This window comes from Sminthopsis crassicaudata, chromosome 4 (genome assembly GCF_048593235.1).
Source record: "Sminthopsis crassicaudata isolate SCR6 chromosome 4, ASM4859323v1, whole genome shotgun sequence".
Lineage (NCBI taxonomy): Eukaryota > Metazoa > Chordata > Mammalia > Dasyuromorphia > Dasyuridae > Sminthopsis > Sminthopsis crassicaudata.
The window spans coordinates 400841771-400985949 of NC_133620.1; the positions used below are offsets into that span (position 1 = coordinate 400841771).

The 144179-nt window shown below is 37.5% G+C and overlaps 1 protein-coding gene across 1 annotated transcript; it reads right to left on the reverse strand.

Moving 5' to 3' along the window:
* Positions 1–18753: 18753 nt before the first annotated feature.
* STUM (stum, mechanosensory transduction mediator homolog) lies at positions 18754–117840 on the reverse strand. The gene is made up of 3 exons (XM_074262603.1): positions 117317–117840; positions 40899–41078; positions 18754–25188 (listed from the first exon to the last, which is right to left on the reverse strand). The coding sequence occupies exons 1-3, from the start codon at positions 117528–117530 to the stop codon at positions 25154–25156; spliced, it is 429 nt and encodes a 142-aa protein (XP_074118704.1). The 5' UTR covers positions 117531–117840; the 3' UTR covers positions 18754–25153.
* Between the last annotated feature and the right edge of the window lie 26339 nt (positions 117841–144179).

The window sequence follows — 144179 nt, forward strand, 5'->3', positions numbered from 1 at the left end:
GTCCCTCTTCTACAGTCTCCAAGACAGATAGCAAATTAGAATTACATCTGCTCATTCCCCTAACTATTGCTGACCTAGGGAGATATAGAGTCAGAACAAAGCTGCTGCCCTGGCTGCTATCCCTTAAGGGGCAGAGGAGGAATAATGTCAAGCTTTTCCCAACTCCCTTAAACACTGGTTACACAAAGACTATCTTTAGAAGGGAGCAAGATAAGTTGTTGTTCATTCATATCCAACTCTACATGATCCATTTTGAAGTTTTATTGGCAAAGATACTGGAATAGTTTGCCATTTCCTTTTCCGGTTCATTTTACAGATGAGAAAACTGAGGCAATAAGGGTAAATTTAAACACAGTCACACAACTTGTGTCTGCAGCTGGATTTGAATTTAGGATTTCCTGACTCTATGCCCAGCACTCCAACTGCTCCATAGGGACAAAATAAGCTTTTGGCTTAATCAAAAGAAGTCCCAGGCTTGCCAAAGGGAAAATTTCCAAAAGTCTTTAGAAAAGCAAGCTGGAAATCAAGGATATGTTGAGGAATCAGCTTCCCCTACATGCCTGGAACATTCAAAGTCTGTCTTTTTCCCTCCACATGTCTGAAGTCAGCCTAAAGAGGAGTCCAAAACCAGATGTTTCTTCTCTCAAAGAAGGAATGTCTCTCTTCTCCAAAGTTCTTGAGTAAATCCACCTTTCCCTCTGTCATATAAGGTCACCTGGGCATTATCTTCATGAATTATGAAAGTCTCATACAAAATGTTCCAAATTTGATTAGAGTCCTGGGTTACTTCTAATATTACTCAGCCTGATACTGATATATCTATATATCTATATATAGATATAGATATACATATATATATACAGATATATATATAAATATATATATACATATATATAAATATATATGTATATATATATACATATATATATATATATATATATATATATATATATATATATATATATATATATATATATATATACTGATACTATTGGGAGGTGCAGTCAAGATGGCAGAATAAAGGCAAGGACTCGCCCAAGCTCTCCCCCACCCCTTCCAAATATCTTTAAATAATGATTAAACAAATTTAAGCAACTCAGAACCCACAAAAAAATGGAATGGAATCATTTTCCAGCCAAAGACAACTTAGAAGTTCAGCAAGAAAGGTCCGTGTGCACCAGGGTGGGACTGGAGTGCAGAATGAGCCAGCACAGCCCCAATCCCAGCAAAACAGGATACTGTTGGCTGAGGAATAGAGCAGATTCCTCCAATCCCAGTCCCATCTGGGTCTCACTAAGAAATGTTGACTACAGTGGTGATGGAGCAAAACAACAAGAATAATTAGGTCAAGTTAAAATCTCTTGGTGAGATTTAATTCATATATCTCAGGAGGAAAGGAAAGAAATGAACTATTATTAAGTACTTAGTATATACCAGGTACTGTGCTAAGTGTTTTACAAATATTATTTCATTTGATCCTCTTAAAAAATCCTTTGAGGTAGATGCATTATCACATATCACTGAAACAAACAAACAAACAAAAAAAGTGATTTTCCCAGGTTCACACAACTAGGAAGTAGATGAAGAGAGATTTGAACTTGGGTCTTTATGTCCAAATGGCATATGGACAAGGAGCTCAGTTCCTTATTCACTGTGTCACCCAGTTGCCCCTAGACTAATATGCTAAGAGAATTCGACCATGGAAATCAACCAATTTGTCAGATGTGGGTCAAAGAACCAGAGAAGACATGGGGGAGGCAAAGATGGAGAAGAAAGGGGAGGGGGAAGGCTGTAGATAAGCAGCTGTAGAGAAAGATACTTCTTTGCCCAAGAGGGCTAGGATCCATTAGTCTTTCAAGCCTGCCTTGTCCTGTTAGACTGAAAAGCTTCAGTTGGTGATGGCAGCTTGGCTACATTGAACAGTGTTTCTTGTAATATATTTCAAGGGTCCACTGAGACAGCAAGTTGGGAGTTTGGGCTACAATATGAATAAAAGTAAAATCTATGGAATTAAATCATCTCAGAGTTAGAAAGTACCCTAAAGGTCATTCAGTATAGTAGCTACTTAAAATTTGAATAGTTTTCCTGTATCACTGACAAGCGGACATTTAGCCTTTACCTGAAATATAATGGAAGTCCATCAGTCTGATAAATGTTTTTTCCCCCATTCAACTCCCTTATTTTTCCATTAAAAAAGAAAAGAAAAGAAAGAAAAACAACCAATGGTCTATTCAATGGTTATCTATCTAGTGTAATTTTCATCTTTATTTAAACTTTCTATCTTGCTTCCTTTTAGGCCTAGACTGATTCCTTTGGGCCACTGGGTCTGTGAGCCTGCACATATTTGCATGGTTGTATCATATCCATTCAAGGTAAGTGGGAAACCAGCAGAAATAGTTTCTAAACTTAGGTACAAAGAATATTCCTTTTATGACACATTTTCCATTTTGAGTGGGAATTGGGAGGAAGAAGGGAATTGAGATGCAGGTATGTGTCATATCAATTATTAATGTGCTACTTTTCATTTCACTTTCCCCCTATGTGATTAAATTAATCACATAAAATAAAATAATAATAAATTATTATTTATTATATGTATATTACATATATAAAAATTACATGTAATAAAATAATAAATAAAAATATAAAAAACATAATGAAAACGTGTACAGTTCTATAGAGAGTTTTATGTTTGGAAAAGATTTGGAAGCAGAAGAAGTGACCTTGTTCTGTTGAGAATTCAGATAGGTTTGAAGCCAAGCTATAGGCTGAGGGTCCAAAGTAAGATAATATTTCTAGAAAGTTTAGAAATCAAGCAAGCCTTTAGGAAATTATTTAGTTTTTGTGAGTGATCAAAAGGAAAAGACTTTTGGGCAGAGAATATTATTTAGTTATATGAATATAGAGTTATAAAGGCCTAAAAGATGATCTGGTTCAACTCCCATTTTTCAGTTTAGGAAACCGGCAGAAATGTCAAAGATCATATAGTGGATCACTCATAATTCAATAACTGAAATTCAAATCTGAGTTTTCTAATGCTAAAGCCAGTAATCTTTGAGTTCTTCCTTGATAGTAGTCATACCATAAGGAGTACAGTATGATTTACAAGTTGATTTTTATGCAAAGATATTGGATATTTGACTCTCCAACAATTACAGAATTCCTGTCTCAGGCATTTAGAATAAGAAAATATTTATATACCTAATTGACTTGGTTTAAATTTTTTGAAGGATTTTGCTTTATTTTTTACATTTATTATTCATGTGGACGAGATAGGGAAATATGGCTTAGCCAGAGATGTCAAGCTCTTTAGAGATCTCTAAGGATATTGATACATTGGAGAAGATGTAACCAGAGAGGTGAAAAATCTTGAGATCATTCTACAACAGGATCAGATAAACAAACTAGGAATGCTTACCCTTCAGAAAAGGAAGCTCTATCTTCAAATATCTGACATATCTATAGACACACTTTAAAAAATTATTTCAGTTAAAATTATTTACAAAAACCCAAATATATACTATGTGAAACTCATACAAACTATTTTTCCATTGACCTTTACTCCAAAGATTACAATTCATAAATATTGTATAAAATACATACATATGTTTTAAGAATTATTTTGACCAAATAAGTCATTTTTGACAATTATAGATATCCAAATTAACTATAAAGGACATATGAAGAAAGACAATACCTATATCCAGAGAAAGAACTGATAAATAGAAATATGTATAGGTTAATTTTACAAATATATATATATATATATATATATACATATGTATGTATATATATATATATATTTATCTAAAGGTAGCCATCTCTAGGGTGAAAGAGGAGGGAAGGAAGAAGTAAAGAGAAAAAAATAAACTTACAATATAACTTTATTATGTATTTAAAAGAAATAGCAAAATAGATTTTTAGTTTCATATGTAATTATCTTTTCTGGTTATACTATGTTATGGAAATACTTGTTTTATTCCATAAATTTAAAATAAAATTACTTTTTAAGAAAAGAAAAGAAAAGAAAGCTCTGTCTTCAAGTATTTGAGAGATCATCTAATAGAAAGGGGAATTAGGCTTGCTCTGCTTGTTTGGCCATATAGAGCATAATTAGGAGGAATAGGTAAAAGTGTAAAAAAATAAAATAAAATAAAAAGGAAACTTTAGGCTTGATGTAGAGGAAACTTTCTGACACAGAGCTATCTATCTAAAAGTGGATTAGGTTGTCCCAAAATGTAGTAGGTGTTTCTTCAATAAAGGCTTGATGGTCACTTTGAGAATATGTATGTTGTTGTTCAGTCATTTCAGTCCATTTGGAGATTTATTGGCAAAGATACTGGTGGGGTTTGGCCATTTCCTTCTCCAGCTTCTTTTACATATAAGGAAACTGAGGCAAACAGGGTTAAGTGCCTTGCCCAGAGTCACACAGCTAGTAATCATCTGAGGCTGGATTTGAAGTCAAGAAGATAAATTTTCCTGACCCAGCACTTCTATCTGGATCTTCTAAACCCAGAATTGTATCCACTCCACCATCCAGCTTCCCTTGGAGTTTGTATAACATCTCTTCTATAGGAAGGGATGCTATATGTCTAGATATTAGTTTTACTAGCTGGCCTCTGTAATTCCTTACAAAAGGAAACCGAAAAACAAAACAAACCAAGTCCCTCCTCCTTTTTAAGGAAAAAAAGACTAGATTTTCCCCCTTAAAGTCAGAATACTTGTATATATACACTAATGCTGAATGTTTCTCAGAATGGTGTCTTTTTTCCCCTTTTTTTGGCTTAGACATGAGGAGAGGATATAGTGGTGGGACTGGACAGTCAAACAACTATGTATGAATCATCTACATTCTACGTTCATGAATGAGTGAATGGACAAAAAAGCATTTACTACTTGCTGTACAAAAAGTAAGTGTGGAGTAAAAGAAAGAATCAGAAAGACCTTCTTCTCTGCTCAATATCCACTGGTGTGTCCTTCAACCTCTCAGTGCTCTCTAGACAGATCTCTAAGAATAATTACCAGAAGAACTTTCCTGATTTGGGAATTTCCTGTACAACTGATTTCTATACAAAATTCTATATAAATTCCTATGTAAGGGAATGCCATATATAAATAAACCCATATGTCTAATTTCTAGTCCTCTGTTCTTGGCACTGAATTAAGCACTAGGGACATGTGCCACGAAGAAGACAACGTTCTTCAAGGGATGAAAACAAAGAGATAAAGAAGAATAAAATGGTATTTGCCTTCTAGGAGCAGGAGTCTAATCAGGGAGATGATATGAGGACAAAAATAGCAACTTCCAGTGGAATTGGACAAGGGCCAAAAGTTAAGTATTTATATCCTAAGGAATTGGGATTGTTTAGCATGTAGATGGAGAGAGTTAAGGGATACAAATATTTGAAAGATTATAATTTGTAAAAGGAATTTTTCCTATTCTGATAGTTCACAGAGAGAAATAGCAATAAGTGGAAGTAAAAAGAAACCAATATACAGGTAGAGGAGGGTGTGAGTCCTTCTGAATTAGTGGATCATCACAGAAAACTGTAATGGATTAGGAAGACAGCCACAATGTGGAAGACAAAGCAGAGAAAGGAACATATTCCAAATAAGTGGAACAGTGTGGGAAAAAACATGTAAGGGTATTAAATGTCCTGTGTTTTGGAGTGATAAGCTCAAATATAAAGCATGGATATCTTGTCAAATTTCACAACAGTGAATTTCAAAATATAATAAATTTGTTTTAAGGGACTAGAGGGAGCCTCAAACTAAGAATGCTGTCTCCCAGTGTTCTGCAGAAACTTGGGAGAGATTGGGGAGCTCTCAGGTGTTTGGGACTAAAATTGTGTCTATCAATAATTGACATCACTTCCAAGAATAAAGAGAATAGAGAGAAGAGGAAGAGAGACATTTCCAAAGTTTAAATTTCTAGAGTTATTTTTAACATAAAATATAAATAGTTTCCTCCATTATCCACCCCCTTCCAGAAACAGCTGCAGGTCCTGGCTCCAAAGGCCCATCTCCTCCACAGCTAACTTCTACCCATAGAGAATATGATATAGTTTGTTCCAAGTTGAGTGCAAAAGAAATCTCCCTTGAGAAGCCAGGGGTCAGGAGCGAGGAAGTATGGGGTCCTTAATTCTATATGTCACCATCTAAAGATTGTAAATGAGAGTTGCTGGTATTGAAATTTATGGAAAATGATGGAGTAGGGCAGAAAACTTGGGGCTCTCCAAATATCCTTTACAAAAAAGACAACATCATCTCAGAGCAGCAGAAATAAACACAGAAAAAAGCAGTTCTTCTCCTATGACAATGTAAGAAGACCCTAGAAAAGATCCAAACTCCAGGGAAGAGGTTCAGCCTCAGTGAACTATCAATCCCTCCAGGCGGACTCTGCAGAGTCAAGAAGCAACAAGCTTTTGGGGCAACTAGGTTGAGAGTCAGCCTCAGTCTTAGAAATTTTCATCTTGCAGACAGTGTGGGGGATTGATGGCTGAGTAAAAGATTGAAAGCTCTTCCATTTTTCTAGTTATGCTGACCAGATCTCTTGGTAGTGTCACTGTTGGATCAAATGGTTTTATAGCCATTTGGACATAGTTCCAAACTGTTCTCCAGAATGCTTGGAACATTTCACAACTCCACCAATAATACATTCATGTCTCAATTTTCCCACATCCCCTCCAACATTTATCATCTTTTCCTGTCATCTTAGCCAATCTTGTAGGTGTGGGGACACTTCAGAGTTGTTTTTATTTGCATTTCTCTGATCAATAGCAATTTCAGCATTTTTTCATAAGACTGAGGAGTGGATAAATTAAGGAATGGGAAGGCAAAATAGTAGGTAGAAGTCAAGAAAAGGAGTAAGAAGATTAAAATTGGGTGAGAAGAATAGTGAGGAAAAATAGGAAGGAGGAAAATACACACTAAGTAAGTGTAGCTTAGAATGTGCAGAGGATGAATTTACACACAAAACAGAAACAGCAGATTAGAAATTTGAATCCAACAATATGTGGCTTTCAGGAAAGAAAAAATGAGAAATACATACAAAATTAAATTAAAAGTCAGGAGCAGGATTTAGTATATAAAAAGCAGGGAGGGTGATCATGCTCTCATTTTAAAGGTAAAGGCAAAATAGATTTAATCAAAAGTAAAAATAGAGAATTATACTTTGTGTCAGCAATATTACTCGATATTATTTTAGACTATTTGAAATATCTAGATAGTATAAAATACCTGAGCATATACCTATCAAAACAGACACAGGGTCAATATAAACATAAACATAAATCACTTTTTACACAAATAAACTCAGATCTAAATAGTTTATTTGTTGTTCAAGGGTAGATAAAGCCAATATAATTTTAATGACAATTTTACCTAATTAATCTATTCATTTAATGTCATTCCAATTAAATTCCAAAAAAAAAAAAAACCTTTTACTAAGTTAGAATAGTAAAGTTCATTTGGAAGAATAAAAGGTCAAAAACTTCAAAGAAAGCAGGGGAAACAAGATGTCAAGAAAGTAGATTCAGCAGTATCAAATCTTAAACTATATTGTATGGCAAGAACATTGTTGAAATATAAAAAGGTTAATTTTGATCATTTTAAATTAAAATTAGACTTTGAGGACAGAAAATGTCTTTCTTTTCTATATGTGTCCCTATCATGTAGTACAACTCTTGGCACATGGTACGTGTTTCATAAATCTTTTTTCATTCATTCATCCACATGGGACAGCTCTGTAGCTCAGTGAATTGAGCAATAGACCTGGATTCAAATCCATCCTCAGATATTTATTAATTATATGACCCTGAGCAAGTTACTTGATCTCTCTGCCTCATTTTCCTCACCCGTAAAATGGGGGTAATAATAGCATTTGCCTCAGAATTATTGTCAGTATCAAATGATATAATAATTCAAAAGGATTTAACAGTGCCTGGCACATAGTTAGCTCTATATAAATGTTTATTGTTATTAATTATTATCATTTTTCAATATATTATGTTTTAAATTACTCTTTGGCTTATTTTGAGATCCAGAAAATCTCAATCCTGCCTATTGTAGGAGATATCAGGGCAATAAAGTACTCCAAAATTGAGAACATTCTACTGATCATTAATAGAAAGAAATAATTACTCATCATTGGTGACAGCCAAAAGGACTATTGGTTCTTGGTTCTTGGGAATTGGATTCCTAGCAGAAGAAGAGAGGATTCATTTCAAAGGATCAGCACTGGAGGGCAGACTCTGACAATACTGTGAAAATACTGGAAAAGAATAGAGGAGTATCGGGAAAGAGAGAGAGAGAGAGAGAGAGAGAGAGAGAGAGAGAGAAAGAGAGAGAGAGAGAGAGAGAGAGAGAGAGAGAGAGAGAGAGAGAGAGAGAGAGAGAGAGAGAGAGAGAGAGAGAGAGAGAGAGAGAGAGAGAGAAGGAAAATGACAGGGAAGGAATAAAGGAGGGAGGGAAGGAGGAAGGAAGGGAAGGAGAGGGAAAGAGGGAGAGAGTACATGTGTGTATGTTGAAAAAGGCAATAGTGGTGAGGACAGATAAGATCTCTCCATAATAGACTAAATCTTGGGAACTGTTGGAATTTCTTTTTCTAGCTTTGCAGTTTGGCTTATTAAGCAAATCCAACAGAGTTCCTAGTGAATCGATTCTCTCTAAATGCTTGTTGAATGAATAGAAAGATCTGATTCAAAATCCTAGCTTTGTTACTTATAACCATATAACATTGGTCAAGTTACATAAGTTTCATAAACCTCCTGCAAAATTGTCCTATTTATTTCACAAAATATTGTGAGGAGATGCACACACATACTAATATTATGTGTGTACATATACAAAAATTCTAGGATATATGCATATATAGATAATATTAAGCTTATTAAATCTTAAGACTGCACTAAGACCTTCAGGACACCATTTGTTGTGTGCATATGTGTATATGTAAAATGTAACAACCCTTTGCAAAGGGCTGACCATAAAACTCCTTTGGGATCTCTTACCAGTTTAAGAAGAAAAAATTAACTTAAGATCAGCCCTTGAATAGAAAAGGAACTAATAGAGGATTGCGTGATTTTTTTTTGACTTTTGTAATTTTTTTTAATTAAAGCTTTTTATTGACAGTACATATGCACAGGTAATTTTTACAACATTATCGCTTGCACTCACTTTTGTTCCAACTTTTCCCTTCCCTCCCTCCACCTCCTCCCCTAGGTGGTAGGCAGTCTTATGCATGTTAAACATGTTAAAGTGTATCTTAGATACAATATATGTGTGCAGAACTGAATAGTTCTCTTGTTGCACAAGAAAAATTGGATTCAGAAAGTAAAAATAACCTGGGAAGAAAAAACAAAAGTGCAAGTAGTCCACACTCATTTCCCAGTATTCCTTCTCTGGGTGTAGCTGATTCTGTCCATCATTGATCAATTGGATCTGAGTTAGATCTTCTCATTGTTGAAGATATCCACTTCCATCAGAATACATCCTCATACAGTATCATTGTTGAAGTGTATAATGATCTCCTAGTTCTGCTCATTTCACTCAGCATCAGTTCATGTAAGTCTCTCCAAGCCTCTCTGTATTCATCCTGCTGGTCATTTCTTACAGAGCAATAATATTCCATAACATTCATATACCATAATTTACCCACCCATTCTCCAATTGATGGGCATCCATTCAGTTTCCAGTTTCTGGCCACTCAAAAAGCTGCCACAAACATTTTGGCACATACAGATCCCTTTCTCATCTTTAGTATTTCCTTGGGATATAAGCCCAATAGTAGCACTGCTGGATCAAAGGGTATGCTCAGTTTGATAACTTTTGGGGCATAATTCCAGATTGCTCTCCAGAATGGCTGGATTCTTTCACAACTCCACCAACAATGCATCAGTGTCCCAGTTTTCCCACATCCCTTCCAACATTTGTCACTATCTTTCCCTGTCATTCTAGCCAATCTGACAGGTGTGTAGTGGTATCTCAGAGTTGTCTTAATTTGCATTTCTCTGATCAATAGTGATTTGGAACACTTTCATATGAGTGGAAATAGTTTCAATTTCTTCATCTGAGAATTGTCTGTCCATATCATTTGACCATTTATCAATTGGAGAATGGCTTGATTTCTTATAAATTAGAGTCAATTCTCTATATGTTTTGGAGATGAGGCCTTTATCAGAACCTTTGACTGTAAAAGTGTTTTCCCTGTTTATTGCTTCCTTCTAATATTGTCTGCATTAGTTTTGTTTGTACAAAAGTTTTTTTTTTAACTTGATACAATCAAAATTTTCTATTTTGTGATCAATAATGATCTCTAGTTCTTCTTTGGTCACAAATTCCTTCCTCCTCCACAAGTCTGAGAGGTAAATTATCCTATGTTCCACTATGTGTGGTTTTTTTGGTTTCTGTTTTTTCATGCACAGAAACAGCAGTGGTTTAGAAACTTCTCTGGAGAACAAAGAGAGAAGGCAAAAGTGGCAAGTAGATGATGGGGGGGGGGTGGAGATAGGGTTATCCCAGGGCATGAGATAAAAGCAGCAACCTCCCTCATCTACATTTCCCTTCTGTAAGACCAAAAGAGATGACCTTCTTCTGAATGGATAAACTGGGAGGTGCAGGTATTGTTGTTCAGTCTGTTCAGTCATGTCTGACTCTTCATAACTCCATTTGATATTCTCTTGGCAAAGATACTGGAGCAGTTTGCCATTTCCTTCTCTAGCTCATTTTATAGATGGGGAAACTGAGGCAAACAGGGTTAAGTGTCTTGCTCAGGGTCACATAACTAGTAAGTATCTGAGCTAGATTAGAACTCAAGAAGAGGAATATTCCTGGCTCCAAGACCAGTCATTTGCTTTTTTTTTTCCTGTGTATTTTATTTTGGATACTCCCTTTCCTAGGTGTAAGAGACAGAAATAAGGCTGATCAGAGAGGAACAATGATCCAGCCCTACCCTGCCCCTGCCTCAACTTCCCTTATGCCTTCTTATATTTATTCTGTTAAAGGATACATTTATTGAATTTTATATTATTTCTCTCAAACCCCGTGGTTCACTTTGTCCTTGTGTTGCTGGGTATCCCTTTGATTGCCACATGAGGATGCAGGACAGAAAGCCTTTTCTTAGCTCATATCTGGGAGTGTCACCTCCAGCCCATTATCTGAGTTCTGTTCTTTAAACTGTGGCTGTGAGCAGCAACCATTTCATACTTATCCTAATAAGTGCAGGATCACTGTGGAATAAATTACCTCCAAATATGACTCAAATTTACATATATATGTGTATATTATACATAAGTATCTATTATATAAATGTGTAACACCAATATATAGTACTTTGTAGATCTCCAAGCACAATGTGACCATAAATAATTGTTATCATCCTCACTGGGTTGTTGTCCTCAAGGGAAGTATTAAATAAACTTTAGCCATACACCTCTCTCTCTCAATCTCTCTCTCTCTCTCTCTCTCTCTCTCTCTCTCTCTCTCTCTCTCTCTCTCTCTCTCTCTCTCTCTCTTTCTCCTTTCTCTCTTCTCTTCCCTCTCCCCCTCCCCCTGCCCCCCTCTCTTCCTCTTCCTCCCTCTCCCCTCCACTTTCCCCTGCCCCTTCCCCTTCCCCCCCTCCTCCTTCTCCCTGTCTCTGTCTCTGTCAGTCTCTACCTCTCTGTGTATCTGTCTCTGTCTCTATGTCTTATCTGTCTTTTTGTCTCTCTGTATGTCTCTCTGTGTCTCTCTTTCTGCCTCTTTCTGTCTTTGTCATCTGTTTCTGTGTGTGTCTTTCTCTGTCTCTGTCTCTCTCTGTGTTTCTATCTCTCTGTCTCTCTCTGTTTCTCTATCTCTTTCTATCTGTCTTTTTCTCTGTCTCTCTCTGCATCTTTCCCTGTGTCTCTGTCTCTGTCTCTCTGTCTCGTTCTTTCTCCCTCCCTCCCCCCAACCCTTGCCATATTATTATTTAGTAATAGGTGAGCTGGTTTAAAAAAAACAGCTGGTTTGACACTATCCTCTCATTCCCTCCTATGAGACTGTTTCACTTTTATATGTGTACTTTCAGGCCCTAGTTCTGTTTGGCACATAGGAGGCATTTAATAAATCCTTGATACCCGATACCTTAACTGAAAGTGACATAGGACTTTCTGCCCCCTTTTTGTCCCAGACACCTGGGACAAATTTCTTTAGCAGGTGCCTTTGGCTTGGAGAAGGGATTCCCATTTCAGGTATGTGGTTCCCCTAGGTATCTTCTAAGCTCCCTTCCAACTCCAAGATCCTCTGATTCCATATGACAGATTTCATTTTCATATTTTTCTTTCTCATTTCCTTCCCTCCTCTATCACCCTCACACTTTCTTGTAATTGCAGCAAAGGATTCCCAAGGCTAACCATGACCTTCCCAGTTAGTGCAGCTCAATCTGATGCCCCACTACTACCAGCCATGCATGTTATGGGGCCCTTCCTTGATGATGCCATATCCCCTCCCTCTTGCAGGCTTGGCTCATCTGCTTAGCTAAACAGTCACCGAAGTCTGGCTCCATTCAGCAAACAATCTGACTCAAACAATAAAAGAGTGTGGGAGGAGGAGGAGGTTTTCTGATGTTCTCAATGCCCCAGTGTCTGTCTTTTAAGAAAAGTTTCCTTAGCCAGGAATTGTCCCCCTTCCTTCTGAAAGCAAAGATGATGGAAAGCTCTATTTCATTCATTTTTTTTGAGGTGTGGGTGGAGTGCAATGGGAAGGACAAGGGGAAGAAGGGAGGAGGGGAAAGTGACAGGTATTCAGGCTCCAAGTGTGGCTCCTTTTCTTCTGGAGTTCATAGCACAGCTAGACAGTCATTGTTGACCTAGAAGCAGCTGATTGGTAATGTGGATAGAGTGCTGGGTTAGAATCAGGAAAACCTGAGTTCAAATCCTGCTCACATACTTCCAAGCTGTGTGACTCTGCGCAAATCACAAAAGACTCTGCTTGCCTTGGTTTCTCCAAATGTAAAATGGAGAAAATAATAACACCTACCTCCCTGGTTATTGTGAGGATTAAATGAGATCATATTTGTACAACATTTAGCACAGTGTCAGGCAAATAGTATGTACTTAATAAATGCTTATTTCCTTCATTCCTTCCTTCTGGAAGGGCTAGAAGGATGATATTGATTTATTTGGTGCTGTGGATAGAATTGAAGTTGGAAAGGCTTGAATACTTTCTTCATACATTTAGTAGCTTTGTGACTCTGGGCAAGTCACATAACTTCTGCCTACCTCAGTTTCTTCAGCTGTTAAATGGGAATGCAAATAATTGCATCTACCTTCCAAAGTTGTGAGGGTTAAATGAAATAATACTTGTAAAGTGTTTAGCATAATGCCTCCCACATAGCAGGTGTTTAATAAGAGCTTGTTTTCTGCTTTCCTTCCATTTGAGCCAATCTATTTGCAAATGAGTTAGTAGAGTCCCAGAAAACATGTCACAATTTCTAATAAAACATAAAACACTCAGCAGCTAGATGGCACAGCGGATAAAGCACCACCCCTGGATTCAGGATTATTTAAATTCAAATCCTGTTTCAGATACTCAATACTTACTAGCTGTATGACCTTGGACAAGTCACTTAAACTTTTGCCTCACCCCCCCCCCAAATGTTATATATAAAACACTCTGAATGATATTGGAAGATCAATCAATTACTATGCTCAATGTGTACATATTTTATGCCTAGACACACATAAACAACACATATACATAATGTACATCTATATAATACTATATGTACACTACATGTACACATATATACTTATAAATATACACAGAGCATATACAAATGCTCACATACCTACACAAAAGTGTATTGTACACTATGAACATGTGTACTATGTTCATGAATATATGTATACATATATATAGTATAATATGTATATATTTGTGCATAAATAGGTGCATGCGTCTATGTATGTATATATGTATAATAGAGTCTATGCATATATATGTTATTGTTTGGTTGTTTTACTCATGAATCATGAATCCTATTCTTCATGACCCGATATGGATTTTCTTGCCAAAATTACTGGTTTGCCGTTTCTTTCTCCAGCTCATTTTACAGATGAGGAAACTGAGGCAAACAGGGTGAGTGACTTGCCCAGGGTCTCACAGCTAGGATTGTCTAAGCCCAGATTTGAACTCCGGAAAATGAGTCTTCCTACTTCATTCCCATTTATATACATATAAGGATGTGTGAATATGTATGTGTATTATCTATGGGTTTTTGGTGTGTGTGTGTATGTGTGTGTGTATATATATATATATATATATACACACACATACACACACACATATATATATATGCATATATATATATATATGTATATATCTGTGCATGCATGTCTATGTGTGTGTATGTATATATGTGTATCTGTGTGTGTAGTTGTATGTTTGTGCATGTATAGTGTGTGTGTGTGTGAGAGAAAGAGATTGATTTTCCTCAATTGATTATAAAATCCTTAGGGGCTATTTCATTTTGTCTTTGTACCATGAGTTTCTTGTTGCCTAATAAATGTTTACTGATTGATTGAATCAAGATGTCTTATTCATTGCTATCCGGATGACTTCTGTAGATAGTATTCCCTTGACCTGAATTTTTCTATTATATCAGTTTAGATTACTGCAAAATGACCCTGAGGACAAGTTATTGTGGTGGAATATTACTGTCTATAGTAGCGGTTCTCAAGCCTTTTGACTTCAGCACCCCTTTATACTCTTACAAATTATGGGGGACCTCCAAAGAATTTTTGTTTATGTGGGTTTTATCTATTAATATTTACCTTATTAGAATGAATATATTTGAATATTTTTATAAAAATAATTTTGACTTTATTGATCTCCTGGAAAGATCTTGTAGATCCCTAGGGGGTCTCAAACCGTGCTTTGAGAACCATTGGTCAACAGTATCCCAGAATTAATGCTAACAGGCCTGAAAGTCTGGTCAAAGAGTCTTGTCTAGAAACTGCCTAGTTCTTTAAGACATGAGAATTGAGATTATGTTATTGAAGAAATTTGGGGGTTTTCAAAGGAGGCTGGTCAAAGTGGCAGCCTGAAAGTGACCTCTGTGATCCCTTCCAAAGCTGAGATTCTGTGGTTCTAGGAATCGGGTCTCAGAGTTTTCTTCTTGGTGCTAAATGAATATGATTAGGTTTGCTTTTCTCTCTCTGTACCCCAATGTCATGTTTTGTGCACTTGGCTGCCAAAGCTGTTCTGAGATCTTCAAACATGCGCCTGGATGACTCCTGGTCAGAAATATTGGCGAATAGGGAGGGGATGCACCCAGCCAGCAAAACTTTGAATTCAGTGGACTTTGAGGTCTCCTCCCAATGTGATATGCTGTGAAATGCTCATGCTTGTTATAAGGACTGACTCTCTCTTAAATGTAGGGTCTGCTCCTCTCACATATAGAGAGTCAGGAGGCTTGACCAAATGGATTCTTCATGAAGAGTGTCTGGGAATCCAGTAAGGTGGCTCCAGAGAAGAACCTTGTCTTTTGCTGCCCATGGGGTACAATGTTTATTTTGGCTAACATTGGACCCATGCCTCTTGCTTAAGAAAATAAACTTGTTTGTAGAGGTAAAGGGAATAAGAATTTATTTGGCACCTACTACATACCAATCACTGTGCTAAGCACTATCTTTATTCTCTCATTTGTTCCTCACAAAAACCAAGTAGCTGCTGTTATTAACCTCATTCTGCAGTTGAGAAAACTGAGGTAGAAAGTGAGTTTCCAGGTGTCATCCTGCTACTATCTCATTTGAATTCAAGTCTTCTTGATTTCAGGCACAGCTGACTACTTCCTAATCTGCTAGCCTCCTGAAAGCCTGGTAGCTTGGAGAATGACTTAGACAAGCCTACCAGACCAAAGAGGAGCTTCTGAAAGGGTCCAAAGGAGGAAAAAGCCTCCCAGTAGAACAAGTTAGACCCCGAGGTAGTGTTGCTAAGCTCCCACCCTCCATAATGATCACTGTTCCTTGTGGGCAAACTGATAGCCAACACTACAGAAAAGGAGAAGGAAGGAGTGACATTTAGGAGCCATCAGAAACCTGTTCAGATTTCAGACACGTAAGACATAGAAATTTAAGACACTTCCAGAAAGGTCACATGAATGTTTATTACATAGAAAAGAGGGAAAGGAAGAAAAAGTTTCCAAAAGCCATGTCTTCTAGACCTTAAAAAACTTGAATTGCACAAAGAAATATCATGCTTTATATGTATATACATATATATAATGCAACATATATATGTATATGTGGGTATGATTATATGTACATGGAGATATATGCAAGATATTTGGAATCTGTACTGCAAAATATTTCCCATTACAGTTCCTGAAATTGGTGTTTGATTCAGAAACCTAAAGCGTATTAAATCCTTCTGAAAATGGGAAGCTGCCAGGAGGAGGGGGTCTGATCATGACAGGTCTAGAAGGAGCTGTGAAGAGGCCTGGATAGCAGCTGGTCCAGAAGAGCTTTCTTTCTTGTTCCAGGTGGTACCACAAAATAGATTGGACTTGGGCAATGGGGTGAAGTCTGGTACCCGGCCTTGTAGGTGCATGAAGCAATCAAGTATTATAGCATCATTGATTCGGAGATGGAGGAAGACCTGAGAGGTCATTTCATGCAACCTCTTCATCCAACAGAGGAGGAATTGAGACTCATAGAGGTTAACTTGTCTAAAGTCACATAGCTGGCAAGTGACAGAGACAGATGCCAGACTTGGGGCCTAACTCCAAATATAGTACTTAGACCCTTCACCATGGGGAGGTAAAAGCAAAATGAATTTCAATCTAGGAGTCTGGTTCCTGTACTTAGCAAGATCTGGGACTGAGGAAAGGGGAACTTCTCAAAGGCACCCTAAGCAAACACATGAGTATCTTCTCCTTCCCCTTGAACTCAGGATCAGGGCAATCCATTGGCACTCACTAGTTGGCTGTGATTGAAATTCAACAAATACTTCTGGGAAAGCTGTGGGGGAAGTGGAGATGGGGAGAAGGATGTGTACATCTGATGGGGAATTCCCATTAGGTCCAGACAGTAGAGATAAGTCCCAATGGGTCAAAGAACAAGTCTGAGGACAATGTGATTATGGAGCAATTGGTCCAACAGAAAGGAGTGGGGGTGAGGAAGAGAGAATCACAAAATGAAATCAGCCACAGTACTGAAACATTATAAGTCACAATAAAAATACTTATCCATTTAAATACAGTATGATGCATACAACATCTTTTGTGTTGCTTTTTTCCCCCTCTTCCCACCCACACACCCCTGTGAATTAAAAAAACAAAACAAAACATTTTGGCACTGGGTACAACATTGTAAGCACACAGTAAGCACTTAATAAATTTTTGTTGACTGAGTGTAGAAATTCTGCATATGAAAAGAGTCTTGAGACTGATAATGACCATTTATCTAGGGCAAGGATTCTTAATCTGGAGTCTGTGAATTTGTGTTTAGAAAAATATTTGATAATTGTATTTCAATTTAGTTGTTTTCCTTTATAATTCCATGTACCTTATTTTATTCATTTAAAAACATTATCCTGAGAATGGGTCCATAGCCTTCACCAGATCACCAAAGGGGTTCATGGTACAAAAAAGAATGAGAACCGCTGTCCTCTGGTTTTCTTAGAAGGAAGACTGCCCCTAAAGACAATGGTAGAGGCTCTCAGAGGTGTAGCAAGCTGCAGCCAGCTGGGAAGCAATGGAACAGAATCTACTTCTCCTGCTCTCCTGTTCTAGGTTACTGTTCCTAGGCGATTGCAGAGCTAGTGAGAATTCTTGTTTTTTGTACTATGCAACTTTAATGGATACCAGGATGAAAAGGTGTTTCAGGAGGGAGATGACTGCCTTTGCAGTAGAAAAAAATTAGAATCCATATTCTTAGAACCCACTGTTGAAAGTACTATGCTCGAAAGGGGATCCCTTGGTTGGGACCACCCACTGAGGAGTTCTAGAGAAGATAGAGCTTGGGCAAAGGGATTAGTGGAGATCTGAAAAGGGTCAAGACTATATTGAAATCACAAGGAAGATGAAGGAAATTCCCACAGACTGGAGCTACAAGAGAAAGGAAGTACAGCATGGAAACACAACTGGAAGGTATTTGAGATGCTAACATCCTTAGTAAATGCTGGAGAGAGACTTAGCAAGTTGCAAAAGATACTCTTTTTGGAGCTGTCTAGAGGTTGGCTACATCTAGATACATCTGGAAATATCTATGTAACTGTAACACAGTAGAGCAACATTCATACTTGTTTGGATTATGAGGTGGTATCAATGCACAGAACAGTGGCCTGAAGGAAAACATCTTCCTGAGTTCAAATCTGACCTCAGACAATTACTAGCTGGGTGACCCAGGGCAAGACACTTTTCTCATCTGTAAAATGAGCTAGAGAAGGAAATGACAAATCACTCCAGTATCTTGGCCAAGAAAAGCCCAAATAGGGTTTTTGAAGAGTCATACACATGACTGAATAACAAAAACACCTGTTTGGGTAGAGAAGGGGAGTTAACAAGGAAGTAGGTAAAGGACATGTAAAAATGAATAGTGATGTATTTGGGATTCGAATTCCATCAACGATGGACAAGTAGAAGGAGAAATCTATCCATTTGTTCTGTCCCTGGTAATTCAGGACAAATATCACAGCATGTATAGTCCATGCAAGAAAGAAGAATGAAGCTCAGGACTCTGTCCTATCCTATGTCATTGTCATGTTATTCACCACCCCCTCCCCCCCCACCCAACACATGTGTTCTGGGACCATTTGGCTTTTATTTCTGATCTGGATTAGAGATGAGCCACTCTGGAAGGTTTTTATTAGAAGTTTATTTGCTGCAAACTAGACCAGCCTCTTCATTTTAGAAAGGCAAAAACTAAGGCTCAGAGAGATGTATATTGTCAAAGGTAAAACCTGGTGTTAAGGAAAATCGCTAGGAAGTGAATCAAGATCCTGAGACTCTAGTACCAATAAGTACTATTTCCACTGTATTGCTTCTCTAGACTAGGCTGAGCTAGGCTAGCCTGGTCTGGGCTATATAGCTGAAGATCAGCTTCCTAGGCCACTAAAGACATCAATAGGTAAATAAGCGTCTCCATCTATGAATAGAGACATAATATCACCAAATCAAAGAGTCTCAGGTAGGAAGTGGGAGAGAAGGGCTAGGCAAATTAACATTTCTGTAGAAATCAAGTTGATCCCAATTACTTTCTCTTCAGTATTAAACGCATCCTTCAAGAGAAACTTGACCTGAGGAGTCCAGGGCAAAAGAATTTGAATGAGACTAAGAAAATGGCTTTGGTGATGGAGAAGTGATTGCTCTTCCAGTCTCTTTCAGCATGGCTAAATAGTATTTAGTAGAACTTTCAGGAAAGCAAAGTACTATTGTCCCCATGGCTTACCCAGTAGGAGCAGAACTAGTTTTGGAACTCAGATCTCCCAATTTCCACTTGGACAAACATATCCATTAAGTATCTGTTGAATGCCAAGCATTACATCTTCCTATGCAATTTACATTTCTGGGATGACTTTGTCTCTTACCTGATGCTATCTATTAGGAATTTCCCTCTAAATAAGTGGGTTTTTTCAATGTTCGTGTTTCTTTCACTTTTGGTTGGATTGGTAAATTTATCCATGGTCTTCACTTCAACCTTCAACAGTGTTATCCTTTAAGCTGTTCTTCTCAAGGAAGCTCTGAGACTCTTGAGAAGAACAAAACTGAGTAACTTGTATTATAAGGATTTAGCTCTTAGAATAATCTTAAAACAACCTATAGGCAGTGAGACCTAAATGCCAAAATTTGATATTAATGGTGCCTCAGTTATATTCATAAAATGTAAGTAGCTAAATGGGGAGGGCTGAGCAGAGAAGAAACTTCAGTGTCAGAATGTCTGTGTGGCTTGCTAATAGCCCTGACTTCATTTCAGAATCAAATCAAGTCTATCCTAGAGCATGTGCTTAGACCCAGGGGAGGATAATGAGAAGAATCCTTTGTAGATTTTTGGTCTGAGCCAAACAGCGATTGTTCACAGCATCTTGGATGGGGTTGCCATCCTGTGTCTGATTCTTCCACCCAGAGAGTCCCTTGTGTATCGAGTTAAGTTTCTCCTTAGGACAAATGCTCTCTAATTCCAAGAACCAACTCAAGAGGGGAAAGAAAAGTCATACTGTTTTATTTCAGTTGGGCAGAAATGGAGTCCAGTGAATTGTGTCTACAATTAGTCATTATAAGTAAGGATTGTTAAAATGGGATTAATCTGGGGGGTGGGGAGTGAGGAGATCAACTACATGATCAGCTTTGGGTCTAGGCCTCTATGATCTTCAGCTGAATCCATCAGTCACCCCAGTAACTTAGAACCGAATCTATCTAAATACTAGAGAAGGGACCTCTTTTTGAATCTTCCACAAACTGTCTCCAGCTCAGGGTATCAAGCCTGGCTGTTTAAATGGTGCCTTAGCTGTGGCAGAGGCACTTAAAAAAAAAAAAAAAAAAAACTCTTGAGAGGAGGAATAACAATAACAGTAAACAAAGCCTCCACACCAACTCAGGAATTTGAATTTAAATTATACATCCTGTAGCAGTTTATACAAAGCAAGAGGCTTTCTTTGCTCACATCAATAATATAATAAAAACAGATAATGGTAGTAAAACATGATGGTGTGCACTAGAGCTCCTCACTCACCACAATGTTAGTAAAACATGGTGGTGTGCACTGGAGCCCCTCACTCATCACCATGACAATTCTTCTTGCTAAATGCCCCTAAAAGAGAGGAAGGGGCTGCAAAGATGGAGAACAGTATCTCTTTAGAGCAGAGAGTGAAGTCTCCAAAATTTACCCTAACCAGACAGGAAGCGCTAGAGACAAAGAAATACTCTTGAGGGGAAAAGTCCCAATGAAAAGAAAGATGTGTCTATGTACATATCTATAGATTTCTATATATCTATACCTAGTTATCTATATAGCTCATTATCTATATATCCATATGTAATATAGTTATCTCTATAGAGATCTACATATGTAGATATAAAGATATCTACATGTAGATATCTATATATCTATACAGATATACATTGAAGGTTGAGCCATCTCAGACAAGCCAATTTGATCCAGTAAGTTTTTCTCTCCTCTTCAAACCTCAGGAGTTTGAAGCTTCTTACTGGATCCTCTGCATTTGATGCCTCCATATATTATTGCTCTGCACCCTGTCATCAATTATTTTCATCTCCAGAAAAATCAGGTCTCTGGCTAGGCTGGAAGCTTTTATGCCTTCCGTGCTTTGTTCCCTCCTGGCAGAAATGTTAATTGTGTAGATATTGGAGATAGGGGAGATAATTCTGTTTCCTTTCAGTATACATTCTCCCTGCTGTTCCTTTTCTTCCAGATTGTAATTCTCAAACTTCATAGTGTTTTTCATCTACAGAGTGCTTTAAAAGTTATTAATGAGCTCATCCTTTCTAAGACTTTGACACAGAGTTTGGGAAGCAAAATATAAGGCTGCAGATGATTGGTTGGCAACCATTCCCAATTTCAGGTCAATATTTTCCACTTTTAGATAAAGGACAAGAATTCATCTTTAAGGATTTGATTGAGAGGGAAAATTATTTTATATCTTGTGTGCTGAGAAACTGAATGTTGGCACAGGATTCCTGAGTGAAGGTTGTAGAGGGTTAGTCCTTGATGTGGGAAAGAAATGAGTTAAATGTTACTCTGGTTCTTATTAAGATTTCATTTCATTCCATTTTTTCCCTTCTGATTGCGTAAGAATCACTCTAGAAAACATCTTTCACATTTCTCTTAAGTCCTACAGAAACCTGAGTTCTCATTTTCTTCCTCTCTCCTATCCCCTTCTCATTTCTTCTCTGAATTTCTGTGGTAGGGCATTAGCAGGAAAGAAACCATTTTTATTACATCTTCCCTGATCCCTTTAAGTGTGGCTAACATCTAGCTTTCTTAGACATAACCTATCTCTGCAGTCTAAGTGGGACTTGGATAGGGGATGTAATATCTACCATAGTTTGCATGAAATGAAGAAACAGTCACAATTATTGGTCAATGTTGAGTTAGATTTTTTTTTTAAATCACAAAGCATCGTATAGCTGGACAACCTTCCTTGAGAAGTGAGAGAAGCTTCCTTATAGGGACATAGAACTAGAATTGTAATACTAATGACCCTGAGGTAGCATAGTCTGGAAAGGCAGTCATTTGCTTTGTTTTGGCAAATTCTTTGAACTGCATTTAGCTCTGTATCACTTGCATGTGAATATTTAATAAAAGCATTCCAAAGACAGTCATGATGACATAGAAGAAAGTCAAGGTGTCTGTCCATTCTGCTGATTGTTCCCCATGTGACCTTAGATGACTTAATTCCCTATCTTTACTGTATCATTCTGTATCATGAGATTATAGAGTACACCAAAGGGAGCATAAGGAATTGTGCAGTCAATACTCTATTCCCTCCTATATTCTTTTGCCAGTGTATAGTGGGGAACCTTTAAGAACCTAAAAAGGATTGTGTCTTGGTCTCAAACGGCTACCTTGCTGAGCCCGAGATTTACTTATCTGTTAGCTCATATGCAAAGGGCTCCAAGCCTTGGAGATGCCCCATCAGTCATGTCTCCTATTCTGTTAGATTCTGACTTGATGACTGGACCAATCTAAATTGTTTGATCAGAATCCTAGACAACTGAATGTTCTTTGCCAGGGCACCATCAGAACCTGGCTTAATCATAGCTGGGTACTGTTACTCACTAGGTATATATATTCTCTTAGAAGTAATCTGATTTTGAATCAGCTCACATATCTGATAATGGACTGGTCCTCTTGCAGCCTGCCTGGCTGGCTCACATTCCGATTGACATAAATATTCATAATTGTTTATCTAATGGAGATCATGACCTGGGATGATGACCTGACTTCAGTGAATTACTTTCGGTAGCATCCTCCTAATGCGGATTTCGGTAGCAGCCATTTTCACAGTTCTGCATCAGTGCTGGACTACCTTGTCATCAATTACATGGACATTTTTCTGTTGCAGGGTTAACTCCTCTGATTCAAAAGGGAGCCCTCCTGGGAAAAAGACCTGCCTGTCTTCAGGGCTGCCAAATGGGTAATTGCACTGAGGCTCACTGAGTGCCTCTGCTAATCATCCCACTCAGGCTCCTGATGATACCTGTCACTCAGTGAAACTCTACTTGTTTGCTGGATTGCTCAGTTTTCCTACACAGACTACAAGATTTGCTGTCTCCTCTCCACCCCCTCAGACCTTACCCCCGTCCAAGGCCAAGGAAGCAGAGTTTTCCCAGCCTCCTCTTTTGTCTGTGGAGGCAGCCAGCCCCCATGTGAGGTCTTTCTCTCTCTCTCCACCCGGACTGTCAGTCAGCCTCCTCGAGAGCAGTCTGAGGTGGAAGGGGAGTGGGCTGGAGGGTGGGAGTGGGCGGCACCAATCCATTATTTTCCTTAGCTGAAGCTGTTTTATCTGATTACGGGGGAGGCCTCTCTCCTTGACTCAGCTTCCTAGAGAGCAACAAGCCCACTCTGAGCCTCAGCTTGGAGGATGCTCTTCATAGAACTAATGGCTGTAGACCACTTCTTGGATGAAGCAGAATTTTTTCAGCACAAAGAAATTCAGGCAGGCGGTGGAATCCAAACAAGATTTAAGAATGGACCCCCAAAGTTAGGGAGATTGATTTGTTGAGATGGAAGCCATCAAGGATTACCAAAAGCCACAATAGTTTAGCCCAACCCAACCAATCAACCCTGAAATGAAAGAGAAAGGGCGCCTTCAGAAAACTAGGAGGGAGAAAGGGGAGGCAAGAGGGGGAAAAGAGAGATTCCAGGGTTGAAAATGAAAAATGAAAAAAAAAAAGGAAATGCAATGACAAGTCAAGGCTTGAAGTTAAAGTGGTGGTGATGACTGTGCTGAATAGTTCTATCTAAAAGTGCCAAGGAGACTCTTGGTCTGGTAAAGCCCAAATTCTACTTTCCCTAGTGAGAATGAGATTGGTCTACTGGGCAGGTAGATGGACTAGAATGCTCCCCCCTTCGGTATGTCCTATAGTTTGGATCTTGGTTAAAGACCAAATGGAATCTAACACTGATTCCTCCTTTGCTGCCACTAAGGCTGAGAGTATAAAGATTTTTAATTTAAAGTACTGAGGAAGGGACTCAGTTCTCCCGTGATCCCCTGAGAATAGGTCCCTCCCCTCCACGCCATGGGGAGCTGAGCATTGGCTCTTGGCTTAATCAGATTAGGATTGTGCCCCTGATAACTAGGAAAACTGAAATCACAATACTGTACACTTTTATACTTATGGTATAGCTGAGAGTATGGTGAGGAAAAGACGAGGTACAGGGAACTGTTCATCTGTAGTCATGTCTGAATTTTTCTCTGAGAGGAGGAGTTAAAACTCCCAAAACAACACTCATCTGACCATTCTTCAATATTAAACATTAAAATTCTTCAATATTAAACTGTGTTCTGAGGCTCACCTGTGACTGGTATTTGACAAAGATGAGGGCTGCCTCACTAGTGGGACTTTTGAATTAAGTCACAGACCCTTCCCATCTCTGGTGCTACCAGAAAATGAAAGCCCTATGATCATCATCAAAAGAGTTTGAATCTATGTATAAATTGGGCTTCTTTGGGAGACCAGGAACATTTGCAAGATAGCCAGCATAAAAACTTCCCATAAGCCTTAATTGACAATGAATGTATGTCTATTTCTTGACCTGTTTCTGCAGCTCTGGTGCCATCAATAAGGAAGAGAAATAGTTTTTTTATTCCTACAATAATTGCTAATCTAAAACCTCCACAGATATAGGTCTTTTACCAAAGCCCAGGGGGCTTTCTGGGGCATTCAGTCAGAGCCCCCTTCATATCTCAGAGTCCCTCACCCATTCCCACACTGCTTTTGTCTTCAGCTCTCTCAAGATTCAGCAATAGAGAAGCAGTCCCCAGTGCCTGCTGAGAAAACAGATGTTTTTCAAAATAAATAATTTTTTTAAAAATCCCTCTCCAAATCCTCACCAAAAGAAAAACATTCCACACCAAACCCATGAAAAACCAGAAGAGAAAACACCAAGGTCTTTGGCCCAAAGATGCTTAACACAGTCTCTTCTGGAGTCCCTGCTGGTGGCTCTGAGGCTCACAGCTGCTGTGGGATGCCCTGTTCCTTGTAGCCTGTGAGGAAGAAGCAGGGAAAATGAGGTTAGACTGTTTAGTTCATGTAGATTTGGAGCATGGGGTCCTCTCCTCAACCCTGAACAAGGCCACTTCTCTGTGTATTACAAAATATTTCTCATGATCCCAAACACTGACCTAGACACCCTGGTTCTGTAGAAAGAAGTAGGCTGGATTTGGAATCAGCTGATTTGATTTTGAGTCCCTGCCCTTTTGCTTATAAATTGATGTGACCTTGAACAGAAGTATTATTCTGTGTACTGTAGCTGTGAAATGAGAGGGATGGGCTAGGTGACCTCTAAGCATCTTCCATCAAGAAGTCTACAACCCCCTTTCTCCCCACCTTCCCCCAGCCTTAGCTTCTTCATCTGTAGAGCTCTGGACTTGGAAGACCCTGTCTTGGTCACTTCATTGGGTGACTTTAGGCAAGTTGTTCTCTCGGCCTTTCATTTCCTCATCTGTAAAATGGGAATAGTAACAGTTATCTACCTTGCAGGGTTGTTGTGAGGATCAACTAAAGTAATATATTAGCCATTAAGTTTCTAATAAAATAGGAGCCAAAACGTTTGTTCTGTTTACTTGCCTAAAAAAGTAAATGGACACAAAGCATTTTGTAGATGTGAAAAATTGTGCAAATGTTGTAACTAATGTCATTGGGTATTATGCGTTCTTTGACCACCTAAGATGGCATCATCCACCTAGAAGATGCACTTGGGAGCCTGAAGAACTGGCTTATGTGTGGAGAGTCTACATTAGCCTATCAGGAAGGTGGAAGCAGTATTTTTCTACTGGTGGTATATGCAGAACTAAATCTTTAGATCTTATTGATGGCATAGGGGGTGAATGAGGGTTTTTTGGGGGGTAGATTTCTATCTGAGAGTGAAGAAGTGAGGAGGGGCTTAGGGGACCACCTCCTTCCTCATCTCCAACTTCCATTAGCCTCTGTGTTCTCAAAGATATGGAAGTCCAGAAATTTAGCTTGGATGTTGCCATCAGCTCAGCAGCAAATCCCTGAAGAGCAAGGATTTGGGTTCGCCTGCTCAGCAGGATTTTGGACATGAACTTAGTATGTAATATTAGATAAGAACCAAACTAAACTTCAAATTTAATCTCCCTTCCCTCTCCAGAGACTGAAATGATATAAATGGAATTATGCTCCTAAGATATTAAGGGAAATGTTTGTTCTTGCTTTGTCTTTGAAGTAAATATTTCCCTGTAAAAATGTATCTGCTGTTAGGGAAGAGGTGGAGCCCCAGAAAAAAGGAGGAACACAGGCAATGGAGGCTTGAATCAGTAGGAGAGGGCACTCAGTCACTTCAAGGTACTAGATAATGCTAAGGGAGGAAAATGTAACAGACCTGATTCTGAACAATGGGACCAGAATAAACCATGCTGTTGTTGCTCTGTCACATCCAACTATTCATGACCCTGTGGCCCATAGCACCCCAATAACCATCCATGAAGTTTTCGTGGTAATGATATTGGAATGGTTTGTCACTTCATTTTTCAGTTCATTTTACAGATGAGGAGACTGAGGCAAATATGTGCCCAGGTTCACATAACTAGTAAAAGTCTAAGATGGAATTTAAACTCGGGTCTATTTAACAAGAGACCCAGCACTTTACCCACTGAGACAACTAACTGCCTCCGTGTTATAATAGCAACAACAGCAGGTATTTGCATAACACTTGGAAGTTTGGGAAAGGCTAGACTAGCTTTTAAGCTGTTGTGAGGCTTTTAAGCCTCACAATAGCTCTTTGAGGTAAGGGCACAGGGATTAAAAGGAGGATTAATATGTATAGCCTTCAAAGTCCTCTGAAAAGCTGTGGGAGAGAGGATGCTCACTAATGAACCATTGGTCTCCCAAGAATTTACTCAGATGCTTCTCCCATGGCAATAGAGCTATCACAACGTATCTCTCCTAAGATTGCCTAGTAAAATCATGAAGCTGGTGAAATTCATTTTTCTTCATCTTTCACCTCCTCTTTCTGGGTCTTTTCCCTTAGTCCCCCTCATTCCCTCTTTCCTCAGGGAACTAGCGTCCAATTCTCTCTGCCTTTCCTCTTATCAAAATCTGCTCTCTGGAAAAAGTCTGTATAAATTCATAAATGCTGTGCTATCAGTGACTAGCATAGTTTAAACTTCTTCTTCTCTTTGGGGATGCTTACATTTTAACAGAGGACAAAAACTGTCATAGTAGAATTCCAGACAGGCTAACAGGTGGGAAAATGGGGAGGAAGTGGAGACTAAAAATCACATTACATTTCTTGTGTTGACTCTGACAGACTGTTCAGCTCAAGGATTTTGGGAAGAGGTCAAGCATAACTTTTTCAAATTGTTTATGAAGTGGGGACTATGATTATTACACCTGTTTTACAGATAGGGATCTTAGTGTAATAGACTGTGTGTTATTTTGCATACATAGAGAAGTGTACAAGAAGATTTTTTTTTGCTAATGGGAACCTTAATTGCAGAGACAGATAGGACTGTTCTTATGAGCTTGAATGAGGTCAGGTGATAAATGGATAGAGCACCAGGCTTAGAGTCAAGAAGAATTGAGTTCATACCTGGCCTCAGAAATTTGATAATTTTTTGCCTCCCAATTCTGGTTGCCTCAGTATCCTCATCTGTAAAATGAGGATAACAACAGTACCTTCTCAGGGTTGTGATCAAATAAGAAAATAAATGTAAAGTACTTAGAATAGTGCCTGGCACATAGTAAGTGATCTATCTCTATCTATCATCTATCTATCTATCTGTCTCTCTCTCTCTCTCTATATATATATCTATCATCTATCTATCTATCTATCATCTATCTATCTATCATCTATCTATCTACATATCTTTCTATCTATCTATCTATCTATCTTTCTATCTCATAGTGAGATATAATCAGTTATTATTATTATTATTTATCATAAGGAGAAGAGACTGATCTCTCCCCCTTATTTCCATTAAACTGCCAATCAACATTAGGTCAGCCAAAGAATTCAATTTAATCCACTAAGTAAGCATTAGCTCATCTACTATTGTACTAAGTGCAAAGCTAGATACTGATGGGGGACAAAAGCAATCTTGCTCTCAAGGTACTTAGAGTTTTAATTAATTGCTCTGTGTTGATGGCTGGCCAGCTGATGATTGATAGCTCAGACTGCCAATGTTAAGGGACACAGGACAATGATGACTGACCCCACAGGGCATTAATTACACACACACACACACACACACACACACACACACACACACACAAATGTTGCCCTGGTCAACAGTCTCAGGATGCAAAAGGATAATCCAAAGTAACAGTAGGTATTCCTGAATACTCTAGATAACTGAGGGGAGGAGAAGAGGGAAATGGGCTACCAGCTGGGAGTCTGGCATCCCCACACTGGACAAAGCCTAAGTGGTTATCATCCTGTAAATTGTAATCTCCATAAATTGGATGCCCATAGTCTGGGAAAATCCCAGTGATGATTAATTGGGGAAAAGGAAGTAGGCTGGAAGAGAGATTTTTCCTGTGTAACCCCATCAGACAAGGGGTGATCTCTAGACTCACCTTGGGAAACTGGTAGCAAGCACGAGGATGTGAAGCAGGCATGAGAGGGAAGGGGGAAAAGAGAGAAAGAAAAAACACTGTGTGAAAAAGATAACCATAAGAACATTTGAAATATCCAAAGGGAGGAGGGATAGACCTGGGGCACTGAGCATAAAACAAGTTTGCCAATTTCATAAAAGCAAAATTTACAGGCACAGGGAACTCTAAGTTGTCCCACATTCATTATAAGCAATGGATCACCACGGATCAGTCTCCCCAGCTAAGGGATATTTGCTAAAAAGACAAAATTCTATGCTTTAAAAAATAAAATTTTTAAACTAAAATCTACTGAAAGATGGTCTGTTTCCTTTGATTGGTAGATATCATGCTTTATGCATGCAAGAAAGTCATTTCTAATTCCTCAGCAAATCTTTAAGAAAAGGCCATAGAGCTAGGGCAAAAGATGACACAGACATAGTTCTTAATAAATGATTATTGACTGACTGACTGTAAAATATTTAGCAGGTATTGCTCCTTGCCATCTTCTCTCTGTCTTTTCCCTCATTCTTTCCATCACTATCATCTTTTCTTATGCTCAGATTTTTATGGATTCAGGTTGTCTGTGTGTCAAAAGTGACCTATTCATAATCTGTAACCATTTTGAAAAGGGCAAAATATCCAATAGAGGCAACTTCCTGCCTGTGAATTATATATATACACATGGTTCAGGGTGAGCTACCATTCACTAGATAGGATCCCTATCCAGCAGCTGGCATTCTGTGCAAAGTGCTGCAGGAGAAAAAACACTGATTTTGGAATATGAAGACAAGTTTAGATTCCATCTTTGTCTCCTTATTAGCTAGAAATCTGTTTCCTCCAGCACAAAATGAGAGTGAACTAAATGACTGGAGAGTTCTTTCAACACTAAATTTATCATGTTATATACTGTGACCCAGGATGTTGGGGTTCCAAAAGTTATTCTCATTAACACTAATATTAACTATTTAATAATGCAAATAGAGAAGAGCAATGCTCTTAAGTTTGCTATTTTAATGCCCTTCTGCATATCACATTTTCTTTAGAAATTTTCTTGGTAAGTTATTAGTAACTACCCTTCTGCCTCCCTCCTCCAATTCCAGTACTTTCATGAGTATGTGCCTATCTGGTTGTTAATGAGGGAGACTCAAAGCCTGTTCTTAGAGTTGGGAAGAGTTGGTTTTGAGTCTTGCCCTTGATCCTTATGAAGTGGGTGGCCCAGGGCAAGGAATCTATTTTCTCTATGTCCCAGGGACTTAAGGCAATACGTACAGATGAGCTACTGAGTTCAATTGGTGAGCTGAGTTTTCAAACCTGGGAGATTTCTTCCATGATAGTACAAATCTAAACCTTCTCCTCCTCCCAAAATTAATGAGAAATATCACTGAATTCTTTTTTCTCTTCTGAAACTCCCATGAGATGAGTAGGATAGCCCTTGATACTAGAAGTGTGACCCAAATGAACAAATCTGAGCTTTTATGTAAAAACACCAGAACTTTAAAAATCTCCAGAGTATTATGAATGAGCCTATCATCCTCAAAATATTTTGAGAGTGCTTTCTAAAAAACAAAACAAAACAAAACAAACCTGCTTTTGGATCCTATTGCAAGTATTTCTTTTGACTCTGTAAAGCAGTGGCAAATCTTTCTTAAAAAGCAGATTTAATTTTTAGAAATGGCTAAAAGCGATTTGTAACCATGACTGATGTGGGAGGTAGATGATTACTCTAAATAATATCACTAGCCAAATGTAGGGAGTGATCATAAAGTACTGAGTCTGATTATTTTGGCAATAATTAGAAAATCAGATCTGGAAGCAAATTCCCAAAGAAGAATTCTAATCTGGTTTTGCATAAATGGTATTATTGGAATAAATATAGTCTCCCAAGGTTTAAAGGCAACATAAGCCTTGATCTCTCAAGGAGATATGAAACTCCTAATAAGATATGTGTAGATGGGCAGGAATCAAACAATCAGTAAACATTTAAGCATCAATTATGTGTCAGGCACTGTGCTAAAAACTGGAGATTAAAAAAAGAGACAAAAGACAGTCAGTCCTTGCCTTCAAGGAACTTGCAATCTAATGGGAGAGATATCATGCAAATAATATATACAAAACAAGCTACAAACTGAATAAACAGGAAATCATTGAAAGAGGGAAAACATTGGAATTAAGAGGGACAGGGGAAAGCTCCCTAGAAAAGGTGGTTACTTAAAGGAAGCCAGAGAGGTCAGTAGTTAGAGCAGTGTTTGTTCAGCATATCATTCAGGGGGGGAACAGCCAGAGTAAATACCAAGAGAAAGGAAACAGCCAGGAAGCCACTGTCATTACACTGAAAAGTACCCATCTTGTCTGATTTTTCTTGTGATTACTATCCCTAGTTAGTTCAAAGCCAGATGTAATTCCTCTCCCTTCTTTATTGTTTATCACTTTATTTCCAATTTTAGCTATTTTTATACAAGTTTATCATTTCATTCCAATTTGTTAGACAAAGGAGGGACACAGTAGACTTAGATGGGTGAAGCATTATTGGGTAACTGAGAAGGAACCCTTGGATGGAAAGCTTTTTCTATCTATTCTTACTCCATTCATATTATGAGCATGAGCCTGCTTTTTTCTTTTCATGGAGGGCTTGAGAACAATGTGTTGTGAAAAGCACCTTGGGCTGAGTAGAGCAGCAGAACACGGTCCTAGTCCTGGCCCAGGATATGGGACTAGTGATATGACTATTGACAAGTCAGTTTCCCCATCTGTATAATGAGCAAAATTGGACTAAATACTATTAAAATTCTTTTCCTCTCTAACATTCTATTCTGATGTGCAAAAATTGAGATTCATATTTGGCTACCTGCCTCACAGACAGGAATATGCTGGTAATTGTTTAACAACTGTTTCCCTAAAGACCCTGACACATTTTAAAGTTCAATTTGTCTTATTAACATTTTTTGCATTCTTTCTTAAATCTAGGCAACCAACAAAACAATAAATCAAGCCCTCATATGTAGCATTTCTTGATTGGCTCTCCACTTAGAGCTGGCTCCTGTGCATCCTTGCTCCAGGTTGAAAGGATTAAATGAGATCTTAGGTATAAAGTAGGATTTGTGTACAAATAAAGTATTTGTGTAGGAAATGTTCATGTTGAAGGGATATAAATTGTATTATATGGTGCAGTAAGTGGAGCTTTCTTCCCCTTCTCCCTAAAGTGATTACAGTCAAATCTAAAAGGGTAGAGAAAAAAAAGAGCCTGATTTTCCTCTCCCTTTCACGGACTGTAGTACCTTAGGTGAGACTTTCATCTCTCAAGGCCTCAGTTTACTCAACTGTCAAATGAGGGAGTTACTCTACATGTTCTCCACATATATTTCTCCAGTATTCTGTGATTCCATGAACACTTGAGAACTGAGTTGCTGGAATTTTGGGAGGCACTGATGTCAGACGCTCTATTTTAGAGAGCCTCCTGGAAAGGGTGAGCACTAGGGACCATGATGGATGCTTAATAAATTCTAGCACAAGAATTCCTAACTAGAAACCCTATTTGACCAAGAAATGAAGGAATAGAATATAAGTAGGGAAAGAGACTAAGAAAGGAGGTTATTAACAAAGATAACCTGTTATCTGCAAATGGTCCACAAGATCCCTCATTTCCCCACTCTGGGCATTTCCACTGGCAATCCCTCATGCTTGGAATTTTTTCTCTCCTTATTTCCACCTCCTCCTGGCTTCTATAAGAAGCTAGTTCCTTCCCTCTGTCGATTACCTCCAATCTATCCTGCCTATATATTTTATTTGGACATAGTGGCTTTCCATGTTTTCTCTCCCTTTAGACTGTGAGTTTGAGAACAGAGACTGTCTTTTGCTTTTCTTTGTAATCCCAATGTTTAGAACAATGCCTGGTATACAGCAGGCTCTTATTAAACACTCACTGGCTGGCTGAGCAAACCCTCATGGCTTCAGAACACAAGAGAATTTGGGGGGCAATGCTCTGTCTGCTTCCATACTATTGAAAAGTAGGATTAGGAGTTTTGTAAATGCTCACTTCTCTTCCCGCTCCATGTAAAAGTTTAGGCTACCCTCAAGTCCCTCAAATGTCTAATCTCCTCCAGGGCAGGGGTTCTTAATTTTTTTTGTCACAGACCACTTTGCCATTATCTGTTTTTGCCTATATTCATAATTAAAGAAAATGCTAAATTTTAGTTAGTGGTTAGTAAAAATAAAAATGTCTTTTCTCCAAGTTCGTAGGCCCCCTGAAATTTATCCAAGGATCTCTTGGGATGAATGGGTGGGTGCAGAGGAATTCAAGAAGCCATACTCTAGGGAATCCAGTTCTGGAGATGAAAAGGCTGCTGAAGTCCAAGAAAGTTTTTTTGAGAATTAAATATTTTTCTTTCCTCTGGATCTCTGGCTGTCTTTTCTGTTCCCAATTTTAGTGGTTACTATAAATGCCTAGAGAGTTTCATTTGGGCCTTGGGCTTCCAGTCAGTCACCACTGGTCAAGACCCAACACTCTATTCCTGACAGTTTAACATCACAAGCAACTACACCTCCATTCCCAAGGCCTGGTTCAACACCCACTCCTCATGAATTTCCATGTATAACCCCCAAGCAAGTGATATGCATTAGTACAGTACATATTCTAAGGGAGAGCCTAGAAGACTCCTTGACTATGGCAAAATGTTCTTCCTTGCTGCTGTTATCCACTGCCTACTGCCTTTTCTATTTGTCTGGATTCCTGATCTTTGACTCTCTCTATCTTTTGGATCCTTGGAATTTCCTAGTTTCTTCATTCATTCATTGAGCCAATAAGCATTAATTTGGCATCTAGACACTGTGAACCCAAAGACTAAGATAAAACGAGTCCCTATCCATCATGAGTTTACACTGGGTAGATGAGGGAGGGCGGAGAACAACATGTTAACAGGTATGACTACAGAATTTTTGAGTGAGGTCAATATAACTGGGGAGATCAGGAAAAGCCTTGTATATATGGGGTGGAGAAGTTATTCTTGAGTTTCCTTAAAGGAAGTAGAAATTCTAAAAGTTAGGGATGAGTATTCAAGTCATAGATTACAGCATATGCAAAGACAAGACCCAGGGAATGAACTGTTAGATGGGAAATGGCAAATAAGGCAGTTTGATGGAAATGTCTGGGAAGAAGTAATGAGAACCAAGTTTGGAAAGATAGATTGGGGTTAGATATGATGGGCTTTAAATGTCAAAAGAATTTGTATTTGATCCTAGAGGTGATGGGGTAATATGATTTTGTGGTTCCCTGATTTTAGGGGGGAGCTTCTATGCTAACAATAAGTCTAAATCTTTTGGCTTTGGAGTCTGTCTCAGGGACTCACCACCCTTCCAATCTAAGAATAACAATTTGTCTGATTCAGTCAGATAGCTCAGGATAGTCCCACAAATCAAACTCCTGAGACAATAATGAATGGACCACTTTCAATTCATTGCTGACTGATAATCTGGCCAGTAATAATCTGGTCAATAAGAACCAAATTCCAGAGACCATTCCTCCTACCTATGGGCCACAGAATTAGCATGTCAATGGCTCAAAGCTGGATACATGTGTCTCCTTGTTTCCGTTTCACTGATAATTTCTTTTGGAAATTCAGCCTGCTTTGTAATGGCATTACAATTACAACAAACTTTTGCCTCTTCACTTGGATATGGGTTCAGGCCTGCAGATTTTTTTGGGACACCCGACGCCAAACTTTTGGGGTCCCTTCCCAATCTCAACAGTAATAGGAAACCATGGAAACTTATTGAGTAGAAAAGTAACATTGTAAAGACCTCTGTTGTAAGAATATCAGTTTGGATGGAGAAGGGATTAAAGAGGGAAGAGATTGTGGGGTAGTGAGATCCATTAGCAGGCTATTTCCATTGTCCAGGAGAGAGAACCAGATCACTGAGTGGAGAAGAGGGGATGGATATGAAACATGTGAACATATAATTGGTTAAAAGGGCCGAGGGAGAGTGAATTACACAGGATGCCTCAAGGATGTGAATCTGGGTAACTTTTTAGAAGGGGAAGTTTGATGCTGGGAAGGAGAGAAACAATTCTGGAAAAAAATGAGGATGCCAAAAAGTCCAGGCACAGACAGCTGAAGGTATGAAGTGAATTGTGTGACTTTTTGATAACTATAGTTCTGGTGACAGGACTATTGGAAATACTATTTTTATCACATTTTATAAAAATGCAGAGTTTTGTTTTATTGGTGGTATTCTCAACAGAAGTAGGGCAATTGTGTGTGTGAGTGTCAGTTTGACTGTCTGTCTGTCTGTCTAGGTCAGGGGTTCTCAAACTACGGCCCGCAGGCCAGATGTGGTCCCCCCCCAGGTTATGGCAAATGGACTGAGGGGCGGAGACAGAGTGTGAGCTTTTGTTTTTACTATAGTCCCACCCTCCAACAGTCTGAGGGACCGTGAGCTGACCCCAATTTAAAAAGTTTGAGGACCACTGGTCTAGGGAGTAAGAGAATGTTGCCTGACCTTGCCCTATAATATCTGTAGTTTGATAAGATGAATTTTGATCTGCTCTCTTACTCTGGAACACTTTCTGGCTTATAAAAGACTAGCTAGTGTTTTATTTCTTTGAGTTCACTCTGGTGCCTGTAAAGTCCCTGTGACTGCCTATTGGATCATTTCCACACCTAGATCTTGCTCTAGTTTTTGGAAACTCTAACCTGATCTTTTTTAACCTGCTGGCTAATTTACTTTGACACCCCTCCTCCATCCATAACACTGGCCCTACTTTCTTTACTCTCAGTCCGTTCCAGCACAACCCACCCATCCAGATTTGAATCCCACCAGATCACCTGTTGGAGCAGGCTCTAAGTGCTGGACCATGAGATTTTTTTCTAACTTCCCCAGTGTTACATTTGACCTTTTTCTCCCAGCATTTCCTTTATTCTCTCCCCCACTCCTTCACCTCCCCCCCTACCCTTCCCATTCCTCATCCCCCTGCTCTAATCTCACATCCATGATTCCTCAGCCTCTTGTGATTCCAATGCTGACAGCTCAATTTACTGAGTGCTGAAGCTTGTATGAAGCCCAGCATCAGGCATGGAAGACTGGGGTAGGAACGTTCAGAAAGTGTCTATTTTAGACAAGGACCCCGCCCCGGTAGAATTTATAGCCTCATGAGTGGTCCCAGGCTTAACTGTAGCAGTGAAAATCAGTCCATGCTGATCATAATGATTGAAGCTGAGCGGGGCTAGTGGGAGAAGATTGCCCAGAGTTGGGGGGACCTAGAAACAAAGAGGGAAAATGTTCCTGCCAGGATAATGTCTGTGCAGACGAATAGCAGGGTCATGCACTGGGCACAGCAGTCCAAAAATGCTTGTTTTGTGCTATTTCTGTTTGTAGCACCATCATTCATCCTGACTCGAATGTTCATAAACTCTGGATTATCTCGGACTCCCTACATACATCAAACTGGTTACCAAGCCTGATAGTTCTACATTGGCAACATCTCTCCATATGTCTCTTCTATTTTATTTCTTATTGTGACTGCCTACTCTGGACCTTCTTCCTTACAGTGTACCTGTACTAGGGTAACAGCCTTCTAATTGGTTTTCTTGACTCCACTTCCCCTGCTCTAATCACTTTTTTATATTGCTGCTAGAATAACCAGTCTAATAAGTCTCTCCTTAAACATTCATTAAGCACCTACTATGTGCCAGAAAACTGAGGACAGTCCTGTCCTCAATGAGCTCATAATTTAAGAGGGAAAACAACAAACAAACAACTATGTACAAAAAAGTGAGTTATGGGATAAATAGGAAATAGAAGTCGCTAGAATGAAGAGATATTAGGAAAATCTTTCAGTTTTTGACCCTTAAATTTAAATATTTTTTGAAAAATTATATTATAGCATTGGGGGTTATTACTCCTTAATGCTAGTGCTTTCTCTTGGTTGATTATTTCCAATTTATTTTATTTATAGTTTGTACCTAGTTATTTGCATGTTATCTCCCCTGTTTGTTAGATTGTAAGCTTCTAGAGGGTAGACAGCATCTTTTGCTTTTCTTTGTATTCCCCGTGCTTAGTGCAGAGCCTGGCACAGAATTGTTAAGTCATTCTTCAGTCTTATCTGACTCTTCAGGAACCCAGTTGGAATTTTCTTATTCAGAGATCTTGGAGTGGTTTGCCATTTCCTTCTCCAGCTAATTTTTTTAATACAGATGAAGAAACTGAAGCAAACAGCTAAGTGACTTGTCGAGTTATTAGTTAGCTAATAAGTGTCTGAGGCTGGATTTGAACTCAAGAAGATGAGCCTTCCCACACTAGAACTGGTACTCTATCCACTGTGCCACATTGCTATTCTTGGCACAGGCATAATAAATGTTTACTGAGCAACTAATGAGAGGCAGTTTGAATGTTCTAGAGTGTTGCATTTGAATTCAGAAAGACAAAGGTATAAATTCTACCTTTAACACTGACCATGAACCATTATTACTTTATTCTCTGACATTTAAGCACCTCTCTAAGACTTTGAATTATAAGTGAGTCAAGATCTGCCTGAGAAAAAAATCCCATACCAGTGAAAGAAAATAAGTTGATATATGGTCTGATAAGCTTGGTTTTCTCAATTTCAGAAAACATTTTTTTATCCAAACCCAGTTTATATCTAATCTTGTTTATGTGATGGTTGCTATGGGCCCATTTGTTGCCAATTATAAATAACAATGCTCTAGCTTCAAAGGGCAAAAAGCTAAGTTTAAGGGAGAGAGAACTTACTGCCTTCTGGTTGGGAAAAAAAAGGCAAAGATAGGATTTCATGCTAGAAAATAAGAGAGGGAGGGAGAGAGGAGGAGGGGGGAAAGACAAAAAGGGGGAGGAGAGGAAAAAGAAATAGGAGGAGAAAGGGGAAAGAGAGGGTTTTATTCCCTCTTTTTTGGTAATTGTTTGAACAGAATATCAGAAAAAGAAGAAAAAAAAGTAGGAGCAGGGAACCAGAAATCTAGCCCTGTTTGTTTCTTCTTTATACCAGGAGATAAAGAACACTTGGACAAATTAAGTAATGAGACTTTAGCCCTAAAGAGCCAGCAACAGTCAAAAAATTCTTTCATGGCAGAAATTAGACAAAGATTTTTATCATAGCATTAAATTATTAAAATATCAGAGAACTTGAATAGGTCTAGGAAGGACTTTTCACTCAGCATAATGCCTGACACATAGTAGGCATTAATAAATGTTTGTTGATTGGTTAATTGATCAAAGAAAAGATTTTGACCAGTTTTTTTTTTTTAAGAGTGTTTATTCAAGCCTAGGGAGAAAGCCATGGTAACTGAAAATAGTTAAGGATTAATTAGAAAGGTACCTAATTATATCTCTTATCTCTTAAAAAATGTGAATTAAAAGCATTAACGACAAGCAATATTGACTAATATTTATATTTAGCTGTTTTCAAGAATTATATTTCTATAAAAATAAAAAACAAATAATCCCCCATACTCAAAACCATAATTCAGTTGGGAAAACATCTAATTTCTTTCTCTCTGTTAGGCAGGACAATGAAAAATCTGGCTGTTCAGTCAATTAAGTCATCATTAAAAAAAAAAAAAACTATAATTCATCTGGTGATATAATCATCTAATTACATGCAAAGTACCTAGGAGGAGGGAAATTATGTTGAATGTTGGTTTTGAAAATTTGAACCTATAAAGTGATAGCAAAACAACAGAGACTGTCACAGAAAATGACATCATCATCATAATAATAATAAAAAAGTGGATTTATAATCTACTGTGCTCTCCGATAACTGTTTTGAAAGAAATCTCTAAATCAGTAGATCCTAAAGCATAGCAGGAGATTTACAATGGTTCACAAAAGTCCTCCAGATCATTTGTCAAATATTATCTGTTAATACTAATATTTATAACACAAGTCTGTGCTTCTGTTTCTGGTTCGAATTAACCATTCATTTACATTATTCAAGTAAGAAAAAGATATCATTTCATTGGTATTACATCAAAAGTAATTCTTTTTACTTAGAATTGTCAATTTTTCCATTCATGCTGATAAAATGTGTGTGTGTGTTTTAATGGAAGAACTCAAAAAAAAAAAAAGTTGTCCTATAAAGAGATTAAAAAACTGAACAATTTTTTTAAACTAGAGTTTTAAATGTTAAAAGGAGTCTTCCTGTTTCTCCTTTGATTTCTGATGAAAGGTTCTCCAGTTCCCAGCATTTGGAAAGCCTATCCTATTTATCTCCATTTAATATAGATAAAGTTAAAACTCTACATTTGGGTTAAATAATAAATTGCACAAGTGCAGGATGGAGAAAATGTGACTACATGGTACCTATAAAAAAATCTTGAGGTTTTGGTAGATGGTAAGCTCAGGGATTCAACAATGGGATGTGGCAGCAAAAATTTTAAAAAAATTAATATTAGACTGCATTAAGAGAGCCACAGTATCCAGAATGAAGTGAGTGATTGCATTTCTGTATTCTGTCCTGATCAGGTCACAACTGAAGTATCATTTTTAATTCTGGGGTCTAGAATAATAGGAAGAACACTGACAAATTGGAGTGGGTTGGTGCCCCCTGATGAAGATTGAATTGGAGAGATCATACCAAATAAGTTTCAATTGAAGGAAATTCAATGTTTGGCCTTCAAAACAGAAAGCCTAAGGAGCATATGATAGGTCTTCAGGTATTTAAAAGGCCATTATGTGGAAGAAACATTAGGTTTGTTTTGCTTGTCCCTAAAGGCTGACATGTGTTTAAACCAACTCATAGCATCTACCATTTGTTAAATTTTTAATGTGAGCATTTACATCTTGGAAAACACCACAAATTGGGGCTTGATTTATTATTCATTATCTAGACATAAGAAACTGATGGAGAAAATGTTAATGCACAATAAACTTAATATCAATAATTAAACTTAATGTTAATTATAATAAATAAACTTAAAAGTGTGTTCTGCTTTGGAAAGCTGGTTGTTAAACATTTACCAACACATTTTTGTTTAAAGGGCACGGCAAGGAACAATGAGTAAAATGTATAAAGAGGTAGAAGTTAAAATGCAGAATAGGCTACTTTTAAAAGTAGTGAGTTCCTAGTCACTAAAAATCTTCAAATTATGTGTTATTAGATTTTATAGAGAATATTTCTCTATGGGTGTGGGAGTAAATGATTTTTGATTCCCTTCCCTTCCTGTGAATTTATTTCTACATTGTCCAGATTTTCCTTTCTCAAGCCTGTGCCTTATACTTTCCGACTGTGTTGAGTATTTCTTTATCATTCAATATTAACCATGTTCACTTAGCTGGTATTTATAGTTGGCTCTATTTCTTTAAGAAAGTTCATGTTTCCTCCCCTTTTATTTTCAGTTAGAATCTATGTACTGGCTCTTGTACAGGCATATTGTACAGATTATGGTTCTCATATTGTTTCTTCCCAGACATTCAGTCCACCTGTGTGATGATCATTTTTGTGACTCATTAATACAGTATGATCTTCATTCCAGAGTTCTTTTCCTGTCAACCCACCATGATCACTTCCTCTCTAAGCTCCTACTTCATTTGTATAAGGCAAGAAGTAGGGACTGACACCTTGAGCTGTACAGGTGATTAACACACTTCTCACTCCCACTGACTAAGGTTGACAGCAGTAATCGATGTACATCTTAGATGAGACCCGATTTTTCCCATCAACTCAGATGTCCTTAGGGAAGGGATTATCAAAGACCAAATTATCATATTTTTCCATTTCAGCATCTTTCTGTTTGAATTAGTGCTAGCACACTGATCATTCTTATCAAGTGGGAAAAAGACTTTCTATAATGGCTAAGAAGAAAAGATTGGTAAAGAAGGGAAACATTGACTGAGATCTGCTCTATTCTAGCCTCAAAAAAAATGGAGAGAAATCTATTAACAACAAAGTGTTTCCTGGGAAGCCCAGTGTAGTGTCCTAATCTTACATGAGTATTGCACTGAAGTAAGGTAAATAATTCCCTGAGAAGAACATCAAAGCCTCATGGGAATTCTGGGCTGGTCCATGATTTCAAACCTGGCCAAACTCCCCACATCTCTATCTGGTCTTGGTCTCCCCACCTTGTCTTCTTGGCTGGATCCTTATGTTAAGAGATTGGAAAGAGAAGTGAGGAGACATTTGTAAGATACTCACTGGCGAGAATGACCATATCCATTCCCCAGAATATACTCATGATCCAGCCCACCATCACAATAGCTGTCAGAATCTGAATGAGTGCTGCGGCGATATTCAACCAGAAGACACAGCATATGTGCCTGTCGGGGAGGTCAGTCCGGGCTCCACACAGCACAGTGAAGGCAGAGACAAAGGTACCTGGGAAAAAAAGGGACTGTGAGCAATCCATTTATAGTACATAGAGTTCTCACTTTACATGAATCTCCATGACATAAATCTGGCTTTTTATAAAGAATTCTGAAAGAAATTCACATTCCATTCTGTTTTTAAAATTGTGTAAATGTCAAGAGAGGCTAATAGAGCAGACATTGAAGCTTCCTTGCAAAATAACAATAATAAATAGATGAAAAAATAATAGAGGAATTTTGCCAAAGCAAAATTTTAATATAGATGAAACTGGCCTATTTTATTAAAGAATGGCATCTTGAGCCTAGATTTCAGTGGAGAGAAAAACTATACCAGGGCATAAAGCTTCAAAAAATAGAGTTACTCTTCTACTTGAAGGGAATACATCTGGGACTTGCAAATTAAAACCTGTTCTTGTACACCACTCAGAAAATCCCAGAGCATTAAAAGCAACATGTGTATTATTTCTGCTAACCCTAAGGAAAGGATAATCTTTACCATTTTTGAACAATAATTTATATACTGTTTCATTCCTGACATCTAGAGAACTTTTGTAATGATAATAATATCCCTTTCAAGATTCTACTTATTTTGGATAATTCTCTTGTTCATCACCCTCCCACATGGATGATTTTAATGAAAATGTAAAAGTGGTCCATTTTCCCTCCAACACCACCTCATTATTACAATCTATAGGTCAGGGAGCAATTGCAAATTTCAAGGCATATAATTTACATACTACATTTGCCCAGAAAATTGCATCTATGGACACAGATAAGGACTTGATGTAGAGAGGTTTTTGGAAGTGCACTAATATTTGCCGTGCAATCTGGAATATTGCCAAGGCAATATTGGGAAGGTGTAACAAAACATACAGAGAGTTTGGGGAAAAAACTGTGCCCACAATTAAGTAACAAGAATATAAAATTAGCACAATTAGAGTTAGAAGTAGATGATGAGAATGACATGGAGGAGCTGACTGAGTCTCATGAAGAAGAAAGAACTGGTCTGAATAAGAATCTAGTTGAGCTACCAGCTGCAAAAATTGCAGAAAAAGAAAGGGAAGCTTTGGAACCTGAGGTTGAAGCAAAAAGATTCACAACAAAAACAGTTGGCAGAAGCATTCCATCATTTGTGTGACCTTTTTTCCTTGTATTGAAAAGATGGATCCAAATAATTCAACATTTTTAAAAGTTTAAAGATTAGTTGAGGATAACATAGCTTGCCATCGACAAATATACAAGGGGAAAAGAGAGAGCCACTGTCCAAATATCCCTGGATAGTTTCATAAATAAGTTGCACAGCCAACCATCAGTGATTAAGGCTGGGTGCAATGGGTGAGGAAGAGGCAACATACAGCACATCTGTACATATTTTATCATTAACTTTACCTTTCATTTCAAAATTATGTTTATTATCATGGTATAGTATTTAATGTGTCTTGCATTTTAGTACTTTTCATGGCTTATATAAAGGTATCATTTTGTATATACTTTTGTTATATGGGTTAAGTGAAGTGGGTGGGTAAATTCTCATTACAAAAAAATTACTTTATGTCAGAGGTTCGAAGGATTCACTTATATAAAACAAGAATTGTCTGTATTTAGGGTGGAATTTTTCCCCAATGTGCCAGCTAAGTCTAGATTAATTCCTTAAAGTTAGTTAGTCTAGAGACCAGTTCATCTAGTAACATATTAGTCATCAAAATTTGTATTTCAATTATAAAGTCTTATCCAATTTCTAGCATTTCAAATATGGCAAATGGGAAGATGAGAGCAGGGTGGATTACATTTGAGAAATTGGCTAGTTCTTTTAATGACCCTAAACCTGCCTAAAACAAGCAGCCATATTTTAAAAATATCAATATACCTGTGCAGCACAGTATGAAGGGCTAAAGTTGCAGGTCATTCAAATACTGATGGACAAACTGATGGTGGATGTATATTGGCTATTGTATATTAGTAATGATAATGAAGAATAGGAAAAGTAGCAAAAAACTCTATTATTCAAGAAATATATTACTGGAAAATGAAAGTCAGTCAAACAATAGGAGCAAGGGATATCTACAAAGTGACAAATGACCTGGAGAAAAGTTCTCAGTATGTTGGATAGAATTTCTGTAGTACATTTCCTATGTGAATAGGAACAATTATTCCACATATGATGAGAAAGCAAGGAGAGATTCCACACATTTGATGCAGTGGATTGAACTCTGGGCCTGGAGTTAGGAAGATGTGTTCAAACTCTTACTAGCCATATGATCCTGGACAAATCACTTACCTGCTATTTGGCTCAGTTTCTTCATTTGTAAAGTGAAAATAATAATAGCCCCTACATCCTTGGATTGTTATGAGGATCAAATGAATATTTCTAAAGTGTTTTGCAAACCTTAAAATCTGTGTACAAATGACTTGGAGTCAAGAAAGTCCAACTTCAAATCCTGCTTCAGATACTTAACTGTGTGAACATAGGCAAATTATTTAATCTCTCTAAGCCTTACTTTGTTCATCTGTAAAATGGGGATAATTATTACACATATATCATTGGGTTGTAGTAAGGATCAAATGATATAATCCATATAAAGCACTTTATATGTGCCATTATTAACAAATTATCACATGTGATTAGATCATTTTAGCTCTCAACAAAGACCTTTACTTCCTTATTGTTTTTCTTTTTCATTTTTATCTGCATCATGACGTTTGGCTTTAATTTTGCCCATTTTTGAGCACTTTAAGGGATTTTTAAAGCCAATTTTTAGCATACTCTTTAAATACATTTCTTATTTCTAATAAAAAAAATTGACATGAACAGAAAACCAGAAAGAAGATTTGAGATGATCTAATCCAATCCCTTCATTTTTAGAAGAAAAATTAAGGATCAGAGGTGAATTTTACTTGTTCAATGCAGAGCTGGACCTTGAGTCTTCTGACACCATTACCAGTATCTTCCAATATCCTAAAGATGGTTTTAGCCCATTTGAAGGGAAAACTTTTACTTTTTTATCTGTCAATTAAGAGGTTGCATGACATAGTAGGAAGAGAAGTAGGTTTGGAGTCAAGATTCCTGTTCTGCCTTTTATTAGCTATATCACCCTACTTAAGATCCTCACTGCTTTGAACCTGAAGGCAGCATTCCCTGGGCCAGTTATGGAGAATGAATAGAAATAATGAATTGGCTGGAGAGGTCTAAAACCGAAATCTGTCCTCTTTATGCTTCTTCCTCATAAATATTCTTGCTGGAGACTAGTGTGCTAATAGCAGAGACCAGACACAGCCTGTTCTAACCCTGGATTTTATCCATCATGACCCAAAACAAGGACCACGTCCCCTGTTCATCTTCCCTTTATGTCTTGTCTATCCCCCATAATAATGTAAGTTCTTTGAGGACAAAAACATTCTTTTTGCTTGTATCCCCAGTGCTTAGCACATTGTCTATCACAATGTGATAAGTACTTAAGAAAGTACTTATGAAATGTTTCTTGACCTGACTTGCTTTGACCAGTGACCTAGGAACTTAAGAATGGCACGGGACTATGACACTTTGATGAGGCTCTTCACCAATGTGCTTTGGTACACACACACACCTTTTCCTCCAAGTTCTGTGTCCGTTTTATAAAGGCAAAAATGAGAATTCTTCAATCAAAAGTAATTTCTGTAAGACTTTTTGGGAGGCCTAGGGCAATGAAGTCAGGAAAATATGGGTTCAAGCACTACCTTATACATATATGGCCTATATCATCCTATTACTTACTTTTTTAAGTATTTTATTTTTGTTGTTCTGTCATTTTCCAGTCATATCCTAATCCCATTTGGGGGGTTCTGAGGTAAAAATACTAGAGTAATTTTGCCATCTCCTTTTCCAGCTCATTTTACAGATAGGCAACTGAGGCAAAGAAGGTTAAGTGATTGCAAGAGACACATCGCTAGTGTCTGAGGTTGTATCTGAACTCCAGGCTTCCTGACTTCAGGCTTAACAATCTATCTACTATGGACCCAGTTGCCCTTTCAGTATTTTAGGTGAATATGTGCAGAGACGGTACAGATCTTTAATGAAAGAAGTTCTTGGGGGCAGCTAGATGGCTTAGTGGATAGAGCACCAGCCCTGGATTCAGGAGGACCCGAGTTCAAATGTGATCTCAGACACTTAGCACTTCCTAGCTGTGTGACCCTGGGCAAGTTCTCTTATTCAGAGTTCCTTAAATTCCCTTCCCCCCTCCTCTCTGCAGGCTGGGATATAATTGTTCATCCCCTTTTCAGGAATAAATTAAGTTGGTGTGTTGCATAAACTTAGCACCTACTGAATACCTAGCAAGACATGACTTCAAGGCTAGAATGCTGTGTCAGAAGTTCTCTCTCTTTCATGTAGCGACAGATGACAAATTCTCACACTACAAATAGAGACCTCAAAATATCCTGCAGAACTCCACAAAATAAGCTGCCCTGGAACCTCACCATGACCACAGACTGAACTGTTGCCTGCAATTTCCCGAACTTAGCATTGACTCATAAAAACTGAAGAACAGCATTTTAAATAGATGTCACCATCTTAGAGACTCATTTTATTCAAACTACGTGGAATGAAGAGCTTTGAAAATATAGTGACTTGTTCAAAAAGATCAAAATCATGGGAAAATTGAACAAGGTGTGTATCATCTTTGTTGTTGTCTGTCTGCTCCTAGAATTATGCCAAGGATGTCTGCCTGTTTTTTCTACAGAAGATGAGTGTACACCTTAAATACTTTTATTCAGCTACCAAATATATATATTATCAGGCTGTGCAAGAGTCTGCAGAACATTGGATATAAAGAAAAAGCCACATGTCTCAGGACCATTCTGAATACTATAGGAAAAGAGAAGAAGGAAGGAAGAAAATGAACATTTATTAGGCATTTACTATCTGCAAGGTACTGTGCTTTGCACTAGGGATATAAATGTAAGTAAAAAGAAACATAGTCCCTGATCCCAGTGAATTTACATTCTTGGGGGAAGAGGGAAAATAGGTTGGGGGGATGAAAGGTCTTCATCTGTTCCTGTTTGCAAATGAAACTGTGCTGTTTGTGTCAGACCCTGGAATACTGCAGAGCCTCTTAGATTATATCTATAATCATTCAAAAGAATTTGGTTTAACTATCCACATAGGAAAAATCAAGTGGATGCAGAATGGCTATTGTACAGACTCTTGTATAGTTAGACAGAAAACATATAGATTACTTATATACATATACATAATATGTGTAATATTATACATAATGTATGATATATGAATATAAAACAGTATATAAACATAACATAATTATGTGAAAAGTTAGAGAATGAGAAAATAATACAAGTATGATTTGGAAAATATATGTGTATATGTTTATATACACACACACACATATTTTGGACTGATATTGACTGCAGATAAAGAGCTTAGTATTAAATAAGAGGGAAAAATCTACATCACCACTGGGAAGTTGAAAAGTTCTTTTAATGGTCCCAAAGTTCTTCCTGGAAAAAAAGGCCCATACTTTTCATATCAATATTCATCTATTGTGGGAAGGACATGCTGAAATAAGCTCATATCAGCTCCTGACCTGATTATTAAATTTTAATATGAGCATTCTGTTTTTGTTGAATTATATCCCATATGTCCATAGGTTTTCGGTGGTTTTTTGTTTTTGTTTTTGTTTTTTTGCAGATATTGGAGTGGTTTGCCATTTCTTTTTCCAGTGTGTCCCCATTTTACAGATGAGAAATTGAGGCAAATAGAGGTTTTCACTTGCCCAGGGTCACACAGCTAGTAAGTGTCTAAGACTGGGTTTGAACTCAGATGTTCACATCCCATGCTCTATACACTGTACTACTCTGCTACCACTGAGCATTTGTATCTCTGAAATTGATAAATGCTACAAATCAGGGCTTGATTTATTATTTTGTTGGTTGTCCAAACTTAAGAAAGTGACAGAGAAAATGTTAATAAAACAAATTAAATTTTAAAATACATCATATGTACATTTTTCCCCTGGAGAGCTGACTGTTAAGCATTTACCAACATACACCTGATTAGCATTCTACTTCAGTCTCCAAAGAATTTATCCAGAGGACACTGGAGTATGGACAAAGGATGGGTGTGAATAAGCTGCAAAATCTGTCAAGCAAGACAGAGACCAGGAATAAAGGATATCACCAAAGAAGTGCTTGAGAGAAAAAAGATGATGGGCTTGGCATTTAGCAAGAGGAAGGGATAATAGGTAGACAGCCTGTGTGCTGTGTTACATCTTATCTATGCTGAAAGCAGGAAAGGATCTCAAAAGGATGCTAGCACATTGGATAATTAATTTGTTACTGTATGTAGCAAACTGATAGAAAAACATAGACAAGTATCACAAAGAATAGGTAACTATGGTAGTCAGTCAATCAGTAAATATTTATTGGAGCAAGTAGATGGTAGAGTGGATAGAGTGCTGATCCTGAAATCAAGAGGACCTAAGTTCAAATTTTGCCTCAGACACTTACTAGCTACCCTAGGCAAAACCCTTAACTTAAAAAAACAAAACAAAACAAAAAGCAAAACCCAAATGAAAAAATGTTTCTTAACTTTATACTGTACTGCCAGGGCCTATGCTAAGTGCTGGAGAACTAAAAAAAAAAAAAAAAAAAAAGATAAGAGATGATAGTCTCTTCTCTCAAGGGAGTAGGGGAGACAACACAAAATAAAACTATGTAAACAAGCTACATACAAGATGAACTGGATTTCCCAAATGATAAATAGTTAAAGCATATGAAGTTTTCAGATGAAGAAATCAAAGCTATGTAGAAGCATATGATTTGCATATGCTACAAATCAATTTTGATTAGAAATATGCAGATTAAAACAACTCTGAGATACCATTTTACACCTATCAATCTGCCAATATGACCAAAAAAAGTGATAATTGGTAAAGAAGTGAGAAAACTGGAACTCTAATGTTCTGTTAGTGGAGCTGTGAATTGATCCAGCCATTAGAGGGAACAATTTGGAACTATGTTTAAATGACAATCCAATTGTACAAACTGGATATCTTTGATGCAGTACAAGTACTAACCATATATCCCAAAGAAATCATAAAAAGGGGGGGAACTTATATGTACAGGATTATTTATAGCAGTAAAGATACTGGAAACTGAAGGGCTGTCCATCAATTCAGGAACATCAGCTGTCCTCTATTCATGTAATGGAATATTATTGTGTTATAAGAAATGATGAACAGGCAGATTTCAAAACCATCTGGGAAGATTTTTACGAACTGATGCAAAGTGAAATGTTCAGAACCATAAAAACATTGTAACAGCAACATTGTGTGATGATCAGCTATGATTGACTCAGCTCTTCTCAGCAACATAATTACCCAAGACATTTATAAAGGACTCATGAAGTAAAATGCTATCCATAACCAGATAAAGAACTGATGGACTCTGAATGCATATTGAAGCATTTTTCTCACTTACTTTATTCTTTCTTGTGTTTTTTTTCCTTTTGATCTATTTCTTCTTTCACAACTGTGACTTACATAGCAATATGTTTTACATAATAGCGCATGTATAAACTATATCAAACTGCCTATCAATCATTTTTGGAAAAGGAGAAGGGGAAGGGGAGAAAGGACAAAACTTTAGAACTCAAAATCCTGTAAAAATGAATGCAAAAAGGTTTCTTGACAAGTAACTGGAGGGAAAATAATATGTAAAAAATAAAGAAATTGACCTTTTCCTTACTGACAAAAAAGAAAAGATAAATTGGAGACTAAGTTTTGTAGGAGCTATATAGATGTAAATTAGGACGTTCATAACCTTAAGGAGCTCAGAATCTTGTTGGGGAGACATATAAAAAGAACAGCAGAAGATCATAGATTTAGAGCTGGAAGGGGACTCTATTTAGTCCATTTTACAGGTGAGGAACTGAAGTCCAGTGAAGCAGAATTTGAACCCCAGGCTTCCAGGTTCCACAACCTGCTATCTAGTCACTACTGCCTCTCAGACACATTATACAGGCATAGTCATTGGTATTTCAAATGTTTGCTGATTGTTAACATTTTGCTCAAGTTGAAGTTTGGCATTGCATTATTTATGGAGAGTGGATTTAATTAATTAATAACAATTGGTAATTACTTTAACTTACAAAGTGACACCACAAGTTGAAAGATTTTAGCACATTAATTGTTTCCTTTCATGAAACGCTTCTAATTTTAAATGTCTTAGCTATTTGTTAAAGCAGATCCAACCTGACTTCTGGTTGTTAATAGTTCAGTAATGATGACACTGTACTTGACATTAATAAAACTATTTCTTCTAAAAGAACTCTGACTTTTCACAAATTCTGATGGTTTCCCTCATCACTTAATTAGTGCTGAATTGCCAAGGCTTGAATACCTAGATTTAAAAAGATGCCAAAGACTTTTTATGTGCTGTTTTTGAGCTAATATTAAAAATTAAAAATATATATATATCTGGCACCTTAAATTTTACAAAAATCTTTCTTCACAACATCCATGGCAGATAGAGGAGATTATTAGTTCAATTTTTACAAAGGAGATAACTGAAGCTGACAAGTGAAATAATCTACCTATGATTAGGTATCAGGTATCATTTGAGCTGAAGTATTCTTGACTTCAAATCCAGGACTCTGGATAGTGCCTACTGTTGGCATTAATAAGTCTCTACTATGAGACACAGTGGATAGGGCGCCAGAGTCAGGAAGACTTGAGTTCAGATGAGGACCCAGAAAGTGATTTGCCCAACGTGATACAGATGGAAAGTAGCAGAGCCAGGGTTTGAATTCTAAATCCAACTCTCTTTCTACTATACCCTCTGTGGATGAAATCATAGACCTGAACACACACACGCACAATGTACAAGTCTGATGGAAATAAAGAAATGAAGACTGCACCCATGTTTGTCTTTGTAAGCTTGTACCTGACTCATAGTAGGGCATTAATAAAAGTAAATAAATATAATGAAGTCAATGTAATAAATAAATTGAATTTAATCTCTAGGGAAGAGGGTCCATATAGGAATGTCAGTTACTTACTCATTTAAGAATTATTTATGAAGCCTTTTTGGAGGACCAGCATCAATTAGGCTGGGCACCTTTACTCTTAGGGATCTTTCAATTTAAAGAGAAAAACAGAACATGAAACAAAAATAAAATGATGAAGAGTGGTATGGCAGCTAAGTGGTGCAGTGGGTAGAGAGCTGGGCTGGGAGTCAGAAAGACTCATCTCCCTGAGTTCAAATGTGGCCTCACTCACTAGCTGTGTGACCCTGGGCTAGTCACATAACTCTGCCTCAGTTTCCTCATCTGTAAAATAAGCTAGAAAATAAAATATAAAATGAGCTGGAAAAAGAAATGGCAAACTTTTCCCTTATCATTGCCAAGAAAACTCCAAATGATGTCACAAAGAATCAGACACGATTGAAATGACTGAACAACAACAAAGACCAGGAGGTTGGATGAGATTATAGATTTGAAGTTGAAAGGACCTTAGGAATCATCAATTCCAGTCTTTTATTTTACAGAGAGAGGCAGTATGATCCATAGGGGTTAATTGACTAGCCCATGGTCACACAGCAAAAAGCAGGGCTGGGATTCAAACACAGGTCTTCTAGTTCAAAATCTAACACTTGTCTTCAAGATTGCTTCCAGCTCAAGTATTCTATAATTCTATATTTATAGGTACCAAGATCTTGCTTTCATCAAAAGAACTCAATGAAAGTCTCTGAAAAGCCTTTATTTTTTGCTCAGAAAGAGGAAAGATAAGATGGGAAAAGTTGGGGGGAACTCTGGATTTTAAGCCTGAATAGAATAGTAAAAATGTGGGACTTTTTCCTTCTCCCAGTTTTGTGATCTAGGGATGTAATAAGCCAAGTGACAGATTTAATTATTAAAGAGTATAGGTTCCCTTAGTATGATAGAGATGGAGTTGAATGCTTCTTCTAGGGAACCCCAAAGAGACTAGCTAAGACTAGATTTATTGTCTGGTTTGGGTTTCCTATTCAATATGGCATTTTAAAAATAGCTTTGTTGGCCTTTTTTTAAACACCCTGGTCTTTTAATTGATGAACTGCCCCACTCCCACTCCATTGAACCCTTCCTGGAACAAATAAAATACAATCTACTATTGAATTCAGCATTTCATCCCTATGATCCATTTCACTCCCAAGGGGAAAAGTGGAAAAGAACATGTTCCTTTATCAGGTCATCAGGACCAAAGTTGGTCATTGCAAAATATCTGAATTTTCACTTATGTAATTATAGTCACTATCATAGAAACAGCTAAGTAGCAAAGAGGCTAATGCATCAGATCTGAGCTCAAATCCTGCCTCAAACAGGTTGACTAGTTGTATGACCCTAATCAAGAAACTGAATTCTATTTGTCTCAGTTTTCTCAACTATAAAATGAGAATCATAATAGCATCTATTTCTCAATGTATTGAGAGAATCAAATGTTTGCAAAGTGTATAATACAATGCCTGACACATAACAGGTGTTTAATAAATGCCTGCTCCTATTCCCCTAATCAATATGCTTCTATTCAGAGAAGTCTTCCCACCAACATGATCTTTTTCTCAAGGTGGAAACAGATAGACAGCCGTGGTTACTTTCTCCTTCTTGGAAAAAGTCAGCTTCTGTTTCCTGTAGATTTCCAAGAGTATCAGAAATCCTTAAGAAATTCCTCGGGGAGGATTTATAAGTAGGAGAAACAAGTACCTGATTCATATTCCATTAATGTGTAGACCTGAATTAAATACTCAAGGGATGGGTACTCAAAGATGGATCTTGCTTTGTTGGAACACTGCTGAGATCCCAGGTGAATAGGAAAGCTCTTGAGGTGACTGTGAACCCCAGTATTAGTTATCCAATCATCATTCAAACAATCAACAATCATCTACCAAGTGCTTACTATGCACCACACACATGGTAGACACTGAGAGTACAAAGATTCTTTGTCTTCAAAGAAACAATGAATAGATATGTCAGTAAGTGAGAAGGCAGAGGGGAAATGTTCAATAAGAGCCCAGTCTTTTGAGCATGTGTGGATATTCTGTGACTAATATCTCTCTATTTAATACGTAGTAAACAGGCATTTTGGTTGGCTGCTTAGGTAGAATGGAATACATGCAAAAGGCTATGATGGAGAAACTCTCCTCTCTCACTGCTGGCCCTAAGGTACTTCCTGTGCTCTGGAGGGTGGAGGAAAGGGGGAGCAGTGTCCTTCCTGTCACCAGGCTGGCTGGTGAGCACATAGAATCCTGGGTAAGCTTGGCCAGTTATTGATAATTTCTCTCCTTTGGTATAGAGCATTGTGAAATCTCCAGGGTTCAGAGGAATCAAAGGAAAGGAAACACCAATGGGAGAAGCCCTATTCCAGAAACAGGCTGGCCTAGGAGGCCATATATACGTTCACTGATGGTAGCTAGTAGATAGTAGTAGATAGCAGATAGTAGTCCTACTAGCCCCCAGGAGCCCAGAGAATCATATTTATACCACAATGGCCAGCAGGAAGGAAAGAGTTTCTCTCTTGGAGACATTTCACAAGCACTCACAGTCCAGGCTGGTAGTTAACCAAAAGGTGCCCTCTTCACCCTTCAAGAAACAGGTAGGAAATAGTCACTGAATATCTAGTGCACATTCTGAAGACTGGGTCCTCATTGGCCAATCCTGCCACCGTAAGTGCACACACACACACAGATACATGTATATGTGTGTATACATATATGCATACATACACAAATATATAATAATGCCATTTTAATAGGTGCCAGCAGCTAAGGAAGTCAGGAAGGACTTCACAGTCTATTCAATAATGCAAGTTTTATGTCATCATTATAGCAACTGCCATGGATATGATGCTCCAAAGCTCTTTCCTCCCAATATCTCAGGAGATAGGTGGTGCCCTTTAAAGATGAGGAGATAAGCTTAGAGTGGTAAGTGAACTTAGCTTGTAATCACAGAGCTAGGAGTCTGTTCCCACCATTATGCTATATATTCCCTTCCAATATCTGGAAAATGATCCCATCTCTTGAAATGAATTTTTGAGCCTAAAGAGCTCTGGGCTGGACATTAGGAGTGTTGGTAAAGCAATCAACCAATCAATTAATCAATTAACATTTATTCTTTGAGTGGTTGTTAAAGGGTTAGGACCTTCTAGACTTCAAATCACATCAACTTCTCCTCTTACAAATCCTACCTCTTACGCCAAGCGTATAAAATGGATTCTTTTGATTCTGGACCATTGGTATAACTAACTGTATCTTAAGCCCTCTCTAGGTGGCTGGTAAGCATTTCTGTCCCATGGGCCATTCCATCTAACTCTGCCCAAGATGTTGCAAGAAGAAATACAATATTTCACAGCCAACTATCTCTGTGAAAGAGCACCAGGGGACTAGTTAGTGCTGGCAGACAGACCTAGGGACCCTCAGGGAGGTTCTGGGGGATTAATTTCCTCACCCACCTCTCAGCAGAGCGCTGCTGGATGGCGTCATTACTGCCCACCTGGGCAGCGGGGAGAAATGACACTGACCTGAATCCTGCTGTTGAAGCTAACAGGGTTGTGTAATTGGAAAATAATTAAATAAAGCTCTATTATTCTATTGGAGGGGAAAACGAAAACAGGCTCAGAAAGTTGAATAGAACAGAAAGAACACTGGATTTTCAAAGGACCTGAATCTGAATGCTGACTCTAGATTTGGAAGAAGACTGGGGTTTGACTCTTTTGCCCTTACTATTTATTATCTAGGTGATCTTGAACCAATGATAGAAACTATAAGCCTAAGTTCTCTCACTAATAAAATGAAAACTCTTAACTAGATGAGCTCTAAAATTCAGTCCTAGATGGATCCTCTAATCCTATGATATTTGAGTTTATCATCCCTGTGAGACTTTCACTAAGTCACAATCTCTTCAGGTATCTCTAGCCTCATCTATAAAATGCAGGAGGAGAAGGAGTAGACTAGATAACCTGGTAGGCAGAACAATTTTGAATGTGGTACAGTGTTGAAAGAGCACCAAATCAAACGACTTGGATTCAAATTCTACCTCTGATTCCAAGAGCCTGTGTATACTTAGAATGCTAGGGGTGTGTAGGAGCAGCTTTGAGGGAGCTAATGATTAAATTTTCCATGTGAGGATTTACACCTCAAAAATCAACAAATTCTACAAATCCAGCTTTGATTTATTATTGTATTGATTGTCTAAATTAAGGGAAATGATGGAGTAAGTATTGATAATATAAATGTAAAGGGGTATGTCAGCATATTTTTTGGAGAGCCAGTTAAACATTTATTTACCAGTACACTGCCAGTACATTGCCAGAAAACCTGTTGAAAGGACTTTTTCTTTTTGGTGGATAACACCTTCCTCAGTCATGGCTGGTGGGTAGGGATGAGGTATTCTTGATAGAATGATTAAAATGGGAGAGCTCTATATTCCATTCCAAAATGATGGCTAGAAGATATCTCAGATATAGTAGTTAGGAAGTCAATTCCACAGTAATATTTGTTGTTATTAAGACTGACTCTTCATGACCCTATATTTTCTTTGGCAAACATATCTGTTATTTCCTTTTCTAGGGAATTTTTCAGATGAGGAAACTGAGTTAGGTGAGGGTCACACAACTAGTAAGTAACTAGTAAATAAGGTCAGATTTAAACTCATGAGGTTAAATCTTCTTGATTCTAAATCCAGTGTTCTATTTACTGTCCCATCTAGCAGCTCTAATGAGAAAGTTTGTTGTTGTTGTTTGTCCTTTATCTGAAAGGTGATCATGACATCAGGGAGGAGATGCCATGACTAACAAGTGAATTAGATTTAAGTGAGGGAGAACTATGCAAAGTCACCTGCCCCACTTTCTCCTTCAGTCATTTGGAGTCATCTCCTTCAATGGGAAGATATAGATCAAAGCAACTGGACATGGTCCTGGATGCATGGGAGATCTTGATCTTTTTAAGTTAATAAGGTCTTTAACAGGTCTCAATCTGATTGAGGCAAAGCCCCAAAGTAATTAAGGCTAGGTTAGAAATGAGCCAGAGAATAGCCTTTTTCACCTATTAAAAAAAATCAATCTAGAAGGGAAAGACCTTCAGGATTTCTGACTGAAATTGCTATTTTCATTCACTCTGAAGCAATAGGGGTCAAATTGAATTGAGTAAATATAAAGACTGAGACCAGGTAGGAGGTAGGGTAATAGCTGAAAAAAGTATGTCAAATGTACATACTCTAATCCGTCCTAAGGATAAGAAATTATAAAAGCTTTTGCCACGGATCCTTCTCTCCCCTTCTCATTTATTTTTAGTTTACTTCTATTGCTTTGTAGTAAATCAAATCCTCCATTAAACTACCTATTAATTTGTTATCTTATCATTACAGTACATACAGAGGGAAGGGGAGAAGGATGAGAAGAGTCTTTGTTGGTCCAATTCCTGCAAGAGTCCTGGGAAGGAAGAGACCCAGGAAAAGTAGGGGAAGCAGTGATAGCAGAAATCCAAGCAGCAGTGTAGTGGGCTAGCTTCTTTGAAAGTGAAGTTGGTAGGGATAGCTAGCTGGCTCAGTGAATGGAATATAGGCTCTGAAGTCAGGAGACCCTGAATTCAAATCCAGCCTTAGACATTTAACATTTACTAACGGTGTGACACAGTACAAGTAACTTGGATCAATTGCCTCAAAATTAAAAAAAAAATTTTTTAAGTGAAATTGGTATTATAGGACTGTCAGTTTTAGAACTGAAAGGACAATAGAGTCACTTTTCATTTTACATTACTTTACATTTTCCTTAATTAAGAAAATGAAGGCCTAAATGTTTAGTGATTTGCTCAAAGTCATATGAATATGTAAATAGCAAGGGTAGGCTTTGAATCCCAGTCTTTTGGTTACAAATATGGGATTCATTACATTTTCCCATACATGATACCTTATAATATGCACAGATGATACAGTAGACGGAGCACCAGACCCAGTCAGGAAGTTCTGAGCTCTAATACATCCTCAGTCACTTATTAGCCAAAATTTGGAGATTATCATTTTTTCCTGTTCTAACAATTTGTAGGTATCTGACTTGAATTCCTAGCAGAAATAATTCTATTGGCTCAAACCAGTGGTTAATTCAGAAGAAAAAAACTAAGGAGAGTAAAGATATTGTTAAACATTGTCTTTGTGATCCCATTTGGGATTTTTTTGACAAAGATACTGGAGTGATTTACTTCTCCACTGAGTGAGTCATTGAAACTATCTGCCTCAGTCTCCTCATATGCTAAATGAGGCAAAAGTAGCACCTCCCCACCAGGGCTGTTGTGAAGTTAAAATGAGATAATATTTATAAAGATTTTGCAAACCTAAAGTTTATATAAATGTTATATAAAGTGTTATTTAAATGGTAGCTATCTTTAATATTAGATGGGATGCTGGGGAAAGAGCTGAAGGGGATCCTCTATTATTAGGACCAAGTCTTTCTGGCATCACATAAACAAGTAAACAATGAACAATTGCATGAAATAAGGAAATGATTCCTGAGATTAACAAGTTATTTACAGTCCTACTGGGGTCTCTGGTGGCCAGAAGTGACTATAGCCATACTATATCCCACTCATCCTAGCTTTGGCCAGATGGGGATTGCAAATTGAAGGGGATGATTTGTATGGGCTTTTAAAGGAAGATGGAAGGAAGAAAGCTGTTCCTTCTTGTTCAGAAGCCAGGGACTCTAATCCCTGGGAATTTTTGGAGACAGTATGGAATTCACTTAGATGTTTATGCAACAAAAAGAGAAGAAAGGAAGCAACCAAGACAAGCCCGTGACCCAGCTTCTCTCAGGACTGGAATCTTGCCACTGGGGAGGAGTGGAGAGATTGAGTCAAACACTATGTTGAGGCAGGGTGCCCAGGTGCTTCCCGTCTGGCAGATGGCCTCCCCAAAGGGCTGGCAGACATACCTGCTCCTTCCTGGCATGATCCCCATCAGGGAGGCCCTGTATCTGTGTTCCCAATACCAATGGCAGCTTTCCACCTGGGCTCAGCAGGAACAGAATTTAAAAGAGTTTTATTTCAGCACCTCCTCATTTTACTTTCTCTACACCTGGCCATTTAATGCTTTTTATTAATTTTGTTGGACTTAAATTGTCTTATATTTAAGATAAAAATTTTACTAATTAAAAAAAATATTTCCATTATTACCTAATGCCTCTACCCCAAGTAAAGCCCTTTCTTGTAATAAGAAATACACTAAATTATCTACATCTCATAATATACAGATATACAAAAATTGTCTACATCTCATAAAATTTGTCTCATTCCAGACCTTCAGGTCACTACCTCTGCCAAGAAAAGGGAGATATATTTCACTATCTCACTGTTAGTTCCTTGAAATCTAATTTGGACATTGCCTTGGTCAAAATTCTGATGTCTTTCAGTGGCCTACTAGGCTTTTTTTAGAAACTAGGAGGGAAAGCATATTACACAGTCAATATGGAGAAGGCCCAACTGTTCACTGATTAGGAGTGTGTATGATGCAAAAGGAAGTGCTAGTGGTAAGCCAAAATTTGAAGATTGTCATTTACTCCTTTCTAGCAATTTTTAGGTACCTAACTTTGAATTCCTAGTAGAAATCATTCTATTGGCCCTAGGCAGAAAAAGGGGAAAAAGAAACCTAAAGAGAGCAAAAATATTAACCATGTTGTTAAACATTGTCTTTGTGACTCCATTTGGGATTTTTTAGGAAATATACGGGAGTAATTTGCCATTTCATTCTCCAGTTCATTTTACAGATGGAAAAACTGAGACAGAGTTGATTAACTTGCCCAGAGTCACACAGCTAATAAGTGTCTGAGACCTGATTTGACTTCAGAAAGATGAGTCTTCCTCACTCTAAGTCCAACATTCTACCCACTCTATCTACTGTACCATCTATCTGCCCTATTAACCATGTCACCATTCACCAACCCCCTGGTTGCCAAGGCAAAGAAATGCAAGGAGATTTTACTATCCCACAGAGGAAATTATATATTACGATAGCCAGTGACTCCTTTCTGAAGGGTACATATATGTGGTTAGTTTTTCAAGATGCATGCTATCTTCCCAGAATATGTATCCAGAAATGATGGAAATGTCAGGAATTTCAGACCCACCAAGAGCAACTAATTTCTAGACCTTCATGTATGGATAAAGCCAGGCGAAATTTGCAAAGAATCTATAGGGAGTATCAAATCCTGGGAAGGAAACTGAAGGATTTGGGGAGTGAGAAGAATATAAAGGTGGTATTTTCATCTCTTTTTCCCACTGAAAGTCAAGACTTTGGAAAAGAAATGTAATGTTAAATGAAAAGCTGGATATATAGATGTTGTCAGAGGATGAGATTTATTTTTCCAGACCATAGATTTAAAATGATGGGTTCCTGGCTAGGGACAGAGTGACTAAATACATCTCATGAGGATTGGAAATGACATGTTTGGCTAAAAATTAGTCCATCTTATCAAACCTTTAAACTGCAAATGGAGGTGGAAAAAGAAAATACTCCAATAAAATTGCTAAATTAGTTACTAAAATGGACAGTAGGCAGGAAAGAGGAAAAAAACATGGGTGAAGAAGATGCCCAGAGATTCACAGTAGAAAGCCAATGAGAAGTGGAAAACAATACTAATGGTTTAAAATATTTGTACGCCAGTGCAGCTAGGTGGCCCAGAGCCTTTGACCTTTGACCAAAGTGTTAAAAATAACACCTACTTCCTGGGATGGTTGTGAGCCTGAAATGAAATAATATTTGTAGTGCCTTGCAAAACTTATAACTATATAATGGCTAGCTATTATTATTGTTATATACCCTCCCCCTTGGGAATCTTATCTTGTTCCATGACTTCAACAGTCATCTCTGTGAAGATGAATCCCAGATCTACATATTCCAAACATCGTTCAAGTCTTTCTACTTCTCTGCTGTTCCCTTTGTCTGAAATGTTTCTTCTCTTCCCATCTTGATTAGACATTTAAAGTGGTGGAAAGAATACTAATGTTAGAGTCATCAAGACCTAAATTTGAATTCTAAGTCTGTGTGACCCAGGATAAATCCCTGAATATCTTTGAACATCACTTTTCTCCTCCATAAAATGAGGTTAATGGTAATTGTACTGCCTATTTCCCAGCTTCTTAAACTGTTCACATCCCCATATGGGATCTGATAACTGAATGTGGGGGTCATGAAATTATGATTTATTATAAGTAAGTGTTTGATTTGTATCTCTATTTTATATGCCCATATGCCCAAGGTCCCATAAAAATTTCTTGGGTAAAAATAGGTTGCAACTGGAAAAAGTTTAAGAATCGTTGGCCTATTTTAGGGGGATGTTTTGAAAAATGTTCTTTGTAACCTTTAAAGAACTATATAAATGTGAATTAGGTCTAAGGTTCAAATAATTGGGGTCTTCTTTGACCACTCTCTAAAGAGAACTGATCTCTCTCTCTCTCATATGACATTGAAGCACTTTGTACCTAATATGTGCTTTTTGTGGTCTAATTTTCATGTTGCCTATTTGTATTCATCTTAAAATACGCTATAAGCCCTACCTGGGCAAGATCCATGTTGGGAGGATCTTACTAACTCTTTTAACATCTATCATAGAGCTAATTACACAGTAGATGCTGAATTCATGTTTGCTAAATGAATAGCAGGCAGCTATATGGTACAGTAGATAGAGAGTAAGGCCTGATTTCAAGAAAACTCATATTCCTGAATCCAAATCAAGCCTCAGACAGTTACTAGCTGTGTGATCCTGTACAAGTCATGTAACTTTGTTTACCTTGGTTCTCATCTATGTATGGCAATCCACTCCAATATCTCTGCCAAGAAAACCCCAGAACAATCATAAAAAGTTGGACACGAATAAAATAACAACAAAATGAATGGCAGTGATTAGGAGCTTGAATGATCTAGGTATCTGGAAGTCTCATTCCACAGAAAAGCAGAGGCTCTGACAAATCTTTTTTCTTGCATTGTGAGCAATTTTATCTTTTAAAAGGTAGAGAAGGTGATGGTGTGAATTGCAATTCTGGATTTGATGCTGACTAACAGAGGAATTGGATGTGGAAGTGATAAAAAACTTTGGAACAAAAGGATGATATCATCTTGGAATTGATGATGGCCAAAAAAAAGAGGTTTGAGCAAGTATGCTTTTAGACTTTAAAGTACATTTCAAAACAGTTTAATAAAAAATGGGAATGGGAATGATAATGTCCATGGCCTAGGACTCTTAAAAAGAAGATGTCTCCAAAGAGATGGGAAATTCACAGATAGTGAAATGCCAACAACAGAGTTGAAAATGGTCGGTTGACAAAGAGAAGGAGGGAACAGAGGATGGGGAAAGGGAGGGAATGTAGAAACAGATTTATGTGGTAGCCCAAAAATCTTTGACTGTTATGAGCATATATTCAAAAGGATATAATACAAAAGATGGAAGTAGTAGAATATGGTCAAAGAAGAATTCAAAAAAGATGCACAAAGCTTTAAGCATTGTGTCGGGAAGGCTAAAAGCCAAAATGAGCTAAGGATTACCAAAAAAAAAAGTACAATAAGAAAGATACTTAAATGTATATTCAAAACTTGATAAAAAAAGAATACAGAAAGGGTTGCCCCCCTCCATTTGAGTCCAATAGTGTCATTTTAGCAGATAATGGTGAAATTCGTAACTAAAACTTAACTTTCTCGTGCTATGGGATAGCCTTGTATTCTCAATTTAATTCAATAAATATTTGCTAAATGTATTTTTTTTAAGTAAAATGTTATGAAATCTCTATCCTTAAGGTGTTTGTATTCTAGTTATACAACATAAAGTATGACAAGAGTGACCATTTTAAAATGAAGAAAAGAGAACTAGTAAGAGCTTTTGGTGGCAGAGAATGTGGTTCTGGGAATCCAATGTTCTTAAGTACCATTTTTGTATGAAAATGTGTTTCCCTGTGCAACACCAGTCAATAACATCTGGAGGACAGAGTTGGCCAGTCAGCACTTTATTCTTTGCTCTCTTCCCAGCTGAATAGATACAAAGCTTTCCCCATCTCCTCCTTGGAGATAGAGGTTGGAGATAAGGAGGGGGAAGTTAGGATATGGGCTTTTCTTTAGTCACTGCCCTCTCCTCCCTACACCCTTTTTTCTCTGGAGATTTAATACATTACACTCTGTTATAGTAATTAGTTTGCTTTTAAAGCTGAGGGGCAATATAATGGCTTTTATCCACACTGTTCCTTTTTCTGTTCTGTGGAATATACATCAGACAGAAAGTTATTAAATATAATTACAATCACCCAGAGCCTCCACTAAGGAAAATTCCTAATATTCAGACAGATGTTTGACTGTTCTAATTTAAATTTTTATTTATCTCTAAGTAACCCCCAGCCACGTAATATTTGAAGCAAAAATCAGGATTCAGGAAATTTTTAGGCAAAAGGAACAAGAAGAATATACAATAGTATCTGTTACTGGACAGGCACAGGAAAGTTAGGCAAAGAGCAGATCTTTCGGGGAAATTTCCCTCAAGTCTTTGAAAAAGTGGATATAATAAGTAGCTTCAAGTCATCTGCTTCAATATACCTGTGGAGGTCAAACAGCTCCCATAGCCCATTTATCCTTTCACCTGTTGCCTCTGTGTCACCAGTTCTTTCTGGCTCAGCTCATTTAGCCCCTGGCAGTATTGGGGATGCCACGGGAATGCTACCTCTCCACTGCTGCTGTTCAGTTCTTGAAGCTTCTCACTCCTTCCTCTCAATGTCTTAAAGGTCGTGAATGTCTTTAAAGCATGATTCAAATCCACCCGACCTTTGGTTTAAAGAACTTGACGGCCCCAAATTCCTCTTGGGTCTAAAAAAGGATGTTTGTCCCTCTGAGCTATAAATATCAAGACGCAAGGCAGTTTTCAAAGTCTACTGTATTAGTATTTCAGGAGAAGAGAGGACATAAAATGTTGAATTTAGGGTCAGGTTCAAAATCCACTTCTGCTACTTACTATTTGGGATGTTGGTAAAGTCATTTTCCTTTTCTAAGCCTCAATTTTTTCAGTTAGAAAAATAATCAGATGGACAAGATAATTTCTTAAGTCCCTTCCTATTGCAAATCTTATTTTCATCAAAACAAACTGTACCAAGTTAAGCTCTATCTTTTCATGACAGGGAATGCTGTAAACACCACATAGCTGGATTTCAGCAAGCCATTTAGCAAAGTCTCTGTTGACATCTTTGTGGTTAAAATGGGGAGAGGTTTATTAGATGATAGAATTAGGTGAATCTAGCTAATGGAGTAGCTATATCCAAAGAATATGTTTATTTATAAATTTATTTATTGGTTTTCAACATTTATTTTTATATTTGATTTCCATTTTTTCCTTCCTTCCCAAGATGTCAATTTGATATAGATTATACATGTACAATCATACTAAACAGACTTCCACATTAGCCATATTATGCAAGAAGAATCAGAACAAAAGGGGAAAACCATGAGAAAGAAAAAAAAACAAAAAAGTGAAATAGCATACTTAAATCTGCATTCAGACTCTATAGTTCTTTCTTTAATGTGGATAACATTTTACATCATGAGTCAAAGTTTTTATTTAATAGATTGATGTCAACCCAAAAGGTATACTGCCTTCAGTCTTGTCCTATTAAACATTTTTATCAAGTGCTTGAATTTAGGCATGTTTATCAAAAGTGTAAATGGAAGAACACTGGAAGAATAAATATATTAAATAAAAATATTAACAGTAACTAGCATTAACATAGCATCTACTACCTGCCAGGCACTGTGCTAAGTGCTTTATAAATATCATCTCATTTGATTCTCATAACAAACCAAAAGACAGGTATTATTGTTATCCCTATTTTACAAATTAGAAAATAGAGGCAAACAAATGTTAAGTGACTAGCTAATAAGTGGCTTAGGTTGGATTTGAACATAATTGATCTCCAAAAAAGATGGTGACAGCGCTGAATGTAACATGACAAAATGTAATAAGAAAAATGCAAAACCCTTAATTCTTCTATAAGATGTATTGATCATTGCTAATAATGGCTCCCATAAGATCTTGTTGCCCATAAAAGTGGAGGTGAGGAAACTTGTTATTCATTGGAGAAAAAAACCAATAACCCTGGAGTAGCAGAACACTAGGAAGCTGTGGATTTGGTGTTGTCATTTCTTTCAAAGGTGCAAGTTCAGTTAAAGAATGGGTCTTTGGAGAAGAGAGAGGTCTTTAGAAGGACATTATAACTATTTTCAAAAATTGCCATGTGAAAAACAGAATAGATTTAGTCTGCTTGACTCCAGGCAATGTACCTAGGCATAGTGATGTGCTGGAAAGAGCTTGTACCAGCTCACAAAGAGCTTATAGTTAAATTTTCATTGTGAACATTTACACCACACCCTACAAATCAGGATTTGATGTATTGTATTGTTGATTGTCTAGACTCCAGAAAGTGTAGAGAAAAATGTTAATAATACAAATTAAACTTCAAACTGTGTCCTTTGCTTGGAGAGACTCTTGTTAAACATCTGCCAGCCCATCTTTGCCTAGGAATAATATGCAGAAGTTAGAGGAACACAGGTTTCTGCTTAGGATAAAGAACTTCCAACAAAATCTATTCCCAAATGTATCCCTCATTTGCCTTTTGAGGCTCTTTGGTACTGGGAATGTTAAAGCAAACATTGGCTGATTAGTTGCTAAAGATATAGTAGAAGAAATTTCCATATGAGGTAGAAGGAGGGATTTAATGATTCTATGAAGTAAAATATATATATATATATATATATATATATATATATATATATATATATATATATATGGTAGGATAGTTCAGTGATGAGTAATAGTGCACAGATTGCTATACATGAAGTCAGGAAGACCTGAGTTCAAATCCCACAACAGGCATTTATTAACAGTGTGCCCTTAGTCTCAGTTTCCTAATTTGTAAAATGAGGTAGATTGAATTCCATGACTTCTTCATTTCTAAATCTATGATTCTTTATATCTATGGCCCAACACTGAACTAGTAATGAGACAATGGGGAGGTGGAGAGTTGCAGAGGATTGTGATTGAGAGGGAGGGTTGAGTGAGAATGCTGCTCTGGGGATGGGCACAACTAGTTTCAACCATCAAGAGGCAGAGCTGTTGGTATCTGTTCCTTCTGTATTATATACCAGGAATACCTTCCATATTATACCCATGGGTGACATTCTAGAATAGATGGCTGCTGTCTACAAGTCAGGGCTGACAAAAGAATTTGATAAATCACCTGTTTTTTTCGATAGAATCTGGGCTCAAAATTCAGTTTATATCATGGATTTCTGGAGAGAATTAAGGACAAGAACAAACTATCTTGGTGGGTCCATTTCTCTCAAATCTCTTCGATCTTAATTTACTTTAAAAATAAGTGGAACACAGAGAGAGACTGGGGATTTTATCTAAAATCACCCTTTTGTTTAGCAGATGTAACCCAGGGAAGTGACTTAGCCAAAGCCAAAGAGTGACTTAAAAGAGCTTGGACTTTCTTTTATGCCAGTCAAAGAAGAAAGCTGGTACCTGTGCAGGCTTCTCAGTATAAGATCATAGAGTTGGGAGAGACCTCAGAGGTCACTTGGTAAATGGAATTATTTTTTATAGGGGAGGAAATAGGGACCCAGAGAGATTCAATGACTTGCCATGTAAATAATAAATAGCAGAAGTGAGATTTGAATCCAGACTCTCCATCCCCAAATCAGATCTGTGACTTGTACCACACTGGAAGCATATCTAGAGAAGCTTCTCAAAGAAATCTAAGGATGTCTTTAGAGAATACTCTGGCTGCAGGGAGACTAGGCTAGGAGGGTGGGGAGAAGGAGGAAGGAAAAAGAGAATCGAGAGGTAACAACTGAGCACAAAAATGCAAGGTTAATACAGGGGTTGTGGGTGCAGAAAGAGATGAAGGTGATGGTTTCTGTCAAAACTTAGAAAACACTCAATTGCTGAGGCAAGGAGTTACATAATACACTGGAAACTTGTGACTGTTATTATCAGAGATGATACTGTGACCCTTCTATAGCAGCATGAGTACCCTCAACATTATAAACTCCCAGGTCCTTACACTTGCTTCCCCTCTTTATGTGCAAAGTCCCCTCTAGACCTCCCTGGAATTAATTTGTGTTTATCCCATGAGCCCTTACTGCCATGATTAACCTCTGATATCTTCAGTGTTTCCCTCTTCATTGGCCATCTGCTTTTCAATAACCTCATAACCCCCATTTTTAATTTTTTAAAGATATTAAATGTTTTTGGATATTTTTAAAACATCTCTGACCCTCACCAATGACTTTCCAACTCAAATATAATTCTCCCTCACAATAAAGAAATAAAACTTTGGGAAGTAAATCAATACATTGGCTCCATGGGACACACAGGCTCGATCCAAACTCAGAGTCCACCACTTCTCTACAAGAGAAAGAGGTACTTCACTAACAGTTCAGTAAAAGCAAAATGTCACTGAACTGATCAGAATTCTGCCATCTTACAATGCTATTCTTCTTTTATATTTATTGTAGTTATTTTGCTAATTGCTTTAAAAAAAAAAAAAAGTCTTTATGAGAGCTTACTTTTTCTGCCTAGCGTCCTTGGATCTTTACTGCTGTTGTTCAGTCATTTCTGTTTATGCCTGAGTCTTTGCGACCTCATTTAGGGTTTTCTTGGTAGAGATTCTGAAATGGTTTCTCATTTCCTTCTCCAGTCCCTTTTACAGGGACTGAGATAAACAGAGTGAAGTAGCTTGCCCGGATTCAGCCAGCTCATAAGTGTCTGAGGCTATATTTGCACACAGGAAATTCTATCCACTTTGCTACCTTGTTACCCCAGAAGGGACCTTCTCAGCAAGACTCATCTTCTTGACTTTAAACTCAGTCTCAGACACTTCCTATCTTTATGACACTGAGTAAGTCACTTAAGCCTGTTTGTCTCAGTTTCCTCATCTGTAAAATGACCTGGAGAAGGAAATAGTAAACTTCAGTTGTCAAGAAAACCTCAAATAGAGTCACAAAAAATTTATACAGGACTAAAACAACTCAACAATAACGACAACAAGGGAAAAGGCATCTAGGCTTTGGGTCAGCTTTAGGGGTGGGATGGGGAGGTGGGAAGGGGTAAAAATTCTTCCTTCCTGCAGGAGTCTTTTCATACAACTGCCCCACTTTGCCCAAACTCAGGCTTGATCTGCTGCTGATCTGCCTCCTCTCTTTCAATTGGATTTGTTGTTGAAACCAGAATTCCTCACTGTGACTCAAAACAGAAAACTCAAGCCCTAATCCACCTATGAAGGATACAACAAGAGTAATTAGGAGCTTCCAAATCCGAAAGAAAATATCCAGAAAAGGCAGGTCTATCTGCTTTTTATTTAGTTTATCTATTTTGCTCTAGGGACCTTTATAAAACTAGCTGGAGTTCAGAACCTGGATTCAAATCTCAGCTATGACCTTGGGCAAGCAATTTCTTCTCTCCAGGGTTCAACTTTCTCCTCATAAAATGAAAAATTTAGATTAGATTATTCCATCTAGCTGTAAAAGCTTTGATGCTACAAATCACCCTACACTTAATGAGTTTACTCAGGCAATAGCAAATCAAAATGAATTATCAAGAGTGACACTGAAGGGAAGAAATCATGAAAGGGCACCATGCAGCCTGAGAAATATGGACAAGGACAATCCTACCTGCTTTGCCTTGGGGAAGAAAGGCATTGATTGGCCTTTTCCAAGGACTTTTCCAAATAAGTACCTGCTGTTAAAGCCACCTCCTCAATCCCCCCCACATATTCACTAGTCAGCCCTGCAGGCCATTCCTCCTCTATCTCCCAGGTCACATATAATACAGAACTGAACACCATGGACACATTTAATTGCCAGTTCAGAGCACTCTCATCTATCTCCAGGTCACAGGGTGGTGGTGGTGACAGTGGAGGGATTTCTCAAAGCCAGGCCAGGGGGCAACTCCATAAATCAGACCAGGATTAGTGGCACAGAAACCAATTGATTCTCTGTCCTTTAGCTGGAAATTGTGTGTTAGTATTGATTGCTGACCTCCTGCTGTATTCCAGCTGCTGTTAATAAAGATGAAGATAAATTGTCTGTAGGGCTGAAATGGCTTCCAGTGGGAGTTCTCAGTATTTTCCTTATCAAGGGGCTTCTTAAGTCAGTAATTACTCACTAGCCCTTCTCCTAAAAGTGCTAGATAATCCTTGCTTGGATAAAATTGATTTTGATCATGGGAAAAAGAGGAGGGTTGTAATATTCCTTGAGCTAATTGGAGGTAGCCTGGGGCACAGCAACACTTGGCTAGTGCCATCCCTATGCCCATCTCCACTCATCTGTTTCCCTTCTACCTAGATTAGTTAACTATTTCAATTTTGACTTATGTTTTGTTCTTTATTTGGAAGATGGACCTACTTCATGTGAGTATTAGAAGGAAGAGCAATGACAAGATGAAGATTTATGGAAGATTATCCTTGTATTATTTTGCCTTGCCAGGGAAATTCTCTTGGGAATATGACTTTTAAAGAACATCTTAAATAAGGAGAGTTGGGGAAATGGCTGTTTTAGCTCACCAAGCATCATCGAGGAAGGTATCCCTACAGGAGGGAGATAGTTCCACCCAAGAAGACAGGGCAGAAGAGTATGGGGATGGCAGGGAAGTAGATAAGAAAACTACAGTGGCAAGGCTAAATTTAAGGTAAAATGTTCCAGAGGACCATCAGGAACTAAGTGATCTTTGGATTTGGCAGAGATTAACATCTATAGAGTACTTCTAACTTCTAAAATGGAAAAGCTTCTATGTCTCACTTAATCCTCAAAGGTAGATCAAGCATTATTTTTCCCATTTGACAGACAAAGAAACTGAGGCATAGAAAAAATTCAGAATATTCAGATTTAGAGAAGAGCCTTTACCACTTCAAATACAGAGAGTTACCATCTGTTTTATAAATGTAAAAAGTGATAGTGGGGATGAAGCCTCATCTAGCAACATCTTCCTTGGCAGACAAAGCTGGGACTGGTGGTAGACACTAAAGAGATATTGTGGTATGATGAGTAATCAATACATCAAGAAGTATTTACTGAGAGCCAAACATGGTGCTAGACCCTAGGGATATAACTGCAAAGAAGGAAGGAATCTCTACATGCATTGAGTTTATAGTCTAATGGGAGAAACAAGAAGTATATGTAAACATATACACAGAATAAATATAAAGTTAATGAATACCTCTATATAGGGTTGTCTAGAACCAGCTTGAATGGTTCATAAGAGCTGATTGTTAAATTTTCTGTATAAATGTTTATACTTTAGAAATTGGCAAATGCTACAAACTAGGGCCTGATTTATTGTTTTGTTATTCATCTAGACTTAAGAAAATGATAAGGAAAATATTAATAATGAAGATAAACTTAAAAATATATTATGAGTTCTAGGAGAACTGGTTGTTAAATACTTACTAGTATACCAGGGCATATAATGTATGCAATGTTGTGTTGATCAGTTAATTAACAAAGTAGTTAGATGCAAGGTGATTTGGATAGGAGAGAAGTAACAATTAGGGATTCAGAAAAGTATTCATGCAGAAAATGGAATCTGGGCTGCATCTTGAAAGAAGAGATTTCTGAAGGGGTGAGGAAGGAATACAGTCTAGTTATAGAGATTGGACAGTTTAAAACCATGGAGGTGAGAAATGGAGTGTGATGAGTGAGTAAGGAACAAAGAGAAGCATAATTTGGCTAAATAAAAAAGTATAGATGGAGAAGTAATATCCAATGAGGTTGAAAATGGAATTTGGGACCAAAATTGTATAGGGCTTTAAAGGCTACACAGAGGAGTTGACATTTTTTTTCTGGAGGCAATTTTTACTAGAATTGATTGAGGTAAGGGACTCATGTGGTCAGATCTTTGCTTGTGGAAAATTACTTTGGCAGGAGTAGATAGATTACACAAAAGTATGAAGAAATTTGGGGCATGAAGACCAAAATGAAAGCTATTGAAATATTATGGATGAGAAGTGATGAGCGGGCGGATTAAAGGGGTAGCTGTGTGAGAAGAGTTAAAATGTAAGACAAAGGCAGGAAGGTCAAGACTGGCAAGTGATTGGATCAGTAGGATCAGAGAAAATGAAGATCCAAGGAAAATGTTAAAATTACTAATCTGAGACACTAGAAGGATGATGTTACCAGAAAGGGGGAAGTTTAGAAGAGGGCAGAAATTGGGGGGAAAGATAATGAGCCTAGTCTTAGAGAAACTGTGTTAAAAATGTCTCCAGAACAACCAATTTGAAATGTCTAGTAAGTTATTGGTAATATTAGACTGAATCTCACAGAGACTGAGACTGATTGTGTAGATCTAATATTCCTGTCACATGAAGAAAAAGAGAAGGGACACAGAGAGACAGAAAGAAAGAAGGAGGAGAGAGGAGGAGACAGACAAAGAAATAGAGACAGGTAGACAGAGCCAGCGAGAACGAGAGGTGAGGAAGAGAAAAAGGAGAAGGAGGGAGAGAGAGAGGGAGAGAGAAGGAGGGGAACAAGGAGAGGCAATGAATAAAAGAAAGGTTGAGACTACAACTATCACTGCTAAGTTTGAATGGGATGATGAAAATGAACGACTGTGAGAATCCTGGACTATTCAACTCATACTTTGTTTCAATTTTGTTTCCTAAGGAGAATAATCTTTGCAATGAGCTAGAGTGGTTAGCAGAGATCAGATGTTCAAGATAAGAAATGGCAAGACATCTGTGAACTTAGCTTAGTACTTGGCCAACAGATACACAAGCCATCATCAGTATCATTTATCTAAACAAATACCCTTACATTGGAGGAGGGCAATCCATCAAGCTACCATTGCTCTATAATGTCCCTTGAGAACATCTAACTCTGTTCTAAGTCAGCACTTAACAAGCTTATTTCAGAGCCATATAATTGATTCTCCTGAGCTGGTCTACTCACCCTTATTCGATGCCTTCAAAAAATGACTAAGACTGGTTATTTTGACAGATTTATATTCAATTACAACAAATGAGCATCCTAGTTTACAAATCAATTACTTAGGATTTTGGTTATTGGGAATCAGTTCCCTAGAGTGTCCAGGAGTATTTAAGCTGAGGTCCATGGATCCACTGGAAAGGTATCCCTGGATAGATTTCAGGGGTTCTGTTGAACTTGAATGAGAAAAAAATTATATCTTTATTTTCATTCTTCTCTAATTGACATAGAATGGATCGAGCACAAAAAATAAGAGTGCCAAGTCTGAAGTCAGGATGATCTGAATTCAAATCCAGCCTCAGATACTTGCTAGATATATGATCCTGGACAAGTCACTTAACCCTCTTTTGCCTCAATTTCCTCATCTATAAAATGGTCTGGAGAAGGAAATAGCAAACCACACTAAAATCTCTGCCAAGAAAACCCTAAAATGGGATCAAAGAAAGTCAGACATGATTAAAAAAAACTTGAACAATTTAAATTTAATATTTTCTTCAATCACTTAAAGCCATGTTTTGAAGAAAAGGTTTTTAGGCTTTCACTACACTGTGAAAGGGGGTTCATGATACAAAAAAGGCTATGTACTCCCTTCCAGGAGGTTCCTTATCCCCGTGTGAGGGGATAAAACTAAGTTTCCTAATAATCCTTAAACTAAATGACAATTCTGAACTTGTACAGATCCTAATGAACTCTGAGTTTCAGCAAATATCTCTCATGTTATCCTCACAATAACCCTGGCCAAGTAAGCACTATTATTATCCCTGTTTTACAGATGAGGAAATGGAGTTGTTAGTTAAGTTAACTTGACAGACAGAATTAAGTGATTTGTCCAGGGTCACGCAGCTAGTAAGTGTCCTAGATATGACTGGAACTCAGATTTTCCTCCTGTACTGCATACACTTTCCCCACTGTGCCCACTAGATTTTTTTTTTTACTTTTACAAAGTCTCTTCTCCTTTTGGAGCCTCAGTTTCCCAAACTGTAAAATAAATGTATTGGACTATAATATTTCTAGTTCTCCGTTTCATTCCCCCAAAAATTCCTGAGTTTTTTAATGCCCTCTTTGACACATATGACATATTCTTCAAATTTACTTGCCAAACATTAAATATGATTCGATCTTGAGCTGGTCCACATACATATGCCAGAATATCACAGAGTGAGGCTCTGGATACTATGTTTCACATCACTGTTTCCTTTCCCTTCTCTTTCCTCCTATCTGAACAATAACTCCTTATACTTACATAACAATTTAAAATTTACAAAGTACCTGCTACTTAGCAACCCTGTGGGATGGATTGTGCCAATAGTATTACTAACATTATTACTGTAAATATTACTATATTTAAACATAATATTATTACAAATATTATTTCTAATATATAGACTCCCTCACAATCTCACAGCTAATAATCCCAGCCCATAGCTAGTTCTACAAGCCCCTCCTGAATTAGATAGTAGAACCATCTGTGAAGTGATCTGCCTGAGTCCCAACCTCATGGAGCTGTACTTTCTGGGGGTCCCTATTCTGGAATTCACACAAATGGAGCACACTTCCAGTCCTCATACCCATAACTTCTAACCCTTCTCTGGCTAGGGAATACTGCTTCTCAACTCTTACAGGTTTCATTTATATCCTGCAGGTAATAGCCTGGACCACTGGTTCCCAGGAGACAGCATCTGGAAACCTTTAATGAGGAGCTAGTGAAACCCAGGGCAAGGCAGACAATCGATATGGCTGTATCCAGGGAGTGGGAGGAAGGAGCTAGGGGGAGACAGTTTTGTTCTTTTCTGATGAGTTGTATCTGATTTATTGAGCCAGTAAGAGGATTATAGGTCCTAGCAGAGCTTGTGGGGATGAAGGATTTTTCAGAGCATTACTTATTGAATGAAAAGAGACTTTTGGGAGCTCGTTCCACCTGGGGCTTGCCAGGTATGCTCTCTTTTCAACAGCTTAAAGGAAAGAAAATGACAGCAATGCTATTAGTAAACTTCAGGGAGAGCCCAGGACACAGACCCTAGGTTAGAGCAAGAGCAGATTTGAATGCTGAGCTCCAAGCTAGACATTTCCTATTAGGGCCAGAAAACTTGAAGAATGTTAAAGACCTGTGTGTGTGTGTGTGTGTGTGTGTGTGTGTGTGTGTGTGTGTGTGTGTAATACATTTATATAGTATTTAATGTTTTGGGAAATATAACTACCTGCTCTTAGTACCAACTAGCCTTAAATAAGAAATGGGAAAGAACTAAGAAAGAATACTGGAGAGGAGTTTCTGGTTTTTCCATTTTTTTTCTTGCTAGGTCAAAGAAACTTTAAAAAAAAATACATTTTGACCAAGGGGGTAAGTTGAATAGGTACCAAATATTATTTTCACAGTATCACTTTTGACCACTAATGTCCCCAGCCACCACTTTGGAACATTTGGGAGTGTGCCATTGGACGGTCCCCATATAATGCTGTACTTTCCACATAATTTTAACCTTTCTGGTATCATGGATCCATTTGGAAATCTGTTGAAACCTCTGGACCCACTCCTTCTCAGAATGATGTATTTAAATGCACTAACTAAAATAACAAAAAACTATAAGAGAAGCCAACCATATTGAATACAGATGACAAAATATTAAATAAAAATTTAAAAATATAAAAAATAATAAAATAACAAGTTCAAAGTCCCCAGACTGAAAACTCCTATACCTAGTGTTTCATTTGGTTCACGCCAATTCAATATCTGCTATCTGCAAGATGCTAGAGGTACAAAGATGAAAAGCATCACAGACCCCACTCTAGGAGACAACTTCACTTTGTTTTTGTATTCTCAGTGCCTAACATGGTGCTGATAATGTAATGGGTATTTAATAAATACTGATTGAATTAAATTGAATTGAAGGAACTTGTACTGTAATGTGGAGAGACAATATTAACATTCTGGTTTCCATGTATGGTAGGGCCTGTCAGCTCAACACAATACTGAAGGACACTAATGTTTCTACTCTCCTGCCCTCTCACTGGATCCATCCCACAAGTTTCCCTTCCCGTCTTTATGCCCACTCTCAGCTTCCCACAAGCCAATGATTAAGTGCCTGCCCTAGATATGGAAGTTGTTTCCCAACCAGCAAACTGAGTTCCTGCAGGATTGGGGTGACCTAGAACATCCAACCTGGGAAAGAAACTATAATTTAGCTTTAATACCTTCAGGAGGAGTGGCTCCTGACCTGGAAGGGGGGGAGCGTGAATCTATTTTCCCTGAAAAACTTCTCATCAATACTTATGATAGATTCATATCCTCATTAATATGGGTCTTCTCTCTACCTGTGTAGTTCTAACCCATCCCTTGAGTCTCAGTTTCCTCATCTATAAAATCAGAATCATAATTCTCATATTATGAAGCAGTTAAGTACAGTAGATAGATACAGTAGCTTGGAGTCAGGAAGAACTGAGAGCATTTAATTTCTGTCTGCCTCAATTTCCTTAACTATAAAACGGGGATAACAAGAGTACTTACTTTCCAGGGTTTCTGTGAGGATAAGATGAAATGATATTTGTTTTTAAAAATGCACTCAGCCCAGTGCCTGGCACATAGTAAGTACTAAATAAATACTTATTCTCTTTCTCTTCCTTTTCCTCTTCCTTATACTACCTTCCTCCACAGGGTAACTGAGTCAAATGAGATAATGTAAGCAAAGCATTTCCCAAGCATTACAGCACTGTATAGGGTAGGTAGAAGAGCCACTAAAGCTTAAGCTGCACTAAGACTTTTGGGACATCCACTAAGAAATGTCTGTAGAAAAAACTCAGGATTGGTTAATAGAGCTCTTCCAGGAGAAGTAGTTGTCATTGTGGTTCATTTTTCAGACAATCTGGACTAGAATTATGGCCCTGAGATGGCCTCCCCAAAAGAACTACAGCTTCTTTCATATTGGGGCTCCTTTCCAATTAAGAATTCTACAGCTTTCATTTCATCTCCTCAAAGTCAGTGCAGGCTCGAGAAAAGTTGTTAAACAACATATGTTCAATGTGAAAGTGTCTATCCTCACTCTAAACTTTCCCTGTTTAAAGTAAAAAATAAAGACTCTTCATTGGGTTTTATAGTGACTCTATGCCTTTGGTAGTCCACAGAGGAGGGAAGTTTGAAAGTTGTATATTACTGCTAATTGCAGTCCATGTACTATCTGAATGACCATAATTGTTTGCAAAAACTATCTTTAATATAGCTAGGAATAGTTTTATTATTTATATGTGGGTAGAGAGATGGTATAGTGGATAGAGTGCCAGCCCTGGAGTCAAGAAGACTCATCTTCATGAGTTTAAAGCCAGCCTCCGATATTTACTAAGTGTGACTCTAGGCAGATCACTTAACCTTGCTTGCCTTAGTTCCTCATCTGTAAAATGAGCTAGTGAAAGAAATGGCAAGCCACTCCAACATCTCTACTTAGAAAAGAGCAAATGGAGTTATGGGAGTTGGGAACAACTGAAAAATGTTTGAAAAACAACAGTTTGGCTTTGGGGGAAAAGAATCTATGTCCTTCTACAAGTATTTCATAAAAAATCTACCCACGATGCCAAAGTTCCTCTCTAGGATTTTCATTAATACCATAGGAACACTTGGACTATCTACCTGTTATCTGTCCAGCTTGCTACATGACCTTGCCTTGAGGATTACTCCTCAGCTAGCTGCTGTCCTAGGTACCAGTATCCATTTTTCTGTTAGTCCTGGCAATAGGACTAGAAACTAAAGCTAAAACTGGAAATTGGGATTGATGCAAAGTTTAGCAAAATCTCTATTCACCAATCCTCTGTGTGTGTGTGTGTGTGTGTGTGTGTGTGTGTGTATGTGTGTGTGTTTTTAAGAGAGCAGGGTTGTCTAGTGGATTCCATTTCAAAGTGCTTTAGGTTCCTTACCAACTTCAGAATAATATTATCATAACCATCTCATTCAGTTTCACATTCACCTATGCAAGGGTATCTGCTAGCATCCATTCTTTTCACAAACTTATTTCCTAAAGAGCTCAAAGTCCAAGGTTACCATTAGGCCTGTAATTTATTTCTGGGCTTCAGAATTCACTGATTTGGGCCCTATTGCCAGTGCAGACATCAGCCTAGTTCTTGTATTAATTCTGGAGTTTGACAGTTTGGCAGAGCTCCTCCCACCACTTCCCTCAGAAATAATCTCACTGGTCACCCTGGGAAATACTCATTGTCAGCAGGCTCCCCTCAAACCTCAAAAAAATGGGGCAGAATAATGAAGACTTCTGGGACAAGGAAGCCAAGATCACAGAGTTGCTGAGAAAGCTACAGAAGAAGGTCTTAGCAGAGGGTCCTGACTTTGTGTGGGGACAATGACCATTTTGTGCTATATCTGCAAGATTCCCAGCATCACCACCTAGATAGCATCTGCCTCAGACTGCCAGGGACTACAGGAAACAGGATGTGAATATAGTTCTCCTGGTCCTCAAGATGCAGGAGGAGTGATATATACTGGCATATGCTAGATAGGAAATTTCTCTTCTAAAGCAAACACAGTGTTGAGGACAGGGGCTATGGCCAGGAGGTGGTCTTTCTTGCAGCTTTTTACACTGTTGCTCACTCTCTTCTCCCAGATACTCTCTCCGCTTTGGTTTTGTATGATCCTGCCCTCTTGAAGGACAGAGCTTACTTACTCTCCTGGCTTGTGCTTCTTGGCTTCCTTCAAGATTTACTCAAATCCAACCTACCTTCCGAAGAAGGCGATTCAACCCCCACCCTTTCTCCAGCTCATTGCTAATACCTTCCTCTCTGACATTATTTTCCATTTATACTGTAGATAATTTGTATATACGATTTTGGGGAGATGTTTTTGTTCTTCCCTCATCAGGTTATGAGCTCCTTGAAGATAAGGATCATGCATTTTGTCTTTCTGTCTCTGGTGTTTAAGAAAATGTCTGATCTATTATAAACCCTTAAATACTTGTTGACTGGTTAACTGGTAGTAGGGATGGATGATGGGAAAGACAGGAGCTGACCCCAAACATATAACGATCCAAGACATAGTCAACTTGTGAAAAAGAAAGCAAGAGGCAGGATATTTATAAACAAAACTCTCAAGTAATAACATGTGTCACTATTGCCAAGGACCAAGGCACTGGAGTATGTCTGGAAAGAGACTTTCTAGTCTGACTTTTTCATTCTACAAAGGAGGAAACAAAGGTCTCAGTGGCAAAGCCAGGATTTGAATGCAAATGCTCTGACTCCCCAGTCCAGTTTTCTTTCCACTATACAGTGCTGATTCAAAAGGCCATGTGGTTTGTTTGGGCGCTTGCCTCCAGGGAGCTGAAGGCTGCCATTAAGAGTCAGATTTCTGTCCCCTAGGAAAGGAATTCTTAACCTGGGGGGGTCCATAAACTACATACAAGCATGCATATATAGTGCATACATATTTGTATACATGCAAGTATATACTGTAAATGTGCATGTGCATGCACTGTGTGGAGTCATTGCCTGCATGCATATTTACATATATTTACATATATATACACATGCATATATGTGTGTGCATACCTGTGCTATGTTTGTACATATATAATAAGATATAGATCTTGGCAATTGTATTTTAATAAAATTGGTTTCTTTGATAAACTTATGTATTTTATTTTATGCACTTAAAAATATTCTGCAAAAGGGTTCATGGGCTTCATTAGACTTTCAAAGATGTCTGTGACATAGAAATGGTTGAGAATATCTCCCTGGGGAAATGGGGTCAATAAGCTACAGTAAATTTGTACTTTATTGTTCAGCCAAATTAGCTTTCTTGGCTATACTTCACCTAAGATATTCCATAAACTGTTCTCTGTGCCTGGAATGTACTCACACTGGATGTAATGGATAGGATGCCAAGTCTGGAGTCAGGAAGATTGGAGTCCTAATCTGGCTTCAGACACTTAATAGCTGTGTGTCCCTGGGCAAGTCACTTAACTTTCATTTGCTTCAGTTTCCTTAACTTTATAAAATAGCAACACCTTGCAAAATTGTTTTGAGGATCAAAAGAAGTATTTGTAAAGCACTTAACATCGTTTCCTGGAGCACGTACTAGTGCTATAGAAATGCTTTTCCCTTCCATTTCCTTCTTTTTTCCACTTCCAGAATTTGGAATCCTTGTTCTCCATCAAAAGTCAGTGTTATTTCCTAACTAAAACTTTCTGATCTTCCTTCCAGCTTCTTTCTAGTGCTTCCATCTTCTAAATTTACCCCCGGTTTATTTGGTATATATCTTTTATGTATTTATATTCATAATGTCTTCCCCTATAGAATATAAGTTCCTTATGGGGAAGAACTCTTAATTTTTTAAAACTTTCTATCTCCAGTGCCCAACATAGCAGACACTCAGAGTGACAGTTTTCAGCTCCCTGAAGTACCCAGACCACTATGGCCTTTTGAGACAGCATTGTTTAGAGAAAATAAATCTGACTAACAGGGTCTGAGAGAGAAAGTCACCATAGGAGGGGGAAGTCATGCTATACTTTGAAATAAAATTGTTCATCCTATTATCTCTGTTTTCGTCATGGATTTTTAAAAAATGCACTGTGCCAATTGATGCTGTTTCAGTCTTTATTCTTCGATTGCTTTGATCCAGAAAAGTAAACACTATAGAACTAGGTCAACCCAGAGTTTGTGGAATAACCAAATCCAAAACCTGGGGAAGGCAACAGAACATGACAGGGAAACGGGACTAAGATGAGAAGAGACTAAATTTTGTGACATGGGTGCACTTTTTTTTTTGGGGGGGGTGAGAAGAAGCATGCCCTCCATGACTCTTAATCACTGCCCCTTACTAATGGCACTATAGCCTCAAATGCCATCCTAGGGAGATGGCTCCATTTTCTGTTTCAGAGACCTGGGAAGTGGTGCAGTGTGGTGAAAAGAGCCATTCCCACTGCCCAGGAGGTTTCATTACGGTGGTACACAGGAAAAACCATTGAATATAGAGCAAGGGAATCTGGTTCAAACTCTGGCTCTGCTATTTGCTTAACTGGATGTCCTTTAAGTTTTCTGAGCCCTCTATAAAAGGAATAACAATATTTTACACTGCCTACTTTGAAGGTTTTGAGAATAGTACTTGCTTTGAATTGGGGCAGCTGGGTGAAGTGGAAAGAGTACCAGAACTGTACTTAAAAGGACCTGAGTTCAAATTCTGCCTCAGATATTTACTAATTGTGTGACCCTGAGCAAATCATTTAATTCTACTTCAGTTTCTTCATGTGTAAAATGAGCTGAAGAAGGAAATGGCAAAACCACTTTAGTGTCTTTGCCAAGAAAACCCAAAATAGGGTCACAAAGAGTTGGACATGACTAAACAACAATCATAACTTTGATTTGTTTGATTATTTTATTTGTTTTGCAAATCAAAAAGCACTCCATAACTAGGAGTAAAGATTCAGTGTATCATTGTGAATAGAAAGCCAAAAAGTGAAAAAGATTTGAGTTCAAATCCCTATATCCTGACTGTGTGATCCTGGGGAAAGAAGCAAGAGCAAATTCTCATCTCAATGAAACACAGGAAGCCTCACAGACTAAAAACTGCAGAATAGTGCTGAATAGCACTAATAGAAAAAGTTTCCTCCTCGGGAATTGAGGTCATGAAATGTCCAATAAAAACAAAATGACAACAATAACAACAACAACAAAACCCACCAAAAACCCTAAGTTATTTATGGGGGGAAAAGCCATAGAAGGTCATTTGAGGATAGCTGGCTCTATATCGAGTATCAAAGAAAGGGGAGAACTTAAACATGAAAAAACATTTTTGCTCATTGGCTTTTTTGGAGAGATGACTTCACTGAACTTCCTTACATTCATGCCATCTCTCTTGATTTCGGTTTTCTCTTTATGTAACAGAGGGATTAAATAGCTATGATCTTCAAGTGATGAAAGCTCTATGTCTCAAAATGAACATACTCATTTGGCCAAAAAGTTCAATAATGACCATGAACAGAAGGGATATGACCTTTCTTAGCCACTGGAAACTTGAACCAAAGGAACAATATCCTTTTAATAGGAGGACAGAAGAAACAAGATAGTAGATGTGGCAAAGACTTCTCATGTGGCTTCCCCTGTTTCATTAATGAGTAGCATCAAGGAATAGTCGTAGATCCCTGCCAGTAATAAAATGCTGTAAGAATTCACCTGTATGAATTTTTGTCCTTTTCCAAATCCATACCGTTCAAAATTATTTTATCTAATGATTGTCCTTTAGGATATCAATTGAAAATCAGTTTTCTACAACACAGCAAGAATTATATAAGCTAAATTATATTTTTCCTAGAATGCCTGCTTTAGGAACAACCTATGTACTGTCTGGGAGAAGTTTAGGTCCAGAAGAAGTTTTGGAAATGTAACTATGCAGCAGAAGTTCTATTATGTTTTGCTTTTTCCTTTTATTCATCATTTGAAAAGAGTAAAAATGCTATCTGTGATATCCATGTCTGTCTGGTTGCAGGATCAACTCCATGATGCTAAGGTCCCAGTGTTAGAAATCAATGAAAATATTATAGGAGATGTTCATGGAGGAGTCAGGGGCTCAGAGCTATTTTGATTGAATAAATCTATCAGTGAAGATGTATTCTGATGGAAGTGGATATCTTCAACATAAAGAAGATCCAACTCACTTCCAGCTGATCAATGATGGACAGACAACTACACTCAGAGAAGGAACACTGGGAAGTGAATGTAAATTGTTAGCACTACTGTCTATCTACCCAGGTTGCTTATGCCTTCGGAATCCAATACTTAATGTGCAACAAGAAAATTGGATTTACACACATATGTTGTATCTAGGATATACTGTAACACATGTAAAATGTATGGGATTGCCTGTCATCTAAGGGAGGGAGTAGAGGGAGGGAGGGGAAAATCTGGAAAAATGAATACAAGGGATAATGTTATAAAAAAATTACCCATGCATATATACTGTCAAAAAATGTATAATTATAAAATTAATTTTAAAAAAAGAATAAATCTATCAGTCATATCCTTTAGAACTACCTAAATGACCTAGATACCCAAAAGAGGTAGAATTTGGGAATAAAAAGTCTCTGACTCTCTGAAAACAACAGAGAATGTGGCATTTTCTCAGCCAGGTGGAATACTCTTATGGAATAAGAGTAATAGGCAGATTTAATTGAGGAAGACCCTTTTTTTGCTGAATAGGATCAGGGTAGTGTCTAGTGATGCCATCTGGTGGTTAGAACAAGTAATAAAATGTTACCCTTTAGACTTTAGTTCCTGCTATCCAATGAGAGCCAGTAACAGGAAAATAGCTTCTTCTTGAGGTTTGGAAAAAATTTTACGTGCCAATGTATAAAATAACAAAAAAAAAAAAAACAAACCAAAATAAAAAACCCAAACATGTCAGCTGTCTCCATATATGAAAACTGTATTCCTACCAGTCTCAAACAGCCTCAGTCTCTTGGATTTTTTTTATTATGGGCATCTTTTGATGTTCTGATAAAGCCAGCATGCTTTAGATGAGCCCTGTTGCTTAGAAACAAGTCCTAGATGTATCTTTAAACACATGGCCCCATACAGCGCATTCCTCTTTACTAAATTCTATTGTGTGTTTTCTTTTGGAGCTCAGCTCAGATGGAAGGCTGGTCTTCCAGAGGCCACATCTGAGCTCTCAGTATAATCCAATTAATTGCCCAATTGCACAAACAGACTGAAACCTTTTCAGGACCATATCCTGAAGACTTGAACAATGAAGATGGGATATTTTTTGCTTTCAGTCTTGGATGTAACAGATGGATTTAAACTTTGAACTTTTGTGTGGCCAAAAATTAAACTTTGCTGGGAGTTTTTCAGAGAGAAACTGAGGCAGTAGAAGAATAATGGTCCTGTTTGCCAAATGCCAGTGAAGCATAATCCTCTAGATGTGACTTAACTACCGGTGTAATCTTGTGGTTATCCTTTCTTTCGGCTCTCAGGGGTATTAATTTGTTCATCCATTCATGAAACATAAGTACCCACTATTCATAAGTTAGTGTGCTAAGCATTGTACACTATAGGTATTATAAACAAAGTCCTTCTGTTCTTTCAAGAATAGCAATCCTCCCACCCACTCCCATTGGATGGGCTTTAAGACCAACCCAGCTTGTATGGAATCTTGTATTGTAACCATTCCTGTTATACAAATATTCTAATGCAATGATTTTTAACTATGAGTCCTGGGGCCCCCCCTCTAAACCCCGAATTAATACAAGTGATTTATATTCTATATGCAGTTCCACAAATGAGAAAACATATCTTTTGTAGAGTGAATACATACACATATAATCTATATGTACCTATTTTTGAAAGATATGTAAATTCTGCTTTAATAAAATATAAATTCAATCAAATGTATAAAAGGGCAACATCTGCCTCAATTTTCTCATCAGTAAAATGGGAATAATAATGGCATCTACTTGCCAGGGTTGTAGTGAGGATAAATGAGATAATATTTGCAAAATACTTTGCAAAACTTAAAGTGCTATATAAATGCTAGTTTATGTTATTATATAAATTATATATTATAGTTTAAATCATTACTATCACGTTATGTATCAAAGTTACCAAGATTGTGTCTCTATGATTCTATATATTTTGATCATTTTTTAATGTTAATGTTAAAAAGCAGTCTTTATATTTTAGAAGATTGGGAACATTATTCTTGGTGCACATCTACCTACCATTTACCCTCTAAGTACAACTAATTCAATTTAGTAAACAATCCTTTCACTATGTGCAACTGGAAGAAATTGAGAGAAATGGTAGAGGAGATACTAGTAGCAGTGATTTGTTCTTCCCCAATAAAAAATCAGCTGCCAGTGAACCAGGGTAACATCTAGGACAGCCAAAGTGAATCCTTTTGCTTATATTTAGAACACAAAATTCAGAATGTACCCACAGAAATAGCCAGACCCACTTCATTAAAGAGAATGAAGGATATAAACATTTATTAAGCATCTACTATATACCAGGTACTAGACTTTATGAATATAATCTCATTTAATCTTCAATCCTGGAAGTGATATTATTATACTCACTTTACAATTCAGGAACTGAGGGAGATATAGCAGTTAAGAGTCATTTGCCCAAAGTCTCATCACTAGGAGATGTCTGAGGCTGAGGATTTCAATTGTCTTTGTGACTCTGGCCCCAGAACTCTATCCACTGCTCCACCTCGCTGCTTCTGTACCAGCAAGGCTGAGACCGCATCAGATTCTAATTACAAAGTTTGAGAATCACAAAATTACCTCTTCTGCAGAGGGAGGGGAATTACAGTTTATATCTCCCAGGTATCATCTGTATTTTGAGAAATTTGAAAACCTCTGACCCAGTAATGCTCACATCCCCTTTGTTCACCAGTATACAGTTCCTTCTAAGCTCTTGCCTGCAGTATACAGCAACCAAGCAATGTTCTTTATTGAGAATTCATTTTTTTTTTCAGTGCAAGAAAGCAATGTCCTTAGCAGCCATAAAGAAAACAAGCAACCCAAATGTGGCTTCCCTTTTTTCCAATGATGCTCCAATGATGCACTTCAGAGGGAGATGGCACTTACTATTGCAAAGAGCCATACTTCCCATTATTCACTAACGGTGCTCAAAGCAGCACTCAGGGGTATATTGAGATGATTGCTCTTATTCTGGGTTGGAGGATTGGGAGTGGGAAGGAGATTGTGAAAAGAGAGAAGGGAGGAAAAAGCTCTAAAGTTAGAGAGAGGAAATGTTTTGAGAGTATACCTAGATGACCATGAAAATTTTCAGATGCTAGATACTGAGGCTTTGTAAACTGAATAGATGTTTTCTTTAAAGCTAGAAGAACTTCCAGGGCCAAGATGGTGGAGTGAGAAAGGATCTCTCTGAAGTCCTCCCAAATTCCCCTCCAGACAATTACAAAATCAGCTCAAAATTGGTCTAGGAACAGGGAAGGGAAGCAGCTCACCAGCACAGCAGAAAAGGTATGTCTCACTTGGGGAGGAGAAAAGTGAAGTCTAAGAATAACAAGCAGCAACTGCAGCCAGTCTCACAGCAGGGGCTCCATGGCTGATACAAGCCACTAATGAATCCATGCCTTTGCAAAGTATCAGCCTCCTAGGAAAATGAGCAGTCTGTGCAGCACAGCAAGGCACAAGCCACCAAGACTTTGACTCCATTGCTGACTTAACAAAGTCCCTCCCTGGAGCTGGCCAACTGGGAGACCCTACTCAGCCCACATCACCATCATTCCAATTCTCAACCAGCAGAGAGACTCTGTTTCAAAGCAACCTAGCAGAAAGACCCCTGGGGAAAGCCAGAAGCTAAACCCCATGCCCAGGGGCCATATTCCCCAGTACAAGTCAGAAGGGGGGGCAACTTCCCTCCAGTAAAGCCCTGAAGTGCAGTGAAAGCTAGCAATAGGACCTTGAGCCCCAGCATAAAAAATTACTATGGAAAGTTACAATCATCATAGGGATTATCAAACTATAAATTTAGAAGAGAACAATAGTGTTGAAATGACTATATGTACAAAAAGAAAAGAAAAAAAAATTTTAAATGGCTGTATGCAACGCCTCAAAGAAAAATAAAATTTGGCTTCAGGCCCAAAAATAATTCCTAGAACAGCTTAAAAAGGATTGTAAAAAACAAATTGGAGAAGTAGAAGAAAAATTGGGAAAATAAATGAAGATAATGCAAAAAAATCATGAAAAAAGAGTCAGTAGCATAGGGAAACATATACAGAATTTACTCTAAAAAATGAAATTACCTAAATGGAAGAAGTGCAAAAGTTCATTGAATAAAATAATTGCTTAAAAATTAGAATTGAATAAATACAAATTAATGACTTTATTAAGACCTTAAGATTTGATAAAACAAAATCAAAAGAAGTTAAAAAAAAAAAGAAGAAAATATTAAATTTCTCATTGGAAAAATAACTGACCTAGAAAATAGATTCGGGAGAGATTACATAAGAATTATTTGACTATAAATTTGGGTTAGAAAATACCGTTGGCATCCAGTGAGAGAACAATGGAGACTAAATGTGGACTGTAGCATAATATTTTCATCTTTTTGTTTTTTATGGTTTTTTCCTTTTTGGTCTGCTTTTTCTTGCACAACATGACAAATGTGGAAATATATTTAAAAGAATTGCACCTATTTAACCTAGATAGAATTCCTTGTTGTCTTGGGGAGGGGGACATAAAGAATGGAGGGAGAAAAAATTGGAACATAAAGTCTTAGGAAAATGAGTGTTGAAAACTATCTTTAGAAAAATAAACTATTATTTAAAAAAGAATTATTGAACTACCTGGGAAATATGATCAAAAAATTAAAACAAAAATAAAAGCCTGGACAACATCTTTCAAGAAACTATCAAAGAAAATTGTTCTGATATATTAGAACAAGAGGGCAAAACAGAAATTGAAAGAACTCACCCATCACTACCTGAAAGAGATCTCAAAATGAAAACTATCAGGAACATCATAGCCAAACTCTTAGCTTCATAGGTCAAGGAGAAAATACTGTAAGCAGGGAAAAAAAAACAACTCAAATAACATGGAGCTACAGTTACACAAGATTTAGCAGTTTCTACCTTAAAGAATCAAAGAGCTTGGAATATTATATACCTGAAGGCAAAGGAGTTAGAATTACAATCAAGAATCACTTACCCAGCAAAACTGAATATAATCTTTCATAGGGAAAATGGATATTTAATGAAATAGAGGACTTTCAAGCATTCCTAATTAAGAGACCAGAGCTGAATAATAAAATTTCAATTTTCAAATACAAATACTTCAAATACAAGACTCAAGGGAAATATTAAAAGGTAAAAAAAAAAGAAAAGAAAACATAAATTCAATAAGGTTAACTATTCATATTTCTATATGGAAGATAGTATTTGTAATTTTTTTTGCTGAGGCAATTAGGGTTAAGTAACTTGCCCAGGGTCATATACTAAGAAGTGTTAAGTGTCTGAGAAGAGATTTGAACTCAAGTCCTCCTGATTTCAGGACTGGTGCTCTATCCACTGCTCCACCTAGCTATACCTAATATTTGTAATTCTTAAGAACTTTATTACTATAAAAGCAATTAGAAGGAGTATATTTAGACAGAGGGTGTGGATATAAAGTAACTTTGATGGGATGTTAACCTCCCCCAAAAAAAAGGTGGGAAAGAAAATTGCACTAGAAGAAGGAGGGGGGGAGATTGAATGGGTTAAATTATTCCACATAAAAGAGGCATGAAAGAGTTATGAAGGGAAAAATGGTGGGTGTTAAGTTAAACCTTACTCTCATCAAAATTGGACCAAAGAGGTAATAACATACAATCAGTTGGATATAGAAATTTATTTTATACGATAAAGAAGTAAAAAGAATGAGGGAAGGGAGAGGGAGGATTGATAAAAGAGAGAGTAGGTTGGGGAATACAGTGATCAGAAGTAAAACACTTGTGAGGAGGGAAAAGATGAGGGGTAAGAGAAAGAGGAGGATAAACAAGGGAAAATTGAATGGAATGAACTATACAGTTATCATAACTATAAATATGAATGGAATGAATTCATCCGTTAAACAAAAGCAGATAGCAGAATGGATTAAAAATCAGAATCCTACAATATGTTGTTTACAAGAAACACACTTGAAGCAGAAAGATACACACAGGGTAAACATAAGGGGTTGGAGCAAATTTTATTATGCTTTAGCTATAGCAAAAAAGCAGGAGTATCAATCATGATCTTCAACAAAGCAAAAGCAAAAATAAATCTAAAGATAAAGAAGGAAACTAGATTTTCTAGTTCTAAAAACTAGATCCACTGAAAGATACCATAGACAATGAATTATATCAATACTAAATATATATGCACCAAATAATATAGCATACACTTTTTTAAGGAAAAGTTGAATGAGTTACAGGAGGAAATAAATAATAAAATCCCAACTTTCTCCTCTCAGAACTAGCTAAATTTAACCACAAAATAAACAGGAAGGAAGTTAAAGAAGTGAATAAAATTCTGGAAAAGTTAGGTAGGAGAGATCTCTATAGAAAACTGAATGAAAATAGAGAGGAATATACCTTCTTCTCAGCAGTAAGTGACATCTATATAAAAACTTGTCATGTATTAGTATATAAAAATGTCACAGCCAAATACAGAAAAGCAGAAATTAGAAATAGTAAGTGCATCCATTTCATATCATAATGCAATAAAAATTATATTTAATAATGAAAAATTGAGAGATTAAAAATTAACTAGAAATTAAATAATCTAACCCTTAAAAATCATAGAAACATTTGATAATTTCATTAAGGAAAAGGAAAGCAGTGACAAATGGCAATATACCAAAATTTGGGGGATGCAAAGTAGTACTTAAAAGAAATTTATATCTCTAATTGCTTATATTGATAAAATAGGAAAAAATGCAGATCAATGAATTGGGCACACAATTTAAGAAAAAACTAGAAAAAGAACAGATTAAAAATTCCCAATTAAACACCAAATTGGAGATCCTGAAATCAAAGGAGAGATTAATAAAATTAAAAGAAAGAATACCATTGAACTAATAAATAGAACTAGAAGCTGGTTTTATGGGGGAGGGGGGGCACAGTAAAGGAGGAAAAAAATTGGTTAATTTGATTTTTAAAAAGAAAAAAAAATTATCAGTATCAAAAAAAAAAAAAAGAGTGAATTGACCACTAATGAAGAGGAAATTAAGACAGTTGTTAGGAGATATTTTGTCCAATTGTATGCCGATAAATTTAACAATCTAAATGAAATGGATATTTACAAAAATAGAAAATACCCAGATTAATAGAAGAAATAAAATACCCTGTCTTAGAAAAAGAAGTCACATTAATGTAACTCCTAAAAAAAAATCCCCAGAACCAGATGGATTCACAGGTGAATTCTATCAAATATTTAAAGAAAATTAATTTCAATACTATATAAACTATTTAGAAAAAAATAGGCAAAGAAGGAGTCTTACCAAATTCCTTTGACAATACAAATATGGTGCTTATACTTAAATCAGGAAGAGCAAAAATAGAAAAAGAAAATCATAAACCAATTTGCCTAATGAATATTGATACAAAAATTTAAAATAAAATACTAGCTTAAAAATTATAACAATATATCAGGAATTATACACTATGACAGTTGGTATTTATAGCCAGAATTCAGGGCTGGCTCAGTATTAGAAAATCTAGTATTAGAAAATCAAATAACATAATTGACCATATCAATAACAAAACCAACAGAAATCATATTATCTCAAGAAATGCAGAAAAAGCCTTTGGAAAAAATGTAGAACCCATTCCTAGTAAAAAATATTACAGAGAATAGGAATAAGTGGAGCTTATCTTAAAATGATAAATGATATTTACCTAAAACTATTTGCATATACTATCTGTAATGGGAATAAGCCTGGGAATTGGGAAGCTTTCCCAATACAAACAGGAGTGAAGAAAGGATGCCCATTAGCTTTATCTCTACTATTTAATATTGTTTTAGAAAAATAGCTATAGCAATAAGACAAGTAAAGGAATTAGAAAAGGCAATGAGTAAATAAAACCATCATTTTTTTAACAGATGACATAATGCCATACTTAGAAAATTCTAGAGAATTAATTTAAAACTACTTGAAAGTATTAACAACTTTAGGAAAGTTGCAGAATACAAAATAAACCCACATAAATCATCAGCATTTCTATATATTACCAATAAAGTCCAGTAGCCAGAAATAGAAAAAGAAATTCCATTTAAAATAATTGTAGACAGATAAAATACCTGGGAATTCTACCTGCCAAGAGAAACCCAGGAACTAATTGAACAAACCCACGAGCTAATTGAAAACACTTTCTAAACAATCTAAAAAATAGGGAAAATATTAATTACCCATGGGTAGACCAAGCCAGTATAATAAAAATGACAACTCTATCTAAATTAATGTATTTATTTCAAGCCATACCAATCAAACTATCAAAAATTTATTTTATAGAGCTAGCAAAAATAACAAAATTCATTTGGAAGAACAAAAACTCAAGAGAATCTATGAAAAATGCCAAAAATAAAAAAGTCTAACCACAACAGATCTCAAACTATATTATAAAATGGTTGTTATCAAAACAATCTTGTACTAGCTAAGAAATAGATTGGTAGATTAGTGGAATCGATTACCTATAAATTACATTACAATAAATGACCAGTGTAATTTAGCATATGATAAACCCAAAGATCTGGGCTTTTGAAAAAAAAACTCTTTTTTTTTTGACAAAAATTGTTGAAAAAACTGAAAATTAGTATGGAAGAAACTAGGTATAGATCATCATCTCATACCACAAGATAAGGTCAAAATAAGTATAAGATTTACACATAAAGGATGATACCATAAGCAAATTTTAAAAGAGCATGGAATAGTTTGTTAATGAATTATTGTGCTTTAAAACATGACAAACAGGATGATGTTATACAAAACTGGAAAGACTTACATGAACTGGTGTTGAGTGAAATGAACAGAACTAGGTGAATATTGTACAAAATAACAGCAATATTGTTCAATGAAGAACTGTGAATAATTTAGCTATTTTCAACAATTCAATGACCCAAGACAATCCTAACGGACTAATGATAAAACATACTATCTACTTCTAGAGAAAGAACTGATACTGATTGAACACAAACTGAAGCATGCTACTTTTCAATTTTTTTAAAGTCTTCTTGTACAAAATGACTAATATGAAAATATTATATATAATTGCACACGTATAACCTACATCTGATTGCCTACCATTTCAGGGTGGAGGAAGGGAAGACAGAGGAAGAGATAGAATTTGGAACTCAAAACTTTAAATAAAAAAAAAATTTAAGGGATGGGGTTACATCTATTATATAACATTTTTATTCTGTGACATTTAAATAGCTAAATTTAATAACAAAAAAAAAAAAACTTGGAGAGCCTTCAGAGTTTATTTAGTCTAATCTCCAGCATTTGGATACAGCTTATAAGATCTTAGATCTAGAGTTGAAATGTCATCTAGTATTATCTTTTTATTTTACAGATGAGGAAACTGAGGTCCAAGGAGTTAAGTGATTCATCCAATGTCAGAAGGGGGATCTGAACTCAAGCCCTCTGATTTTAAAAATCAATTCTTTTTCTATTGCAATGCTTTCCTCCTGGTCTCTCTTCCCTCTTTTCCCATACAGTCTACTACTGATGCTAAAAACTCATGTGCCTCCTCGAGAAGCCTCAGAGCAGATGTGATGCTAATTCACGTTATATGTCACCTGTCTTTCAGTTTCTCTTGCCAAATAATGAGTAAGATAATCTGAGGCTAACAGATCCCTTCCCAAGGTTTTCTTAGGGACAAGTGTAATTCAAATTGAAGATATTACTGTTGACATGATAAAATGCCTTACCCTACTAAGTAAATGATGACATATTAATATCAATGTTATAGTGCTATAAAACAATACAAATATGAAGCATATAAGGAAATATGGAAAAAAACTATGAAGTGATGCAAAATGAAATCTTTTTTCAGTTATTAAAAATTTTAAACTTAAACACAGCAAAATGCATAAAGACTGTTTATGAAATCAGAAATCTTGTTCTTTTTAATAGTACATAGTAAATCCAACATATAGATTTTCTTCCTTCTCTTTTTTCTTTACTTTCATCCTTTCTTCCCTTCCTTTCTCCTCTATTTCTTTCATCCTTTCTTCTTTTTCTTCCTTCCTCTTTCTATTTCTTCCTTTCTTCCTTCCCTCTCTTTCTCCCTTCTTTCCTTCCTTCTTTTTCTTTCTTCCTTCATTTCTTTTTCTCACATTTTTATTTCTTTCATTCTTTCTTCCTTTCTTTCTACCACATCTTCCTAAGTCATGAAGATTAGAAGTATAAAAGCTATCCACTATTGATCTCCAGAAACTTTGACTGATTCTGTTTCCAATCTAGAACAGTTCTGTCTGCCTTAGGCAGCCTTAGGCTGCTTCTAGGATTCACCCATTAGTGTCAGATTTAGTATAGACATCAGACTTTAGACTTACTGCAGCTCAAAATTTCCAAATTTAAGTTATTGATTCACTGATTTTGGCCATCCCAGTAGTAGTAATTAGACATTTGTTCCAACATGTTACTTCAAAGCCTTCCTGCTTTCCTCTGCTTTCTTCAGAACTTCCTTGCGCTCTCTTCTGTGATTTTTGGCATTACTATTGACATGCTACCTCCCACCCAGTTAAAAAAAAAAAAGGGAAAAATCCTAATAACAAATATGCATAGCCAAACAAAATTAACCTATGCCTTGACTATAGCTCAAAGGAAGACCAAGTCTCTCTCTCTCTACACATTGAGTCTATCAGGAGGTAGATAAAGTTCTTTATCATCTCTAAAAACATATTTAGTCATTGTTTTGATCACTGTTCTTAAGCTTTTCAAAGTTTTTTGTTTTGCTTTTATTTGTTTTGGAATCATTGATTTTCCTTAAGTCTAGTCTATATTTCAATGACTTTATTACTTGGGTAAGGTTTATCCCCTTTATGTTCTAAGCTATCGTCCTTCCAATTTTTTCTTTAAAAGTTTTTGTTTTACCTCTTGCTTCATTTCTTCTAGGTATTGATGTACCCCATATAGGAAATTGATTTTTTTTCTTTTAGGTCTTTTATTTAGAGACTTAATGTTTATTGTCTATAGTGGATTTGGGGGGATCTTTAGACAATAAATCTTCACAGTGCAATATTGCTCTTCTTTATTCATCTTTCTAATCTTACTTCTAGAATTGAATCTTTGTACTATAATCTGGCTCTATCATCTGCTCTTGCTGCCTCTGGGTACAAAGCTTTACAAGCTACTTCCATCTGTGACCAGAGCTTTGTAAACTACTCCTATCTTTGATCTATTGCTCCAGACTTCTGGCTGACTTGTGCACTTCTGGTGTGCTATACTAACTGGAATTCTTGATCATTATTCCATCTGGTGTTACCTTTAGGTTTTTCTTAGAGTAAGGATGTGGTGATTCTGCCTTCTTCCTTCATTCTTGGAAGTGCCCAGAGTGAAATCAACAGAACCATAATTATATACATACTGACCACAACTACATTTATTGGGTAAGAGGAAGTCAAAGAAAAGATATAAAGAAACTCAATTCAAACAGCATTTATTAAGTACCTACTGTGATTTAGGAATAATAATAAGTGCTGTTTTTTTAATGGTCCCTGACATCAAGAATCTTACATTTAAAAAAAAAAAAAAACAAGTGCTACAAGTGTCTGAAAAACAGAAATATCACTGTGTGATGTGATCAAGAAAGTCTTTAAGAGGTGCTCAAGAAAGAGAGAAAGAAAGAAAGAAAGAAAGAAAGAAAGAAAGAAAGAAAGAAAGAAAGAAAGAAAGAAAGAAAGAAAAGAAAAGAAAAGAAAAGAAAAGAAAAGAAAAGAAAAGAAAAGAAAAGAAAAGAAAAGAAAAGAAAAGAAAAGAAAAGAAAAGAAAAGAAAAGAGGGAGGGAGGGAGGGAGGGAGGAAGGAAGGAAAAAATAAAACTAAAGGAGGAAGAACTTCAAAACATACCTTGAAACAGAGGGGAAAAAAAAACAAAAACATCTTCTTTGTTTGATTGCTTATTAATTGCTTGAGTTCTAGTTCTGTTGAGTAGTTGTTAAAGGTTAGGGCTTTGATTGAAGATTTTACCCAATATTTTGAAATTTGGGAGGCGGTATGTTCTTTTTTTATTGACAATTGTTAAATTGTAAAAGTACATTTCCTTTTCCCTCCTGCTCTGCTGTGGATGTTCCAAAGGCATTGCTATAAGTTTTCATCAGGCCTGAGCTTCTAAACAAGTCTCTTTTAGCTGGATGAAGTTTGGACAACCTCCTTGAAGCCAGTTGGGGATACCCAGGGCTGCAGGCTGCAGGCTCTGGGTCACATTCTGAAAAAGCCTTGCCTCCAATTATACAACACTTGACAGTGACAAAAGACCTTATTTTTCTCTTTCCTCCTCATTCATCACATGTGTATTTATGTGTGTTTATGTGTGTGTGTTTTGAACAACACCCTTAACAAAAACACAAGTCAGCAGTAACAGTAGCATCTGTCAATGATACATATGCATACTTTTCCCTGTGTATGTGTGTGGTGAGATGTAGAGCAGCCCTCAGCCAGCATGGGGACCAATTGTGTCTTAAATTTTTCAAAATTCTCAAATGTGCCTACATTGTAAGTGGACAATTACACACACACACACACACACACATACATACACACACACACACATGCCCTTCTATCTTAAAGAATGAAAGTTTTTTTCAGTTAAGAAATGGAGGCTATTTCTTGTAGACTGGAAGTCTGGCACATTCCTCCTCCTGGATGGCCCCGTTTGCATTTCCAGCGCTGCATAAATAATAACAGTCAACACAGTGGTTTTCTAGTAATTCATAATTCTTTATGATTCATAATTCTGGGTGATTCAAACCCCCTCATTAGAGCCTAAGTGCCCAGTTAGATAGGGTGCTGTTCAACATGGTGCTGAACATAAAACTGGTCCAATAAAAAGAGCACCCATGGTTGCTCTGCTGTCTATTAGTCACCCCTTCAGGGGCTCAGCCTTCAAAAGTTCTACCCAGGGAAGCTTTTAAAGTTGCCAAAGATGGAAAGTTGTCAGAACAGTATTGGTTCTAGCATGGAAGTACCATAGCAAACTAGGTCTATCCTCCCACTGATCACATCCCTGAAACTCGTGTGCAAAACCCACCTTCCCTATACCAGGCTGACACCAAGAGAGAAGGCTGGGCAACCTTCCTCAAATCCAAGATTCCAGAGATCTCCTGTGTAATTTGCATTCTTTAGAAATTTGAATCTTTGCCATCACTCCAATTCTTGGAATTGGATTTGCAGAATTTAAGGGGAGCAGCAATAGGGTAGCTGCCAAATTCACCACCTACTCCCCCCCCCAGCACTGCATATCAAGTACAGCATTCAATGTGCAAAAAAGCCACACAAAAATCATGTTTATGGAAATTACATCACCATGGCAACAGCAAAGGTCTCACAAGTATTTTAAAAATAGCAAATTAACAAAACCCACTTATAAAATCCAAAATCTGTTCTTTTATGAGCACACTGAACATACAGATTTCAAAAAACACAAAATATATTTCATGACACAATAGAGAAATGTCTCTGCCAAAGGATTTCACCCCCAGATTAGTTGGGGCAAAGGGTTAAATTTACAAAAGCAGAGCTTGATTTCTCCAATGAGAGCTTGCACTTTGGATTAATGGGGAGAATGGCACCTGGTTTGTCTAGTGCACAAAGAGAAGGTAAGAGGCTGAATTGCTGTTATACTAACTTCTTACTTTCTATTTTCACATCAATGATATTATTACCTTCCTCACTCTGCAAGACTGGTCCATTTTTAACTCATAGATTTTCAGCAGTTGCATAAGCTTCTGCTACTGTGATTTAGCCTGGATGAATTTCTATTATAAAACCAGCTTCCCAGAAGTCAGCATTCACATTCATGTAAGAGGGAAAGCAATTTCTGATGTTCAGAACAGAAGATCTTTTTTATTTTTCCCTTCCAGGATATATTGATATGATCAGGTAAAACAACCTTTAAGGGGCTAAGGACTTAAGTGTTGGTGCCTTTTTATAGGGTCTGAGAAGTACAGTAGGAATGTCATGATTACTTGTGTGACAATAAAAGAATAGTCTTTTTTTAAGTCCAAAAACTTTTTGAGGTAACATGAAAAATCAAACCATGAAACTGACACTTTAATCTGTATCCTGATTTGAATGTCCAATATGAGAAAAAGAAAAAAGAGAAGCAATTGATTAAAAAAGGACTAAGGCACCATCTTCCCTCTGATATCATCTATGTGACTTTAAACAAGCACCTTTTCTTCGTGTTTTTTTCCTCATCTATGAAATGAAAAGGTTTAGATTGGGAAAGGACAGCTAGTTGACACCATAGTGCACAGAGTACCAGATCTCAGGTCAGGAAGACTCATTTTCACGAGTTCAAATATGGCCTCAGACATTTACTAGCTCTGTGATTCTGGGCAAGTTATTTAGCCCTGAGTGCTACTCCAATATCTTTACCAAGAAAACTCCAAATAGGGTCAGGAAGAGTAGACACAACTGAAATGATTGAAGAACAATAAGGGATTAGGAAATCCTTATAAGCCTTTCTACCTCCAAATCTCTGAGTCTAAGTATATTGACCTGAAATAAAATATGTATTATATATATATACATACATATTTTTATTTCATATTTATTTGTTATTTCATAACATATTTATATGTTTATATATATATATATATTGTCAGTGTTAATGACTTGGAATGATGAGAATGAAAAAATTGAATTCATATTCAGAGACTCAGGATCAATGTATTTTTCAAAGTAGAACTGCTACAGAGAAGTAAAGAAGGAAGAAAAATCACATCCTTTTAGAAGTTATTATGGTACTTTGAATAGGATGGCCACACAAATTTCATCTAGAAGTTTGCTTTTAAGTAAAAAGTAGAAAGAAAAGGAAGTAGGAAAGCAAAAAAGCTTTTGAGTTTGCCCAGGGTACTTGGAGTCCTAAAAGTATAATTACTAGAGGAAGGGCATAGAATAGGGCTTGGAGATAGAAAAATCATGAGATCATAGATTTAGAATTGAAAGAGATCTCAAAGGTTCTCTAAGCCTTTTCATTTAACAAATGACATAACTGAGAAATGTCACTGCCTCAAAGAGCTCACGGGGTCACACAGCTAGTGTCTGAGGCCACATTTGAACTCAGATCTTCCCGACTTTGCACACTATGGTGTCACCTGGTTGCTCTTTAAGTGATTTATCCAGGGTCATACAGCTAGGAAATTTGAAAAGTGGCATTATATCTAATCTATCTGATTTCCTGTCTAGCACCAGATGTCTTGTTCCAGGGTGGAGCCACAACTCAGTCTTTTCTGAAGTCTGACCAACATAGATATGACCATGCTATTTCCCTGTTCAAAAATCTTCCTATTGCCTCTGGGCTAAAAAACAAAACCCTTAGCTTGGTATTCAGTCTTGTGCAATACGGCTCCCAAACCTTTTAAGGCTTAATTCATATTATTGCTCTTCACACACTCTCCCTTCCAGGCAAATTGGCTGTTCTCTTTACTCGATGTTCATCCCATGATGTCATTGGTCCTCTTTGAAAATGAAACAATAACAGCATCAGCAACATGCTGACCTCAGTGTCCTGTCAACAATGCACTTTTCCCTTACCAATTCACAGCGTCTTTAGCTCCCTATCAAAGCACAACTCATTAAACCACCTCCTACAAGATGCCTTTCCTGATTCCCTCCCCCAATTATGAATGCTTTCTCCCTCTTGAAATAAATGTATATATTTAGTATTTATATATATTTAGTATTTACATCTCTGTAGACTGTAAGCTCCTTGAGGGCAGGGATTGTTTCATTTCTGTGTGTATCCTCTCAGGGCTTAGTACAGTGTCTGGAACATAATAAGCACTTAATAAATGTTTGTTCAGCTGAAGTGATTTAAAATGAACAGACTGATGGTGGGGAAGGGGATGGACAGAGATAAAGAATATCTGCTAGGTATGGAATCAAAAAGGTTAAAACAAAACTTAGCAAAAAGTAGTCAGCTTCCCCAAAGGCGGAGATTTTTATCCTTCAACGTTACTAATGAGCTCAGTGTCCACATCTAATGGACTTGACTGCCCCCAATAGGGATCAACATACCAACAGTGGAATAAACAAGCAAAAAACAAGTCAGTGTTTGCAGGGGAAATGATGGGTGTGGAATATGAAAAAGAGGAAAAATAACTGTATTAGGGGGAGGGTGCAGAAAATGTTTTAGGCATGTTTAAGGTAGAAGAATTGTTAGAGAGGAGAGAGGGAAGCAAATGGAAAGGGATTGTGCAGGAAGAGTTTGGGTGGACAGGCCAGATGATAACATCCCCCCTGGAGAAGGGGGAGACAGAGAGAGAGAGAGAGAGAGAGAGAGAGAGAGAGAGAGAGAGAGAGAGAGAGAGAGAGAGAGAGAGAGAGAGAAACAGCTCAAAAACATTAATCTGGGGAGCCTAGCTCATCACCTTTATGGGAGCCTCTCATCTCTCCCTTCCCCCCAACTCCCACCCCCCACCTCCAGCCCCTCCATTTCAGAAGCTGATCTCTCACGATGCCGTGTGCCATTTGGAAGCTGGAATCCCACGCTTTTCAGATGGCAGGAAGTGCTGGCTTCCAGGGCTCACTGTTCCAGAACTTCCAAGACTTAAGACTGTAAGAAACCAAGTTGCACTTGTTGGGAGGAGAAGGGTGGAGGCGAAACCTGGGAATAGGGGTGGGCAAGATAGACTGCAAGTCAAAGAATATGCTTCTGCCAGGCATGTCAGAACTAGGAAACCAGTGCTTTGGATTATCCCAAAGCTTATTTTCCTTTCTGGTCTTTGTAAGTTCAAACATTGCATTTCTCTCTCTCTCTCTCTCTCCCTCTCTCTCTCTCTCTCTCTCTCTCTCTCTCTCTCTCTCTCTCTCTCTCTCTCTCTCTCTCTCTCTCTCTCTCTCTCTCTCTCTCTCTCCCTCCCTCCCTCTTTTTAAGTTTTAACTATATCTGGTTAAGCCTGCTGTGTTATGAGGAGCTTGAGAGACTAAAAATAATCAAAAAAGGATTCATGAAGTGCTTACCACATAACAGACACTGTGCTAAGCACTGAGGATTCAGAAAAATGGCATAAAACAAATAAACAAAACTCAGCCCCTGCTCTCAGAATGCTGTCTATGGGTGACACACCAGGTAATCTCAGTTAGGTAAATGAGGGACAAAATCAGCAAAGGCTAGCTTCCTGCAGAAGGTGGGATTTGAGCTAAGATTAGAAGCAAGGTGAACTAAATCCTCCTCTGTTTAGGATATTGGATGCAGAGCTGAAAGGGACCTTAAGAGCCATCTAGTTCAATCACTTTATTTTCCAATGGGGAAACTGAGGCCCAGGGAGGGAATTTGTTCAAGCTCACAGAGAGGGTTAAGTTGTTTTGATTCTGGAGCTCTGATTCCAAATGCTTCACTCTTTCCATTTCCCAATACTGCCTCCCTAATTGCTTTATCTCCATAGTTTACACAGGGATTTAACTAAAGATAGTAATTGTATCTTCAATTCAGAAGCTGTATACACTCCAGACACATTACTTAACAAGCAGCTAGCATCTCAAGGCATCAGTCTGGTGTAATGGAAAGAATGTTAAATTTGGAGTCAGAGCACCTGGGCTGGAATGTGATGCTCTGATTCTTACTACTTATGTGACCTTGATCACATCCTTTCAGATCTCAGAGCATGGGCTTTCTCATCTGAGGAACAAAGGCACTAGGCTGGAAGAACTCTTCCAGTCCTGATGGTCTCTGTTCCTAGACCACTCAAAAGTCCTTTATTAAGTGCCTGCTATGCCCAGGTGCAGATGGTATAAAGTTCCTGTCTTCAAGAAGTTTATATTCTACTCAGTTTAGGAGGTGAGTGAAACAGGGGAGTAGGTGGGTGTAGGAATGCCATTAATATAGGCAAGGCTGATGGAAAAAAAAATAGTCTCCATTTTCTAAATAAAGTAACAGAGGCACATTGAGTGATTTTTAGCCATAGAGTGGGTGAAGTTGTAATGAACAGAACCCAGGAATGCTGGATCTCATCTCTCTGTCCTACCCATGAAACAGAGCACAGGCTAAAATGCATTTTGTGAAAGAAATGTTCTGATGACAATGTTAGCTCAAGAATTTTTCTTAAGGAGCTTCCCAGGAAAGCTGGAACAAAAGTAGAACTGAAGTCTTGGAATTTTTCCCATACAATTTTCATCTTTCAGGATTGTTTGTTTTCAGTAAAACTTTTCCCAACATGCTTTTATAGTTGGCATGTTTGCAAGTGATTGGTTAGCCTTGCTTTTTCATGACTTTGGCCAGAACAATGCAGAGGATGTCACAAGAGACTTGTTGCCCTTTCTTGAGCAGTATCAATCCATTCATTCATTCATGAATTTATGAAACAAACATTTATTAAATGTTTACTGCATACACAGAAATATTAGACTTGTGTCTCACCTCACATGAGTAAAAGAGACAATGGGTCAGATTGTACCTTTACAGCCTCCAATCCTCACAGAGGAAGTCAGGACTCTCAGTAAAAAGAAACATTATTTCCTTCACCCCTGGCTACTCTTAGTTGCAGGGTAGGGTAGGCAGAACCAGCATTAAGAGACTTTTAGTTAAGATAATGTCAAGATAGATGATAAAGGATTCATATACACTCCAACAAAACTCTAAAAAGAGTTCCAAATAAAATATTGATCCGGAAATCCAAAGAGATGCACAAAAATAATGCCAAAAATCTTATGGGTCCTGGGAAAGGAGTCCCAAGAAAAAATAGAGCAAGTACAGGTAAACAAACCAGAAATCTATTGTACTTGGACCAGAGATGCTCTAGATGTACCTGATTCTTTGTTTTTAGGGAATGGACTTGGATGGAGATGTTTCAAGCATAATTGCACTTTGAGAGCATGGATAAGAAGCCTAGCAGTGCTCAGACTGAGATATCATGTAGGGGATGAAATATGCAATATTCAACCACAAAGTACTCCAGAGCCTCCTAAAGACTGTAGCTCTCTAACCACACATGATCAAGAGAAGCCAGAAACCTGCCACCATTCAGCACAAAAAGGTGGAGGGCTGTGTGAGATCACAACATCCCCATTCAAGAGTGCAGAAGTCAACACTTGCCCCTGAGAAAAAAGCTTCTAATCAGGAACTGAGGTTAAGTAAACCAAAGACACCAAACACTATAAAGAGATTTTATGGATCCAGAGAAACCCAAAAAGACCATCCAAAAGAAGACAATAACTCCATAATTAACACAAGCAGAGTCTTAAAGTAAAACATGGCCACAAGATTTACAAAAGTACTGGGGGGGGAAAAAAAACCAAGGGATTAAAATGAAATAAGAATTTTGGAGGAAAAACTGGAAAGAGAATGAATAGATTGAAACAGAAGGTAGAAAATCTTACCAGTCAAATGAATTCTCTGGAAATTAAAATGGGGCAGCAAGGTGGTGCAATGGATAGAGCACTAACCCTGAAGTAAGAAGAACCTGGATTCAAATATGGCCTCAGATACATGTTAGCTGTGTGACCTTGATTGCCTCAAAAAAAAAATAGAGGGCTGAAGAAAATTAAAATGGAGCCTATAAAACTCAATGATTTCATGAGTTGAAAAGAAATATTAGAATAAAATTTAAAAATTGAATAAAATAGGAGAAAATGTAAGATTTAAGCTATCAATAACAACTGACCTAGGAAAAAACATTAAGGAGAAATAATTTAAGAATTATAAAAAATCATATCCCCCCAAAAAAACCAAAGTAAATAAATAAAAATACCTGATGCCATATATTAGGAAGGTGTCAATTAAAATTGTTGAGCTCTAATAGAAGGAGAGGCTAAAGTGAAAAAAGTAAAGAATTCACTGCTCGTTTCCTGAGAAAAATTCCCACAATGTTAGACTAGAGCTACCAGGTCAAAGACAAAAAGACTGCAAGTAGCCAAGAAAAAAAAAAAGTTAAAGACTTCTGCATAAGCAGATTTTAAGAGTCACTTAGGAAATGGGACTTATGGAGTGGATGGCTGATGTACAGAGAAGCAGACTAGAGCAGCTGGCTTAACAGTCTTTGACCAGCTCACATGTGCAGTGAAGGAACTCAACTCTTGCATGCCAGTTGGCTCCATGCCCTGAATTGAATGGACCAATCTGTGCACCACTAGGAACAACAGAGACAGAATCACAGAATCTCAGAGTAAGAAGGAACCTCTGCCAACATTTAATCCAGCCCAGACCTAAATGGTAATGCCCTCTTCAACAACATTGTCAAGATGTCCTACAGCCATTGCATACTGGGGCTGCCCATTTCACTTTTGGGTAGCTCTAATTGTTGGGAAGTGTGTTCCTTAACCCAAGCCTAAATTTGTTTTTTCTACAATTCTGAATAATTCATCAGTCAGAATCATTCATTGAACATCTGCCTTATGCTCCTGTGTTAGGTTCTCCATGATATACAAAATATGGATAGAGCAAAACCCCTGCCCTCAAGGAATTCACCATGGGGTGGAGGAGGGCGAAGAAACCTTACTTACAAACATTAAACAAAGAGCACCATGATCTATCTCAATGTCTGACAGCATCTGAGGTGGCTCAGTGGATAGAATTCCAGGGTGGAAGTCAGAAAAACTCAACTTCCTGAATTCGAATCTGGGCTCAGACACTTCCTTGCTGTGTGACTTTAAGCAAGTTATTTAACCCTGTTTGCCTCAGTTTCCTCCTGGAAGAGGAAATGACAAACCATACCAGCATCTTTGTCAAGAAAGCCCCAAATCAGTCATGAAAAGCCTTCTAATAAAGAGTCAGAAATGACTAAACATACATAAATACACTATAAAAATAGTATTAATAGTAGTAGAAGTGGAAATAGTAGTAATAATATAGAATAGTAGTAGCAGTAGCAGAAACAGCAATCTTAATAATAATAATAGTTATCATTTATATAAAACTTAAGCTTTCAGAGTGATTTGCAAGTGATTAATTCCTTTGCTCTTCTTTATAGAATAGGTACTACTAGTGTCCCCATTTTAGAGAGTTTAAGTGACACAGCCAGTAAGTATCTGAGGCAGAATTAGAACTCAGGCCTTCCAGTTTGCTAGTTCTGCACTCTAGTCACCCTGCCACTTAATTGCATGGCTATGACAAGTATTATTAAAGTGAATTTATCTTCTCAATTATGTGTTACTTAGCTCCATGTCAAAAAAATCATTTTTCAGATGAGAAAACTGAGACTCACTGAGATTATGTGACTTGCCCTAAATCAGACAGGTAGCATAACTGGCTCCCAGATCCACTGACCAGTGCCTTAGACCAGTGCTCCTTCCTTGACACCTGAAGCCTTTCTCCCTCAGTGCCTACTGACTGGGCAGTTCCAGTCAGTCTTGAGGTCAGGTCCCCTAACATAGCTAGGGTTTAAATCCATAATGTTTAATGGAAAGTGCAATGAACCAAAGATCAGATGATTTGCCCTCTAGGTCCAGGTTTGCTACTCATTATATGTGTAACTTTAGGGGAGTTATTTAACTTCTCTATAATATCTGCCCTATTAGCTTAGATGAGGTCATAGATGAAAAAACAATTTTGAAAATTGAAAAAAGTATTATGCAAATGAAGGTCATTATTATTATTATTATTATTATTATTGTCCTATGCAGATAATTGGGAATAAACAAAACAATAGTGATAAAGTTAAGAACACTGGTAAAATATAAACTTCTGGAGGGTAGAAATTGTTTTGCTTTTGTCTAGTGCCTAGCAAACAGTTGATGCTTCATAGGTATCTGCTGAATTAAACTGAGGTTCTAACAAGAAATTCATTGAGTAACACGTATTTGCACAGAGTTATCCAGTCTTGGAACATATGCTAAATCTTCCATTTCTGTACTGAAAATTGAATTTATTTCCATAATCCCTCTTTAAAATAAGGCAGGACATTTATTCTCTTCCAATTCCAAGTTTTTTACCATTTGTAATACTCTCAGCACTATGCTAGACACATGTATGTTGTCAAGGAATGGAGGAGACCTATTTCTTTTTCTTGGATCAACTTTGGAATGGCAATTTCACCAGTCCAAAAGGGGCTTTTGTTATTGTTTAGTTGTGTCTGACCCCATTTGAAATTTTCTTGGCAATTGGGGTGGTTTGCCATTTCCTTCTCCAGCCTGTTTTACAGATGAGGAAACTGAGGCAAACAGGAATAAGTAACTTTCCCAGGGTCACACAGCTAGTAAAGTATAGGAAGCTGGATTTAAACTAAGGTTTTCCTGACTCCAAGCCCAGCACTCTATCCATTGTGTCACCTAGCTACCCCCAAGAAGGGTTTACTGAACAATAACTGTACCTAGCACTGTGCTACACACAATGTCCTTATATTAGGTTTATAATATCATTCTAAATTTCTCTGATATCATCTCTTTCATTATTGCTTCTAACACAATTGTAAGGAAGCCATGTTTTAAATTTGATCAACTTTTTATTAGCCACACTAGCAAAATATAATAATTGTCCCCATAATGCAAAATAGCTGCCTTCTCCAGGATAAGCTGAGTTGGGAATAGAGACTAGGATGGAAAAGGTACCATGACTATGTTTTCCCTGGAGAATGAGCAGAGGGAATCAGGGATCCTGCCAAATCCTCTGCCAAAATACTTTTTTATAGTATTTGCTTTCCCTTTAAACATATTCTGATCCAAAATTCTCAGAATCTCTTTTATACAGGGTACACATCAGCCTCAGAGTATGGCTCATGTGAAATCATAAACCTGAGAAATGCTAAGGTAGACATTTGCACCCAGGGTAACTGGCTGGCCTAAAAGTAGAGCAATTCCTCCTTTACCTCCTCTTAATGCACCTTTCCTCCTCCTCAAAAAACAAAATAAAAAACAAAACCACTTATTTTTATATCGTAGAGACTTTTAAAATGTTAAGTTTTTGTCTTATTTCTCTTTTGGATTCTATCCCTAGTCCAATTTCTGGAAGGAAACTATTTGACATTTTCAAAACCATGGAACCCCACAGACCAACCAATCCCTGCAGCTCAGTTCTCTTGTACCTACTTGGTCATAGTTTGGTGCTACTTTTTATTTCTGTCCAAGAACATTTCCTGGATTCCATGCTTCTAAGGCCAAAAAAAAAATCCTCACTAAACAAAAATAGTTTCCTCCAAAGTGGATCTGTAACATTAAAATCTGCTCCAGTTCTCCCTGGGGTGCTCTTAAGATTCAGCCAGTGAGACCCCAATGTGTCCCAATGGGAGATTGTTAATACTTCTACCTTCTCCATTTAGACACACTGCTCACTATGAAGGAATCCAGTTATAGACACAGTCTCCAGCCTACTGGGACACTACTTTTTTTTTCTTGTTACAAATGAATGTTATTTAGTTGCTTTAAGTGTGTCTGATTCTTTGTGATCCTTTTTTTTTTTTTTTTTTTTTGATGAAGGTGTTTCTTGGCAGAGATATTAGAGTGATTTCCCATTTCCTTTTCTAGCTCATTTTACAGATGAGGAAACTGAGGCAAATTGGATTAAAGGTTACAAAGCTAGTGTTTGAGGAAAGATTTGAACTCAGATCTTCCTGACTATAGGCTGTCCCTATAGTCTACTCTTTCTCCTAAGTCACTTAACCACCCTAAACATATATAGTTAAGCAAAATTCCCACATTGATCATGTATATGTGTGTAGATGTATATATACTTATATACAGATATGTCGCAATCTGCACTGAATCTGTTCCTTCTCCATCTGGATGTGAGTAGCATATTTCATTGTAAGCCTTCTGGAATTGTGGTTGGTCATTAGGTTGGTTGACCAGAGTTCTAAAGCCTTTATAGTATTGTTATAATTAATTGTTCTCCTGGTTCACTTTACATTAGCTCATACATATCTTCCCCAATTTCTCTAACACTAAATCCTACATTATTGCTTACAGAACAATAGCAAACCAAACCACTTTTTAAATATGACCAACTCTCAATTAAACACACTAGCATGTTATAATAATTATACACATAATCTAAAATAGCAGCCTCTCCCCATTCATATTTAGACCTTGGGATTTGTCTTTCCAGTCCCTCTCTTTTGCATTCATTTCACTCCTTCAGTATCATTGTTTTTGTATTTGTCCTTTGGCATTCTCACTTTGGATTATAAGCTCTTAGGGAGAAAGCAGAGCCTGATCTATCTCATGCATCTCTACCATCTTATACATAATAGGTGTTTAATAATGTTTTTTTCCCTCCATCTGAATTGGTGTAACTGAGATAATTGAAATTCATTTCAACCAAATATTAATGAATCAGGAAGAAATTGGAAATTTCAATTTTTTCATTCTTTTTTCCTATTTCCTTTCCCATTGCTAAGATACTTCTCAGAATGATGCAAAATGCTATCCTAACATAGAGTTCATATGTAACACCTTCATTGAACTGCCCTGATAGACACTCCATCAAATATGGAAGGAAGCCGGTTCCAGTAACTGATGGCCATAAGGTAACCAACCATGAGACAAAATCAGGGTCTTCCCTCCTAGGAAAACATGAAAAGATGCCATTCTAATAGGCATGATTGCTGCAATTTAAACCAAGAAGAGTGGGAAAGTAAATTTTCTTGGCCTATCCCTGAATCCCGTGTCATGATTTCTAAAAAAAAAAATCTCCTTCCTACCATCCAATAGACTGAGAAAGGAAAGTTTCCAAGTAAAAGGTCTCTTGCTCAGGGAAAAGAATACATATAGGTTAAGAGAATGTGAATTGTTTAAGATTCAAAGGATCATAGAATTCAGAGTTCATCTAGTCTACTGGTGTCAATTTTAAATGGAAATGGTTCCATATCTTATACATAAGCATCCCTAAGGGCTACATATTGACTTCATTTCTAAATGTACATATTTTATTTTGTGTAAATGAATATACTTTATTTTATTTTATTTTTATTTATTTTGTTGAATATTTCCAAATTACATTTTTATCTAATTTCCTCTTCTCTCATCTCTGATCATTTTGGACTGACGCTTCTAGTCTGTTCCAACCTTCTTACTTTATAGATAAGGAAACTGAGGCCAAAGGAGATTAAATGACTAACCCTAAATAATAAAAAGAAGATCTAAGATTTGAACTCAAGCCCACTAACTCCAAATGACCATCTTTTCTCTGCCTGAAGACCTCCATAGCTCATTGATTTTGTGGTCAACTACAAATTACTAAGCTTTTTTTCAGAAGAGTGACCATCCAGCTTTGTCTCTACATCCTCTATGTATAATGATCACTTTTAAAAGAAATACAGGCTTTGACATTTATATCTGTTAAATATCATTTTGGGGGGCAGTGAGGTGGCACAGTGGATAGAGCACCAGCCTTGAATTCAGGAGGACCCGAGTTCAAATCTGGTCTCAGACACTTAATACTTCCTAGCTGTGTGACCCTGGGCAAGTCACTTAACCCCAGCCTCAGGAAGATAGATAGATAGATAGATAGATAGATAGATAGATAGATAGATAGATAGATATCATTTTTAGTCATGTCCCAAACCCATGAACCAAAAAAAAATGCAAATGGCTCCTTGACCTGTGCAACTTTATTTCTATAATCAGGGTAGAGAAAGGCAGAAAAGATTTGAGTTCCAAGAATCAGTTTTCAACCATCTCTAATCTTGGTCATCTAAATGTGGGCTCTTCTTTAATGACCAATGAGTCAACATATTAATGGAAGAACTGAGTCATTTCCATATTTACATTCTTTTTCTTTTATAAACAAACCCAAAATATATAAGGAAGATGCAGCCAACTGGAAGAATGACTCCCAGGATCTCTTTGATGAAGGAAAAAAAGGAATTGGCACAATTGATTAAAAAGCTACATTCTATCACAAAGACAGCCTTGAACCTGAAGGTAAGAAAACCTAGGTTTACATCCTGTTCTCTGATACTTTCTAGCTATTTGATCATAAGCACTCATAAGCCTCAATTTCTCATCTGTTAAAAAAAATACCTAGTATCTATTTCACAGGATTTCTTTTTATGAACTCAAATGAGGTAAAACAGATCATAGAACTCTAAAATACAAACAATAATTATTATAATCATAATAATAAGGAATCATAATAAGCTCAAAAACTTCAGCCAGCAAATGCTCAATCTACTTGCCAAATAGAGATTCCAGTTAAAATTTTATTAAATTCTTCCCAATGGATAAATAGTGATAGTATATGAACAAATCTATCAAAAGAAGAACTGCAAAGTATTCACAACCATATGAAAAACTGCTCCAAATCACAAACAAGAGAAATACACATCCCAAGGTTTCCTTACACTCTGTAACTTGGCAAAAATGACCAAAAATGCAATAGTTAATACTGGAGTAATTTTGGGAAGATAAATACAATAATATAGTGTTGGTGGAGTTGTGAAATGATACAACCATTTTAGAAAATAATTTGGAATTGTGCAAATAAAGTGATCAAAATATCCGTACCTTTTTTTTCTTTTCTTTTTTTTTTTCTGAAGCAATTGGGGTTAAGTGACTTGCCCAGGGTCACACAGCTAGGAAGTGTTATGTGTTTGAGGTCACATTTGAATTCAGGTCCTCCTGAATTCTGAATCCATACCTTTTGAACCAGAGACTACTACTGGGCTTATACCTCAAGAAAGCCATTCATAAGAAAAAAGTCCCCATATAAATCCAAAACATTTAAAGCAGTACTTTTTGCTATAACTAAGAATTGAAAATTAAGTAAAGGGGCAGGGGAAGAGTATGGGCAATACTATGTTGATATAAGAAAAAGGAAACTTAATGCCAACTATATTAAGTCCCAGAACACTGAAGAACCTACTAAATGAGTCCCATAATAATTTAAAAGAGTTCAGCCTAACTATAATATACATACACACATACCCCATGTGGATGAAGAATGTCTCTAATTCATTCTATGACATGCAGTTAAAAGGAACAACCCATAGAAACAGTTCATTAGTGCATATATCTAGGACAGACACTGCATTTAGAAAATGGATTGGGCTCAAAATTGAATAGAAGAGGAAAAGCAGGGAGGATCATACTGGGGAAATTGAATAGTATTTTTTTGTGTTTGTTTTTGTTCTTCATTTTTAAGTAATATTTTATTTTTTCCCCAATTATAGGCAAAAACAAATTTTTAACATTCTTTTTTTTTTAAATTTTAGGTTCCAAATTTTCTTCCTCCCTGAAATAGAAAGCAATTTGTTATAAGTTATACATGTTTGTGCAGGGTTTTTAATGAACCTAAGGGTCTCCTTAAAACAAAGGTAGATCTCTTTAAAAATCAGTTCATCAGTTAATTTAAAACCAATTAGACTGAACTGAGAGCAGGGGCTTTTTGCCTTCCTTTGTATCCCTAGTGCTTAGCACGGAGTAAGCACTTAAGTGTTTATTGATTGAATGATTGATTGATTGAATATTATTTCACTGAAGCTATATGACTATGAATTATGAAAAAATGAAATCGCTAAAGAATCAAAATTGTCAGTCATCTAAATGGCAATTGAGAGGCATGTTGTGCGGCTAAATGGGTTATAACATATTGTCCACAAAAAATTGTACCACAAAAACACTATAAAAGATACTATCCAAGAGTAATTGGTCTAGAAAAGGAAGTAGGCCAATCATGCATCAAGGGACTGGACTGATGAATAGAAAGCTAATAAGCTTTATTGGTACCTACATCTTATCAAAAGACCTACAAGAAGGTCCCCAACACATTAAATAGGTCTCCTATAGATGAAGTCTATTTTTCTAGATTGTAGCAAAACAAAAATCAGAGAAGGAATACAAAGAAGAGTATATGCTAGACAATCCAGAGTGAAGGAGTTCTCCTATTGAAGATTGCTCTGCTCACCCAACAGAGAAAGCCCTGGATCTCATCCAAGGAGAAGCTGGGAAATGGGACATGATAGAGACTGCCCTTTCCAATGGGCTTTTCCATTTTCTCTCTTGAAGCTGGAAACCAGCAACACCTGAATGATGAATCCCCAAAGGGAAACTAAACAAAGCTGGAATTCTCTCCCCTCTTTCTTGATTCTAACCCATCCCTCATACAGAGCAGGATATTCATCTCTAAAAAGGAGAATCTCACTCCAATGGATATTGGGACCAAATAACACATATTTACTTTACATAAAGTTATATTTACCTGTATGTATGTTATTTTTCCCCAGCAGGACAGAAGCCCCTCAAGAACAAAGGCTGCTTTACTTTGTCTTTGTAACCCTAACTCCTAGCACAAGGCCTGGCACATGAGAAACTCTTAAATGTTTTTGTTGGATTGATTGAAATCTAGTCACCACATCTAGTATGTGCTCTAGAGACTTTTTGGACAAACTACTTGATATTTTGTTCCTGCCTGCAAGAATGAAATGTAGACATACACATACAGGTGGTATTCTTATACTAAAATCTCTGATTGCACAGCCAGGTCTCACAGTGATGGAAACTCATCAAAATACTGTACTTAGTGACAAGCTATGTAGGTGGCTTTTGCCACACACATGCATACACACACACACATAATTCAATTCAGTTTAATAAACATTTATTAAGTGCCTACTATGTTCCAATTTCTATGTTAGTCATGGAAGAGACACAAAGACAAAAGATCACACAGTTCTTACCTTAGAAATATTTCACAATTCAGTAGAAAGGATGTTCAGTCAGTCAATAAGACATGTACAAAAATAAGTATCTTATCTCTAGCATGATTATTTTCACCACCCCCTCTCCCAAGTTTCGGTACCATAGCCATAAAGTCTGTCACAAAGATATATTCCCTCCCACATAGCTGGGGAGGAGGGGGCATAAAAGTCTCTGTGGCAGATTCTATTTTCCTATGACCTATTAAATAACTTGTCCTCCCTTTTGCCCTCCCCAAATCTGTCAAATTAACTTAGGTCTCAGCCTCACATGTGACCACAATGCTGAAAAACACCAAGATGCTGGTTATTCACAATTATCACAATTGGGACAATTCACAAAAAATGTCACAATTCATCTCTATTCCATCCAGGATGTATTCTGGGAATTCATCCCAAAAATTACTTTTCAGAGGAGGGGGAATGAGGATGGAAAATTTAATTAAATTGAGGCTGAAGATATAAAAGGAAATTTTATTTAGTTGTATGCTCCCTGGACCATGTCATACTGTCCCTGATCTCTCCAGCACAGTAGATGGCTATATTCTGTTCCAGGCACTCAGAATTCGTCTCACCTCCTCACTGGTCACATCCCGCTTTTAGCTCAAAGGACAATTATTATACTAGGTTCCAAAGCCCTGTGGATTCTGAATCTGCAATCTCTCTCAATCTATTCTCTTTTTTTCTATTCCCACTGCTCCTTCATTACCACCTGCCTGGAATACTGCATCAGCCTCCCTCCTTCATCCATCCCTCATGTCACTGTGAGGTTAGACTTCACTATACAGAGATCTGATCACATCACTCCTTTGCTAACAGCCATTCCAAAGCAATCTTTTAGCTATTAAATGTAGTCCGAATCCCTTGCCCTGGCATTTAAGGTTAGCAGCAGCATTAAGCAACAACAATTAGTATTTCCATAGCACTTCAAGATTTCCAAAATGCTTTACAAATATTCTCAATCTCACAACAGACCTGGAAGCCAAGTCAGATGCTATTCTCCACATGTATTCCAGTAAAATGGAATTATTTTATCCACCTCTCATATACATCCAGTACTTTACATTTCTACATATTTACATGCTTTGTTCTCTACATTTTAAATGCCTTTTCCAGTTTTACCATTCTGTGGTATGAAATCCTACTCATTTTTCAAAGTTCCGCCCAGATGACTTTCCACTGATCTCCTAGTGAGAAAATATTCTTCCTTCCTCCAAACTTGCATATTTTCTAGCTTTTCAGTTTAGTGTATGTTCTATTTGGTTATTGTTTAGTAATTTTTCAGTCATGTCTAACATTTTGTGACCCCTTTGGGGGTTTTCTTGACATAGACACTGGAATGGCTTGCCATTTTCTTCTCTAGCTCATTTTGCAGATGAGGAACTGAGGTAAACAGGATTAAGGGACTTGACCCAGGAGTTTTCCTGACTCCAGACCTAGTGCTCTATGAACTGCAGCTGCCCATTAATAGGTAATACTTTAAAATGAATATTTTTATATTTATTATATATATATTTATATACAATTTTATATTTATATGTTTATAATATATATAAATAAAAATAAGTTTATTTATAACAATTTTATAATTGTTGGGAATGGAAGAAAGAATCCTATGATTTCACAGGGTTAGGTATCTCTAAGTGAGGAAATTTCCCCTACTAATGAAGACTTACTCTACATTCTTCATTCACTCTACAACCCAAAGCTTCTTAAACTGTCCCCATATGGGATCACATAACTTAATGTGGAGGTTGTAAAATTATGATTTATCAGTATTATAATCATAATCCAACATCATGTAAAAATTTCTTAGGTGAAAAGGAATCACTAGTGGAAAAAGTTTAAGAAGGCCTGCTATAATTTATAATTTTAGGGAGTTACATGGGAAACTGAGGTTTTAGAATCATATAATCTTGTGGGTCAAAGGTTAAGTTGTAACCCAGGTCTTCCTTTCACTGAAGCTGACTCTCTATTTATCATGTCACATAAGAACCATTTAATGACTATAGTATAAAATAGAATATAGGTATCTAGCTGGCTCAGCAGACAGTCTGGGGCTGAAGTCAGGAAAACCTGAGTTCAAATTCAGCCTCAGATACTTGCTGGGCAAGTTACTCAATTGTATCCCTGGACATGACTGGAAATGATTCAACAAAATTGCTTATTAATATATATATATACATATTATGTATATGTATATATATATCTAAACACACGCAGATACAAAGACACACATGTATACATATAGATAGATATAGCTAAATATACACACACACACACACACACACACACACAAACACACACACACATATAACCTTTCCTACTAGATTTTTGCCTTCCGGAAATCAGAGACCATGCCTTATTTTGAGAGGTGTGCCAGAACCAGCTCTAGCTGTCTTGAAAATTTTCATTATGAACTTTTATACCTCAGAAATCACTGCTAATGAAGATCTGATTTATTCTTCTATTATCTCTAGACTTAAGAAAATGTTAATAATTCTGATTAAACTTAAAAGTGTATACATATTTTTCCCCAGCAGGTCTAGTTATTAAGCATTTACCAGTACATCCCTATCTTCCCCTTCCCTCTATTACCATGCTTTCAACATAGTCATATTTATTTGCATTTTGTGAAGTGAATTAACATTCACAAATTATTTTCTTCCCAACAATTCTATGTTCAAGTATCAGATGAATAAATTTTTACAGATGAAGAAATGTAGGCCCATGGAGATTGAGTAGCTCACGACCATGTTGGTATGTGCCAGGGACAAGATTTGAATTCAGATCTAATTCCAAGTTCAGTATAATCCAGGGGTGTTAAACTTCCAGCAGAGTCCACAAAATTCCCCAGTGTAGACATAACCAAAATAAAATATAATTGGGAAATAACTAACAAAATGAATTTTAAAACAACATTGATAATGTTGATTTGCAGTTTTCCAATTCCAATGAATCCTAGGGATTCATTTCTGCTTGAGTTTGACACCATTGATTTACCACCATGTTTCTCAGCAGCAGACATGTAATAAATATCTACAAAATGAATAAATCGGTAAGTAAATATTTGTTGATTGTGAAGATCCTTTTGTCATAGAATCTAGCTTATCCCTTCAAAGTGTCCCAATCGAAACCTGAGACTCACACATGAGAGGTGGACTGCCCATAGAACTCCAAACTCTGACCTAATCCCACAATAGGATTTCTCTTCCAAGTAATATGCTAATCAGGTACTAATATTTGGCTTCAACAAAAGCAATTGGTTCCTTTATAACAATTATGCTATAAACTATACATACATAGATTTATTCTTTTTTCTTGGCAAGGCAATTGAGATTAAGTGATTTGCCTAAGGTCACCTAGCTAATCAAATCCTGATTCCAAGGCCAGTGAACGATCCACTATAACATCTAGGTGTCCCAAACATGGATTTAAAAAAAAAAGTAAATCTATTTTTATTACATTTTGAATTCCAAGTTGCCTTCCTCCTTCCATCCCAATCCCATAAGTAGTTTTTTGTTTTGTTTTGTTTATGCACATTGGCATATATCCAGTGCCAGCATGGTATAACTAAATGAGCCCAGGGCTGGGATTTAAGAGACTTGAATTCTAATACCATCTATCCCTCTAAATTAGCCTTGTAATCTTAAACAAATTACCTCTCTGCAAAACAAGAGAATTGGATAAGAGTAATGACTCTAAAGATTCTTTCTACTGCTATGATTCTACTTTAACAAATATTCATCAGCCACTTACTATGTGGGCTGGATGACCCTGTCACAGGTCAGTCTCTCTCTCTCTATGGACCTCAGTTTCTTCATATGCAAAATCAGGGGCTTAGATTAGGTGATCTCTAAATTACACCCTTCCCTTCAATCTAATCTGCATTCCAGTTCTATTTCCTTATAACATCAAATGAGATAGAAGGAAATTTAAAACACAGTTCATCCTTGCTCTCAAGAGGCTTACAATAAACCTGCCCAAAGGGCTATGAACTCATAAAACGTTAAGTAACCTCCAGGATAGAAACAGAACCTCTAATTTCATTGGTTTTAGGAACTCTGAAAGGATGGAACTTCCCTCTACCAATAGGTTGGCATCTCTTTAATATCTAGCTTTAGAGAATTGCTTAGACTGCCAAAACAGTAGTCTTTTCCAATTTCTCTTATTTCTAGCGCCTTTTCTCTGATAATTATTTCCTATTTATTCTGTATGTAGCTTGTTTGTACCTATCTTTTTGTTTGTTGTTTCCTTCATTAGACTGGAAGCCCTTTAAGGGCAGAAATTGTCTTTTGCCTTTCTTTGAATCCCTCAGCACTTAACAAAGTGCCTAGCATATGTTAAGTGTTTAATAAATGCTTATTGACTAATTAGCTGGCATGAAACTTGCCTAAGGTCACAGAGATAGTATGTATCAGAGACATATTTTGAATTCAAGCCATCCTGGTTTCAAAGTCAAGTGTCCACTGTGCCACAAGACTTCTAGAAATTTAAACAGAAGAATTAAATGACATTAAGAAAAATAATTTAATATGTTTTACCTAACTATGCATGTATAAACTATATCATATTACATGCCTTCTCAAGGAGGAGAAGGGAGAGAGAATTTGGAACTTTGCATTTTAAAAAATGAATATTAAATATTGTTTCTAATCTAACTGGAAAAACATATTTTTAGGAAATAAAAATAATAATTTGAGATGACACAAGGCTGTAATAAATTGCCCATTGACAAGCAATGATAGTGAGCATCACCTGTTCTGGGAAGAGAGAAATCACCTGGGCTAAGATAATCTTGGAACACTTCATGTAAGAAAAAAGCTAGGCTTTAAGCAGTGGTCCTCAAACTTTTTAAATAGGGGCCAGTTCATTATCCCTCAGACAATTGGAGGGCCGGACTATAGTAAAAACAAAAGCTTACACTCTCTCTCCCCCCCTCAGCCCATTTGCCATAACCCGGCAGGCCGCATAAACATCCTCAGTGGGCCACATCTGGCCCTCGAGCTGTAGTTTGAATACCCCTGCTTTAAAGGATCAGAGACATCTGTGTGTATATATATGTATATATGTATATATATATATATATATATATGTATATATATGTCATTAGATAACAATTCTAATGTCTAATATTATCCTAAAGGGCCAATCTGCAATGCTAACCAAAATATAGGATTGAGATGAGAAGCTTATTTTACTGAGTCAATCAAGAAAGATATAAAATCACAAAATTGAAGATGTCATACCCCGTTTAGTGGATGTGCACTATATTTATAAAATATGATATTTGCGTAGGATCTTGGGACTATCCAGTTCAGCTCATTTGATTTAATCTCATCTCTCACACATGTTTGTCAATTACATGACCCCGTTTAGAGTTTTTTTGGCCAAAGATATTGGAATGGTCTATTATTTTCTTCACTAGCTCATTTTACAGATGAGGAAATTGAGGCAAGTAGGGTTAAGTGACTTGTCTAGGGTCACACAGCTTGTAAATGTCTGAGGACAGATTTGAACTCAGGAAGATGTCTTCTTTACTCCAGCCCTGGAACATTATCCACTGCAGCACCTGCTTACTTACTAGACATATAATCTTGAACAAGTTATTATTTAATCAACATTAAATCAGTTTCTTCATCCATAAAATGAAAAGGTTAGATTAGATGGCCTTGAGGTTCCTTCCAGTTCTAAATCTATGACCTATGAACTTTTCTGTCCCTATTTTATAAAGGTATCCATCCATTAAGGCCCAGAGAAGTAAAGCCATCTGTTTAAGATCTCAGACTTAGTAAGACGAAGAGTTAAGATTTCCTTCCTCTGGGTCTTCTGACTTTACCTAGTAACCCACAATACCTTGGGACAAATAATAACTCTGTGTGTGTGTGTGTGTGTGTGTGTGTGTGTGTGTAATTATCCTATGTATCTAAGAATGAAAGTGCCAACAATGGTCTTTTCTAAGCCTCCCTGTCCCTAAAAGGATTAGTGTATTACCTTTAAAACATGGGCACATATATGTGAAAATAGGAAGTCCAATGAGATCATTCATGGGAATTACTCTATAAATCAGAAAGCACAATATAGATGTTAGATATTATTCCTGTAATCCAAATATTTATAATCCATTCTAGAGAGTGACTCTCCACCTGGACCCAAAGGAGGAAAGCAGAAGGGGGAGGTCATTTCCATCCTAGCATGATTTATTTTTTGCTGTAAAATACCATAGGGTGACATTTACTTCACCACTTGGGGAAAAAGTGAAATCCAAGCACATCAACAATGATGTTATACACATCCTCCAAACAGATGGAAAGACAGTGTGTTTTTATTCCAGCAAGTGGGGTGTCTGACTAAAGGGGCATCCTCTTGCCTTCCTAACATCCTCTAAATGAATGGACTGCTTTCATAATACAACATAGAACACCCCCCCCAAGTCCCAGAGAATAGGGTCCAGATCTGTGATTTCATTGGCAGGTAAAACTCATTCTGATCTGTGACTTTTAGTCTTAGAGGTGTCTAGAGCACCGAGTGTGTAAAAGACTTATCCAGATAATATATATCAGAGAGGAGACTTGAACCCAAACCTTCTTGGCTTTGAGATCAATCTCTTTCCTCACTTTGTTCACCATGCTGCCTCTCAAAAAACTCCAAATGGAAGATGAATCTCACAATCTGACACAGATATGTAATATGCATGTCTATATATGTACTTGTAGGCAGAGCTTGAACAAATTCTCTCTTGCCTGGGTCCTCAGCCTGAGGTTAAAACTAAACCAGCTAGCATTCAGTAAGTGAATATAATTTAGAAATTGTATCTCAGGAACCAGTAGTAAATCAGGTTCTTGGTGACTGTCTCCCCACACCCCATCCCTTTTCTTCTGCTTTTGCTGCTACTTCTAGGGGAATTCTTGGTCTGGGAAAAATAAGTAGGGAAGGAGAAAAATCACCAAAAGATGTTGGCATTTTAACACAAAAATCTTCTGAAGGTAGACCATGATTTATATAGGTTTTATGTAAGTCATATGCAAATAAATTTTATTTCCCTCTCCTATGCCCCCAACAAATTCCATATTTTTCATATATTTGAATCTCACCCTAGATGAAATTCTTAAAAAGTGTAGCTTAATGGATAGAAACTGGGCCTGCAGTCAAGAAGGCTTGAATTTAAATCCAAACTCAAAGACTTACTAGCTGGGTCCATTTGCCTCCATTTGCCTCAGTTTCCTCAACTGTAAAATGAGAAGAATAATTGCTCCTACCTTCCAGGATTGCTTTGAGAATAAGATGAGATAATTATTTGTAACAGTACTTAGCACAGTGCCTGGCATACAGTAAATGTAATATGAATGCTATACTAATATAAATACTATTATGTTATTATTAATAAGATATCTGCTGTAGGGTATTAAGTGAAGGATAGATCAAGACCATGAGAAAGGGCAAAGAGCTGAGGAGAACAACTTCTGCCTGGACACAGAAGGTTTGGGAACAGGGGCCTTGCCGGGGCTACCTATGAGTAGTCTGCGCAGAAACAAGTCTTTTCCTGAGGTAGATCCAGAAAGGATTGCCTTTTCCCAGCTCAGGCCCACAGCACTCTGTCTCTGCCAACCGTTCTAGGAGCCTGCAAACTCACATTGTTGGGAAGGGGAGGCGGGATGTGTTTGAACTGAGGGCTTCATAGATTGCCAAGCACAACCTGTGCCAAGGCTGGGGTGAGTGGGAGAAGGGAGCCTAGAGGGGGTAAATAGGGAGGGGGATGATGGCGTTAAAACTGGAGGTGAGATTGATGGCAAAACTTTTCCTTCTTCATTCTCCTTCCCCTTTCCTCCCCAGATGGAATTTTGGCCTCAAATCTCCCCTTGAGAAGGAGTCCCCTCCCATCCAGTCCCAAGTGGGTATACATGAATGTTCTGGTTTACTGGAAATGGACTTAGAAAGAACTGGTTCTCAGCTTACTATTATGTTCCTCTGGAAAGTCAAAAAGAAAGGGGGGGGGGGAAACAGGTGGAGAGAGAGAGAGAGAAAAAAAAAAACTTGGTAATAACCAAATGACTTTTGCATTGAGCTTTTAAAAAATGAAGATGAAGGATGGGGATTATAGGAAGGCAGGGCCCTTAGTTTCTGGCTTTTTCCATCATTCTTTTCCTGCTGGCCAGTAGAGAGAGGTGTATGATGAGCTCAGCCAGATCTCCTCCCGTCCCACTCCTGTTTCTTCTTCTTTGGGTCCCTCTCTCTCCCTCTGACAATTTTGAAGACTGGAGAGCTCTAGAAGAGCCACCATCAGTTCTAGGGCTTTATGTCAGGGCCAGGGCACCGCCCTGGGTCCTTTTATCCCTCTTTTATCCCATAAAATGCATTTTTCTTTCCAGATCGCTTCTCTCTGAGCCCATTTAAAAGAAAAAAAAAGGGGGGGGGAGGACTAGATGCCTTTATGGGAACGAAGTGGAGAAGTGGGTCTATTGGAGTCAGCTTAAACTGCAACCCCGCAAAAGGCAGAGGAAAGGATGGTCAGGATGTGAGGGAGGGACCCATGGGGAGGGCGGGCTGTCCGAGCATCATAGCACTAAGGTTCTGAGGAGCATCCCCCAGCAACAGCTCATCTGGCGCCTCCAGTTCTACCCAAAAAGTTTCCAGCTCCCGGGGAACTGGGAAGCGGAGGATGAGAGTCACGAGGTGGCGTCGAGGGAAAGATTCTGGCCCCTCTACACTCTCCTCCTCTCCCGGGCTGTCGCCCACTTCCTTCTACCCACTACAGATTGTTTTCCAACCCGACAGCGCCCCCGCCTCAGAGGGACGCAGCTCCCGGGGTGGGCTGGGCAAGCGTAGCACCCGTCCGGGACGCCCTTGGGGAAGGCACTCGCACACCCTCAGCGTGGTCAGAACCGCACCTTCTGTGCCTTCTTCCGCACCCCCAATCCTGGCCAGCCGCTCTGCAGTCACCCCGCATTTGGAAGGAGTCCCACCCGCCCACCTCTCCTTACCCAGTCCCGGCACGAAAGTGTTGAGGAACAAGCAGATGACTGCCACGGGGAATGGCATGTAGGGGATCGCTGCCCGCAGGGGGCCCTTCTTCTCCCGCACCTGCACCACTACCCCGCTGGACGAGGATGCTCCCCGGGGGTCCGCGGCTGCAGCCGTTGTGGCTGCCGCCGCCGCCGGGGCCGCCGTCTCCCCTTCTTTGTGGGGATGCTCCATGGCTTCTACGAGCTCCCTGGGACGTAGAGGGGCTTACGGGAGGCTGCTGGGGAGGTAGGTGATGGGCTGGACGCGCCCTCCAGTCCACGCTGCCGGGGGTCCTCCTAGCTCACAGGTGGTGAGAGCCGAGGGCAGGGCGGCTGCTGCTGCTGCGTCCTCCACCCGGCTCTTGGAGAAAGCGCTCAGCAGCCCAGCCTCTCCGTCCGGGGACTAGATGCTCCGAGAACTCTTTCTCGAGCACACACGCTTCAACACACACATATACACTCTCAGACACAGGCGAAGGAAAGGAAAGGGCAGCGTGACACTTCAGTGACAGTCGTTCATTGCCCCTCCCCCAGCCTGACTTCTTCCCCGCCCCCCCATCCTTCACCCCCACTCTCAAAATGAGAACGATGGAAGAGAAATTTGAGGTTGATATTAAACAAAGCGAAACTGGGAGGGAGGAGACTTGTTGGTGCTGGGGATTAGAAATTACTTTCTCTCCCTGAAGAAAACTATATGAAATTTCTTAGAGGGAAGGAGATAGAAGTACATTCTGTCTTTATTCGTCTGTAACATATTTACAAGTATTTACATACTTGAGCTAATTTGTCCTTACAACATTCCTAAAATGGGAAGTCGCCCGTGTCCTTAATGAGAGAGAGAGAGAGAGAAAGAGAGAGAGAGAGAGAGAGAGAGAGAGAGAGAGAGAGAGAGAGAGAGAGAGAGAGAGAGAGAGAGACAGAGACAGAGAGAGACAGAGACAGAGACAGACAGAGACAGAGAGACAGAGAAAGAGACAGAGAGAGACAGACAGACAGAGAGAGAGAGAGAGAGAGAGAGAGAGAGACAGAGACAGAGACAGAGACACAGAGAGAGATAGAGAGAGACAGAGAGAGATTTTACAAATAGAGAAACTAAGGCAGGGAGTGGTTGAGGGATTTATTTCAGGTCTCGTAGAAAAATCAATGAGGGAGCCCACAGTAGAGGTCCGGATTTTGGGTGGGGACTCCCCTTGTGAGCATCGCCACCAGAGACCTTAACGGGATCAACCTATGCTGGAATCATTTCCAAGAATACTGTAGGACCGGGGAAGAGAAGCCCCCCTCAAAGTCCTCAACAGTGGTGTATATACAAAGCTGTAAGGAAGGGGATAGCGCCGTCTGGTGGTTAGCGCTCAACAGTTGGGTAGCCAAGTTCTGTCTTCCAATGTCCACTTTAGAAGGGAAAAAAATCAGTTAAATAAATAACTGAATAACGCCCTTTCTGGTCCCCTATCAAAATAAGCAAAGAAATTTAGCAAAAACCAACTAGGCTACTATATTAAGGAAGTCTTAATGAAAGACGACTTGAATTTTCTGAACTGACTCAAATTATCTAGATAATTGTGCAACTCTTACATTTGTAGAGATACAAAAGTAACCTCCATAGTCTCCTTCTTTCTCTAGAAATAATAGTTTGGGTTTTCCCAAATTTTCGTGTGTGTGTTTTTAAATGCCCACTCCAAAGCATTATTGGTCTTTTTAGACAAGACTGTTAAAGAATAGGAATTGTTATTTTCTAGGTCAATGGCCAAAAACACTTTTACACTGCCAGCCAGGAGGAAACAGTGATATTGATTGCTTCTCTAGGCAATCGCTCCCTAAATTGTGTGCTACTGGGAAATCACCTATAACTTGAGCTGTCTTCTCCTTCAGTTACATTCAGCTCTTCATGGCTCATTTGGGGTTTTCTTGGCAAAGATACTAGAGTAGCTTGCCATTTCTCTAGCTCATTTTACAGATGAAAAAACTGAGGCAAACATTAAGTGACTTGCCTAGAGTCATTCAGCTACTGTCTGAGGCCATATTTCAGATCCACACTCTATCCACTGTGTCATCTACCTTGCTAAGATATCTATCTGTCCTTAAAACCCTAGATGCAGTTTGCCATAACAAATAAAATGCTAGGCTTAGAAACTCTAGAAAACTAGAGTTTAAATTCTGACTCAGTCAGAATGAGTCACTGACCTTATCTATAAAATGGAGAAAATAATAGCCCCTACCATATAGGGCTGTTATGAAAATCACATGAAATAATGAGTGTAAAGTGCTTTATAAATCTGTAAGGTAGCAAAACTTTAAATTGCACAAAGTGTTTTGGAACACCCTTTACAAAAATGAGTTCCCAGACTATATGTGAGGAACTAGGTGACACAGTGAATGCAATGCTGGGTTTGGAGTTCAAATTTGACCTCAAACACTTACTAACTGTGTGACCCGGTGTTAACCCTTTTTGCCTCCATTTCTTCAGCTGTAAATTTAGCTGTAGAAGGAAATGGCAAACCACTCTTGTATTTTTTTTCCAAGAAAACCTCAAATGGGGTCACCAAAGAATCAGACATGATTAAGTGATTGAAGAGCAACAACAAAAGATCCTATGCTAACAAATTGTTTAAAAGAAAAAGAGGGGGTCATCAGATAAATCCTTATGGGAATTGGGTACAACTGGAATTGCTATTGGGTCTTCAAATAGGACCCCACTGTCTAGCCTGAAAATGGTGGAAGAGAATGACCTCTAGTCTCAAGTCAAGAAACCTCAATTGTAGTATCAACCTTGCTACTAAAAGGCTTGTATAACATGGCTAAAATTCACTAAACCTCAATTTCTTCATCCTTAAAGGAAATTGGCTAAGATGATCTATAAATTCTCTTCCAGTGCTATTATTCTACAATGAATTTTTAAAGTGCTCAGGTCCTACTTCTCTACCCTGAATTATGAGATAATAGGGAGTGGAGGTAGAGGAAGAGGAAAACTATGGATGGAATGGAGCTGTCTCGGCATTTCTATTCTATTACATTTACTGACAGTGTGCAGGCTGTTTCAGATAGTCATATCCTTTCAAAGAAAAGCTCAACCTTTAAATAATTCGCCAGACATAATAATCAATCTGCAACAAACACAGCAGGAGAGTGATAGATAGCATCAAAATCTGACAACATCAGCTAAACAATACAACTAGGCCAGACACTGGGTCATGAGAATGAGATCTATTTCTTGGCCTTGTTCTGTCATTAGTTGAATAAAGTGGTTTTGCTGGAGGCCCCCCTTTTTAACAAAAAAAGGGGGGGAATAATAACTCAGCACCAAGTTAGCTTCTGAATCATACAAAGAATTGGATAGATCCTTCGGGCAAAGTCAGATTTGTAGTTTCTAGATAATTGCCCCTTCACTGGCTCAAAGTGAGCAAGTATTTATCAAGTGTGTGCTATATGTAAATTATTAGAAGAGGAATGTGAGAAATAAAATCTACAGTTCCTGTCCTCAAGAAGCCTTCTCCTGGGGAAATGTGATGTGTCCACAAATAAACAATGGATGTTAGGCACAAATCCATTGGCTGAATAGCTGCAACTGTTAGCTTTTTTGAAAAAGCCTGAATTAGATGTGTTCATCCATCTTTGCCTCAGTGTCAAGATTGGTAACCAATAAAGGAAGTGGAACACATGACCTTGGGAATTTGAAAGGTCCAGAGGGCTCTTCTGTAGCCTGTTATTCCAGACTTTTATTTCATAGCTAGTTTAGTTTCAATGCCCAGAGGAACAAAGAGTGACTTGGGAAAATGACCTTTGAAAACTCAGTCCAGTAGTAGTTGAAAAGCAGCTTCACCTGCAACTCGTGGTATATCTGAGCTTGAATTTAGTGGAACCAAAGCTGTGTAGGAAATGAACCAAGTTTTGAGTCTAACTACCCACTCCCCTCCCAGAGTCCAAGGTAGAGTGGGGTATCCCCAAGATATTTGGGAAAAACATTTCTGTGTTTATTCTTGCTGTATGACTGATCTTTTTTTTTTTTTTTTGTATGAACTCATCCAAAAGTAAGTGATTAAATGGAATTGATGGTACTAGCCACTATCTCCCTCCAACAAATGAGGAAACCAAAACTGGTCAGGGCTCAAGACAATGGCAGAGAAAAGACACCCCAACAACTATGCGCAAGGTACCGGAGAACCATGAGGGGAAGGTCTAATAGGCGCATAGTCCTAGGGGAGCAGAGGTAGGGTATTCTATGTTTAATACAGGAAAAGGAAAGATAGGGGCAAAGGAGGTGGGGAAAAGAGAGGAGAGAGAGAGACAGAGAGAGAGAGACAGAGAGAGAGAGAGAGAGACAGAGAGAGAGAGAGAGAGAGAGAGAGAGAGAGAGAGAGAGAGAGAGAGAGAGAGAGACAGAGACAGAGACAGAGACAGAGACAGAGAGATACATGCAAGAGAGAAGGGGGAGAGAGAGAGAGAGAGAGAGACAGAGAGAGACAGAGACAGAGAGACAGAGACAGAGAGAGACAGAGAGAGACAGAGAGAGAGAGAGGAGAGAGAGAGAGAGAGAGAGAGAGAGAGAGAGAGAGAGAGAGAGAGAGAGAGAGAGAGAGAGAGAGAGAGAGAGAGAGAGAGAGAGAGAGAGGAGAAGAAGACAAAGAAGAGGGGAGAGTGAGAAGGGAAGGAGGTGGAAGAATGAGGAAAAGAGAGGAGAAAGAAAGGAAGGAAAAGACAACATAAACTCATGCTGAGTGAATCAAACAGAAGTAGGAAAACATACATAGTAACAGCAAGATTGTGTGATCAACTATGATAGACTTAGCTCTTCTTAGCAATTTAGTGATCTAAGGCAATTCCAATAAACTTTGGATAGAAAATGCTATAAGCAGTCAGAGGTAGAACTATGAAGACTAAATGTGGATCAGAGAATACTGTTTTCACCTTTTTTTCTGGTGGTTTCTTTTTTCCCAGTTTTTCCCTTTTGTTTTTATTTTCTCTCTCAACACAATTCATATGGAAATATGTAAAAAAAAAATGAATGTAATATATAATCTAAAAAGAAAAGGGAAAAAAATGGGATTTACTCCAATATTCTAATGGACGTGTAATCTTAGATGTGATTATTCCCTCCAATGATATTATAACCTATCCATGCCTTCCCATCTTATTCAATTTTCATTCATGTTTTTGAATAAATGTCACAGGGAACTTGTTCAGCATACTAGAATACTCTCTCAAGTTTCCTATCATTGAATGGATACTAGTAGAACAGAGGCCTTGCCAATATTTATTTCTCCCTCTTGCTACATTCCTCTACTTACTATTTTCAAGAATACATATTTTTATGCCATTCTATACAGTACTGCTTTTTTATGTTGTAAAATATTTCAATCTTCTTGTACCCACTCTATGCCTGTCCATTGCCCAAGAAATGCTTTGTTTTGGTGAATCATTTTTTAAAATCACTGAACAACATGCAAACTAGAAGTTTGTATTACCTACTTCTTTCAATCAATTATATAATGGTAATTATATAGTTTATTGTGAAGTAAGATTTGAATGCCTGCCTTTTCCCTTCTAATATTCTTAAGGAAGTTCCCCTACATAGAATTTTATAATAAAATGCATATAAATAGGAAAAGTAGATATATAGATTGGTAGTTTTGGGATGCTATTGGTCACTTTTTAAGGGTAATAATATGGCATGAGATTTTTAGTGTCTTTTTTCAGTACTTTGAGAATAATGCCCTATGTTCAAAATTCTTTTTTGAACTCCTCCACATAAACTGGTTTCAGTTTAGTTGCTTTTCCCCTTCTGTTCTCTTCTTCAGTACATTCCACTTCATATATAACACATATGGGACCATGATGTCAAGAGTCCAAATGTGGTTTCTCCATTATCTTGCCGGTGAAATGAAATTATTATAAAGAAAAATCTTTATAGATTTTTTTCTATCTTTCACATATTTATTGTCCTTCCAGTTTCAGTTTTAAATGTTTTTGGAATGATTTTGCTTAACTGGGAATCTCACAAAGCCTTTTTAAAGTTGATTCTTCCTTTTACTTCCTCTCACTATTTTCACTATAAGATAATATTATTCATAATTTTCTACCTTTATTCCTTAACAAATTTTCAAGTGAATTTATATTCTAAATGGGTGTTGCCCTTGACTACCATCTTTTTCTATTTGGAAAATAAGTCAGGTGTTTTGCTAAGGTAATTTTGAGGATTTTTTAGTCTCTTCACTATGGAAATTGATTTATGTGAGTTAAACTTCTATATAAGATTATCATTTATGTTTTTATTCCATCCACTTCCCATTTTTCTTTGTTTAATTTTTAAATGGGTCAGATTGGAATGGTTTTCATTACATATCATATTTTTCCTCATTTTTATTTTTTTCTCAGTTTCAAATTAATTTTTACCCTTGTAACATTTCATTGGTCTGATTATATATAGATAATTCAGAAATGAATGTTATATCCCTGAGTCATTTCCAATATGTCAAAACACAATCAATTTCTTTTACAATCAAAATCTAAAGCTTTTGTATTAGGTTTAGCAGTTGACAAAATAATAGATGTTCTTGGTCATTTGCAATCTATAGTTTTGCTTAGTAAGATTTGGGATTTTTTACAAATTAAATTATTTAAGAAAAGTTTTTTAAAGTTCATTTTAAAATCTGGATCTTCCTCAATTCTTTTTTTATATAATGAGTGCTTGATAAACATTTGTTGAGTGAATGGAATTGAACTAAAGCTAGGACACTCACTAGGTTTTCACTCATGTTCACAGTCATTTGAGTATCAAATATAAGCCTATATTTTGAACACGTTTGTTTTCTCACTTGTCTGTCTGTCTCTAACACATACACACACACACACACACACACACACACACACACACACACACACACATACAAAGAGTGTAATTGAAATTTGAGTCTTAAGTTCAGAATTAAGAGATATATTTTCTAGTCTCAGTTCTGCCACATCTTTGCTATGTGAATTTGTACAAACTAATAAATCTCTATGCCTAAATTTCTCCATGCATATATAAATGGAGTAGAGCAACTTATTTTCTGATATAAAGTAAAACAGAGCTCACCAGATCTATCAGCTCTACCTAGCCTTTTAGATCTTATTTCTGATTTATATGGACTATAATTGGCATCAGAAAACCAAAAAGTAATTGAAGGAAATTTTCTCACTCTTAAGTTAAAGAGTAAATTGGATTCTCGAAATGGCAACTGAAACAGAAAAGATACACTTAAATGACTAAAGTCTTCTCTAACTGACTGCATCTGGATGATCTAGACTCATAAAATACCTGAAATTTCCTTTTAAAACTATGATACAAAAAACCTGAATCTCCTAGCAGAAAGCTGAACCCAACAGAGAGATTTTAGTAGAGAGTAGTTTGCCAAAGATCCCTCATTTTAAAAGTAATGCTATTTTTCAGCCCGCTGACATCACCAGATGACCATGTTTTCAAGAAAACAAATATCGATGTTGGAGGTAAAGGGGTTTTCCAGATATGATGGAGTCTGAGTTATTCTGGCCATATTTCCTTCTGGTGATGTAACTTGTGAAACTCTGTGCCTTTATTTTATGCTGGGGGGCATTTTCTTACCACATATATTTCTCTGGTGTCTAATTACTTGTCTATTGCTTTAAATTAATGTATTCTCTGGTTGGCCTGGTAAAATAAAATAATCAGAGGGAAGGGAGTATTTTGTGAGCCATGATTTTGAGTTAATGCTGTCCTATCTCATGCTTTGACCCTGGGATAGCTTTGGGGAACACTCATGTAAAAGGGGCCCAGGGAACTACATGTAACAGAGGTGACACCTGTCCTACTTACCAAATAGGTTGTAAAGATAGAAGGATATTATAGGTGTGAAAGGAATGATTATTTTTGGTATCCATCTGGCAATTAATTCTGAGATGTTTCCCTACAGTCTTGTGCATCTAAGGTTATCAGGGAGGCTTTGCCCTCTGGAAGAATTTATAGCATTTTTATTGCCTGCCTTGTGATTACATTGTAATAGATCAAACTGTGGACATTAATAGGGCTGGCTGGATATTTTTGACTGTATTATAATTAATCCCAACATTGCTTGCAAGGAAATCTGTGGTGTAAGTATGTGCCACTCAGGAAAATCATCAGTTGCAATGTAGAATGATGTTAAATAATAAAATAATAATAATAATAACCATCTCATATTTGTATAGTTATCCTTTCTACTATCTAAAGGATTTCTCATTTTCTTCCAATCACCCTGAAAGATAGGTATAATTTTTCTCTCTTGCTGATGGGAAATAGCAACTTAGAGTAATTTCACATAGTTAGTAATTATGAGAGGCAGGATTTGAATCCAGCTTTACTGAATGCAGGTCAGGCACTCTTTATTCTCCGTTATCTGACGGATGTATTGAGCAAGATTCAGCTAAGATCAGTCAATAAGCCTGTCCCCTTGCACCCAGTCCCGATTAAGCTTTTTCTTTCCAGGTCTCTTGTCCATCTCTTTTTAACTAGGATTTGCAGGTAAATTCAGACCAAGGGAAAATTTGATGAGCTAAAATAAATAAATAAATGGTTTGAGGGCAATTTTTATTTATTTTGTTTTTCATTAAAACTTTTTATTTTCAAAACATATTCAAGGATACTATATGAGGATGTATTCTGATGGAAGTGGATATCTTCAACATAGAGAAGAGCTAATCCAATTCCAATTGATCAATGATGGACAGAATCAGCTACACCCAGACACTGGGAAATGAGTGTAAACTGTTAGCATTTTTTGTTTTTCTCCCCAGGTTATTTTTACCTTCCGAATCCAATTCTTCCTTTGCAACAACAACAACAAAATTCGGTTCTGCACATATATATTGTATCTAGGATATACTATAACACATTTAACATGTAGGGGAATGCCTGCCATCTGGGGGAGGGGGGGTGGAGGGAAGGAGGGGAAAAATTCAGAACAGAAAGGAGTACAAGGGATAATGTTGTAAAAAATTACCTATGCATATGTACTGTCAAAAAATATTATAATTATAAAATTAATTTTAAAAATTAATTTTAAAAAACCATATGCAAGGATAATTTTTCAATACTGACCCTTGCAAAACTGTGTGTTCCAATTTCTCCTCTTTCCCCCCACCCTCTCTTCTAGATGGCAAATAATCCAATATATGTTAAACATGGTAAAAATATATATGTTATGTATTGGTCAACCTGCCATCTTGGATGGGGGAGGAAGGGAAAAATTAGAACAGAAGGTTTGGCAATTGTCAATGTTGTAAAATTACCCATGCATATATCTGGTAAATAAAAGCTATTAAAGAAAAGAAAAATAGAAAACTGAATATATATATGTTAAATATAATATATACATACATATTCATACGCAAGAAAAATCAGATCAAAAAAGGAAAACAATGAGAAAGAAAATAAAATGCAAGTAAACAACAACAAAAAGAGTGAAAATGCTATGTTGTGATCTACACTCAGTTACCACAGTCTTCTTTCTGGATCTCTTCATCACAAGATCATTGAAACTGGCCTGAATCATCTCAATGTTGAAAAGAGCCATGTTTATCAGAATTGATCATCGTATAATCTGGTTGCCATGTACAGTAATCTCCTGGTTCTGCTCATTTCACTCAGGATCAGTTCTTGTAAGTCTCTCCAGCCCTCTGAAATCATCCTGCTGATAATTCCTTATAGAACAATTATATTCCATAACATTCATATGCCATAACTTATTCAGCCATTCTTCAACTGATGGACATTCATTCAGTTTCCAGCTTTTTGCCACTACAAAAAGGACTACCACAAACATTTTTGCACTTGTGGGTCCCTTTCTTGAAGGCCATTTTCAATGCTCTTCAAAAAATAAAAAATACAAGCCTTCAGCAAAAAAGCACCTCCAGCAATGCTAGAGCAAAGAAAAATACTTTGTCTTTAAAAGATCTTGGGTCTCAAGCTTTTCCCAAGAAAAGTCTGACTTGTTATACAAACAATTTAAAAATATTCTTGAATTTGGTACAGCAGCAGCCACTGCTGTAGACTCAATTCTAAATAAAATGTGGAATGTGGTTAAAAAAGAGGATACAGGAATTCATCAGAAGGCCCTGTAAGGCTCACAGACGCCTAGGGGCAAGCAGGTGTCCAGACTAAAGAAAACCAGGGACCCAGGAACTCCTCCACCACCCCGAGTAACTGCCCATCAGCCAAATCTAGGGATGAGTAGAAAGAAAATGAGTCATTATTATCTCTGGGAACTTTTTCCTTTCTCTTATTTAGCTGGGTATTCAAGATCCTCTACAATCTGGTTTCAATCCATTTTCTCAACCTGATCTTATGTTATTCTATCCCCCTTCAGGCATTCTCACTACAACCAAACTGTACTGTTGGCTTTTCTTTGCACTATTTAGGCATTTCTCCAAGGTGTATTATTGAGAAGTATTCTTTCTTTTTATCACCACCTATCAAAATCTTTCTCCTTGTTTAAGGCTGGGACCAGGTGCCATTTGTCAGATTTTCCCCACAAATTTCTCCCTCTTCATATTTCCTTCTAAAATTTTGTTTGTCTCCCCTTTGTCCTTATCATATCTTTGAACACTTGTGGCTGGATTTGAATTCAAATTTTCATGATTTCAGATACCCTGTTTTATCTACAAAATCCACCAACTATCTGGACTATTAACTTAGCTCCTTAGTAATTTCCTGTCTTTCTTGCTCCCTCCCTTTTATTTTCCCTTCTCCCTCGCTCTTTTTTCCCTCTTCACATGGCTCCTTATTTTCCCATCTCTGAATTGGTGCTTCTCTTTGTCCCTTGCTAGATAGTCATTGACTCAATGCCAATTTCATTCAGTTTCTGAAAAATCTATTAGGTAGTAATGAATTTGCAAATCAGTTCTCCTACTGGGAATTGAGCTTGTAGTTTCATTGTAATTCCAGTTGAAAAGCTAAACAGTAAATCAAATTGACTGATGGAGGTCCTAAGGTTACCCTCTTGACCAAATCCTCTCTCCTAGTGGTTAAAATTTAAGCTCTTTGAAATCAGGGACTATTTCATTTTTATCTTTGTGCTTTCAGTGTTAATCACAGTGCCTTTCACAAAATAGGCATTTAATAAATGTCTGTTGATAGATTATCTTATCCTTTCCATTATTGACCATAGACTGTTACTTTAATTCCTAAATGTATGTTCCACTCTGCCTTTATGAAATGGTGCCAGTGCCTACCACGTAGTAGATGGTAGGGATTCATTGTCTGAGTTCAGGATCCTAATGCACATGGAGAACAGCATCACATCTTGGTCTGAACAAGGGGCAGGCAACTGAGAGCTCTAGCCTAATCTCTGATGGAAATTTTTCTGGCATCTTTTGCAACTGAACTTTTCTGTCAATCTGTCTGTGAAAATAATCATGGTGTGTTTCTCTACTTCTATGTGGGCACAGAGGGAAGGAAAAGGAGGAAGGAGGAAAAGAACAGGAGAAAGAAGAAAAAAGGAGGAAAAAGAGGAAGAGGAGGGGAAAGAAGAGGAAGTGGAAAAGAAAGAGGAAGAAGAAAAGGAAGAGGTGCTGGTGGTAGAGGAAGATGAGGTAATAGAGGAGGAAGAAGTAGAAGAAGTGGAGGAAGAGGAGGATGGCATAACATGTTGATGGGCATCGTGGGCAAAGAAAGCCAATACCTTTCACAGTCTACAATCAAACCTGTCAGAAAGAGTCCTGGGCTGTTATTTGACCTGGACTAAATCAGCCCTTGTGCAATACAGAATGGTCAATTTGGACATCAAGAGACATGGCAGGAGATAGACCCGCAAGGGAAGAGAGTGCAGGATTGCTGTTGTTTTCCTTTTGTTCTCAAAAATGACATAAAGTAAAGGCAGATAGATGATGGAGGACCCCGGGGAAGTGGAATTCTTTCCATCTCTTTGCTCATCTTCATAAATAAAGTAAAATTAAGGGTGTGCTCTTGGGGGCTGTTCAATGGCTTTGGGATCTACTTTTAGGAATATTTTCCAGATAACAAAGTTGAAGGGAGAGAAAGAGGAATAAAAAAGCTAAGAAAAGAAGGCCAGGATCACAGAGGAGAGGAAGGAGAAAAAGGGAATAGAGAATGAGAGGGAAAGAAAGGAGAGGGAGAGGAATAAGAAGAAAGGAAAAGGGAATAAAGAAGGAACCGAAAATGAAAAAGAGGGGAAGAGAAAGAGAAAAGGAAAAAGGAGGGAGAGAAGAAGGGGAGGGATGTGAAGAAGGGGACATGGAAAAGTGGGAAAGAGAGCTGTCTGTCATGCTCTCCTTCCTTAACTCAGCTTTTAGCGTCCCTGGCTTTCTTTAAGACTTAGCTCAAATCTCCCATAGCATTCAGGGCTCTCTCCAGTCATCCTGATTTATATCTTGTTATTGGAGAAAGTAAGCTCTGAAGGAGAAAGTGAGGCAGGTAACTTTGCACATCAATTCACTAGCATATCACAGCAAGATCTCCCTGATATCATAGTCTTCCACAAAGAAGGACAAACGGCAGCTCAAATCCCACTTTTTTATCAAGAGGTTTTTCTTGGTTTCCCCACCTTCAGTTATAATACCTTCCTCTCTGAGATTACCTTCCATCTATTCTAAGTCTACTTTATATGTTATCTCCCCTGATGGAATGTAAGTGCTTTGAGGGAAGGGATTATTTTTGTCTTTCTTTATATCCCCATTGTTTAGCTTAATGCCTGATTCATAGTTAACTGCTTAGACTACCATTCTGCACACATCAAATCCTTAATGGTTTTTTAACTGAATGCTTGGTTAATTGAAAAAATAAAACCCAGCAGATAGAAAACATAGGCACTGGTACCGAGACATACCCATCCTCTGACTGTAGAAGAAAACTCAGGCACAGACATCTGCCCTAACTTCCCAATCTACTTCTGAATCCCCAGCTTTGCGTATGAAGGGCCATATGCATCGCACCCGCTTCCCCCCTGCTCAATGGTTCCTCACTTCCTTCTTTCCTTCCTCACATGGAGCACTGAGCTTTTTTCCTTCCAATCATATTGTCTCATGTTTCCCAGGATGACACATTGGGACATGAAGCACTGTGATTTTGGCAGGCTCTGCAGACCCATCTCTCCCTCAACATTTAGTTCCTGGGCGTAGGTTGGTTTATTTACTTGATCACTGCACTCCCCACTGATGCCTATTAAGTTCTTAGCTCTGGCCATAAGATGCATCTAAAGATCCTCTCCAGAAGCAAGTTGCCCAGTACCAGGCGAGTATCTCCTACTACTCACTTCTCTCTTAGGGACACAACAACCCTACATCACACAATACAGCCTAAAGTGTTGGTAGAGACACACCTTCACATCAACCCGGAGCCACTGAGAAACTTAGGACTGTCATAGAATGTTAGCTCTAAAAGGAACCCTAGAAGACATTTGGTCCCAATACTTCTTTTGAAAGATGTGGAAGGACCAAAAAGAAGTTACTTACCCCAAAACACACAGCTCTTAAGTTGTAAATATAAACTGAGAGTCCAGGTCTTATAATTCCCTTCCCAAATCTTTTTATACTGAAAATACCACAGCCTTTTGAAACAGTTAAGCTTCAAGATTAGAAAATTAGAGGATTTAGATTAGTAAAAGACCTTATTGATGTTCTACTTCAGGGTTCAATAAACTATGGCCCTTATTCAGCCTTTGTACTGCTGGAGAGTTAAGAATGATTTTACATTTTAAAATCAAAATTTGTTGTATTTAAAAATATAAAAACCATTCTTAGCATACAAAAACAAGCAGCACCAAGTTTTGGCCCTCAGCTCATAGTTTGCTGACCCCTGCTAGGTCAACTCTCTTTTTTCCACAAACAAGGAAAGTGAGCTCTAGAGAAATTAAATAATAATAGCTTTTCCATAAAGGGTGAAGGGAGAAAGATGGTTCTAGAGTGCCAGCATGGCCCTAAGAACATTGACTTGGGTATGGGGATAACTTGAAAATTGGTTCCAGAAGGGAGGGCTTTCACAAATATTATCTAATTTTCTCTTCACAATGATTCTGTGAAGTAGGAGCCATTTTGAGAAGTTAAATGATTTGCTTAAGGTCAAATAGCTAGTAAGTTTCTGAGGTTGGATTTGAACTTGGGTCTTCCATTACTCTACATCCATCATCACTGTGCCTCCCAGCTTCCTCTAGACAAAGGTAGCACAGTTCTCTCAAGGTCAGATTTAAATAAAGGGTATGTAGCTAATCCCTTATCTATCCACTCTACTCACTCCTTTTGTCTCTGTAGAGACCAGTTTTAGATCTTCCACTGAAATGAATTTCTGAGATCACATGTTCTTGAAAGAAGGACAACTAGACCACTTAGAATAGGTCAATTTGTCTGGGCACAGGCATAGAAAAAAGTCTTTACAGGGGATGTTGGGAGTCATGTCTCTTAAAATTATGGAGCAGTCATTTGGGAGATGGAAGGTGGGGGAAAGGGTACTGTGACTTGAGCTCATCAGACAGAGTCCTAGCTTGGGGGTAAATTATGCACAGCAACTTGGCTTGCTGCACAAATGGAATTATGTTTCAGTCCAAATTCTTTGCCATGTATAAATTACTTTTTATTTTATTACTCTATAAACCACCCTCCAGACAGATTTGAATGCCACATTAAATATGTCAACCATGTTCCCAAGCAGCAAGTGTACAAATCTTGTACCATCCCCATTAGTTCCGAGAGAGATTTTCCTTTTTTCTTAAAAAAAAAGAAAGAAAGAAAGAAAGAAAGAAAGAAAGAAAGAAAGAAAGAAAGAAAGAAAGAAAGAAAGAAAGAAAGAAAGGCTTGAGCACTTGTACTTTGAGTAATTGCTTACAAATTTTAGAAGAAAAAAACCAATACTGAATATTTTGAAGCAGTGGAAAAACCTCTGGTATGTAATCATAGTCACAGATCATAACCCTCTCTCACTAATCATAGGTTGTTCTTGGCCCACCTGCTAATTTTTCAGAAAAGGAACTGAGGTCCAGAGAGAGATTAAGTGATTTGGCCAATGTCACACAGGTAGTCAGTGACAGAGCTGAGATTCAAACTGAGGTCCTGAGAACCTAAAGCCAACTCTCTCTTTTGGAATTTGAATATTAGCTTTGCCAAGTACTTTCTCTGCAACCAGAGGCAGGTCATATTTTCTCCTAATCTTAGTTTACTCATATGTCAAGTTTGGGGGATGAGTTAGCTGTCCCTTTCAGGTCTAAAACTATGATCTTATGATTCTGCAATTAAAATAGGACATTCTGACATGCAATAGCTCATAGGCAAAGTGCTGATCTTGGTATGCTCTCCCTACCTCTAGATTGACCTACAGAGAGAAGACCCTTGCAACCTGTTCTGGCTTGTGTCAAGTCTTAGAAACAGAATGTTAAGGAAATACAGGATCATATTGACAGAGCTGAGAAGGAACTTAAAGAGGTCACCTAGTCAAACCACCTCATTTTTACAGAAGAAAACTGGAGCCCAGGAGTTTTTTTTAATGGATTATTCTTTATTAAAGGGGTGGCTCCTGGTTAGGGGAGCTCCTTCTACTGAGGAGCATTTGAAACAATGAAATAAGCAAGTTCAATTAATTCAATGAACATTTATTAAGTACTTACTAGATGCCAGGCACTAGGTTAAGTGCTGGTTAAGTTAAATAAGAAAAAGAGTGATCCCTGTCCTCAAGGAGCTTCCAATCTAATAGAGGAAGACAACACAAAAGAAAGCTAATACATACTGGAGTATGCATTACATGTGTTCCACGGAGTTTATCCATAGTTTCTCAGAACTACCTAACAAAGCTGTTCAATTCATCATTTTCCAGGAGCTGGCCTTTGTTCTAAACTGTCCTGCTTATTGCACTAGCCATTGAGATTCCTTGCAACTGAGTATACAGTGGATAGAGCCTGAAAATAGAAGGGACCTGAGTTCAGCACTGGATGCCCTACCCACTCAGAATCCCCAACAACCACCTCTGAGACCAGCTCTTCTAGACACTCAACCTGCTGTCTACATTGGACAGCAGCCACTGAGATCTAACTATCGTGCTGATTATGTTTAGGCACTGGAGAAACGAAGAAGAAAGATATCTGAACTCTCTTAGACCCTCTGTTTCATCTGTAGAGTAAATGAATTGAGAAATATGAGCTCTGAGATCCTTTCCAGCTGCAACTCTATGACTTTGTGTGGGGAAGAACAAAGTGAGCACAGGAGGAAGGAGAAAGAAAGGGGCATGGAAAGGCAGGAATGGGAAGAGAAAGACTGAGATTGGGAGGTTTCATTAGTTCACATGGGTTTAATTGTTTCTATTAAGATGATTCTCAGATCTAAATAACTAAAGGTGCTGGAAATATTCCTTGCCCTCAATTAGTTTATATTCCATCTGATGAACATGCTCCTGGTCCAAGAGAAGGAGAGGAGAAGGGAGGAGAGGGAAGGAGAGGGAGAAGGAAAGGAAGAAAAAGAGGAGGAAGAGAAAAAGGAGGGAAAAGGGGAGAGAGAGGAGGGGGAAAAGGGAGGGAGAAAGGAGAGAGGAGGGAAGGGGAGGGAGGAAAGAAGAGGGAGAGGGAGAAAGAAGAGAAAGAGGGAAAGAGGAGAGATGGTTCCAATGATAAAGAAGTCTCAGAACACTAATAAATTCAAAGATTTTAGACTTTTAATTACTATAAAACCATGGAAACCAAAGAAACAGCAACATTTTAATGATCCACTAGGGGATAGCAACTGTTTGCACAGTGCCCTAGTGGTCAGCAACCAGGGCCTCTGTAGAGCCAGAGAAGACAGATGTTTCCAAGGATATGATCCCTCTAGACTAAAGAAAATGCCTTACCTCTGGTTCCTGCCTTGTAAAAACAGTAGAAGCAGCTCTACAGATTTCACACTTGTCTTGAGAGTGAGAAGGAAACCTGACTACAATGCAAGATGTTTGGCCTCTGCCCCAGCTGTCAACAAGAAAGCCGATTTCCAAAGGTATAGCAATGCCCTCCTAAATACTAATCTCACCTAAGCCCTCTACGAAGATGTTTAAATAAAATGACAGAGCAAAGATTCTCCAACCTATTAATCATATCTGCAATCGGTCTTGAAACCTTACCTGGTAAATTCTGGGCCCCACCCCTTCCTGACCAATTTTCTGTAATTTCTGTTATGGAAAGAATAGAATGCTCAGTAGCTCAGTACCTCTTTTTTGATGCTCACACACTTTAAAAGAAATAAAAAATGATTTCCATACATAGACTTGGGACTTGAAACAATTATATATATGTATATATATATATATGCACACAATATACATATATATATGCACACAATATACATATATATTTGTATATAATATAAAATTAATTTTATATAGTCTATGTATGTGACACATTTTATATTATGTATATAATGCATTATTTTTCATAATTATCTATTAAATTATTCTAATAGAAGATATATTTATGTATATATACACATATATATGTAAAATTAAGTTCTAAGATGATTATACAAAGTACAATAGGAATTCAGAGGAGAGAAAGGGAAAATGGAATAACCAGGACACTTTTCATAAACCTCTGAGGTTTCAGAATGAAAACTGGGTTGCATCTTAAAGATCCAAATTCTGGATGGATTTTAAAATTTATACTTATATGAGAGAAAATGGGGAGCAATCAAAAGCTTTGAGAAGAGAATTAAGAATATTGTTGGTCTTATGACTCTAATTAGGGTTTTCTTGACAAAGATATTGAAATGATTTGACATTACAATTCATTACAGATGAGGAAACTGAGGCAAACAGGTTTGTGACTTTCCCAGGGTCACACACCTAATAAATGCCTGAGGCTACATTTGAATTCAGGCCCAATGCATTATTATAACAAAGCTTCTTCAGATGTATTTTGTGAATCTATGTGGGATTGTGTAACTCAATGTGGGAGCTATGAAATGATGATTTATCAGTAAATTTTTTGTACACCCATTTTATATTTATTACAGGAGTCAAATAAAAATTTTTCAGACAAAAAGGGTTCAAGAGTGGAAAAAGCTTAAAAAGTCCTTTGTGAGTATGCTATATAATATTTTATATTTGTCCATATCTGCCTATATATATATATATATATATATATATATATATATATACATGCCCATAATATTTTATATTTAAGTAGTGGATTAAGATTACAAAGGGCTTTTAAATACATTTTTTTAATTTGGTCTTCCCAATAATTCTGTAAAACAGGTAATAGAACTATTCATGCCCCCTGTTTTATACGTAATGGAGAGACTGGCCAATAGGTGCCTCGTCCTCAGAGCATGTGTAAAAGGTTCTTCCTGCTGATATCCCATAAGAGAAATTTGGTAAGCCAACTTCTAGAGGTAGGTAGAATAGTGAAGGAACTTTGCCTCTGATACAGAGCATGAATAAGTATTCCGTGACTGCTTCCTGTTTGCTTACTGTGTGATGGGAAAAAACCTTTTAATTGGTCACCAAGCCAGAACTGAGACTGCATACCAAAGGCTCCACTAGAGAAACTCAAGTTTTCTCTTCCTGCTGTAAAACTCTGGGGAGAGAGAGAGGTCAGGAAAAAAAAGTAAAATATGCAGCCCCAGTGAAAGAATATAGGACTAAAGGGACTCAGTTTAAGCTTACTCCTCTCATGGACATTATATGTATTTGTTGGAAGGAGTGAACCAGGTTTTTAAGAAAATGTTTTAAGAAAAATTAATTGTCTTTATCATATTACCTGAGCAAATACCTTTGATAAATAACTAATTGAGACTCTTGAGTGACTTCATTGGGCTCTGCTCTATTTGGCACTCAGGATAATAGAAGCAGCATGCTCTCTGAGAGTTCTCTAGAACCATCAGAGCAGTAATAACTACCCTCTGGGGTCTCAACCTGCAGAAGGTGGAAAATGGTATCATCATCATCATTCTTCTTTTTCTCCTTCACTTCTTTCTCCTCCTCCCCTGCTTCTTTTTTTCCTATTCCTGCTCCTTCTCCTGCTTCTCCTGCTTCTTCTCCTCTACCTCCTCCTTCTCTTCCTCCTCTTTCCCTCACTACATGTGGTTCTTTTTCTACTTTAGGAACTATAATTATAAAAATATTATTTATTATCTTTATATATAATTATAGAAATGTAATTTTGGTTGCTTATATTTGGAAGACTTTTGGGGACTACATTAATTTTTTAATTTTAATTTGCTTGGGTTTTTTTTTTTTTTTTTCAAAAAGTAGGGACAATCTACTTTTTGTCTTGTGTGGGTTTTACTTATGATTTCTTGAAATATAGCTCTGAAAAAACATACTTTTAAAAAAGCCTATTGTGTTTCAAATGGAGCTACTTGATTATCTTTTAAACCCAAATCATTCTGGTTTTCATTGAAAAGCCAATAATCTCTGTGGCATAAATAGCATTATTTTCTGTTAGCCAAGAACTTTGAGGGTCTTCCCCTTCCAGATTGATATTTTTGTGATAGCAAATTAGACCATCTTTTGCTCACTTCTTACCTAACCCTTAGTTATTGAATGGACATTGTCTCAGACAAACTGAGACCTGGGAAAATCTTAATTCAGAAAAGTGAAGGTCACCCATTGCATCCTGGGCTTGCTCCTGGATTCTGATTGACTTTGAAGAAGAGATTGAGGCTGATGACTTTGCACAGCTCTCCCTTAAACCCAATTTACTTGGAAGCTAATATATCACTCTCTTGATGTAACTGGTCATCTTCAAGAATGAAGGATGAACAATAACTAAAATGATTAAATATGCCAGAGAACAAAGACTGGTAATCTCGGACTTCACCTCTCCCATTCCAACAGAATGACATCCAATATTCCACAGGTAATACTGCAGACAGTACTCAGAAAATCTCTCCATATAAACCAACAGCAATGAGCAAGGAACTAAAAGCCACTCCTGATTGGTGAGAAGAGCTGGGACTGCAAATTGCTCCAAGAGTATAAATATAATTCTTATTCAAAGTTTCAAAAATTATCTTTACCTACTAGGAGTGTAAAATCAGTATTATGTGTCACTGTTTGTGTTTTAAATATTCATTTTTATGCACTGACTTTTCTAGGAATTTATTTTGAGGTAGAGGAAATGAATAGTCATCCTGACATTTGTTTCATTCATTATGCAATTTTTCTAAAAGAAACCTCATCAGTTTCTAAGAGATACAAGACTTGAACCCAAAACAGGAATTCTGTTACAGATGTAGTGAAGGCTATTCCCCAAGATTCAAGCAACTCTTGGAAAACTGAAGAAGACTGAAAAAACTCTCCTCTCTCTAACTCCATCTTACTTTCACAAGAGAAGGTATGGCACTGATCTCCAACAGGAGAGAGTCCCATATCAAAGGGTTTTTAGTACTGGGGAGATTTCTCCCAGAACTTCAGAGTGGAAACAACTAGCCAGAAGGGGTGAGGAAAAACCTAACTCTTTCTTTGGGATAAGGAACCAAGGATTGGAATAGGTACATATTAGACCAGAGCAGAAGCTACTTATTCATGGCAGATAAAGCCCTCCTTGGATAAGGGTGACATTTGTAAAGTTGGAGTGTAAAGTTAAGCATTAGATCTCAAATCAAAATCTTTCATGTCCATAACCAGGGCTTTTGCTATTATATAGCATCAAGTCAAATCAACAAGGATTTATTAAACACTTAATATGTGATAGGCACTATACTAAGTGCTGAGGATTCAAAGTTAAAAAAAAAAAGAAGAAGAAGAAGAGTTCACAGTCTAATAAGGAAAGAGACAATTTGCAAACAACTATATACAAATTATATAAGGGAAAATTTGAAGAGATTCTGAGGGAAGGCAGAACTGGGAAAAGCTTCTTGCTGAGGATGGGGCTTGAATAGAGAAGATAAGAGGCATGGATATCATATTACTTATGTTCAGAAATTAGATTGCGGCAGCAAACAAGATGTTTTGAAGCTGATCAACAAGGGGATATTGCAGCAACCCAAATATAAAATGATGAAGACTTAGCTTAAGATGACAGCAAGGAGACTAGAGAAAAAATATCAAGTATAAATACAGATAATTGGATGTCATGTGGATAGAATGCTGGACATAGCGTCAAGAAGACTTGAGTTTAAATCTAGCCTTAGACCTTGACTGGCAATATGATCCTGGGAAACTCATTTAACCTCTTCCTGCTTCAGTTTCCTTATCTATAAAATTAGAATAGTAATTGCATCTACCTGGCAGGGTCTGTGTGAGAATAAAATGAGATTATGTTTTGTTTTGTTTTGTTTTTGTAGTATAATTTTATTTTTTCCTAATGACATTTCAAAACAATGTATGATATTCATTTTTACAGGATTTTGAGTTCCAAACTTTTCCTATTTCCTTCCCCTCTTTCAAAAATAATAGGCAATTTGATATAGATTATAAATGTATACTCATATAAAACATATCTTCATATTAGTCACAGCTGTGAAAGAAGAAATAGAACAAGACAATAAAAACCACAAAAAAAGAATAAAGTAAGTGAAAAAAAATTGCTTTGATTTGCATTCAGAATCCATCAATTCTTTCTCTAGATGTGGATATCATTTTCCTTCATGACCCTTTGTATTTGTCTTGGATTATTGTGTTGCTGAAAAGAGCTGAGTCATTCTTAGTTGATCATCACTCAATGTTGCTAATACTGTATACAATGTTTTCTTGGTTCTCCTCATTTTACTTTGCATCAGTTCCTACAAATATTTTCTAGTTTTTCTGAAGTCTGCTTCTTCATTATTTCTTATTAAGTAATACTATACAATAGTATTCCATTACATTCATATACACAATTTGTTTAGCTATTTCCCAGTTGATGGGTATCCCCTCAATTTCCAATCTTTTGCCACAACAAAAAGGATTGCTATAAATATTTTTGTGGCTATAGACCTTTTCCCCTTTTGATTATGAGATCATGTTCTTAAAGCATTTCAGAAACCTTAAAGTACTACATAAGTGCTAAGTATTATTTTTTATTAAAGTTTTTTTATTTTTCAAAACATATGCATGGATAATTCTTCAACATTAGCCCTTGCAAAACTTTGTGCTCTAATTTCCCTTCCTTTCCACACACCCTCCCCTAGATGGCAAGTAGTTCAATATATTTTAAACATGGCAGAAATATATATTAAATCCAATATATGCAAGCATATTTATATAATTATCTTGTTGCACAAGAAAAATCAAATCAAACCAGAAAAAGAGAGAGAGAGAGAGAGAGAGAGAGAGAGAGAGAGAGAGAGAGAGAGAAGCAAAATAAAATGCAAGCAAAATCAACAAAAAGAATGAAAATGTTGTTGTCTACCACATTCTGTTCCCATAGTTCTCATTCTGGATGCAAATGGCTCTCTTCATCACTGAACAGTTGGAACTGGCCTGAATCATCTCATTGTTGAAGAGAGCCACGTCCATCAGAATTGGTCATCATATAGTATTGTTGTTGAAGTACATAATGATCTCTTGGTTCTGCTCATTTCACTCAGCATCAGTTCATGTAAGTCTCTCCAGGTTTCTCTGAAATCCTTCTGCTGGTCATTTCTTACAGAATAATAATATTATATAACATTCATCTTGTTAAGGACCACACCTAAATGTGAAGGGGCAGGTCATTCTCTGAAGGCTCCCATAGCTATGAATTACAACACCCCTGAAGAAATTGCAAATCAGCTTTTGCTGACATAGATATTGCTTGTGGATTGGAAGTGAAATAACTTGGAGGCAGAGGGAAGAGGAGAGGGGTCAGAGAACACAACTGCCCCTTGGTCTCCTTATATCATTATCACCCTCTCACATGAAAGGATTTATTCTTCTGGTCAGTTAGATCTCCAGCAGCCACTAGGAGGTGGCTCCTGTAACATCATATACCATAACTTATTCAGCCATTCTCCAATTAATGGGCATCCATTCATTTTCAAGTTTCTTGCCACTATAAAAAGAGCTGCCGCAAACATTTTTAGTGCTAAGTATTATTACTAAAAAGACATTTTAAAGAAAAAAATGTATAGGATTCAGGATTCAGTGACTAGATATGGAGAGTGAAGGAAGAAGTAATTTTGAGCCAAGACAACTGAGAGATTGATGATACCACAAAGAGAAGTAGAAAATTTTGGAAAGATTTGCTTTGGTGGCAGATAATGAATCTGATATAGGATAGGGAAAGTTCAGAACCAAAGTTGTTTTCACTTTCTCTAGCTCTGCTTGATAGAACAGCTTTTGCTGGCTACACTTTTCCCACAGGTGCCTCTGACATAAGACTACCTTCTTCTCTTGTCCTTGGCTCCCCACACCTCCCAGTGATCCTCTTGGATTCCATAGTGCTTGCTGGACAGGGTTATTGATCTGGAGGTGGGAAAATGAAAACTATAGTTGCTAATTCATAAGCACATAGGCTGACTCTCATTCCTCCTGTCCTCGCAACCAGGACAGTCATCCTGTTTCATACCAGGCAGTTCATTGGTTCATTGCAACACTTCTTTACCTGCTGCTTAATGACGGTTAGGGCCAGGCTAATTTATTTTTAGTTTGGGCAATGATTAATTATTTGAGTAGCTGCATTTTATAGGCTGGTGATCTTGAACCCAGGCTGTCATTAACTTGTAGGAATTGATTGGAGGGTGTGAGACACAGCTAGAGGTTACTGCTATGTTTCACTATGGGAACAATAATGTAGGAAAAAATAATAACCTTCCCTCAAAACGGTCCTGTGTGAAATCATACAAGATGAAGTGGTGGTTGCCCTGGATACCAGATTCTAGATAAGATCAATGGGGAGAGCATACCCCCTTTGAGGGGAGGACCCAGCATGGTATCCAGCTCCAGCATAACTCTTCATATCCAATTTGTGTTTTTGGGTTATCCCTTCTCTGAACATAATCTCACCCTCCCCACCTCAAGCTCCAGCAAACTCCTTGTGTCCAGATACCTTCTTGTATCACAGGTTTTCCTAATTCACATCATCCATTGGACTCATTCACCGGACCCACAAGTGGTAAAGCTGGTATTAGAGTAAGCACAATGAAATAAGCTAAAAATAAACAGCATGAAGGGTGCCTTTCAGTCAACCTACTAAGACAAATTCATGAGGCAGATAAGTGGTGCAGAGGATAGAGCATAGGTTCTGAAATCAGGAGATACTGAGTTCAAATCCAGCCTCAGACTCTTGACACTTACTAGCTGTGTGACCTTGGGCAAGTAAGTTAACCCTGATTGCTTCACCAGAAAAAAAGACAAATTTATTTGGGGGTTTTAGATAGAAGGTCACATGGTGAGAAAGAACCCCACCCTGACTCCAGGACATCATCTAATATGGGAAGACTTTTACTCCTGCATACTGATACTCAAAACTAGGTAGCAGGATTGTGTGTAGTTAGGAGGAACTGAGTTCAAATTTGACCTCAGACACTTAAATAGCTGTGTGCTCCTGAGTAAGTCACTTAACAACTGATTTCCTCAATTTCCTCAACAATGAAATGGGAATAATAATAGTGCCTACCTCCCAGGATTGTTGTGAGAATCAAATGAGATGGTAATTGTAAAGCATTCCATTCTAATAAACACTTAATTTCTTATTATAAAAAAAAAATTTAAGAAGAATTTATTATGTGCTAGGCACTGCACAGGAAATTTATTGTTGTTCAGTCATTTTTTCAGTTGCCTTATCCTTTGTGACCCCCTTTGGAGTTTTCTTGGCAAAGATATTGAAAGTAGTTTGCCATTTCCTTCTCTAGCTCATTTTACAGATAAGGAATCTAAGGCAAACAGGGTTAAATGACACAGATAATAAGTATCTAAGGTTTGAACTCAGAATGATGACTCTTTTTGGTTTCCAGACCAATGCTCTATTGAGACTGCACCACCTACCTGCCCAGAAGCTTTGTTATGTCTTCTAAATTTTGGTGCCTCCATTACCCCTGCCTATTTATGGCTCTTTCCCCTTCTTTCTCCTGAAATTTCCATTTCCAAGGATGGGGCAAGAGAGTCACTGAGTCTATGGTTTAGGGCATCCAGGTTATATACAAGATAAATGCGGGAAGTGGATAGTCTCAGAGGGGAAGCACTAGAATTCTGAGGGATGGAGAAAGGCTTCCTCTAGAAGATGGGATTTTAACTGAGACTTGAGAGAAACCAGGGAAGGCAGGAAGTGGAGATGAGAAAGGAAAGAATTCCAGACTTGGGAAAATCCCCATTTTACAAAAGAGAAATCAAAGGCAGATATTAGTTAAGTGATTTACCCAAAATCATATATCTAGTTAGTGTCTGATAATGGGATTAAAATCCTGGTCCTCTTGAGTTCAGACCAGCTCTCTATCACCACCAGATTTCTCATTATAACATTTCATCTGGGCAATGATTTAACTGGAGCTTCTCTTTCTTTTTCTTCACATCCCAATCAAAACTTACCTCTTCCATGGCCCATTTCTTCTAAAATCTGCTAGGGAACTTCTCTGCTAACTTCTGCAAAATTAATCTATCCTGCTAACTAGAAAGAATACTTATTTTAGCTTCAGAAGAGGTGAATTCAAGTGCTGACTGATAAACTGAGCACCTGCATACTTGTCACTCATACTTAATATCTCTCAGTGTTATTTTCTCCATAAATAACAATCCTTGAATAACCTGCCTCATTGAGTTGTAAACTTGTAAAACTTTAAAACACTCAGTAAATGTGAGCTCTTATTGTGAGCCATGATAATGGAAGATAATGGCTTAATAACATATTATTCTAAATCCCAATATAACAGGCTTAAATAGGAAGCAAGTGAATGAATCTCCAGGGGTAGGAATTTCAGCCATCAGTACGGAGATATCTAGGAGAGAGGGGAGGGGGGAAATCTTTGCATGAAGCCCTTTAAACTATGCTTTAAACCAGCATCAAGCTGGCCCTGGATCTGACAGAGTCAATGCTCATCTCCATCCTCAGACTCTCTCTGCTTCCTCTCTATTGCTTCAGTGATAATGTGCTTTCTGGGATGAGAAGATGCACATGGCATTTTGAGTGAGCCAGCTCCAGCTGTCTGGACAGAAAGACTCCTTCAGACTCGCCCTCCACATCTTGGTTAGTTCCTTTATATAATAACAGTATCTGTAGCATTTGCTCATTCCCTTCATCCAAAGATCCCCAAACTCTTCAAAACATGTGATGAGTCCAATGTTTCTTCCTTCTTCTTGTCTTCCTCCTCCTCCTTCACTCATTGTCCCAGCAAGATCACAAGCTGGCTCTTTCTTTATTTTGACAGATGGTCACATAGAAAAGTTTGCCAAAGGTCACAGTGGAAACAGTGTGGTCAATAGAGGATCCAGGAATACTGGCCTCTGCCCCATCCCTTTTCCATTCTGGATGTCAGATCTTCTTTTGGGATGATTTACCACTCCTTGGTGAACCATCCCAAATGCCTTCTGGGATTGTGACTGGAATCCTTAAGGTTCTATTTATCATATGATAGAAAGAAGAGAAAGCAATTGCTGAACCCAAACTGGAATGCAATGAGGGGAAGGAATCAGTATATTTCTCTCTCTTATCTTCTGTTTTTTTTTTTGTTTGTTTGTTTGTTTGTTTGTTTTTGTTTTTATTCTCTTGTGTCCTCCCTTTTTTTCCCTTCCCCATTCCATTCCTTATAGAGATCCATGATCTTGTTCTCTCTGTCTCTCTGCCTCTCTGCCTCTCTGCTTCTCTCTCTCTCTCTCTCTCTCTCTCTCTCTCTCTCTCTCTCTCTCTCTCTCTCTCTCTCTCTTTCTTTCTTTCTCTCTCTTTCTCTCTCTCTCTTTCTCTCTCTCTCTTTCTCTCTCTCTCTTTCTCTCTCTCTCTCTCTTTCTCTCTCTCCCTTTTTCTCTCTCTCTTTCGCTCTCTTTTTCTCTCTCTTT

Coding starts and splice junctions, on each gene's coding strand:
- STUM (XM_074262603.1), bottom strand. CDS start 117,530: ATGGAGCATCCCCACAAAGAAGGGGAGACGGCGGCCCCGGCGGCGGCG. Junction 41,079..117,316: donor CACTTTCGTGCCGGGACTGG/GTAAGGAGAGGT, acceptor TTTTTTTCCCAG/GTACCTTTGTCTCTGCCTTC. Junction 25,189..40,898: donor GGATATGGTCATTCTCGCCA/GTGAGTATCTTA, acceptor TCTTCCTCACAG/GCTACAAGGAACAGGGCATC.